Consider the following 144179-nt stretch of genomic DNA (forward strand, 5'->3'; position numbering starts at 1 on the left):
CAGCAAAAGACGCATTGTGCAGTGATTCTGAGATGGAGTTCGAGCCGGAAGAAAAAGACCTGTGCTGTGTCTGCAGGATGACATCGCCACCAAACTTGCCCGACTCGACGTTCTTAAAAATCCTCACGTGGGGCGAGTGCACCATTTGCAGCCACTGGGTGCACCTAAAATTCTGCACGAAAACGCGCGTTGTGAGGAGAAACGCCCGTTTCGTATGCCCTCATTGTGAAGTTTAGTTGTGCAGCTAATCGGACATGGGTCAATTGTGTTTCTTACAATGTTAAAGTTTCGTTTATATGTGTTATTTTTACGTGTAAAAAGAAGATTTAATTTTAAACACAATTAATTAGTTGATTAAAATCATTAATTACCTGCTCTCGGATGTAATATTATATTTTAAAATTAAACGCCAATATCGAGTAATACACGTGCCAGTGTGTCGAAGAAAATAGCCATTTAAATATGTGATTTTTAAAAAAATTCCCCACATGGTGCCCCATTTAGAACGCGGTCAAGAAAGAGCACGAATCCAATGAGAAAATTCTTCTGCATGATACAGATCATTGACCTTCACCTTAACGAGGTTAATATTTAGCAAATATGTAAACAAATACAGTTTTCTTTGTGTTTCGTTTTAAAATATTATTTTAATGACGAAATAAAAGTTACACAACGCTAAAAATACCAGCCAGTGTATGCGCATGCGCGGTAAAAATAGTTAAGAGGCACGAAAGGACGAGAAGATAGCATACTTGGTGAATTTGGTTGAAATCTAAAGAACGCTTCCGACAGTCGGAATTGAGCACGTGTATTTATTTGAGAACATATAATACTTATATGTTATGCACATTAAATGTAATGTTTTTCTTCTATAATAATGATTCACCCAATTCTCTTATGGACAATTATTTCTGATCAAGTAAGGAATTGATGTGTCGAAAATAGTATTAAAAAAACTAATGCGGGACGACGATCAACAAAATCCGACACGTCTTCCTTGCGATCTAGGACGGCGTCAATGTCCTTGTGCGTAACAGAGATCAAGCTACAGAAGCTTCTTTGTAATTTAGTTAATTTCAGATTGTTGAGTATACATTTTTTCAGCAAAGATAACCATGGCGTAGTACTTGTTTATAATTGTTTTTGGTGTCAAAGTGTTTGTTGTGTAATCTGCTACGTGGTTTGTGTGAGAGTAAAACTTTTAATACCGTAAAGAGAATACTCTGCGTTTATTTGACTGTGATAAAAACATGCACATATCTATATTTAGATACAGGCCATTCGAAATTCCATTTTAATTAAAACAATTTTGGAATCCCAAACGTAATATTTTCGACACTCCAAAAAATGTACGTTAATTATATTGTTAACGTTGAACTGATGATCTCGGAATAGATTTTAGGTTTAAATATCTCCTTGAGACTGATATTTACATGATAAACGCATATAGGATATGACATTTGGTGCAAACCATAATCATTACACGAGCTCAACAATTTCTCGAAAACATTGCCAACCAGTTGTTAGTAAGCTTATGTAGAGGTATGGTCTGAAATCACGAGTGTTGTGCTTTTATTATTGCATGGCATTGAAAGTATTGTTCAAAGAATTTATTACCTAAACGATTATATTTAATACAATGTAATTACTATACATTATATTTCAAGATATGAATATAATCTTCAACGGGGTATTTAAGAAGTGTATACAATATTTAAAAACACGGTATGAAATAACCGCAAGACTAAACTAGATGCGAAACTAATAAACGAAGAATTGTCTTAAGTAACGCTCGTTAAATAATCCTAGTAAGTCGACGATAAACTTAAAAGGAAATAGACAAAATTACATACAACTCTGTAATTTGTATGATCATATAAACAATATAAAACCGCATATGTCTTGCTGTTATAATGATAAGAAAAAATGATATGATATGAAGTATATTACGGTGGAGAGTAAGCGAATTTCCTGTAATAAAGAACTTTTGATTCTTCGACTATACAAAACGTAACCATCCACTAAAATGGTGATTTATTTCCATTTTGAATTTTCACCAGCACAAGACATTAATTGTGTAAGTCCACACTTTCAGAAAGGAGATATATCTTACTATTTGCTCTTGTCCGTCCGTGTGTCCTAATCAGCACGTGAACTTGCTCAACTGGGTAAGTTCGGCCAAAACGTTATGGTCATTCTATCAACCCATTCACATTTTTATCTTGTGTCTCTTAAACGAAAAGTATTGCTAATACAGAGATAAAATGTCAACAACAACATTAACCAGTACAAAATAAACTACATACAAATTAGAAATGGTGAATATATGGATGACAAAAATGCTATCTGACACCTTATACTCCATGTGCTGTAAGTGTAATTGACGTAAAATATGACATTAACAATACATAAAGAGTGTCTCATTTATAATCAGTTAAACGATATCTTATTATTTGTTCAAAGATTCATATGATTAACAGTTTTAATTAAACGACCGTTCATCCAGTCTATGTAAAAATGGACGATTAAAAGATTCGACGTACTGGTTCGTTTATTTGTTCGTGTGTTGAATTGTTCTTGAATGCGTGACAATCAAGCTCAGACATAAAATAACCGTTGTTTAAATATATATTTACGTAATCAATATTTTAAAAGAACAATATACCCATGTTGGAGGTATTTTAAAATGACACGCACTATATTTAATTACGTTGTGTCCCCGTACACGGTAATGATCACTATCATGTTTCACAAAGCATACAGATATCAATGAGCTGTGGAATGCAAAGAAACGCGGAGTTACCGTTGTGTTACTATTTAGGAACCTGCTTTTATATTAAACGTTCAATCAGTAAACAGAATACGTGTTAAAAGGACTAAAAAACTACTAGCATTGAATGTCATATATATCGCCGTTTTCATATTTGGAACTCAACAGGTGTTCGTCAAATTTACTTTTCAATACGAATATAACAGACAGCATACAATGATCGGATATATATTTTCATTAAACGTGTTATCGTTTACTAAATGACAAATAACTAATAAGTTCATATTCTTAACAGCTATTTAAGTTAAATCATATACAATTTGACTAATATATTTGAATAACTTGTCTTTTCATATACACACAAAAATAATCCAGAAAAAAGAAAACAATTAAAATATATATTAACACACATTACATAAGATATATGAACAATTATGGCGGAACACTTAACGACTTTAGATAAGATTTGTAACCTTCTGGAATCCTTGAAGACAGAATTTAAACGTGTAAGTGATAGACAAAGAGAACAAGACGTAGAGATAAGATCACTTCTAGCAGTAATAAGGGTCAATGACGACACATCTTTCGATAACAATGCTGACAAAACAAATACATCTGAGTGCTGCAAATCAGAAACGAAGAAAGCACAACAAGCTGTGATGGACAACTTTATTAATAAAGTTCGAGCAGAAATGAGCAAAATGAGCGTCGCTCATGTAAAGCAGAAAACAAATCTGACAAAGTCGCATTCATTCAGTGAAAGACCTACAAGAAAAAAGATCGCCAGCAGGACAAGTGTTTCGGATCCGCTCCTTAAAGGTATGTTCTTCAATTATCTAATATGATCGTTATTGTGTAAAATAATATACTTTTACTGTATTTTTATAAGAACGTCATTTATTTAAGTATTTATTGTTTTTCTGTATTCAAACCAATGTTGAAAAGTCGAATCTTTATAAGCTAATTACTAATTTACGAATTATTGTCAATTGATTTTAAAACACATGCAACGACTTATTTGTCGCATTTAAACAATACAAAGCATTTTTTTGGTTCGCATCGCACTTTAATGAAAAGCACATTCGAAAGCTAAAGCTTCGAGGATCTTGTTGATTGTTTGAAAATATGGATCTGTATGGCTTCTCATTCTAAAATTATCGTAAATAATATTTGTTTTATAAACAAAATATCATCTTACGTTTTCTTCGATTAAAGATGAAAAAGAGAAACACGAAGCATTTAGAACGGTATGCTTGTCACAGTCTATTCAACGTCATCTCACGGACATAATAGAAAACACCACCGCGCACAAGAGAATACCCCTACCTGATTGGCTGAGCGCTGAGGAAATAAAATTCATTCAAAAGAAACGACAAAGACGAAATAACAACTTAAGGAAATTTCTAATGATTCTTAGGAGAAAAGACTTTGGTACAATGTACCAATGGGTACATAATAATCTAGATCAAAAATTAAAACAGATGATATTGGAAACTTTTAACGAATTCTGCGACGAAGACCTAAATAAGACCAAATATAGATGTCTTCGATGTCGGATGAGTTTGGTCACCTGCGTAACAAAAGTTGCAGATCAATTAAAAAGTGTTGGGATTTTGTCGGATGAACTTTATTTGAACATAATTGATACTCATATTAAGACTGGTTCTCAGGAAACACTTTGGGATTCTATTTTTGAAGAATGTAAACAATCCCAAAGTATACAAATAGTTAACTGTGCATTTAAAGTATCTTTCGGTAGTCTTATTGCTAGCGGTAAAGAGGCAGAATTATCTGATTATAAGGCAATATATTGTTCTATATCGAGTCTGAATGGGGCTTCCAATGATTTGCTTGTCTGCAAATGAAGTGACCTCTGTTCAAAATCGCTACATCCAGTATCATGTGTCAAAAGTTTTGCAATGAGCACAGACCAATGTGCTTCGTTTTCAAACAGTCTAACTGGTCGAACACGGTACTGTGAGAGAGACAAAGAGCTGCAACATGTATCGAACAATAAGACAATAACACAACCATCAAAGGTAAAGTCAGGGCTATTTCAAAGAACACTTCATATTCCTAATGCTGATCCTACAAATACGTTCTCAGACTCTAGCATTTCTTCACCGAGCTCTCAATCCTCTGGAAGCAGTGATATTCAAGGTAACAGTGAACTTTCAACAGAAGAAGATGTGATTTCGATAAAGGAACCTGTCGATACAATGGAAAGAGTTCAAAGGAAACGAGTTGAAAGACGACGTTCAGCAAGGATTTTCACGCATAACGAATATCATAAGGTTCCTTTTCAGCAACAGTCGTTGCGATCGGAATCAGCTTCGTCACTGGTTGGAAGTCAACGCCTGACATCTGCGGCTAAACACCCTCAAATAATTAAAACAACAGACATTATGAACAAGACAGAAGATCACAAACAATGTTTTGACATACAGGCTAAAAACGTGTTCGTTCAAAGTGTTGTGAAAAAATACGGAAAAATAGATGGATAAATATAATTGTTTTGAAAACATTTCGAACGTTGTTGAATAAAATAAGTTACCAGACAGAACCAAACAAACTACTTCGAAAGTGTGAGACTTCCAAATCATGGTTTTACATATACATCTGGTGATTTTGTAAAACATACTTTATCACTTTAACGTACATTGATTCAGGGGATTTTGTTTATGTTGTTTGCAAAGTTAACCAGGTGTTTCTTAGTTTTGCAGCGCAATCCATTAATTTTTGTAAGCTATTAAAATGTAACAACATTACAAATACTTCGAGTTTTGTTCTCAAGAAAGATGTATGTCTTTTATTATTACGTGTATATTATATGTACATTTATTGTGTTTGTTGTTTTATTAAATAAGACTGCTATGGTATTAAATACGTTATATTATCACACGATATGCTTTACAGATTTAATTGTGAGGCTAATAAATGCCTCTGCTTTGGTGACACGAACAGCATACGACATTTCACTTTCATGTGTATCAAGCTGTCTCTTTTTGTCATTTTGTGAAGAACAAATTTATAATTTAAATGGGTATAACGTTCAAATTCATGATCAACATTGACGATGGTGTGCTTTCAAATAGCATTTAAATACATGTATGCAATATTTTATACAGCGGAAAGTCATTTTTCTCCTGTTAGAATAGTTGCAGACGAAAATTCTTCGTACAAGTATGTCTTAGAAATAGTGTGTATGTATTACTTGAGAATTTTATTCTACGTCGTATAATTATGTCGTTGGTGCTTTAACATGCATTTACGTATGAACATTTGTTCGCCCTTATTTGGTAATTTTCTCTTGTTCATTTATGACTTGCAGGACAAGGCTTTGCAAATACCGGTCTTAAATGTAACTTAAGTTTCCGTAAATATTATCATTTAGTGGTGTTCTGCGTGTTAAATGTGACTGCTTTGTTTGTTGTCAACATGATCTTGAACAGAATTACATTGATTTAAATATATCAAGGTTTTGTCTCGTTTATTAGCAAATACTTTGATTTATTTACACTCATTACTAAACTTTAGCGTACGTATTGTTTATAATGACAAAGACTTTGTGTATAAACAGACAGCTCGAATGACACCAAAGGCGTTGGCTTTTTAAAACTTTTAAATTGGTATGATAAAGTTTAGTTATGGAAAAATGATACCTCTAGATTATGTCATGGACCTATTGTACAGTATAGCTGATGACATAGAATATATGGTAATTAACGAAGCCATTTATACGAAAACAATTGTTTTCTTTTTTCCGATTTGAAAAGCTGAGGTCATTATTTTACTTACATACAAAAACAGATTGAATCCTTATAATTTAAGGTTAATGAATGGTATTCATTTATAGTTGTCTATGTCACTGAGTGAGTGCTTCATTACTTAGACGTGTTTTGTTGTTGTGTTTCATATCGAATTGGATTGAGGACATCTATATATATATCGACGATCGTGAATACAAACTAACAGTAAATAATAATAATAATAGATTAACCAATTTATTTATAAATAATGACTAAATGACACTTATCTAATATGCATTTAGTTCAGTTATGTTTGTGTCTTGAGCAAGACGATGTCAGACTGTATTACGAACGATGTGTGTCCAGATTTCGCATAGTCATAGCCACGCTAGGAAAACAATACGATACAACCCACCATAAATCAGCCGTAGTATTAAAGGGATCTTTTCACGCTTTGGTAAATTGACAAAATTGAAAAAAGTTGTTTTAGATTCGCAAATTTTCGTTTTAGTTATGATATTTGTGAGGAAACAGTAATACTGAACATTTACCATGGTCTAATATAGCCATTAAATGCATCTTTTGACGATTTTAAAACCTAAAAATTATAAAGCGTTGCAACGCGAAACGATTGAATAATTTGGAGAGTTCTGTTTTTGTCGTTAAATTTTGTGAAACTACGAAGATTGCTTATATAAGGTATAAAATACTTCAAGTATATGTACTCGGCGGAATAGCTCAGTAGGCTAAAGCGTTTTTACTTCAGGACTCTGGCAGGACTCCAGGGGTCACTGGTTCGAAACCTGGTCCGGGCAATGTTCTTTTTCTTCTTTTTAATTTTATTCTTGATTTTTTACTGGAGCTTTTACGATCCAATGTTTACATTTATCAATATAAAGCATTTAATGATTAAGTTAAAAAATGCCAAAATCTGTGAAAAGGCCCCTTTAAACTTTGTTTGGTCGGTTCAGTACACACGCCTTAATATTTACAAGAAATATCTTTAAAAAAGATATACGGCGTTGATAGTTCAATGAATGAGATCAATGATAGCGAATGTCTTTTTTCTGTGCAGTTCTTAGCTGCATCACACGCAGTACGGGATGTTACGCGGAGTTTTCGCGGCTTATTTTACATTATTACATATTGCTGGTCATAAACCTTTAGATACAAAACAGAAAACCAAAAGAAGAATGGAAGTGAAATTAAAACATACGAGTCAACCGGCCACACGAGAAGTATCCGTATTTATAGGCGCGTTCTTCGAACAAACCTGTTTTAGTGGTTTGTCGGGCATTGCTATTTGATTCGATTATTAACAGTATCGATAATCATCGCGCTCATGCTTAATACATTGGTCAATATGGTGGAATAATTATTGTTAAATTAATCAAAAATAATATGTATCATTGTATTGTTGAAAACACATTAAGAATCTACACATTTCTGGTCTAAAGAAAATTCCAGGTCACCTAGTTCACGATAGCGTATTTATTATATAACTATTATTTTACTGGCCGCGAACTCCGGTGATGACCTGTATATAAACTCTGACATTCATACACTGGCCGCGTAATGTAGCGGATCCGTGGTCTAGTGGTAACACACTGGCTTCACAATCCAGAGATCGCTGGTTCGATCCCCCGCTGCACCTAACCTACTAACTCGTCTTTCGCATGAGACGTTAAACCGAGGGGCAGTGTACTAGGTGCTATACACCGGGCACTAAAAGACCCAGGGTCACCTCTGGAACGGGGTGTCTTCTGTATCTTGCACTATCCCCCGTTACCAACTAAAACGTCTTTCTGGGGGCGATGGCCATATGGGAGACAATCCCGGTGCACTCGATAAAAAAAAAAAAAAAAAACAACACAACCACTGGCCGCGTAATGACCCGGGTTGAAATGCAATGTATTAAAGTGAGGCCTCGCTTCCACTGCTCTTTATACTTTTACATGTTAACATGTTGACAAGAATATGGAAGTTAGTACTAAATATGAGAACATAGCCTTTAAATATAAACGCCTTGCGCTGGTAATTCTCTGAAAATAAAAAGGTGCACGCGCAAACTGTATTGATGTCGAGAATTGAGTGTAAAACTGTTCTATCTATTAAGCCTTTTCATTAGAAATAAAATTGTTTCATGCAGTAAGACAGTGTTACAAAGACGCGTATATGTTTCCAATGTTCTGGTGGAATACTCAAATCAGCCAATGGAATAAATGAAGTGTATTCATTCGTACCTAGCCGCGGGAAATTTTATTTGAATTTTATTGGACACTTACAAAGGTCAGGAGAGGTGAAAAGCTGGCTTAAGACAGCTTACGCCGAAAAAGCGTGATACATGTTGCACAAACATTACAAACAGAATGAAAGAACCGGTAGTAAACAAACCCGACAAGAAAACTTAATAAATAGCTGGTCTTTGAAACATAAATTCAGCCCCAGTGTTGAAGTCTACTCAGTAGACTAACCAGAGATAATTGACAACTCAAAGCTTTAGTAATTATCACAAATGATCAGTAACATATTACCACAAGGAAGTATCCACTAAATCAAATGATTATATTTGTTTGCTGCAATTAATTCTGTTAAATCATTACTGATGGCTGTCTTAATCAAAGCGCTGAAGGCACTAAAGTTGTTCGCTATTGCATAATTTAAGACGCAATTCATTTTTCAAAATTAATCGCAAGTTTAAAATGAACACACGCCATTCACATTTATGAAGTTTCTGTCATTACGCACGGGTCGAGCTTTGTGTGCACAATTTATCATCCTATTTATTTCATAGAGATAACTTAAACAAAATAAAAACATGGCCTCTTTGGACGTTCTGAAAGCATAGAAAGTATGATGAAAATGGTAGTGAGAACTGAATATAAAGACAATTTGCAATCACCATCATATTAAATGAATACTGTTAAATACCTATCTCCCTAAGCATACAATTTTACTTTACAAAACTTTTGATTTTTGACATCATACAAAATTCAAAAATATACAAGAAGATCATTGATGAAAATAAAAAATAAATAAATCTGCGAGCAATACATTTTACTCACAAATTAGGTAGTCATCAAGACAGCCATCTTGACCTGTACATTGTTGTTTATGCATTACTTGTAACCCTAGCAGTTCACACGGTGTCAACAACTCTTACCTAAACATAGGTATAGAGCACTAATGCGCTTTGTTTTGGCGTTTTACTCAGCTTTTCATCTTAATGACTTTAACATAACGCCATATTGAAACTCGATTGTGACCTTGTCACGCTTAACTCCTCAATTGACAGACAATATTTATTGCAGATTTCGTGCACATAGAAACACTTCGTTGAAAACCTTGTTTAAATAGAACAAGGAGAAATAAAAAAAGTACCACAACACGTAACTTTGCGAAGCTTGTAAGACAACTTGAATGAGATATAAACTTAACACGATCCTTACTTATACAATTTGCATGATGATAGCTTTCAGTCATACATGTATTCATGTAGCCTTTCAAAGAATGTTAACCTGGCTGCATGTTATAATAATAATAAGTCAATAATTTAAAACTGAACTCTAATTGTTGAGTGTCAATATAACAAACTTACAAAAATGTATTTTGAGCACAATCGTTGTAAACTTTTCCCACAAAAAGCAATTGAAACAGTTTGAAGCTATTAGTTTTATAAATTTAAACATTACAAATGCCAGCCAGTGTTATCTTTTATGCCGAACTTAAATGTTGATGACTTTGCCACACACTTACTTTACAACGTGCTACGGCAGATGAAAACAGTTTCAAGTTTGTCCAAATGTATCTTTTGGACTTATGTTCTTACCAGTTTCTCGAAGATTAGGCAATAAATGGTGCCTTTAGAGTGTGCAGAATCTTTGCCTATCATTTGACCCAGTGATCTGGGTTTTTTTACCCAATCTCCAACTCAGCCGATATATCATTAGGGCAAATATACTGACCAATTTTCATGAAGCCAACTGATGTCGATGAACAAAATGCATTCATAAAAGCTTACCATGATAATTGTTTGCTTAGGTGAGCTAAAAGCAAGAATATTAAGACATTAACTTATTTAAAACCAGCAAATTTATTGAATTAATATCCCCGCAAAATACATTTTGTTTGTGGATGGATGCAAAATCCCTTGATAAACGGTAAAATCAACTTTAAAGTAATTGTTTGTATGAATTATAATTCCCCTCATTGATTACACACACATGATGCTTCATGTTGATATTGTGTAGCCTATCTGAAATATAGCCCTGAAAAGTTACTTCATAAAAACAAAAACAAAGGGCAGTCACTCTTATTTTAGTAAACGTAGGGTTATGGTTCTTGTTCAATGCAATTCTCCTCATTGATGTCTATACACACATTTAGCATGCAGCTTCTCCTCATTGATATCCATACACCCATGAAGTTTAATGTTGAAATCGCGTATGGTATCTGAGATATGCCTGCAAAGTAACATCATACAAAATCCAAAGGGCAATAACTCTTATTTAAGAAAGAAACGGTTATTATTATTGAGTAGTGCAGTTTTCATCAATGATATCTACACACCCATGAAGCTTCATGTTGATATCTTATATAGTTTCTGAGATATAGCCCTTACAAAATGTGTGACAGACAGACGGACTGACTAACGGACAACGCCAATTATACATCCCTCCGCCTTTGGTGGGGGATAATGATATAATATATATATATAATGATATATAAAAACTTATGAAGTTTCATGTTAATATCATATATAGTTTTTGAGTTTTGAGATACAGCCCCTAAAAATTGTGTGACAGACGGATGGACGGAGAGACCGACAGACTGCCAACGTCAATTCTATATCCCCCCGCTTTTCAGAGGAGGTGGGGGATAATGACAAATCATTTGGATGAGATTCTCTATTTGTACCATATGTACAATTGTTGTATGTACGTGTACAAATAACATTTAGAAAGAATGCAGTCAGCTCCATGGCACAAGATATAAATTCACGATTGCAAACAATTTATTCATATATGCATCATACAATTATAATCATACAACTCAATTTTGCATTTTACACCATAAAAATATACATGTATTGCACTACATAATAATAACAATAACCACCATGGTTTTGCAAACATACATTTCATACACATGATGATAGGCAAAAAGCTATAAGATCATTTATCTCTTTGTGAAAAGGCTTAGTTTTTTGTAACACATTCCAAGTAAAACTTGTCACAGTATTGACAAATGTCCCTGAAGTCTCAAGAAGTACTATGTAACAAGAAATAACAATTAAACAAGAGCTGTCAGAAGACAGCGCGCTCGACTTTTCCAGTGCTTGACAGTATAATGTAAGCCATCCTGGGGAAATTGTTCTTATTCAATAAGGTCAAGGTAATATAGTCATATCCTAACTGGAAGAGGACCATAATTGAAACATATTGATCGCTTATGTGTTAAAGAAGTGGTACATTATAGACGATTCTGAGTTCAGGTGTATTTTCCACAATCTATTGAACATTTGTAAAGACATAAAACAAACTAATAAGATTATATTTCAAGTTTGATAGCAATAGCTTGGGTGGGATGGTTGGACGGTCTTTCAAAAATAAAATAATAAAAATAGAAATTGGTGTTTTTTAACCATGTTTAAAAAAATTGTGTGTGGAGGTGGGGGTGGGAGATGGGGAATAATGTGGGGGTTTGGTCATTTATTAGATGATATTTAAAAAAGAAGAAAAGTTTATTTATTTATTTATATTTTTTTTGGGGGGGGGGGGGGTTCTGGGGTGGGGCGTGGGGGGATGGTTTGGGTGGAGTGCATTGTGGTATGTCAGGTAAGTGTTGTTTTGTCAAAGTATGAATCAAATCTGATCCTAAATAAAGAAGTTATGGCAATATAAGCAAAATGTATTTATTTGACCTTGAGATTCAAGGTCATGCAAAGGTCAAGGTCAAATTCAACTTGCCAGTTACAGTACCCTCATGATAGCAAGAAAGTATTTGAAGTTTTTGAAGTTTGAAAGCGATAGCCTTGATACTTTAGAAATAAAGTGCATCTAAACACAAAATTTAACAAAATATTCAAAGTTACTAAGTCAAAAAAGGGCCATAATTCCGTCAAAATGCCAACCAGAGTAATGCAACTTGTCCTGTACAGTCCCCTTATGATAGTAGCGAGTGTTCCAAGTCTGAAAGCAATAGCTATGATACTTTAGGAGTAAAATGGACCAAAACACAAAACTTAACCAAATTTTCAATTTTCTAAGTAAAAAGGGGCCATAATTCTGTCAAAATGCCAGTCAGAGTTACATAAGTTTGCCTGCACAGTCCCCTTATGATAGTTAGTAAGTGTTGCAAGTATGAAAGCAATAGCTTTGATACTTTAGGAATAAAGTGGACCTAAACACAAAACTTAATCAAATTTTCATTTCAATTTTCAACAAGAGTGCCAAACTGTCACAAGATACGCTCGATCGAAGGTTTTGGACACCATGCTCAATGCTTGAAATGCACTAAGTGACCTAGAGACCTAGTTATTGACCCGGCATGACCCATATTTGAACTTGACCTAGATATCATTTAGATGTAACATCTGACTAAATTTGGCGAAGATCAGATGAAAACTACTTCAATTAGAGAGCGGAAACCATTCTTAATGCTGGAAATGCACTATGTGACCTAATGACCTCCTTTTTGACCCGGCATGACCCATATTCGAACTTGACCTACATATTATCTAGACATAACTTCTGACCAAAGTTGGTGAAGATCGGATGAAAACTATTTGAATTAGAGAGCGGACACTGCTGTAGACACAGCCAACAGCCCGCTGCCCGTCCGTCAAAGGTAAAACTATAATACGTCCCGTTTTTAAATTCGGGCGTTTAAAAAGGGGCATATCTCTAACAAGAGAGAATGAAAGGCCAAAGGTCGCTCACCTGAGATAACAAGATATTATTGGGACAAATCTTCTGACCAAGTTTCACGAAGATCGGAAAATAAATGTGGCCTCTAGAGTGTTAACAAGGTTTTACTATAGCCATATAAGGATAAATGCCCCACCCCCTGGCAGCCATGTTTTTCAACCAACCTGCATCATTTTAAAACTCTTCCAAGATATTATTGGGATGAATCTTCTGACCAAGTTTCATGAAGATCGGACAGTAAATGTGGCCTCTAGAGTGTTAACAAGATTTTACTATAGCCATATAAGGAAAAATGCCCCGCCCCTTGGAAGCCATTTTTTTTAAGCAAACATTATTATTTTCGAACTCATCCAAGATATCATTGAGACCAATCTTCTGACAAAATTTCATGAAGATTGGACAATAAATGTGTTAACAAGGATTTACTATAGATATATATAGCCATAAAAGGAAAAATGCCCTGCCCCTGCTGGCCATGTTTTTAAAGCAACCAAAAATTTTTTCGAACACATCCAAGATATCATTGGGACAAATCTTCTGACCAAGTTTCATGATGATCTGAAAATAAATGTGACCTCTAGAGTGTTCACAAGGTCTTACTATAGCCATATAAGGAAAATAGCCCCGCCCCCGTGGTGGCCATGTTTTTCAACCAACCGGTATCATTTTTGAACCCTCCAAGATATTATTTGGATGAATCTTCTAACCGAGTTTCATGAAGATCGGACTATAAATGTGGCCTCTAGAGTGTTAACAACATTTACTATAGCCTTATATAGCCATATAAGCGAAAATGCCCCGCCCCTTGGCGGCCATGTTTTTCAAGCAAACGTAACCATTTTCGAACTCATCCAAGATATCATTAAGACAAATTTTCTGACCATATTTCATCAAGATTGGACAATAAATGTGGCCTCTAGAGTGATAACAAGGATTTACTCTATATAGCCATATAAGGAAAAATGCCCCGTCCCCTGGCGGCCATGTTTTTAAACCCATCGGCATCATTTTCGAACTCGTCAAAGATATCATTGGGATGAATCTTCTGACCAAGTTTCATGAAGATTGGAAATAAATGTGGTCTCTAGAGTGTTAACAAGATTTTACTATAGCCATATATAGCCATATAAGGAAAACTGCCCCGCCCCTTGGCAGCCATGTTTTTCAAACAAAGATTACCATTTTTGAACTCATCCAAGATAGCATTGGGACAAATCTTCTGAGCAAGTTTCATAAAGATTGGAAAATAAATGTGGCCTCTAGGGTGTTAACAAGGTTTTACTATAGCCATATAAGGAAACATGCCCCGCCCCCTGGCGGCCATGTTTTTCAACCAACCGGCATCATTTTCGAACTCGTCCAAGATATTATTGGGATAAATCTTCTGACCACTTTTCATGAAGATCAGAAATAAATGTGGCCTCTAGAGTGTAAACAAGATTTTACTATAGCGATATATAGCCATATAAGGAAAAATGCCCCGCCCCTTGGCAGCCATGTTTTTCAAGCAAATGTAACCATTTTCGAACTCATCCAAGATATTAATGAGACCAATCTTCTGACCAATTTTCATGAAGATTGGACAATAAATGTGGCCTCTAGAGAGTTAACAAGTCAAATGTTGATGCCGCACAACGCACGACGGACAAAAGGCTATCACAAAAGCTCACCATGAGCACGTTGTGCTCAGGTGAGCTAAAAATAATGCTGACAGAGTTATGCACCTTGACCTACACAATTGTCTTGTTGCCATAAAGAAGTATTCCAAGTTTGAGTTAATTATCTTTGATAGTGTTAAAGTTATTTGACTTTTGATCCAGAGGACACAGGATCGATTCCAGTTGGAGCATCTTTTTTCTGTTCCCCTTCTATATACTGGTCATTTTACTGAAACCGTGTATTGCCTAAACAAAAATCTTTCAAGTTAAGACATTTAACGATATACTTTAAAATATATTAAAATCTGTCAACACATCAGCTACCTCAAATTATAGTATATATTACACAAAACAGTTTGGCTCTTGGCACAACATCAACAACATAGTGTGGCTAAAAAGCACAATACCAATTACTCACAAGAAAGCAGGGTTTCAAAATCTAGTTCAATTAAAAAGGAGTGTTTTTATGGAATATTGGAAATAATCACAGTATTTCTGTACAACAAATTGTCATCAGTCAACATGAGCATTTTTTACTCGTCGTCCAAGCTGAGGTGAGGAGTGACTTTGCAGTGTAGGAGCTTGACTCTGCAAGAAACATTAACAATGTATAACATTAACATTTGAGCTACCATATCAGAATAAATAAAATACTTATAAACTTCATGATAATATGCAATGAAGTACTTGCAATTTCTTATGCATGAAAGATCTTACAATATCTTTTTTTTTCTAAACAATGAATATAAAAATATTCTTACACAAGAATTTCCTACAATGAGTGAATATGTGAAAGTTGTGGTCACAAAATATTCATATTTAAAGATCTTCACAAGTATACAGCCATAAATTGATATACTGACAGAAACTAATGTATGCTACATTAAAACGAAGTGCTATGTAAATGGATGGGTTGATAGAAAGCATAGCATGGGAACAAGAAATTGATCAATTTAATATAATTTAAGAAACATCAGTGTATGTCATTAAAAAAGGAATGCGAATCATTAATTGATTATGATGTGCAATACTTTCAGAATTTTTTTATCTAATGACATTTCATTGTGCAGATGGCCAACCCTGTCATAACAAACTGGGTATGTATATTAAATATTAATATATTTAGGGAGGCTTATCAGTTTCTATAAATACAAAAACAAACAATCTCCAGATATCTGGAAACTTATTGAACAGCTGTTAATAGTTCTTGTTGGACTGTTGACATGAGATATTTTCAATAAGGTGTATATAAAGGTCTATATAAATTGACACATTGTAAACAGGCAGGTGACATTTTAAAAATTATGTTAAATTGTTCATACATTGATAAATTAATAGAATATATTTGGATCTAGCTACAGTCCCAAACAAGATGCGTTTGTGAAACACAATGTCCCCCTATATGACGTTTGACCTTGTAGGATGACCTTGACCTTGACCCTTCACCACACAAAATGTGCAGCTCCATGAGATACACATGCATTTCAAATATAAAATTGCTAGCTTCAATATTGCAGAAGTGACATTACATGAGCAATTTTGACCCATATATTTGACCTTGAAGGATGACCTTGACCTTGACCTTTCATCACTCAAAATGTGCAGCTCCATGAGATACACATGCATGCCAAATATCAAGTTGCTATCTTCAATATTGCAAAAGTATTCATAAAATAAGCGATTTGGGCCACATATATTTGACCTCTGACCTTGAAGAATGACCTTGACCTTTCACAACTCAAAATGTGCAGCTCCATGAGATACACATGCATGCCAAATATCAAGTTGCTATCTTCAATATTGCAAAAGTACTCATAAAATGAGCGATTTTGGCCACATATATTTGACCTCTGACCTTGAAGGATGACCTTGATCTTGACCTTTCACCACTCAAAATGTGCAGCTCCATGAGATACACATGCATGCCAAATATCAAGTTGCTATCTTGAATATTGAAATACTGCAAAAGTGTACATTAAATTAGCGATTTTGACCCATATATTTGACCTTTGACCTTGAAGGATGACCTTTACCTTGAGCTTTCACCACTCAAAATGTGCAGCTCCATGAGATACTTATGCATGCCAAATATCAAGTTGCTATCTTCAATATTGCAAAAGTTATTGCAAATGTTAAAGTTGGCGCAAACAGACAGACAGACAGACAGACAGACCAACCAACCAACCAACAGACAGGGCAAAAACAATATGTCCCCCACTACTATAGTGGGGGACATAAAAAGTGGATACACCATAAAACATAATATGGTAAGAAAAAAGCAAGATTCTTGTTTTCCCAATGGAAATGAAGACAGGAATGAGTAAAACACTTTTAAACCTGATGGGCTAAAATAGAACAAATTTCAGACAAAAAGAAGTGCATTGGACATGATGTTTGTTCATCCTGAAACCCAAACAATCCTCAACAGACAACTAAAAGAAAAGCATCAGGAAATTATGTGCATGGACATGAACCAGGTTTCTTTGATGACTTTATAAAATAGCTTCGGAAGGAAATTAGCATACAATGTAGGAAGGGAGAAAAAGAAAGCAAATCTAACCAAAAAGCTTCCTTCAGTGCAAGACCTTTAAAAGAAAACATGTTTAACAGAGCTTTGAGTCCATCATCAATTATCTGTTTGGGACAAATACTTAAAAGAATGAAAACATTCACAACGTTTGCCACCTGAACATTGAAAGTGCACATTTGCCAGTTTTGTTAGAAGTCATGCAACATAAAGAACTGCTTATTAAACTGTTTTTTAAGACATTTCAAATCTGAATCTGAAGAGTGTTTTGCGTGCCAATTATTCATCTGTGTTCGATATCACTGCATCAATTGCTGTGTGTCAATAGTTATTCAAATTCATCACATTACAAGAAATTTACTGCAATTTCAAGAAAAAGCCTTAAATTCAAACGAGAAAATAGTATATTTTTTTAGATTTAGCCACACCTATAGTCATTTGTACACACATTTCTATACAGGTCATGTCATCAATGTAAAACTATTTGGCAATTGTCTTCATTCATATATCAGTCTTAAACAAAAAGATAAAAAATGTGGGTTGGCTGTGTGTTTTTTTAAATATTGTCAAGCTATTCAATATTTCATAAGGATCAAATACTCTGTTAATAATTCATGTAATTTCTATTGCAATGTCAGCTTTTGAGCTTCATTTGTTGAAGATTTCATTTCAACATAACGTAAAACTTACTGTACTAAGGATCAAGTGTGTGGAGCGTTACATTTAGAGAGAAAGAGATGAGTGGAAGTGGGGCTTTTTGAAACATCAGGCTCAGAATGTAAAACAGTGAACCCATTGTTTATGTTACATAAATTAATATGAATACCTTGTGATGAATTTAAAACAAGATATGTTTGTGAAAAACTATGTCCCCCCCCCCATATATTTGACCTTTGAACTTGAAGGATGACCTTTACCTTTCACCATTCAAAATGTGCAGCTCCATAAAATACACATGCATGCTTAATATCAAGTTGCTATCTTTAATATTGCAAAAGTTATGGCCAATGTTAAAGTTTGATGCAAACAAACCAACAGACTGGGCAAAAACAATATGTCCCCCTGTTTAGACTGGAAGACATACAAAAATTGATGCATACTTGAATATGTTTGCAATTTAACTAATAATTAACGCTTATTTATACTCTGAATGGTTCAACAAGAGAATGACAAAGAGATGTTTATTTGCGGATTCACAACAAAAATGCTACTTTTTATATTTGAAAATTTGACAATTGTTTGACATTAAGAAATAAAAGAGAACTATGTATTACAGTAAGCTGTAACTAAACAATTAACCTATGTGTGTTGAGTGAATGGGTAGTTTAGATAGAAACTTGAGTTCTCTGTCTAATTGAAAGATGTTAGTGTATCATGTAATAATGACTCATCTACAAGGGCTTTATTTTCCCTGTCTTTGTGAAGCAGCCTTGGCCCCCCCCCCCATTTTGTGAAAAAATGAGTCGCAAACTGTTCAGATTTCCTTAATTTGTGAAAAACGGCCATTCTCACAGAAGGAAAAAAAGCCCTGTCTACAATGAGGCTACATACCTCTCTAGAATAGTATCTTCTTTCTATAACCTAAAATACAAAAAATACTTATGCCATTTTTATGTTCGGCTCTGTACAAATTGTGTGTTGAACTAGAGATGCATTTAAGAAAAAAAAACGTTCTTGATTAAATTATTCTGGAATGGATGGTAATGGTATGATCTTTTTGAAAAAAAAGAAGTTAACTTAACCATAGCAACATATAATAACACATTCAATATATTATATCAAGTATTCTGGCATTACCTGTAGTTATGCCAATATTGTTAAATAATTTTGTTCATTCAAATGAGAAAATGAAAAAAATATCATTTCACTGTAAATAACTGTCTACAAATGTAAGTACATTTATACATATACCAGAACATCATTTAATCTAAGAATGAATCATAAATTGAAACATTGTAACACCACTAAGCAAGTTATTCAATAGTAAGATATTAATTGAATCAAATTCTCAGCTAAGTCTGCATATAAACTTCCTACAAACCGAAGCACAATACCTCCATTCAAACTTAATTTTATTTAGAAGAAAACATTTTTTTCTATTTTATATTAATATGCCCTTGACCTCCAGCTGGTCTTAAATGGGGTTTCCTGTAAGCTACTAGTATACACAATTTTAGAACAATGGCTGCATACAAACTCAAGCTATAGAGCACTTTTCATAACAGTGACCTTGATCTTTAACTCGATTGACCACTAATCGATTGACCATGCAAGGTCAGCACATAAGCAACCTGAACAAAACATTGCAGTGCAATACCTCCATCTAAACTCAAGTCATGTAATAAAGATCATTTTACTATTTGTGTTAAAGTCACCAAGACTTGCCCTGACTGGCACCCAAATGCAGTCAAAAGCTAGGTCTGCATGTAGAATATCAATGCATAACAAAGCACCTACATATCTCTATCATAACTGAAGTTATTGAAAGTATATCTTTCAATCTCACGTACCTTGACCAGATAAGACACTATCCACATAAAACCCAAGATATTTATTCAGTCAAGCCTGCTTTATGCACAGTTTCATCAAGATTGATCGATGCTAAAGTTATTGACTGGAAGCCGGCTGCTGACACCATTTCCTAATTCCATACCACGATCTAATAACCAGGATTTTAAACTTTGTTAAAAACCAGGGTAAAAATTTGAAAGGATCATTGAAAGCAAAAACGACCAAGGGCTGTTTGTAAAACATGCATGCCCCCCATATGGGCTGTCGGTTGTAGTGGAAGCCATTGTGTGAAGACGTTTTTTGTCACTGTAACCTTGACCTTTGACCTAGTGACCTGAATCATTGACCTTGACTTTTCACCACTCAAAATATGCAGCTCAGTAAGATACACAGGCATGCTAAATATGAAGTTGCTATCTTCAATATTGCAAAAGTTATACAATTTTAAACAAGGTTCAAGTTTTTGACCTGAAAATCAATAGGGGTCATCTGCGAGTCATGATCAATGTACCTATGGAGTTGCATGATCCTAGACATAAGTGTTCTTGAGTAATCATCTGGAAACCATTCTGTGGACGGACCTACGGACGGACCGACCAACATGTGCAAAACAATATACCCCCTCTTCTTCGAAGGGGGGCATACAAAATATTTGGTTTATAACTACAATAAGTAACAATATCATAAATGTATAACATGTATACAGAATATGGTCAATTATAAAAACTTCTACTTACTTTGTCAAAAAATCTGGAGAGTTTTACAGCATTTGTTGAGCCTGGCGCCAGGTACTTGACACTGTAATTGTCCTGAAATAGTGTTACCACATTTGGATTTTAAAAGGGGAAACAGGTGTGAAAAACAAGGATAAAATAAAAAAAAGAAGTTTTTTAATTCATCAGACATCTCAATATTTCAGAATCATTCTAAAGTGTTATACACACAAACAATACCAAGTCAAACTGATCTGCCCCAAATTCCTCTGCAACTGAAGACTGGCGATTTTTGTCTCGTATGGTTTCTGTCTGGTCGGCCTTGGTTCCAATCACAAGCAGAGGTAGCTGGTTCCCAACAAACTGCTCCGAGTCAAGGTCAAACCTGATAACATAAACTGTTCCTATACAATTCTTAAGGGCCAAAAGATCCTTTTTTAGACCTATTTTATCATCTTAGAATACTTTCTAAAATTGATTGTTGTATGAAAGGCTATGATTGGTCTTCCATTCGTTTTTAAATTAACATATTTTATTATTGTTGATACCTTTCTTAAATTGAATGGTGTATGAAAGACCGTCAGGGGTCTTAATTTCACGTTGCTATGAAAACATCATGCTTGTAACCTCTACTCAAAATTTTGTTTTGTGACATTTCAAAAGCTAACAACAAAACTACTTGAAAACTTCCATAAAAGAATTAAACATGAGAGCTTAGGCCTTAAGGCGCTCACCTGACAATTCCAGGAACTTCACTGGTCTGAGCAGGTCATGTTCACAAAGTTTCACAATAGACTATTAAGGATATCTGCCACAAAAGCTTTTTTTTAAACCACAATCAATTTCAAACTCAGCCCAGGTATCAAGTTTGTAAATGTTCTGAGCAAATTTCACTATGAGTTGGTCAAAAATGGGACTTCAAGAGCATTGATATGGTTTTTCAAATGCCATATCCTTTAGGCACCTGTTCGATTTTCTGCAGCGAACAGCTGTAGCGTATTGAAACGTATACCATTTTTCTCTTCTCAGAACCAGGGCTTTTTTTAAAGGTAACACCTACAATGTTGTTAAACGTGCAGGCTTTTCACAATTTTAAATACTGTAACGGATTTTTGTGTTTTTAAAAATACATTTTACGGTTCACAATGAAAATCAGGCCTAAAATACGTTTTTACCCGTAACAGTTGTTTATCGTCAAACAATTATCTGCTTAAATACGTTATAATTTGTTTTAGAAAGGGATGCCCCATAGCGGTTTCTACTGTATTTTTATGCTTTTATACAACTGAAAAATGAAGTGCATGAGAATACTAAGAAGAACTGTAACGTATTTTTTACGAACTTTGTCAATAGCAAATAAACCTCTGTAACGTATAAAACATATTTTTGATAAACTCAATACAGATCAGTAAACAATATTACACATGATCTGTTGTATGAGTTGATCTTTTTTGCCAAAACGTTGTCATATAACATTCAAATTGCAGAACTTTCATAAGTTTATACCACAAACATGACAGAAAATCATTGTTTTCAAAATACCATTTATTTGCTTTTTTAAGATGAATTTTGAGCATTTAAATATTTATTGATTTTAACTCTCAATTATTAACCATAAATGGTCAAAACTATAGAGTCAACAGACTGTATATTGAACATTCGAACGTCACAGTCTTATTTTATTTTTTTTGTCTTTGATTAAGTTTCAGTTCATTTAAAAACATTGATACTTGTAATTTTTAAGAAAATAAGTGTCAGGGTTCCTACGCTTAATAGGGGTCAGGTTTTGGAACAAAAAAATTTGTATGCGTTCTATAACGTTGTAGTCAGTCACTGTAAAAATCGCAACGGTTTGGAGGAGAGAAAAAACGTGTACGTTCTAATACGTTACAGGTGTGCAAAGGATATGAGGAAAACTGCACCACCTTATGGTGGCCATTCTTTGACCTAGTGATCTAGATTTTGAGCCCACTGGAACTTAGGTTCTGAAATCATTCCAAAATATAATTGGGACAAAGTTAATGTTCTCACTAAGTTTCATGAAGATTATGCAATACATAAGGCCTCTAGAGTTTCCACTAACTTTTTATTTATTTTGTTCTAGTGACCTGTTTTTTTTAACCAAAATGACCTGGTTAAAAACTAGGCCTAGACATCAATGGGACTTGAAATCAAATTTCAAGAAATTTGTCCTCTAAACTGATCACAAGTCACAACAGATGACGAATGACAGACAAAAGACGATCACAAAAGCTTACCATGACCACGTGGTGCAAGAAAAGCAACAAATACATGTATTTTGAAAGAAGTTTTACCCATTTCCACCAGATATTTTGTTTTCTTTTCTCAAAACTTCACCCAACCAGCATTGGAGGTTTTGCTGTGACTTCCTATTAGTCAGATCATGAACTAATATTATACCTGCAAGGAAAATACCATTAAAAATACTAATCATCTTGTAAATTATCTGAGCATATAGTAGTTAACAAAAAATTTGCATGGTTATCTACTTTCATAAACTTGATTTTGTAATCAATTAAAAATACTACAAAAAAATTAATGTTACTCCAATCTTAACTCAAGAATACTGGAATACCCCCCCCCCCCCCGGTAGCATATTTGTAACAAGTGCACTCATCTGAGACCCACATGAACTTAACTGTTCTAAGCTGGTTAAGTTTCACTGAAGAAACTATAAACTGCTGCCACTTTTTCAATGTTACCAACAATAAAAGAACTAGACCCAGACATCACCAGAACAAATATTCTTAACAAGCTTTATTATGATTGCGCCCAAAATTTGATTTCTGAAGTGTTCACTGGCTTCAGTGTAGCAATATTAGGAAAACTGCCTCGTCCCATGTTTAATATGCTTTTTAACAAGCAGAACTTTTTTCAAACACTGCCCAGATATGATTTGAATACATGTTTTGAGAAAGTTTATTTACTTTTTAGCAAAAAATTGACTTCTAAAGTGCTCACTATCACCATATAAGAAAAACTGCACCCTGGCAGCCATAATATTTAATCGTTTACAATCATTAAACTTGAATACTATTCATAAATCGTCCCAAAATTATATCTGATATAATTGCAAACAAGATGCGTTTGTGAAACACAATGTCCCCCTATATGACGTTTGACCTTGTAGGATGACCTTGACCTTGTAGGATGACCTTGACCTTGACCCTTCACCACTCAAAATGTGCAGCTCCATGAGATACACATGCATTTCAAATATAAAATTGCTAGCTTCAATATTGCAGAAGTGACATTACATGAGCAATTTTGACAAATATATTTGACCTTGAAGGATGACCTTGACCTTTCACCACTAAAAATGTGCAGCTCCATGAGATACACATGCATGCCAAATATCAAGTTGCTATCTTCAATATTGCAAAAGTATTCAGAAAATTAGCGATTTGGGCCACATATATTTGACCTCTGACCTTGAAGGATGACCTTGACCTTTCACCACTCAAAATGTGCAGCTCCATGAGATACACATGCATGCCAAATATCAAGTTGCTATCTTCAATATTGCAAAAGTACTCATAAAATGAGCGATTTTGGCCTATATTTGAAATCTGACCTTGAAGGATGACCTTGACCTTGACCTTTCACCACTCAAAATGTGCAGCTCCATGAGATACACATGCATGCCAAATATCAAGTTGCTATCTTGAATATTGAAATACTGCAAAAGTGTACATTAAATGAGCGATTTTGACCCATATATTTGACCTTTGACCTTGAAGGATGACCTTGACCTTTCACCACTCAAAATGTGCAGCTCCATGAGATACATATGCATGCCAAATATCAAGTTGCTATCTTCAATATTGCAAAAGTTATTGCAAATGTTAAAGTTGGCGCAAACCAACCAACAGACCAACCAACCAACAGACCAACAGAAAGGGCAAAAACAATATGTCCCCCACTACTATAGTGGGGGACATAAAAATTGACCAGTTCAGCTAAAATCTATATAAAAATATGATGAACTAAATGTAACATTTATCAGAACACAATAACCTTAAACTGCTTTCACAAGAAAATGTACATTACATCCCCATAGCAGCATTAGGTTGTCATGTAAGGACCACTTAGAAATGAGCCTTGGTAAATGGGGCTTAATGCATATGCTGTCACCAGAGGCTCATCAGGGACAACCCTCACCGTGTTTATAGTATTTTGTGTTTAAATGATGTCTCCTCTTAGCAAAAATCCTGTTTAGGTATTGCTAATCTTGGACAACATTTTACGCACATGTATTAAACCCAATTGTTCCACAGCAAGGCTCAAATGTAAAATATAAACCTGGTGTCATATACCGTGCACATTGGTGTAGAACATAGATTGAAAGTCCTGGTGACTGGTACATCCCCCTATATAAACCTGGTGTCGCATACCGTGCACATTGGTGTAGAACATAGATTGAAAGTCCTGGTGACTGGTACATCCCCCTATATAAACCTGGTATCACATACCATGCACATTGATGTAGAACATAGATCGACAGTCCTGGTGACTGGTACATCCCCCTATATAAACCTGGTGTCGCATACCGTGCACATTGGTGTAGAACATAGATCCAAAGTCCTGGTGATTGGTACATCCCCCTATATAAACCTGGTATCACATACCATGTACATTGGTGTAGAACATAGATCGACAGTCCTGGTGACTGGTACATCCCCCTATATTAACCTGGTGTCACATACCGTGCACATTGGTGTAGAACATAGATCGACAGTCCTGGTGACTGGTACATCCCCCTATATCCCACAGCTCTATGAAGAATGTCTTCTCTGCAGCTGTCCCTGCCTTATACTCGTGAAGCTGAAATGAGTTGTTCATCACAAAATACCATGTTTGTATCTGTATATGTATTTCAAAAAACATTTTCTATTACCTTATGTTTGGACAAAAACAAAATTAATTGTTTTAAGAGTTTCAAAACTAACAAGTATTAACACAAATAAAAGATAAAATTAATTTGACTTATATAACTTTTTTACTCTAATGATAGAAAGTTTTGAGAAAAAAGTAATAATCATTATGTTAATAATAATACTGATAATAATAGTAATAAAAATAATAATAATAATAACAAGAAACCGTCGGAGACGGGTGATGCTGCCCCAAAGTTTTTTGTCACAGTATTGCACTATATATTCAGATAAAAGGAAACGTCTTGACAGCACAGTAGTTGGGGGGACAATAATTTTTTTATAGAAAATTTAAAAGGGCCATAACTCTGTGAAAAAAATCATCCGACCAGAACCCGCTGATAATATGCACATCTCCTCTTGGAAGTGAAGCTTCCCATAAAGCTTAATTGAATTCCGGTCATTAGTTGCTGAGAAATAGCCTGAACAAAAATTGTGCATGGACGGACACACACACGGACAGACGAAGCGGCGACTATATGCTCCCGCAAAAATAAATTTTGGGGGAGCATAATAAAATTAATAATAACAAGACTATTGCCAAGCAATATAAGTCCCCTACCAGGATCCAGATAAGTGTGACAGACAGACTGACACACAGAGCGCAAACCATAAGTCCCCTCCAGTTTAACCGGTAGGGGACAACAATAATACAATAATAATAATAGTAATAATAATAATAACAATAACTATCCCTTGTCACAGTACTATTGAACACCCCCCAGACTCCACTTAAAGTAATATATGGTTATCTGTAAAAAGTTGTTACACAGCGAAAAATTGGACCCTAGGGGATTTGGCTGACAAGTTATGACATCAGACACAGTATTTAATTTTTTTTGTAGAGAACCAAAATACAATTTTACACAATAAATAGGAAACCTTTAAGCCTTTCATTTTCATAGGAGAATTTGTGTTACGTCATTTTGTAATATAAAGTCCAGTGATAATTACCGGCTAATTTGAGAGCAATATTTAGCCCTATTCCAGTGACATAAAGTCATATTCCTTGACATTACCATATAAATGTAAACTTAATTTAAAAACAAAAGATTTTGACAAATTGAGTAAGTCAGAGGCAATGCCAGCTATTTTAATAAAACCAATTTTAGGCATAATATAATATAGAATTTGGATAAAAATATTACATTCACTTTTTGAAACAAAGTTGAAACAAGGGACAAAATTGTCACAAAACCAGGTTTTCATTGTGAAAAAAAATCTGATTAAGGGAGACAACTCAAACTGAACTTTTGATATGAACAAACAAAATTAACCCCCTTTGTAAGTTTGTTTCAAAATAAATCTATTTTAAGTTGTGGTGACCTTGACATTGGAGATATTGACGTGATTCTTTCGTGCAACACACCGTCCCATGATGGTGAACAAATGTGCCAAATAATTGTAAAATCTCACAATGAATGACATAGATATGGCCCAGACAAGCTCATTTATTGCCAATTTTGACCTTTGAACTCAAAGTGTGACCTTGACCTTGGAGATATCGACGTAATTATTTCGCGCAACACACCGTCCAATGATGGTGAACAAATGTGCCAAATGATTTTAAAATATGACAATGAACGACATAGTTATGGCCCGGACAAGCTTGTTCCGCCCGCCCGCCAGCCAGCCAGCCCGCCCGCATTCGCCAATCTAATAACCAGTTTTTTCCTTCGGAAAACCTGGTTAAAAAAGGTTATGATTCTTGTCTCAAAATAAAATTTTCCTTTTGTCATAAAATTCCAAATTTGAGGGACCTTGCCACTTTTGCCTGTGAGCATGGAAAAAAACAAACAAATGTTATCTATTTGATGCCTGGGTGTGGCCTGTTTTGACCCAAGGGTCATGAATTGATGAAAATAATTTAATTGTAAATATAAAATGTTTCATACAAAATATGACAGACCTGGATATTGTAGTATCAGAGATTTTGATATGTAATGGATTGCAAAGAATATTTGAAATTAAAAAAAAAAAAAAATATTCCAATACTTAGTTTATTGAATATTTGAATATTTATTTAGCTTTTAGTTGGCATCACTTATATTTTTGCTATTTAATTCTATAATAACAATAATGAAGTTACAGAAATTCTGAGTTGAGCTGTATTTTATATCTTTGCACTATACAAATTGCACATGCAAAACTTCATATGATTATGAACAGTCCAAGAAAATTTGAATATTGCACTTTGAACAGTGAAGAACTTTTCAGGACAAATTTGTGTCTACAGTAAACAGACGGATTGACAGACTGTCAGAAACAAATGAGCTGATTCCAGTATGTCCTTCTTAACTTTATATAGAAGTAATTAATAAAGAGAAGAAAATGATTAAAAGAAGATTACCTAAATATTGACATAACATCTAAAACTTGGGTAAGGTTTGCTGGCATTTCAAGCATTTTACAGGAAGTAATTTGCATGTTATACCAGGATGAATTTTAACATAATTTCACTATAATTGCATCTCAAAATTGCTTTATTCACACTCATCAAAAAGTAACATAAATTGTGTTTTAAATTCAAAATATCTATTTTCTTTGTTTCAATACCACAAGAACAAAATATTTTATAGTCATAAGGCCAATTCTGGTCTATTCTGACTTAAAAATGTACACATTTATGCCAAGTTCAGTCTTTGTAATTAAACAGTGGACCAGGCTGACCAAATCCATACAAAAATATTTGGTCTGAGCTTTCTCAAGCAAATAAGAAAAGTTTATCAGCCAACACGTCATATATTTTAGCAGACCAGTGCTCAATGTTAATATCGTAATTTTAGTAAATATACGGTCAGATTAATATTAAAAAGATCAAACTAATATCTACACAAATCTTAAACAAATTATAAGTGGTCTACCGAACTGTTTTCTAGTCAAGTTGATATCATTTTATAAATAACTGATCTAGGAAAAAGCTCAATGCGAGTGTGTTGGCACAGAATAATCAGGGACTAAACTTTCCGCCTAAACTTGATTTATGGAAAGAAGATACTTACTTCAATGAAAAAAATAATAACAGCTGTTAATGTTGTCCTGGATTACACTGTACAGTGTACACACATGCACTGAGCCCCTGTTTTTTTAGAGTGAGGCTGATTTTAACATGTATGGCACATTAAATTGGAAATACCTTTACGTCCACTGAACAGCCAATGGTCCAGCCTGGATTGTTTGTAGGTTCATTGTGACAAATAAGATGTACCAGGGATGTTTTACCTACACCTAGAACAAAACACAAAAGATATTTCACTAAATAAGACATTACATAGTTGGATATTCTCAAGAAACCATGACTGAATAAGACTAAAAGGTGAAAAGCAAAAAACAATGTTATGGACTTAGTCACTTGGAAAGTTGACTTGCAAACAAGTAGACTAAGGCTGCTTTAACAATTCCATGCTTAAATTCCTTGCATTTAGAATGTCACTGCAATTGCAAATAATACATTTTAGCTGAATTCGCCTTTATTGTAATTTATGATGATTTTAATTTTCATATATCCGAATTACTGTTCATCCGAAATATATATCTATGAAAACTAATATGTATTTCTCTAAAAACAAACATAATTTGGATGACAACCGTTTAAGCGTGGGCATATAACAATCAAGCATGCATGAATCGTGAAAATTGGCATACCAGAGTCACCAACAACAAGAATTTTGACTTTGTCAACATTCGCCATGTCATCTGTTTCTTACCAGACGATTTGCCCTTGCACAGACAAGCATTTGATCTCTTCGGATCACTGAAGCGCATTTTGAACCAATCAAAAGTATCGTACTGTAATTGTAGTTGTTCGGTGTTATTCCGATTAGACTGGTACCTTGCTACCTTATTAAAACAAATAATACCAGCAAACGGCTAACTTCGCCAAATATAGTTTACCTTATTTACTTTACCAACTCAAGCGTAACAAAACTGGTTTCGTTTAGAAGAAACGGTGTCAGACAGTAGTCTAATAATATTATTGTATCAAGTAATCATGTATTGTGGAATATTAAAAATCATATTGTTTTTCAGTCAGTTATTTAACTCGGCATCGATTGTTTGAATGTTTCATTTTATGTATTTGGGTGGGGTCACTGATGTTGTGCGTGAGTGACTGCATTTTGTAAACATAGAGACGTTTAAGTTTTCGTTTTATGGCATGCGCTGACGGCTGTGAAGTGTTTGGCAGTTGATGTTGTAAACTATGGATCATCAAACAATAGGATTTGATCTTGTAAATGACAATGGCAATGCAGGTAACATAAATGCTTTCACTTTTATTTATGTATTTGCAAAATTTAAAGTACGGTAGCGTAGTGGGGACATACACTCCTTTTTGCATAACTCGTTCGCACAACATACTTATTGGAGTCATTCGCAGGAATGACTTACAAACTTGTTCCCACAAGTTGAATATGTTGTGGAACGACTTATTAACTAAGGCTCGATTGGTCTCGGGTACTACTTACTCTCGGTACTTTTAATGTAGGGTTACTCGCCCTTAAGAGTCGATTTTTTCTTTTGAGTCAGACATTTTTATCTTCGTAGTTTGCAAAGATCAGTATTGTTTCGCATGATATGTGACTTTTTAATGAAAACCACCTTTCATACTCAAAATAATTTAAATTTCTAAGTAAAATGTTATCAAATATATTATCTCATGATGAATTTGGATTCGGTACAGTATTAATAACTTTTGGTGACTGTAAGTTCAAAATTGTGAATTATCGATCATCTAATTTCCATCTGCATTTTGGTCAGATTCATTTCACCGCATTTGCAAATGACTTGATATTGAAAACATTACCTTATCCTGTAATAATGGAAGGTTATGTCTGTGGTTTGCTCTGTTATATAGATTTTACAGTAAAAAATGTGTTACAACTCAATTAGCCCTTAAGAAGAACGAAATTTGCCCTTGCGGCGAACAATATGTGTTTACCTACTGGCAGAGTAATACGGATAAACCGTAAATTCATTCCGATAAAATTATCATGACTCAATTTATAAAGAATCTCTTAGCTCACAAACAACAAGAATCATATCATGTAATTTGTTTTATCTTTTTATTTTTGTACTTTTCTTTGTAACCGCCTGACTGCCAGTGCTACTGCTCCGGTGTTGGAGTTTGGATAGGCACTTAAAGTGTTTACAAAATAATAAATTTATAAATTCAACACAAAACACTGTATAATGTGAATTGGGAATAAGACATCAATTTGGGAATAAATTGTGTTTTACCAAAACGGCATAATATGCAGTTTTATCTGTTGTATTTATCTAGTTTTACAAATTATAATTAAAACATATCTACTTGCATATATAATAGCATCATTTAAATTGATTTTACTTTAAAACTGGATTTTTTATGAATTTAAAAAAAAATCCTCATGAAATGAAACTGTGTCCATGCCGCGCATGGACACGGTTTAAAAATACACTTTAAATGATAAAAATTCAATCACTGTTAATGAAAAAGTCATTAAAAATTTCTTATTTAGCTTAAATTATAGATAATATATTACAAAAATATATGTAGATCATGAAATGAATAGTTTTGTTTGAGAAAATCACCAAAATGATGTCCATTCCCAGTTTGATGTCTTATTCCCAATTCACATATAATACAGTGTTACATGAATGTAACTGTGAATTTGGCATTATATTAAATATAGGGAATGGATAACCAAAATGAATTAATGCTAAAAATATTAATATGTGTCCGTGTTAACTCATGGGCGAATTCAATAGCCTGCGACAATAGGTATTTTAAATCAGCTTTTTTTCAATGAACATAAGCTGGGAACCAAATAATTATTGGAAAACAAAAATAGATTCATAAGATATGATACCGGTACTAAAAGCCTGCACGAGCTGAGTCCAGGCTAAATTGATCACTAAAGCTTGTCAACGTATTCTAATACCATTAACCTGTCCGACTCAACGGCGAGTTACCCTACTTTATATGTTACCACATACCTGATGACATGATTTACTTTTGTACTGCATTGGTGTAAACAAATTTTTTCTTTTTCATGAAAAATACTATAGGACGTTCCAAACACGTTACACAACTTACATACAGACCGTTGCCAGCAGCAGTTTGTAAGTTTACTAGTACACTGTAGTTTGTAAACCTTTCACCTAGCTGTTCCAGTATTAATTGTTACATGTATGCATGTTTCATCGTGGGTACAAGTTATATGCATTGACACTTATAGTGGATTCCATCACATGGCTGTATGGCTTTTGTCAATGAATAGATTATATACATGACGTATATCTTTTGTTGTACATGCTTCATCAAGGATATACATTACTATGTGTATGTGCCTGTGTGTGCCTGAGTAGTCAAACACCAGAACATTTGCACTAGATCCCTTAAGATTTTATTTGAAATCTTAAAACTGCCCTGTTAGCAGGAAGTGTTGAAAGAACAAATGTAGTCATGCAACCATGTTCTACGCTTAACCACTCAGATACACATTTTGACACATTTGTAGTCCTTTAGAAAAAATATCTATTTATTAGTTTCAAGTTTTGATATGGCTTCATTTCCAACCCAAACTTACAAATGGGCAGCAAACACCTGGTTGCAACTTAGTGCCATTTTCACTAATCTGAGCTGGACAGTTGTAAAATGTTAGCGAACAATCCTACACAGTCATGGTGTTCATTTAAACATTTTGTAAATTTTAAGAGTTTAAACCCAACAGTTGAATATCAGCAGTATTTCTAACTGATCAGTATCAAAAGCATCAAATGCAACCCTGATATTTTTCTCTGATCAACCCTGATTATTTGCAAGAAAGCTAATTTTGTCTAAAACAATTTGCCATGACTCAATCATTGATTATAAATGCACATGTTTTAGAAGTGAAACTGCATGACTTTAAATGTCACAGTGAATACAAACAACTGGTACAGTTCTTTTTCCAGTTTGGGAATGAGGCCAGGTCCCTTTGGATTAGGAAAAATCGTGTCCTTTTTACTTAAGTTGGGAAATAACTGTTGTTTTTTTGCCTTTAATACATGCTTTAAGTATTACATTTACTAAGATTAAACTTACATCTAGCTTAATGGGATCTCAGGCACTCATCATAAGTTGCTTTCCCCCACCACTGCCACCCCCACCAGCTGTTTCCCCATCCTCCTACATGTAGCTGCAACCCCTTCCAAAACCTAAAAATTGTCAATTTGTTATATACAATAGCAGAACAACAAAAAGTTGTTTTATTTTTACTTATAAATATATATTCTTAAGCTTAGTAAATTACAGTGATGGGTTGAGTAATTGTGTATAACAATGGACAATTTTGAGGGTTTTTGGAGGGGGTTGAAGCAGGGGGAGGGGGTAAGCAGTGTGGGGGAAGGGGATTGCAGTGTGGGGGGGAGGGGGTTGCATTGTGGGGGGAGGGAGGGTAGCAACTAACCCTGAGTGCCTGTGGATGGGAGATTAACTTAATTTTGAGATTTAAATTAATAAAAAAAACACTTTGGGGGTGGGGTGGGGGGACATTCCATTAAGAGTGTTTAGGTCCCATTTGTTTTTGTTTTTTCATTGGGAATGGGTCCTTCTACAGTCCCCAACTTTGAATTAAATAACACACTGAACAATAGTTGTTTATTGACTTCCATTCCTGTGATATCTTATTTTTCTTAAGATACTTGCAATGCGTGATGTTTTAATTGTGTAAGAATTGCACAATCTGATGACTTGCGCAGTTCTCTTCTTTTTTTTACCCATCAAGCTGTCACATTATATCTAATACTAGCATGGTTGCAAGGTTGCCTGCTTGGTTGTATTGATCATTCTCAGGTAACTGCTTTAATATTATCACTATGGCTACTTTATTGGCCGTCGTCTTGACATCAGTCTGTAACTAACTTGAAAAATGCTGAATGACCTGGTTTTGATAGTAATACAAATTGTGTGTAGACAAACAAGGATTACACAACCAGACTATGTGTTTCGCTGAGGGTCATTGTGTTATTTTATTTTCAAAATAAATATGGAAACGAAGTATATCCTAAATATGGACTGTCTTAGAGCTCAGTGTGATGCATTATTTATTTGATTATTGGTTTGTGTTGTTTGGCAATATTGTAACAGTTATTGTGGAAGAGATTTTTCAGTCAATAAACTGTCAGTGCAATAACATATTTTTTATTTACATGACTTTTGTGTTTTACCAATATTATATTAAATATAGATGATATAAACAATTTTGAATGTAAAATTTCATTTCCTATCAAAACCTGTATCATGCAGATTGCATATCCATTTTTTGACAACTAATTAAGTCATTAATCATTTAAACAATGTCCTTACCTGCTTTTGATAAAATCTTTTTTGGCATGTAATTTATAATTATTCAATGTTTAAGTTTGACAACTGATAACACCATTGTTGCAACTGAATGATTATCATTATGATGAAGTAATCAGTACCTATTGTTGATATTTACATTTTGAATACTTCAACAGTAATATTAAATCATGACTGTTTTATTATGGTGTGTTCTGAAGTGAAGTAGTATAGTATAATAAAAAAAATGTGTGGAAAACTTAATTGACTTTTGTGAAATATCCAACTAATAATAATTCCATAGAAATGTGGTCTAATTCAGGTATGTAGATTCATTTTATAGATGTACATGTCCTGGTATTTAGTATTTTACCCTTTACCACTTAAATGTAGATACGTCTTTACGTGCATTTGTAGTCTCTAAGTAAGTTGTATTTTATTAAGACCTTTTGTACTAGATTAAACTTTTTAAGGCATCATCTCCAAACCTTAGATACTGATGAGCAGCAAACAGCATAAAAACTGAACAAACTGTGAGTTACTCGCAGGCTGTTATGGTTTTATGTTGTTTGCACATTTTCACTTTGCTTCTTATTGAGAAAGGGTTGATAATGGTTATTTTAATTGTTAACTTCTACTGTACAAATACAAAATGTCGAAGCATTTCACTTAGTAATTACAATTATGAAAACATACATGTACATGAATGTCACAGTGTGATGGACTTGCATATAAATTTAAAGCTAAACTATTTTATGAACCAATTTCCATTCAAAGCTTTTCAACCTTGAAAGCATGCCATGTGTGTTTTATTACTCTATAATACACGTTATTGCACTGCATTTTGTCAACAATCCCTATACCAGTTCTGTCTTTCTTGATCATGATGATAAATTTACATAAAATTACTGTTTCATACCACAAACTTTTACAATAATAATTAAAATTAAAGTGGCTAAACAGGGCTTTTTTGGCCCGATTTTATAGCCGAAATTTGGGCAAATTTTCCTAATCACAAAAAGTATACTTTTTCCCAAAATTTGCTAAAAAATTCCCAATAGGGAATTAAACGCTAAACGCTAAAAATGACATTTAATTAAATGACATCGGCTGTTTTGCTTTTTAACAAAGCGTAGTCCAATCCGGTCTCGTACGGGTTTTAGACTATACCTTGATTTGGATAATGTCGGCATTATTCGTGTGCACCTGTACGAAAATTCTATGCAAATTCTGTATAGAGTCTGTACAAAATCTGCCCAGAATCAAGACAGAATTCATTTTTTCTTTACAAAGAGGACACAGACACAGAATATACCTTGCAATCTGTACAGATTTTCTAAGCAGAATTACAATGAAGCAGAATTTTATCTGTAAAGATTATTACACAAGACAGAATTTTAACACTTATAATTTTTACAAGACAGATTTTTAGCACTTTGCATTTTAGCCAGGCAGAATTTCTGTACTTGGTAGAAAAATGAGGCAGAATGTTGGACTTAAGATTCAACATTTCAAAATGGGACTTGTAAAATTTAAGAAACAGACTTCTGATTTCAGTTTCTTATTGTTTATTGCAAGATACATTTCTCTATTCACCGAAAACTAACAGTTATGTTCAATTCATACAATAGTTAAAATGACCAAAAAATACAGCATATTATTAGCAAAAACAAACAAACAGCAGTACCTATTGTTCATACCATAAGGAACATAGAAAGTTACAATTTAATCCAACAGGTTTCAAGAAAAATCTACAATGGAGTGAAATAAGGTTTAATTTTTTTACAAAGTTTTTATTCTTTGCTTATTGCTGGATAAATTGTCCCAAAATACTGAAAATTGCTAGGACATTTTGTCTGCTGTTTGTCAGCAGTGACATTTGCAATGATATCCAAGATAGAGAGAGATCCAATTACCCAAGTTTACCCAAACACCAGCGTCAGGTGTGATAAATTTACTCCTATTTCAGCACATTTACTTTACTTGGCTCTCGTTTTATGAAAATATTCATTTGAATGCCAGTGCTTTAACATAACAAATTTTGTGACAAAAAATAAAAATACCATTATAAATAGGAACAATTAAGAAATTAAGACATAACATTATTAAAGTGTTGTAATATATATGGTTTTAAAGATGTTTAGTTTAGTCTACTTTAAAAAGGTGGTTTAGTCTACTTTGAAAAGGATAGTACACTTGTAAGTGTGCGACAAAATCTCAGAGACTTGACATTCGAAGTTTTCAAGCGAAAATCAAAATGTTCCATGAAATGGGGCGCAGAAGACAATGAGGAAAGAATTATTATTACCAGAGGTATGTTAAAATTTGCTTTTTCTTTCATCAAAATATGTATTTAATCTGTTGACAGTATTTGGCTTTGTTTGTAAATTTGTTTAAAATTGAAACTTTGGTTGTGCATATTCAACTTATAATGCATAAATCATAGTTTCCTAGTTTTTGTAACAATGACCTTGACCTTGAAACGACTGGTCCCCGAATTAATTCCTATGCTAGGTCTGTATGTAAGCAATGAATCTGCATACAAATGATATATGCAGTATCGCCATCCAAACTCAAGTTATTGAGCAGAACTTTTTTTTTTCAAGTCACCTTAGCACAAAATGCTCATGGTGAGCTATATGATGTCAGTCTATGTATGTATATATAAGATCTTTTAAGGAGGCTTTTAGATCACCTGAGCACAAGGTTGTTCTTATTGTAAGCTTTTGTGATTGCCTTTTATCCATTGTGCTTCAAACATTTACCATGTAAACACTGTTGTGGAAATATTTAATGTCAGATCTTTATGAAACTTGTTTTGAACATTTTTTTCAAATAATAGCACTTTTGCTCATCTTAAAAAAACAACAACATTTGTTTTAATGGTATTAATACCCCAAGTTAGGAAATGGTTCCTATACATACAAAAACATAGACACCAAGGTTATTCTTACTTGTATTGCTATAATGAAATCTTCTGAACACAAGTGACAAACTGCACAAATCAATTGAGTTACTTTGAGTCTTAGGTACTGGTAAGCTCAATATTTTCCTTTGACCCTCATTTTATTTGCATTAGCAGGCAAGTTAATAAAGATAAATGATTATAATTTTCCAGATGGTTCAACTGATGGAACATTATCCAACCACAATAAAAAGATTTGGATTGCGCAAGTTTTGCAGTGCTGCCTTTTACCTGATGGTGAAACTTAGTTCCGGGTATGTAAGGTATTAAAGTAAAAGTTTTTTCCATAAAAGTCTTTTTTTATTAGTGTTTTCGAGAAATAAACATTGATTGTATCATCATAAAGCATACATAACTTTGACAAATGCTTCAATTTAACATTTGATTAGTAATGTTCACAGATTTTGATTTAGATCAACTTCTGTCTTAAATATATTTTTTAGTTAAGTGGAATGAAGTGCTTTCATTTATTTTTAAACAGCCATAAATCCGAGGGAGACACAAGAACGGTCAAGAGGTCAGGTTCTGGCGGGGAACAAGCATGATATAAAGCCTGTGCTTGATGCCGTCATCATTTCTGCCTGCAAAGGTACTTTATGTCTTGTTTTTTTTTGCCAGGTATTTAACATAATGAAACAGTGGTAGGAATTTTATTTAAATTTATGACCAGGTTTTCAAAGAAGATAAAAAATGAGATTATTAAATGCGGGTAGGGCGTATCTGGTCAATAACTTAAGTTTACCTAGACTCAATTGATGACCTTGCATTGAGGCCAAGATAGGGATTGCATACAGAGCCCAAATGTGTCACTAAAAATAAACAAGAAACCGTCAGAGACGGGTGATGCTCCCCAAAGGTTTTTTTGTCACATTGCACTATATACTCAGATAAAAGGAAACGTCTTGAGGGCACAGTAGTTGGGGGGACAATAAATTTTTTATAGAAAATTTCAAAAGGCCATAACTCTGTGAAAAATCATCCAGCCAGAACCCGCTGATAATATGCACATCTCCTCTTGGTAGTGAAGCTTCCCATAAAGTTTCATTGAATTCCGTCATTAGTTGCTGAGAAATAGCCAGGACAAGAATTGCACTATATGTACAGTTAATGGAAAATTTCAAAGGGCCATAACTCTGTGAAAAATCAATCGGCCAGAACCCGCTGATAATATGCACATCTCCTCTAGGTAGTGAAGCTTCCCATAAAGTTTCATTGAATTCCGGTCATTAGTTGCTGAGAAATAGTCCGGACAAGAATTGCACTATATGTACAGTTAATGGAAAATTTCAAAGGGCCATAACTCTGTGAAAAATCATCCGACCAGAACCCGCTGATAATATGCACATCTCCTCTTGGTAATGAAGCTTCCCATAAAGTTTCATTGAATTCTGGTCAGTAGTTGCTGAGAAATAGCCCGGACAAGAATTGCACTATATGTATAGTTAATGGAAAATTTCAAAGGGCCATAACTCTGTGAAAAATCATCCGACCAGAACCCGCTGATAATATACCCATCTCCTCTTGGTAGTGAAGCTTCCCATTAAGTTTCATTGAATTCTGGTCATTAGTTGCTGAGAAATAGCCCGGAAAAGAATTGCACTATATGTACAGTTAATGGAAAATTTCAAAGGGCAATAACTCTGTGAAAATTCATCCGACCAGAACCCGCTGATAATATACCCATCTCCTCTTGGTAGTGAAGCTTCTCATAAAGTTTCATTGAATTCCGGTCATTAGTTGCTGAGAAATAGCCCGGACAAAAATTGTGCACGGACGGACACATGGACGGACAGACGAAGCGGCGACTATATGCTCCCCCAAAAATAAATTTTGGGGGAGCATAAAAAGGTTAACTTGAGCTTGGATGGAGGTATTGGACACAAATTGTGTGTTAGCTTTATCCTTTTTACAGCCATTCTCACCCTTCCTCTGAATGAAGTAGTGCAGTTGTCTGTTACTCGACTTACTGACATTAGTTTCACTGTTTGATATAAGCACTTGGTCCTGGTAGACCAGCTTTTCCAGGATACTTTGAGTTGGTTAACTTAATGATATGACAGGCATATTGTTGATATGCTGTTGACAACAGCCAATAATCCAACAAAATCAAACAATAATGCAAACGTAGAAAATTTAGTTGTTTGCAGTTTAAGTCGGATCAAGGTCAAAGTAACATTTAGTGATTTACTAAATACCAAAAAACTATTGGGATCGCATTTTAACTTTTGGTCTAATTAATACTAGAATCAAACAATGGTTTGAAATTCAATTGGATGTTTGTGCTATAAGTGAATTTTGTTGGGCTGGCACTTGATGTATGATGTCTTTAATACAGGTATGGCATTACTGTTTGAAACTGAGTAGTTAGAATAAATTGGTTTCACCATGTATCAGTTTTTTAGCTCGGCTGTTTTCGGAGAAAACCAGTGGTATTGTCATAGCCAGCTCGCCATCCGGCGTCAGCCTTTCCGACGTGCTTGAACCTTGACATTTTGCTCTAAAATCAAAGTGCTTCCACCTACAACTTTGAAACTTCATATGTAGATGCACCTTGATGAGTTCTACACGCACACTCATTTTTGGGTCACTAGGTCAAATGTCAAGGTCACTGTGGCCTTAAAAAAAAATAATATATAACTGACAAGCTTTTATTTATTCAAAACTGCACCCACAGCCGAGCGTTGGCACCTGTTATGCGGTGCCCTTGTTGAGGAATGATATAAATATGTAAATGTGTAAACATTTATTTTTTTCCGATAGGTTATGTCTGGATGTGGTGCAAAGACCACAGCAAAACAGTGCCAGATGACACCTCCTTCAACAAGGCAGTGACACTTCAAATAGACTACTCCAGGAAATAAATGAAATCATCTTGTTTAAATTGAGACTAATAATAGAGGGTGTTAGATTTTTTAATTTTTACCCTGTCATAATGTGATCAATTCAACAACATCAAAAATATTGGTACTGTCAGTATATTTCATTGTGTACATTTTATTGTTTACATTTTATAATCTCATAAAAAAATGTTATTTATTGATGGTCTGTTTATTTTGCTTTTTCTTCCTGCATACATTTTTTGTACAGAAAATTTTCTGTACAGAATTTAATATTAAACAGATTTTATTCTGCACAGAATTCTATTCTCACATTTTGGTTCTCCCCAGATTTAATTCTGCCAGATTTTTTTCTGCCTCGAACAAATTCTGCTTAATTTAAATAATTCGTAAAATCTGTACAGAATTTGTTCTTTGTTTATATTGAAAAAATCTATAAATATAAATCTGGTTCAACTCATTTAAAATGGACACCAAATATTTTCTGCACATATTCTACACAGATTTTGTGTATTTTATTCTGCACATAATCTGGTTGCAGTCTGCCCAAACATTTTCGTACAGGCAGTGAGGATATTCTCTGTGTTGTGCACCGTGCTAATATTATATTTGTGGTGAAATTCCAGCATTTTGTGATTCGGCTGAATGGAAAACAAAGATGTCTCGCAATTCGAAATATTACCTGAACAAGAGCTGTCACCATAGGATGACTTATGCCCCCTTTAAACGCTTGATAGAAGTTCGTGAGCTTTTTTTTCGAAACCTTAACGCAGATTTCAAAACCTAAACCCGCACCCTAATATCAAGGTCAAGGTCACAGGGGTCAAAATTTGTGTGCGTATGGAAAGGCCTTGTCCATATACACATGGATGCCAAATATGAAATTGCTTTCTGAAGCAACATAGAAGTTATGAGCATTTTTGAAACCTAAACGCAAAGTGTGACGGACAGACGGACGGACAGACAGTCCGATCACTATATGCCCTCCTTCGGGGGCATAAAAAGATTCCTAAGCAAAAACCTGGCAACAACGAAAACTGTTGATTTTTTTAAGCAAGCGTCATTAAATAAACAAATATCGTCAAGAAGTCCAAGTCTACCCATTGAAACTCCTTCCAATGTTAATAAAAGTAATTTACTAACAAAAAAATAGTGACTCTTTTGCATCGTCATCATGGATTTCCGAAAGCAATTAAAGTGCTGACTGATATTTAACATGTTGGAAGCAGTAGTTCTCCAGAAGAAGATGAAGCGCCTCCTAATAAAATGGTGCCTGATGTGACTGAAGTATTTGTGTGAGCTTATTATGTGGAAAACTGTTGATCATGATGGTGTTTGTGGTGTTTGTGATCAAAGATGCTGAACTCATTCATGTAGTTTTAAATCCCAATTTATATTCCCAATGTCTTGAAAATGCCGATAAAATTCCAAATTTCAAAGCCGTGGGCTATCTTTCCAAAAAGCTGAAAAAAAGCACTGCTAAAGTTTCATTAACTTGTGTGTTCAGAGATCACATGTATAACATTGTATGTTAAGATTATAACATCTTCTGAGGTATTGTGAACATTTTTGTATTGAAAACTGTTCCTTAAATGCAACACAAAGACGTTTTTCGCATCTTACCGTAATTCAGGGAATTGTTGCCATAGTGCCACATCATCTGGTATTTTTTGTCTCACCTCATTATGCATGTGATATTCATCATATTCATGGTTTGAAACAAGCCTTTGAACTAATGTGATGGTAATTGGTGAAGACATTAGTTAATGCCTTTGGGACTGAGCAGGGAAATCAGACAAACCAGTAAAATAAATGCCATATTTGCAGTAGAGCTGCAAAGATTCACCAACAGCTCGATTCGATTTCGATTTCAGACACTCCGATACCGATTTTTTCGATTCGATTCATCTTCAAACCTAGTTTTATCATATATTCACTCTTATGCCTCAAAATTAACATTTCTGTTCAAATGATATTTCAATAAAACACATAAAAAATAATAGCAAATTAGGACTCAATTTTAATATAAAAACTTCTGACTAAAAGATTGTGTTGATTACACAATAATATAAAAAAAATAATCATAAGAACGTATCTGGAATCAGTTAAATGGTAGTATTATCACTATTATACTTTTACCCAAAACCGCTATAAGCATGTCTACCATTGTGCCATGACAGCATCACCGGTTACCTGTAGGACAAATCACATTCTCTAATAAACTTAACAAAACTCCAACAGAAAGATAACTACTTTTCTGGCTGGCGACTTGAGTAGTTGCACTTGTGCGACCTCTTAGTCTTGGTCTTGCTAAATCAACGTTATGTTTGCGTTTACATATTGCATTAGATTAGTGGTTGAGCCGGACTTAGCGTACGCCACATCCGTGAAGCACAGTTTACACTTTGCTTTATCGGTAGGGTTACCATCCCGAAACCCAAAATACTGCCACCATCCATTCTTAGATTTGAGAATATAGAATATAAAATAGGTTCAGCGTTAGAATATATTCAGTCTACAATTGTCTTAAATAATAAATTGTTCTAAATGAAAAATTGTATAATCAGAGTCATATTGTTTTGTTTTGTACCATTTGAACAACACACCTAGAAGAATATCCTTTATTTTAAGACTTAAGTCTTAGCATCTACATGTATTGGTGAAAACAGCACCCTTGAGTCTTATTCTGCCCTATTGCAGTTAACATATACATACATCAAAGCTTCTCCACTCTGGAGACCTATCTAGTTCCTGCTTTATGAGTGTATTCTCTGGGAATGTAAAAGATATATATTCGAATAAATCTCCACTTCATATTAGTTGTGAATCAGATGAACCGCACATAACCCAGAAGTGTAAACATTAAATAGTGTTTATACAAAAATTTCTTGCTAAGTCCATGTCTAATAATGCTATTTAGTGTCTTAACCCATTTATGCCTAATGGACTCTCCCATCCTTCTAAATTGGATCAATTTATTTCCAAAATTAGGGATGTCTAGTAATATTTATTTCTATATTAAAAATATTTCTTACAAAAATTCTTTAAAGAAAACAGCATAGACCCAAATGAGACGCCGCATCATGCGGCGTCTCATCTGGGTCTGCGCTGTTTGCCAAGGCCTTTTTTCTAGAAGCTAGGCATAAATGGGTTAATCAGCTTTTTCAGATGGGTCTGGCCAATATTATAAAAAATTCTGCCTATAATTTCTGTTATCTGCATGGTCACTTGAAGAGCATATACTGATAGACATTTTTGTTGGAATGTTTTTTTTTAAGTCATGCATGCACTATTCAAAGTTGTTGCCTTTAATTGTGCATTTTCATATGCATGAGATTAAAAAAATTGTTGTGTTTTATTTGTCATCTGTTTCTGCTTGTCAGAAGTTTGTTTGCCAACCATTAGTAACTCACTGATAACACTGTTTGGGTCAACTGAGAACATAAATACCAGAAATATCTCTCTGTAGTCTGGGCGTATGTTCACAATTTTCTAATTTGTATGGTTTTAAATTGTGTGTTGGATAAAAATTGATAAACGTTCAACTATTGTCTCATTAATTACAAAATAAGTGTTCACTGGAACTTTATAAGAGGTGTAGAGGTAATGTATGTTTTCATGATTAAATAGGTGTAAATATAGTAAATAGAACTTATTATAATGTATAACTATATGTAAATGTATTTTTCATGTTTGCACAGATCTTGCATACCTACATAAGAGATATTCTAAAGATAAAAAGTGTTGGCAATATTCCTGGGCTATCTTATACAAGACTGAACATTTACGGTAAATCATGAATGTAATAATCTCTAATTATATATATAGCTCACCTGAGCAAAGTGCTGATGGTGAGCTTTTATGATAATGGTATTGTCTATCCTGCATAAGTGTGATAGATGTGTCAAATTTTCCTTTTTACAACTTCTCCTTAACCCTTTGACAGATATGAAAAATTTTCCTGTTAATAATCCTTGGGTGACCATCTTTTAAAGGTGTTCAAATCAATTCAGTCACAAATTTTAAAAGGAAAACTTCTCAGATCTTCGACACTATAATCACAAGTGTCAAGGCTTTAAAACATTACATGTGTAACATATCGTTTAGTGGTAAAAACTTCTGAACAGCAAGGTTTTGGATTTGGCATTTTATATAACATTATAAATTTAAATTTAAACATAAAATATAAAACCTGGTTTATTTAAACAGATATTATTTGACATTTATGTATAAATTGTAAATATAGTTTATGGATTGGACTGTTCAATATACAAACTGTGAAATCTCCACATATTATATTTGTGGAAATTCTCAAATTTGACAGAGATCACTTAGAATTTTCATTCCTTGAGGTTTGCAATATGAAACATATCAGCTGAAAACTCAACACATGCAACATTTCTGGTTATAAATATTATTGGCGGGCTTTCTTTAGCATAAATTGCAAGTTTGACAGAGCTTGCAATAACATTTATTTTAAGACCTGCATTTCTAAAAGGTTTTTATAAATTTGAGATTTGGCCGCTCCACCGTGAGTGGGCACTGAAAATTGTTTTAGTGGACACTTGGCATGTTGATTTAATATATGTCTTTGATACTAGTAAACTGAAAAGCAAATTTCCAGATAAGTTTATTTGAACAAGTAGTGAATTTATGTACATGTACAATAGATGACATCTTTTTAAGTTTTGTGATTGTCTCCAAAGGGTACTAACAATTTTGATGCTTTATAACAGACAAGTTGCACCAAATGCACAATCAGTCCAAATTCATTTCTACAATTATTTGCAAGTTTACTCAAACATGGCATTCTTGCTTTTCGGGGCATGTTTCCTTATATGGCTATAGTAAAACCTTGTTTGAACACTATAGAGGCCTCATTTATTGTCCAATCTTCATGAAATTTGGTCAGAAGATTGGTCTCAATGATATCTTGGTTGAGTTCGAAAATGGTTAAGTTTGCTTGAAAAACATGGCTGCCAAGGGCAGGGCATTTGTTCTTATATGGCTATTGGCTATAGTAAAATCTTGTTAACACTCTAGAGGCCACATTAATCGTCCAATCTTCATGAAACTTGGTCAGAAGATTCATCCCAATAATATCTTGGACAAGTTCAAAAATGATGCCGGTTGGTTGAAAAACATGACCGCCAGGGGGCAGGGCATTTTTCCTTATATGGCTACATGTATATAGTAAAACCTTGTTAACACTAATGGTGTCACGTTTAAACGGTCGCGTTTCATGTTTTGATGAAAAACGTTTACCAAAACAGTAAACGTTTAAACCACAGTCAATATCAATATAATAAAAATTGGGGTGCAAATAACGTAGCCGACTAGCCGTACTAAGTATATCGATGAAGAACTGCGAAATCCGGGTACTTGCGGTAAATCCAGGCTACCGAATTCGGCAGTAATTTATTTCTGATTGGTTAGCGGATGGCACAAAAATGAATGGAAACTTATGGAAAATCTTCGCTACTTTCCAAAAATCTTACAACTTGGCAATGAAACAGTGCATATGCCGCCATCTTGAAATATTTTAATTGATTGATCAGCAAATTAAAATACTGCAGTAGAATGTTGAAAAGCAATAATTTAACCAAATTATATATTGATTATGTGTTTGCTACTTAACTGGTTTTTCATTTTCTGCGGTCAGACGATATGCACATTGTATTTCATGTGCAAAATACGTGTCGTTTTCGGAAACAGTATTTTTCATCGATTTTACATTATTTTTCCACGTTCTTTAAATTATTATGCCCCCCTTCAAAGAAGAGGGGGTATATTGCTTTGCACATGTCGGTCGGTCTGTCGGTCGGTCGGTCCGTCCACCAGGTGGTTTCCGGATGATAATTCAAGAATGCTTGGGCCTAGGATCATGAAACTTCATAGGTACATTGATCATGACTCGCAGATGACCCCTATTGATTTTGAGGTCACTAGGTCAAAGGTCAAGGTCACAGTGACCCGAAATAGTCAAATGGTTTCGGGATGATAACTCAAGAACGCTTAGGCCTAGGATCATGAAACTTAATAGGTAGATTGATCATGACTCGCAGATGACCCCTATTGATTTTCAGGTCACTAGGTCAAAGGTCAAGGTCACAGTGACCCAAAAAAGTAAAATGGTTTCCGGATGATAACTCAAGAACGCTTAGGCCTAGGATCATGAAACTTCATAGGTAGATTGATCATGACTCGCAGATGACCCCTATTGATTTTGAGGTCACAAGGTCAAAGGTCAAGGTCACGGTGACCCGAAATATTAAAATGATTTTCGGATGATAACTCAAGAAAGCTTCTGCCTAGGATCATGACACTTCATAGGTACATTGATCGTGACTTGCAGATGATCCCTATTGATTTTCAGGTCACTATAGGTCAAAAGTCAAGGTCACAGTGACAAAAGTCGTATTCACACAATGGCTACCAGTACAATGGACAGCCCATATGGGGGGCATGTATGTTTTACAAAGAGCCCTTGTTTAATTTCAAAGTAAATTTTTGTCCGGAGCATAACTATAAATTTATGGAAGAGATTTACCTTAAACGAGAAATATAAACAGATGGCAACTAGGAGAAGTGCAGTGAACATGAACCATAAAGTATTGGCTGTAGTTTTTGAATTATCTCTGTTTATATAATTATGCCCCCCTTCGAAGAAGAGGGGGTATATTGTTTTGCACCGAATGGTTTCCAGATGATAACTCAAGAACGCTTATGCCTAGGATCATGAAACTATATAGTTACATTGATTAGGACTCGCAGATGATCCCTATAGATTTTCAGGTCACTAGGATAAAGGTCAAGGTCACGGTGACTAGAACCAGTAAAATGGTTTTCGGATGATAATTCAAGAACGCTTACGCCTAGGATCATTAAACTTGATAGGTACATTGATTATGACTTGCAGATGCCCCCTATTGATTTTCAGGTCACTAGGTCAAAGGTCAAGGTCACGGTGACTTGACACAGAAAAATGGTTTCCAGATGATAACTCAAGAACCCTTATGCCTAGGATCATGAAACTTCATAGGTACATTGATCATGACTCGCAGATGACCCCTATAGATTTTCAGGTCACTAGGTCAAAGGTCAAGGTCACAGTGAAAAAAAAAAATGTATTCACACAATGGCTGCCACTACAACTGACAGCCCATATGGGGGGGCATGCATGTTTTACAAACAGCCCTTGTTTCAAAGTTATTTTTATCCGGAACACAACTCTAAATCTTAACTGAAGGGATATACTTGAAACTTGTAATATTAACTGATGGCAAGTAGGAGAAGTGCAGTGCCTAAGAAACATAACTCTATCTACCTTAGTTTTTTTAATTATCTCCCTTTAATATTTAATTTCAAAGTAAATTTTTATCCAGAGCATTAAGCTCTAAATCTACTGCAGGGATTTACTTGAAACTAGAAATATAAACAGATATCAACTGGGTGAAGTGCAGTAAACATGAACCATACCTCTATGGGCCGTATTTTTTTAATAATCTCCCTTTATTTATTTTTTTTTTTTTTAATTAATATTTTATTTATTTATAATTTCAAATTATATTTAATGTAATTTCAAAGTAAATATTTTAGGTTTTCAATTTTTAATATCTCCCTTTATCTTATTTTACAATAATGTTTAAATTTAAACACTTGAGTATTCTCTGTAAAATTAAAAGATGAGTTTAAGGAAAAATATAGTGACCAAGAACAGTAACTAATTATAGTCTTCTTTTTTAATTACCTCCCTTTTTTTCATTTCCATATATTTTATTTTATACAGCATAACTCCAACACTATATAACTAATTGATCCTTGACATATAAATAGAAGACACAGGTGCCATGTTTTACAAATATTATTTTACTCTCTAAAACAAAATAATGTTGGCATAAGCAAACACATTTCGGTGGGGATTTGGCAACTGTGACAAGCTCTTATTAAGAATTTTTTTTTTTTTTTTTTTTAATTTATAAAAAAGGGCAGGGCGGGGCCTTGGAAGGGGCAGGGCAGGGCTTTGGAAGGGCAGGGCGGAGGCGCCCTTCCATTTAGGCCTAGCTCGAGCACTGACCTACCATGATTGGCTTTTGTGTTGCATGTTTCATGACCCAATTTAGCATTTTAAAAATTCAACATGTTATAAACACTGTTCCAATGAAAGTACCTTAACAAGCGCAGGTAACATCAAACCATTACATGTTTTTTTTATATATTTATAACACAAAGATGAAAAACATAGTTAGAACATTAAAAAATCCAGCATATATCTGTATTGATTCCCACTGATATAAGTTTGTTTTATTCAGTTACACAAAATAATTTACTATTCAAAATTGATTCTTTGTTGATAAATATTGGCCAACTCAAAATGTATTGGTCTTGTCTGTCAAAGCCAATGTTTTAGGGAAGTCTGACATGCACATGCATCATGTTCATATTTTGCAATGTCATTTTATTGAAAGCTTTGCTTAATGCACTGATTTATCTAACATTTAGAGCGCCTTTTAAGCTTGGGGGGTGTTGTAAACTGGTTTTCAGATGTTACTGCAAAAACCTTTTATTTATTAGATAGGTAATACTCCTCATAGGGTAATTTGGTAATTCGGGTATAAAAGTTGCTTCTTTTATCTTTCTTTTCTGCGGCCTTCATTGATAAATAAAATCCCAACTTGCCTCAATGCATGCTTTTTTGATAACAACTTGCTAGCAATTGTGGAATTTTAATGTGTGATGGTGGTTTGTTTAGTTTTGCTATGAAATCATGATGTGAAACTGGGATATACATGTACAACTGATGTGAAATCCTTAGTTACTCAGAAAAGAGGGTCAGATTCTTAGTTTGTCAAATGAATAGAGGTACATACAATTTTGAATAAAATTTGTTATGAAATTATATGTTACATTATGTTTGTTCCTGACCCATAATTATTTTGTGCCTTGTGTTTAATATTTAGTTGTATGTACTATATTCTTATAAAGATATGTTGCAGTACATGCATATATGTATTGCTACATGTTATGTTGATAGATGATTTCAAATAAATCACAATATTAAAAACACAATTTCATTCAGATTCTCTCATCATATTGAATATTGTTTCTTCCGTATATATTGAGAACACAAGTCATAATCTGTGCAAATCAAGCATAAACATCATTTTGAATAAAATAGTTGAAAGTCAATTATCTACCTGTTTGGTGTAGTTTGCTTGAATCTTAATGATGTTTAATTGTTACACACGAAAGTTTTCAGATTTAGTCTTTTTCATGTCTGTTTTTATATGAGAGATTATGTCATTTTTTCTGTCATTAATTTGAGAAAGACAATTCATATTATGAGCCTCACTCAGGGAAATGTCTGTGTGTTAACCCTTTCCCACTTAGAAGCAAAGTGAAAATGGCTATGTGCAAACAGCATAAAACCTGAACAGCCTGCGAGTAAATTACTCACCATCTGTTTAGGTTTTATACTGTTTGCTGCTCATCAGTATCTAACGGTTGGAAACGAAGCACAAAAAACTTGAATCTAGAAAGAAAGGTCTTAAAATAAATGTCACTTTCTAAGGGACAAAAAATGTGTCAAAATATGTATCCAAGGTATAAAGGGTTAAGCCTTATCCCAGATAAGCCTGTGCGGCCTTTCAAAAATCAACTATAGACTAATAAACAAAACTCAAATCAAGGCTGAATTTAGTGATTTCCTTGATTGATTATCCTTTGCAGACTGCACTGTTATATCAGGGATGACACTTTATACACATGCATTAAGCCCCATTTCCCTAGAACGAGGCTTAAATACATGTAGATGAAAGAAGAAGCTTGCTTATATTTAAACCAAGAATCTGAGCGCGCCTGAGTTACTTGCTGTATATTTATGACGAGTAGGTCACGCAAGTTGTGTATCATGTTATTTCTTAAAATTTGACCCAGCATTTGTAAACATATATTGCAAGATATGTACATTTCTAGAAAGGAAATTCATTTCTGCGTTGAATAAGAGTTCATGGAAATCTCTGCACAATTGATAAAGTTATGGCTGTTCAAAGCGATGCACTCAGATTTCGGGTCATTTTGAGTTGAATACCTTGTTATACCAGGTATATATATTTGATAGTGAATTTTTATTTCCGAGAAGTTGATTTTTTTTCATAATTTGATTATTTTTCATTCAAAATGATGTTGTTACTTATTATTATGATGATAGCCTTACGCTAACCACCTGTGTTTCGATCAATTGTTTCACGCCAATTTCTATCTTCAGCCTCTGTCGCCCCTGCTCCACCTGCAGGCAATCTTTACCCATCCATGCCTGCAGGAACCACAGCCAAAGCTCCGCCCATCGGCTTTGAAATGCACGGTAAGACCCAGAGGTCAATGTAAGTGCTTGATAATGTTTTGTGTTTGGCGCCAAGATGTGAACATCCTCAGAATTATTATTGATTTTGATGTCAGTCATTTAACCCAAAAATGATGAAACAAAAAGGTCATATTACTTAAAACTAGATTTCAGCATTAGTAAACGTCTGTACCATAGTAGGATTTAGAGAAGGGGGCAGAAGTGTCTACGTCCCTCTAAGTTTGTAACTTTTTTTAATAACGCTTACCAAGGCTGTTATTTTTCGGAGGAATAGCAGATATCCTAGGATGAAAGAAAATGAAAGATTTACAGCATTGTTCACTTGGACACACAATGAAGATCATCACAAATCAACCCAATTAAGTGTATTTAATTCTCTGTCTGTTGTAAGAGGTTTGCCACCTGGTTGTGGGTGTCTTATTGTTCAAAATAAGTAAACAGATATTTCCTCCCTTAGGACTTCACCTCAATCCCACCCCTGCATACTTATTTGAAACAAAACGCAGTGTAATTTGAAGGATTTTTGAAGTTAATTAACAGTTATAAGTGAGCACATTTTTCTGTAGTATGTCACTTGTACTAAATTGTAAGTACCATTTTGTATGTAAACAAACAATAACAATTGACATTTAGCACTTTTCTTGCTAATGCATGTTTTTTGCAGTCACACTTGAGGGCATAAGTACAGCCAGGAATATACATGAAGTGCTTAAGATTGAAATAATATGGTAGACATTTTAAGAAGATTATACACATTTAAATGTTCAAACAAGGGATTTCTAAATGTAAGTAACTATAATATTGATAAACGAGATGATGTTATCTGCATTTAAAATAACTATTGCATGACATGGTGCCTACAGTTTTTAGATAGCTTATCTCTTTTTCATGTTTATCCTTTGTAATACCGGTAACCCTCCACTCAATACTGTTTATGATGTACTTTTAAGCTTATGTGTATGGCAAACATTAATATTTCTCAGTACAAAGGTTGTTCAGTTTTGTAAATAATGGAAAGGTTTAACCGTTAAAGGAATTTTGGTAAATAAATAAGTTGTATACTTATTATTTTATGTACTCAATTATATTAGCATTTCTGAGTTTCAACTGAAAACCAGTAGTCCAGAGATACTGTATATGCTATTTTGTTGTTGTTGTGTGATCAGATTTATATTAATAAAAAATTGTCTGTGGCCAAATTTATAATATCATTTTAGAGCTGTTATATAACACATTCAAGTTGTTTCAATTTATGCAACAATAAGACCTACGTTCTGCTAAAACTGGGCTTAATAAATCTGTAAAGTGTCTTGTGGCATAAAGTAAAGTGTCTTCTCAGAGATTAAGCCTATGCAGTCCACGCTTATATATGCCATTATAAAACCTGCTTTTGCTGAAATGTGTTAGCCTTATTATTTATTTATTATGTCTACTGAATGTAATAACTTGTGTAACTGACATTTTGTAAATTTTTCAGGAGAGCATATTTTCCGAAATACTACCTTACTTTTTGCATTGATTCAAAATATTTCAGTGTTAAAATAATGGTAACTGCTTCTTTCTTAATTTTGAATGGTTTTAAAAAAGACATCTCAATTTGGAGTTGTGTTTTGTTTTGCAAATTTTATTATAATACTTATAAGAAACTTTGAATACTGAAAAATAATTATTATTTTAATAAAACAAATTTTGCTTCTCTTGAAAAGTTTACAAAATGTTACACTACTTATTACATTCAGAAAACAACATTTGTTCGCTTTTGTCATTTTGGAAAATTTGGTTAAAAAAACATTATTTTTACCAAAAAGGTTGTCTTAATATTTTAACAGTTGATGTATGTCATCCAAATAAACACAAAAATAGGAAAAACTAAAAATGCATAAAAATGTCAGTAACATGACTTATAACATTCAGTAGACAGTATTATCTGATTGAATGAATAAATGTAGATTTGATGCTGCCTTAAAATATGTTTTCATGAAATATGTTCTCATGCTAATTTAACTGGGTCTATTTAATTAAGTGTGTTTCATGATTTAAACCTTTGCAAGTTGTGTTTTTTCTTAAAAGAAAGTACAGCTAGAGACCTCCAATATAAATAGTGTATCAATAAAATAGCCCTATAATAAATGGAATTGCACAAGTCAGAAGTTATCTAAAAAGATGTGTTTAATATAAATTTGTAACTCATTGAAGCCCAAATAAACTTGTTACACCCATATGGGACATGGCTCATAAACCACTCTATTCAGTTTCTGTATACTTATGGGGTGTGTAATGTTTCACAGACGATTAGCTGTATAAATCGTTTCTGATGTAGGCGTAGTTTACAAATAGAATGGTTGCATTTTAAATGGATGAATTTTAAATCTGAAGACATGTTAAGCAGATACTACATTTTGTGCGGCTACCTTGTGAGCCTTGCCTTATGAAAGTAAATACACAAAGAGCAAATTATATCAATTTAAACTTCATGTGCATTCAGACTATCCTTGTTTCCTATAGTTTCATCCATTCCCAAAGTTTCAGTCTATCCCTTGTTTAAAAAAAATAATGCCATATTTCTGTCAAAACTGGAGTTATTTCTCCTTTTTTTTATAGAAAGTTCTATTACGTATATATTTTGTGGTTAAAACACGTGAAATTTATTATTTGTGTGCTTTCCTAGAATTGGCCTATTACTAGGGAATTTAATACCTGCTATATTAATTATTTTAACTTAATTGTGTTGTAAAGGCATAAAATGTTCAATTTAAAGTCACACTTGTGTGGAAAGTCGTTTCACTCAATTGAAAAAGTCAATCAAACACTGAAGTTGCCGAATATACATGTATAGGGAACTATACAAATCTAGGTATATGTACACATTTTTCTCACATTCAGTTTTCCAACCATAACAAAGACTTTTTACCCAATTACATATAGATTAAGCAAATTTATTTCAACAATTAATGATACAAACAAACAGCAAGCAACTTTTGTAAAACGATGTGATAAAGAAAGATGTAGTTTTGTTATATATAGCAGATAAATCACAAGAGTCTCAATAACCTCCACTGGCCTAATAGGCACCCATCAGCGCCATGGGTTTGATTGCTCCTCCTTTCAGCTGATTGCCTTGTGTTAAATGTCAACATAATCACTGTACAAATAGTTATCATCTTTGCTGGATCTATAAACAAATGAATAATTTTGCAAAAACCCTAGAGATTTATGTTGATGATAACAAGGATTATTAAAAATGTATTTCATAATTTTTACACAGATTTTAAGTACATAAAACTGTTATCATAGTATTTCAGGAATATACATTGTAAATCATAATAGAAATTCTCTGGGTTTTTTGCAGGTCATCCACATGACAACGGGCCAACAGAAGTGGTCACAGAGAAAGTCCCAGGCGGACCTCAAACGGTAACAATGATTCTGAGACTGATTGTAGTCTGTCCAGTTTACCCCTTGGAATTAACCTTAAAGCCATGCTGTGGGAATAAGGGGCTTGATGCATGTTGTGTGTAAAGTGTCGTTCCAGATTAGCCTGTGCAGTCAGCACAGGCTTATCTGGGATGAAATTCCACTTTAATGGAAATTTTTTGTTTAAAGGAAGACTCTTCCTAGTGAAAATCCAGTTTAGGAAGACAGTGTTGTCCCTGATTAGCCGATGCAGACTGCAAAGCTTATCTGGGACAATACTTTACTCACATGCATTACGCCCAGTTTTCCCAGAGCGTGGTTCAACTTCTGTATGTCACATGGCTAAGAGACTCACTCAGCCTTCTGTATGTCACATGGCTAAGAGACTCACTCAGCCTTCTGTATGTCACATGGCTAAGAGATTCACTCAGCCTTCTGTATGTCACATGGCTAAGAGACTCACTCAGCCTTCTGTATGTCACATGGCTAAGAGATTCACTCAGCCTTCTGTATGTCACATGGCTAAGAGACTCACTCAGCCTTCTGTATGTCACATGGCTAAGAGATTCACTCAGCCTTCTGTATGTCACATGGCTAAGAGATTCACTCAGCCTTAAATGTTGTTACTTACTCTACATGTACTTGACTGCTCTCCCAACTAACACAATGGCTTACATACATTTTATGCCCCCCGGTAGGGTGGCATATAGCAGTTGAACTGTCTGTCAGTCAGTATGTCAGTCAGTCTGTCCGTCCGCCAGAAAAAAACTTTAACATTGGCCATAACTTTTTCAATATTCAAGATAGCAACTTGATATTTGGCATGCTTGTGCATCTCATGAAGCTGCACATTTTGAGTGGTGGAATTTCATGGTCAAGGTCATCCTTCAAGGTCAAAGGTCAAAAAAAATATTTCTAAGCGGCGTTCATCTCATGAAGCTGCACATTTTGAGTGGTGGAAGTTGAGGGTCAAGGTCATCTTTCAAGGTCAAATGTCAACATTTTTTTTTTCAAAGCGGCGCAATAGGGGGCATTGTGTTTCTGATGAACACATCTCTTGTTAACTCTATTATGTCATTGCAACAATTTTACTTTGGATCTTATTTCATAGAGACAATTAGATACATTCATGGGAAAACAAAATTCTCCAAAAGCAATGCTTTCTTTTTCTCTGCAGAGAAAAGGATCCACTTACTTCCATAATCCAGGACAATTATATCAATTTATAATGCAGAAAGCATATCTAATTTTCTGGTTGACATATATTGTATATTGTTCACAAATTATGTATGGGTTATTAGCATTCCAGTGTTGCTTGTAGTGAAATGCCAAAAGAGTTCATGGTGCAGTCGGTAAATTACTGGTACCACATTCATGTGTTGTGATCGTATTCATAAATAGTGAAATCCAATAATCTGCAAATATCCAGAACAAAACAAAACATGTCTAATCACAATCATGACTACACAAGTATATTTTATTGGTACTTTCCTACATTGATGACTGCATCAAACTGAAATCATGCCCCTGTACAATAATATACAGGTCTTGTGAAATTTATATATTCATCCGGTACGGTATAACTACCGTAATTACTCTATGTTTTCGGACACTCTAAGTTTTTGGACACCCCCTTTTTTTAGCAAAAATAATTAATTTTCGTGACTCTTTATTTTCGGACACACGAGTTTTCGTCCGTTATTTATGTCTCTAAGTTTTCTGACAGTATATTGTACAGCGCTATTTTACCAAATTTCGAACCTGTTTTCGATATCTAATGAGACTTCGATCATGGGGTTTTACAACCAGATTAACATCATAAAACATTGTGGGTGCATGCCTGAGGGCAATGGACAATTACATTTGCGTTATTGGGTAAATAACCTTGTATACCGGTATTAAACAATGGTTTCGCCCGATAGCATAAGCGTTATGACAATTGCCAGGGGTAGTGCCAATTAACAGTTCAATTATCTACAGCAATGGTACTACCCCTTCTCAGTAAAATAACTGTGACAAATACTAAATGTTTCAAATTGTGATGCACCCTATTACAAGTTTTACGAACAACAACTATCGGAAATGAAAAAACAAAGAATTCATAGTTTGCTTTTTTTATTGCGTTAATTACAGGTTCATACAAGCGTGTATCGGTACATCACATGCTCATTTTTGAACTCGTTGGTCAAAGTACAACCTTAAAGTAACTTTCTGTCAAATAAATTAAGCATTTACAATTATTTAAAATGCAGTGCAAACATGTATAACTGTAATTTATACTATACGGCATGGTATTTTACAAGCGCGTGCTATTACCGGTAGTCGTTGATACAATTGACGCTATTTTCGGACACTTCCATTTTTTACTCTAAAAAGTTTTCGGACACCTGTATTTTGTTAATATTTATCGTATCTTAGTTTTTGGACACGAAAACAAATAATTATTTTTAAGTGTCCGAAAACGTAGAGTAATTACCAGGCTTGGCGAAATTGCCGGTCCGCCGGTCCTGACCGGCAGATTTCAATTTGGTCCGGCAGGTTTAACAAGAATGTCGGTCCTGGTGACCGGCAAAATGTGAAATGATTGCAAACAAATCTTTTTTTTTTCAAGTTGAAAATTCGAAGAGCAAATCGCTTACTACATCATGAAAATGAAATCGCTCGTTGTTTTGATGTTTGCTGTAGGTTTGTTACGTACAATTAGCAAATCCAACTTGTTACACAACACCTACTTTAAACTCGTTTGCAAAATCGCCAACTGCGTTCTAACAAAAAAGATCTTGATAGCTTTTACATATTTTTCAAGTAGGATAAGGACAATAAAATATGGTATCGTGATCAACACAACCATATGCATACGCCATTTTTCATAAGTGTAAAGAGTACAGTGCATTATGGGGCAGAGCTTTCATTGGACGAGCGAATTTAAATTTAGATTGAATGCAATACGATACATGTACAAAGAAATGTTTTTATTGCATCATATGCAGTGCCATGTAAAAAAACGTGCTTCCCGGGGACTTTCTGATACTGGTCAAAAATGAAAATGAATCTCTGTTAACAATTACACTGCGTTAGCATGTAAATAAATCGTCTTTTTTATTTAATTAATTACTAGTAAACGTTCTGAAAAATGAAATGCCTTAATCATTAAATGTCAGGTAACGTGTTTTGTACTGTGCGCAGTATATTTTAACAGCCGCTCCAAACTGCAATCATATTAAAGTAAGAATGTTTAAATCGTTTCGGATAACTTTAATTTGATAATTATTCGGCTTGCACATACGTTATTGAAATTATCGCACCGAACCGTTCTAATAGGGAATACATGTAATAAAAACTGACACGCGAATTTTTCACAACATGATTGACATTACACAACCGATTAACACCAATTAGCTGCCAGTGTAACCTCTAAGCGATTAAAATCAATTTAATGGCCGGTTGAATAAAGAGATCAAGATGTGATCGCTGCCATTTTTGAATTTTCTAGTTAAGTTGTTGTTGCTTTACGGTCCGGCTAAATTTTCTCCGGACCGGCACATTTTCTGAAATGCCTGTCCGGATGACCGGCAGATTTTTTCTAATTTCGCCATGCCTGAATTACGGTATATTGTACAGATTAAAAGATGTTAAAGAACTAAGCATTCTAAAATGAAACAATTTTCAAACCCTTCTCCTATAAAAAAAATGTTCTTAATATATTCATCATTTGTTGTCTGTTAATTTGGATTTTTTTTTAAATAACCTGGTGTCACTGCTGCTATATAGACCTCTGTTATGTAACGCTCATCTTAGTCTCCCCGCCCCCCCCCCCCTCACTCAAACAGCAATTATTGCCTGTGTTCTCATTGTACATTTGTATGATTTCCCCATATTTGCAGTTTGAAAGTGAGGCTACACTAGTTGACCCCAATGACCCTAAGAATGGGGTCAGAGTTCGCACAAGGTCAGGGGTAGGTTTTGCATAACTAAATGGGATGTTGTATTGTGGTTGTATTGTGGTTGGTTGCATATACATTTAACACTATTATTCTGTAATAGTGAAAATTGTTCCTATGACAATACCGAATGAAAAATTTACCATTATGTCACTATCAATCGTGCATACTCAATTTTTTTGTAAAGCATGACTTTTGGTCTTTGGATGCGCCAATATGAGTAACTATCATAATGTACTAAAAATATTGGTAAATGAAAACATATTATATTATGAATGTATCTAATCCACCAAGTTACTAGAAGTCTTTGACAAGCTAAATTCCAAATACCTGGGTACTCTTTGAATATTATAAGTATGTAAGGTACATAACCACTTTGTACATTGTTATGCCCCCCTTCGAAGAAGAGGGGGTATATTGTTTTGCTAATGTCTGTCCGTCGGTCCGTATGTCCGTCCGTCCACCAGATGGTTTCCGGATGATAACTCAAGAAGGCTTAGGCCTACGATCATGAAACTTCATAGGTACATTGATCATGACTCGCAGATGACCCCTATTGATTTTGAGGTCACTAGGTCAAAGGTCATGGTCACGGTGACCCGAAATAGTAAAATGGTTTCCGGATGATAACTCAAGAACGCTTATGCCTAGGATCATGAAACTTTATAGGTACATTGATCATGACTCGCAAATTACCCCTATTGATTTTGAGGTCACTAGGTCAAAGGTCAAGGTGACCTGAAATAGTTAAATGGTTTCTGGATGATAACTCAAGAACGCTTATGCCTAGGATAACGAAACTTCATAGGTACATTGATCACGACTCGCAGATGACCCCTATTGATTTTCAGGTCACTAGGTCAAAGGTCAAGGTCACTGTGACCCGAAACAGTAAAATGGTTTCCAGATGATAACTCAAGAACGCTTATGCTTAGGATCATGAAACTTCATATGTTCATTGATCATGACTCGCAAATGACCCCTATTAATTTTCAGGTCACTAGGTCAAAGGTCAAGGTCACGGTGACTCGAAACAGTAAAATGGTTTCCGGATGATAACTCAAGAATGCTTACACCTAGGATCATGAAAATTCCTAGGTTCATTGATCATGACTGGCAGATAACCCCTATTAATTTTCAGGTCACTAGGTCAAAGGTAAAGGTCAAAGTGACTTGAAACAGTAAAATGGTTTCCTGATGATAACTCAAGAATAATTAGGCCTAGGATCATGAAACTTCATAGGTACATTGATAATGACTTGCAGATGACCCCTATTGATTTTCAGGTCACTAGGTCAAGGTCAAGGTCACAGTGACAAAAACATATTCACACAATGGCTGCCACTACAACTGACAGCCCATATGGGGGGGCATGCATGTTTTACAAACAGCCCTTGTTATAATTTTATTTTTAGTTTTTAATTACATACACTTTTTACAATATATGGACACATTCTTGATAATTGACGCGAAAAAACACACACAATAATATGACTATTTCTAGTCATAGAGTATAAGATTAGTGCTGAAGACAGGATCAGCGTTTTAGCAAAATCTTAAAAAGCCCCAGCATTTCCCAACAAATAATCTTACACTTAACTTATTTTATTCTTATTCCATCATTTTTGCATTTTTATGTGTTGATTAAAAAAGTAACAAAAAGGAATGGCTGAAAAGAACACTAAAACATTTAATGACATGATTAAAAAAAAAACTATGGCTCGTGTTCACTTTATCCGAGCGTTGTTGAATACATAAAAATTTATCAAATGGAGTTGATCTTGTTAATTGTGGGTTTGATGATGGGATAAAACTCAAACCTGATCCTCATCAACATCATTTTTGTTAAAAATATAATAATTGTCGCCATTACCATCATCACCACCTTGACCCTGATCCTGAGTATCATCATCATCAAAATGATCATCATCATCACAATGGTAATCATCATCAAAATGGTAATCATCATCAAAATGGTAATCATCATCAAAATGGTAATCATCATCAAAATGGTAATCATCATCACAATGGTAATCATCATCAAAATGATTATCATCATCAAAATGATTATCATCATTACCGTCATCATCATCAAAATGGTAATCATCATCAAAATGATTATCATCATTAAAATGATTATCATCATTACCGTCATCATCATCAAAAAGTCATCACCATCATTAAAATGATGATCATCATCAAAATGATTATCATCATTACCATCATAATCATCATCATCAAAATGGTCATCATGATCATGTACTAGTTCTTCATTTCTTCGTTATTTTTAAGTAAGGGATTTTCTTGAACAAGATGGAATGTTGAACTATTCATTTTGATGTTATTAAGCAGGAAGATGTGTTCATGGTTTATATTTACATGCCCTTATTTCTGACATTATTGATTAAGTATTTGCCAAATTATTTCGGCTTGTCCAAATGACATAAAGTAATCCATACCTCTGGACCCTATTCAGTTGTTTAACTGCATTACCACTTCACTTCAAAATGCATGAAATTTACCTGTGATATTGACTTTTCCAATATTTTCTGACATGGAAAATATCTAAAAAAAATATGAAATAAATAATGGTTTATTTGACACATACTATTACATGTAAACAAATCCTTTGTGGACTATTTCATTTAGGTTTGTAATTTGTCGAAAATGTTAGAAATGTTGCATATATTTAAATATATTTACTACCTTATATGTTGCCTATTGATTTCTGCCACTTTAATATAAATACTGGTGTATTTGTCATGTATATTATTAAAACAATTTTATACAAGAAATATAAGACACAAGACATTAGGATGCAAATTATCACAAAATCTACTTATAACAAGTTTCATTTAAATGATCCATGGGATCAAATTTATCAAAGTCTTCATTGTTACTGAAAATGACTGTCTTCATTCATTTAAAGTCACATATTTTTTCTTTTAACAGTAACACCATCTGTCCCACTTTAACAGTGTCCATAACTAAAAAAGTAATGGTGCAAAGGGGCAGCAACTTTGCCAGCATATCAATCAGCGTACATTTGTTCACCTCTGTTTTGGATTGGATGTTTCATACACTGCAAATGTTGTGGCACATTTTAAACAAGAAATATCTTTAAAAAAGATATACGGCGTAAATAGTTTAATGAATGAGATCAAGGATAGCGAATGTCTTTTTCTGTGCAGTTCTTAGCTGCATCACACGCAGTACGGGATGTTACGGGGAGTTTTCGCGGCTTATTTTACATTATAACATATTGCTGGTCATAAACCTATAGATACAAAACAGAAAACCAAAAGAAGAATGGAAGTGAAATTTAAACATATGAGTCAACCGGCCACACGAGAAGTATCCGTATTTATAGGCGCGTTCTTCGAACAAACCTGTTTTAGTGGTTTGTCGGGCATTGCTATTTGATTCGATTATTAACAGTATCAATTATCATCGTGCTAATGCTTAAAGTAATATTATGGGCATTTTGCACTGTTGAATTGAGCTGAAAAGAATTAACAGGTCAAAATAGTTAGTTAAAATGTGGTTACTGATTAATTATCTGCAACTCACCTTGCTACCAGTTGTTTATAAAAATATATTTTATATTCGATATTCTTACGTGACCCACCCAGTCCTGTAAGCTGAAATGATCCGTAAAACAATTTCGTGTCTTTGTGTCGTATGAACAAATCTGCACTAAAACTAAATTTAGGTTCAACTCGTAAACGCATGATCAGTTGTCAAACGAAAGTACGGTTGATATTCAAATGCATTATTTTTCTCTTTCTGGTATATTGTTTTAGTATGATGATGCTGCATTAATAAATATAAGTGTATATGAAGTAGAAACATCAAAAATAATCAACGGTTGCGATAGACACCTATAAACTGTTACATGCTCATAATATCACTTTCGTACATTAGGCAATATGGACGAATAATTATTGTTAAATTTATCAACAATAATATTTATCATTGTATTGTTGAAAACACATTAAGAATCTATTATTTACATACCATAATTATATTGCTGAATATCTTCATTTAACATATTTCTGGTCTAAAGAAAATTCCAGGTCACCTAGTTCACGGATAGCGTCTTTATTATATAACGATTATTTTACTGACCGCCAACTCCGGTGATGACCTGTATATAAACTCTGAATGTCCGCGAATTGACCCGATATACCTCGCGGGTTGAAATGCAATGCTTTAAAGTGAGGCCTCGCTTCCATTGCTCTTTATACTTTTACATGTTAACATGTTGACAGGAATAAGGAAGTAAGTACTAAATATGAGAACATAGCCTTTTAAGTATAAACGCTCTTGCGCTGGTAATACTCTGAAAATAAAAGGTGTACGCACAAACTGTATTGATGTCGAGAATTGAGTGTAAAACTGTTCTATCTATTAAGCCTTTTCATTCGAGATAAAATTGTTTCATACAGTAAAACAGTGTTACAAAGACGCGGATATGTTTCCAATGTTCTGGTGGTATACTCAAATCAGCCAATGGAATAAATGAAGTGTATTCATTCGTACCTAGCCGCGGGAAATTTTATTGGAATTTTATTGGACACTTACAAAGGTCAGGCTAAGGTGAAAAGCTGGCTTATGCAGCTTACGCCGAAAAAAATTGTGTAAGTGGTATTGCATCTAACTCAAAAAGTATCTGTGTCCTTGGGACATATTAATATTTTTACTCAACCTCTGTGTACTTAAAATGTGAAACCAGCTGTGCTTTGTGTTGCCAGAGTCAGAATGAAGAGTTCACGATGTTCTTCAAAGATGGCGCTCGACGAATTGACTTTGTCTTGGCCTATGAAATGGGAACCACAGCGGAACAGGAAAACAGAGTTAAAAAGCGGGAATACTTTCTAGACATGATTAAGAAAGAAGGATTGCACTTGGAACATGAGAAACCAGAGGTGATGTACTTTCAGACACCAATAGGGAATAAATTAAGGAAATATTGAAATTTGTTTCCCGTAATTGTGAATAACTTATAACATTTAAAAATATAACAAATTTATTTAGGATAAAATGTCTTAATTAGACATTTTTCATGTCTGATTCTCAAAAAATAAAGAATCTCATAAGTTATTCACTAAAGCTATTGAGACCTAAACTTTAACACTATACCCATATTGTGCATTTTAAAACAATGTACATGATTCACTCGATCTGTATGGATTCTGAAATGTTTGTCATCAAATGTAGTCAATAATTCTGTTCCTTGGAATCAGAGTATTGGAAAATGTAAATGTAAATTGCATATAAAGTAGCATACATATTTTTTTAACATATATTTCCCAAGTGAGCATAATAGATCTAGCTTTCAAGGAACTCTCCTATCTATTTCATCATGCAACTGCAACATTTATTTAATATATAGTAACTCTCTTATGGTTTATAGGAAATTGTCAGTGTATTAAAAGTGTTAATTCACTGTTTCAGCCAGTGAACTATGACCATGATATCGAATATTGTCTATAATTTTAACTGATTTGTTGTGAAATGATGTCAATATTATGATTTCATAATGCTATTATTGTTTAATCTTTTATTTTAACATGTGAACAAACATTGGAAAAGCATTAAATAAAAAGAAAATATATTCCTTTTGGTAGATTGTCAATTTTATTGAGGTTGTGATGATAGAATTAAAATATTGTGTTCATGGCTTCGCCATTGTTGTAACATTTAATTCTTTTTATCACTTCTGAATTGAAATTGATAATCTACCTAAACCAACAAATACACTATATCCTCAATATTTTGGCTATATGTTTAATCGTCGTACAATAATTTATTTAAGTCTTTAATTATTGACCAATCATAAGAATTTAGTTAATTTTCTAGTGTTACTTAAAAAACAAAAGAATTAGTATTTAAAGCTTTAAAATGAGTTGTATACTTTTTTGTCTACTTAATATACTATATGTTATGATTGCAACGTTTGTGTTTTAGGACTCTAAGAGTGGGAAGGTGGCCTTTATAAAGTGCCACGCCCCCTGGGAGGTTCTAGCAAAGGGGGCGGAGCTAATGAACATGAAGATGCCCTTAGCGGTTTGTATTGAACCCAACCCTATTATGCCCTCCCCTAAAAAATGCGGGGGGTATATTGCTTTGCACATGTCAGTAAGTCCATTGACATGTTATTTTACGCACAATATCTAGAGAAAGCATAGACATATCTATTGTTATTGGTACATCATCAAAAGTGTTAGGTTACTTGGCAGAAATGGTAGATACCATTTTATTTTAAAGTAACCGATCAAAGGTTGTATGGGATTAATTGAGCTATAAACATGTCATAAATAATAGTCAGTTAAAGTACAGTTTATACCCATTAAAAACCTCTCTTAAGTAGACTTTCAATTACAATAAAACATCATCTTAAGATGGGATACTCTGTGTTCTCCTAGCTCAGCTATTATGGAAACATTTTTAGATGGTCGCTTTAGCGACCGTCTAAAGTGTTTAGTGTAAAATTCAGGTCGATACGGCCTAGGTATGATTAACCCAATTCCCCCTTACTACGCGCAAGAAAGAGTTGTATAATTTATGCAATAGGTTTGAGTTCTCCAATTATGTTTATTCACCAATGGAAACATTATATTAATATGGTGTTAAATGCAATAGTTTCGAATGGTGTTTTATAGAAAAGAATAAAAAACAATGATGGTAGTGTACGTGTTGCGGAGGAGATTGTTTATGAATGATTAAAATAGTCCTCTTTCTGCTGTGTCTGCGTGACGTAGTTTTTCGCTCATCTCATTCATAACTCTGAGGCTGGCGATAAACAAAGGGGAGTCCGGGTGAGAATAACGCACTAGTATAAGGTTACGCTTGTTTATATTCACGGGTCTCAATTAATAATACGTTGACCACGAGTTCAACAATTATTACAGGGATACGATAGACAACATAAAAAATGTTTCATTATCGCTGAAACTGTTAAAAAACATTTAAATATAACAACAATATTCTCTAAAAAATGTAGTCTTGCTGTTTTGAAATAAGGTTTGGAATTTTGGTTTCTAAATAACTTAATTCAAAACAAAAGTTTAATTATAGTGTTTTTACTTGTTAGTCGCACATTTACCGCATTAAAATGTGTGTTATAATAGGCAAACCATACATTAGTAAAATTCAATCTGCCTGCGCACATAGAAGGAATGGGTCAATTAGGTGCTGCGTTTCCTTTGCTTACTTCAGTTAGAGGTCAATTCTTTACGTAATAGCAATCACAAGGCTCCGTGTCGTAGTCGCATGGTATTCGCGTTTTGCGTCCTATTTGGTCACGTGGTTCTTTTTTGCGGGTGTTTTGGCATTCATGATATGAGGCTATTAATAGATGCGCCTGTCGATAAACAAAGGAAAGTTTACGGGTTATAACAACGCAAAAGGTTACGCTCTCGCATACAACTCAATGACGTAGTACGGGTCGTAAATTGAGAGATTCGGGAAAAAGTTGACGCTTATTTATATTCTCAATTTATAAAACGTTGAACATAAGTTCAACAATAACTTCAGCGATACAATAGAAAAAAAACAAAAGTTTCATAATGCAGGGCTAGCGCTGGCCCAAAATATCTTTGAGCTACCCAGATCTAGGGGGTCCGGGGGCATGCTCCCCCCCCCCCCCCCCCCCAAAATCTTACCTTTAGACTTTGCATGTTTCGTCACAGAGTCTTTTTTCAGGATATTGCAACCTACAGTGAACGTGTTGGAATTCTGAACCTTAATGCATAGGTCACAGTACATTGATTTTGATTCATTCTCAAAGCGAAGCCAATTATTATCAACTTTCCATGACTCTTGGAATGCTCTAGTTTTTTTGTGTTTTATTATTTTTTATTTTTTTTGTTCAGACCCATTTTCGTCCAAAGGACGCTTTAAGGTTAAAGAAGCCATGCTAGCCACTGTACGGACAAAGTGGTTTCTTCCATTTATATTGTAGACGACATGAATTACTCTTCCTATGTGTTACAAATTCGTAACTTTAATTAAACTTTAATTGCAATTAAACCGCGCGTGTTTTTCACGTTTTCCTTTGATTATAATACGCCGCTGTTAGTAAGCATAGTGTGTGAGTAAAACGATCAAATTAATTATCACCTTTTCATTTCAATCGAAAATCGGCAGAAAGTTGTAACATCAACGACATAGAACTAATGATTAAATTATCACTCTTTAATTTAGATCGATAGTCAGCTTGGAAATAATTAATTTATTGTCACGCTTATTTTCATTTTTAATCTTATAATACGACATTTGCAACCGGCCGCTATTTTGTTTGCAGACGACAATATTAACTGTGTATTCAAAGCTCCACCCATTTTTACATTTCATTCAACAACGTCATTTCATGGGGTCTCACTAAAACGCATTTCATGTGTAAGCGAGCTCAGTTTTGATTGGCCAGCTACCATGTGCACTTCAATAACAATAAGGTCAAGCGATGTCTCGATACAGGTGCAGACCGGTTTTCGTTCACTGTTCAAATTGCGAATACTTTCATTGAAACAAAGAGAAAAATATAGAAAACCAGTTTCGGGTTTAAATGGCGGCTGTTTTCAATGAAATTTTAGGTTATATTACACTAATTCCGATTCCCATAGGGTCCCATTATAAAACTGACAACTTTCACAGCATTTTTCTTGCCTTTCCGACGTATCAATTTTTCCGAACCTGGTATCATTTTAAAGATGAATCTGTCATCTTCCAATAATTGCAATCAAAAACATACCGTCTAGCAACTTCTAAGAAAGTAAATCGCTGTCGAATGAACCCACCGTAGAAAAACGCGTTTCGGAATCCTAATTTCGACAAAAGCCCCACACAATAGAAAACACACCCTCAAAAGTTCATCTTTTAAGTTAGCTTCCAATCCAAGGCATCAAAGTACGCCAGACACATACAGGATATTACAAATAACCACAAAAGACATGTCTCACATTGTTAAATGGCTTATATTCAAGAAGAGAAAAGGAACTCTTTAGAAATAGGCACTACTTTCGAATGGACCACGGAGGGATACACAATGATTTAGTGTAATGTAACCTTTAAGGGAACTCAACTTTGTCCTATCTTTTTCAAACTTTCTCCACATGAGATTTCAACTATTTCCACAATGAATATGCAATTTCAGTGCATTCGGATGGGGGTAAAGGCCTTAAAATGGCCATTTAAAGCGGTGACTAAATTGGCTGCAGTCAAGTCGGAATGCATGATTTTTAGCTTATCTATTTTTTGAAAAAAAATTATGAGCTATTGTCATCACCTTGGCGTCGGCGTCGGCGTTGGCGTCGGCGTCCGGTTAAGTTTTGCGTTTAGGTCCACTTTTCTCAAAAAGTATCAATGCTATTGCATTCAACTTGGTACACTTACTTACTATCATGAGGGGACTGGGCAGGCAAAGTTAGATAACTCTGGCGTGCATTTTGACAGAATTATGTGCCCTTTTTATACTTAGAAAATTGAAAATTTTGGTTAAGTTTTGCGTTTAGGTCCATTTTTCTCAGTAAGTATCAATGCTATTGCATTCAAACTTGGTACACTTACTTACTATCATGAGGGGACTGGGCAGGCAAAGTTAGATAACTCTGGCGTGCATTTTGACAGAATTATGTGCCCTTTTTATACTTAGAAAATTGAAAATTTTGGTTAAGTTTTGTGTTTAGGTCCATTTTATTCCTTAAGCATCAAAGTTATTGCTTTCATACTTGCAACACTTACTAACTATCATAAGGGGACTGTGCAGGCAAAGTAATGTAACTCTGACTGGCATTTTGACAGAATTATGTGCCCTTTTTATACTTAGAAAATTGAAAATTTGATTAAGTTTTGTGGTAGGTCCACTTTATTCCTACAGTATCAAAGCTATTGCTTTCATACTTGCAACACTTAAGAACTATCCTAAGGGGACCGTGCAGGCAAAGTTATGTAACTCTGACTGGCATTTGGACGGAATTATGGGCCCTTTATACTTAGAAAATTGAAAATTTGGTTAAGATTTATGTTTTGGTCCACTTTACCCCTAAAGAATCATAGATATTGCTTTCATACTTGGAACACTCACAAACTATCATAAGGGTACAGTAAAAGGACAAGTTGCATAACTCTGGTTGTCATTGTTACGGAATTATGGCCCTTTTTTGACTTAGTAACTTTTTATATATGGTTAAATTTTGTGTTTCGATCCACTTTACTTCTTAAGTATCAAGGCTATTGCTTTCAAACTTCAAATATTTTCATGCTATCATGAGGTTACTGTACCTGGCAAGTTGAATTTTACCTTGACCTTTGAATGACCTTGACTCTCAAGGTCAAATTATTAAATTTTGCTAAAATTGCCATAACTTCTTTATTTATGATTAGATTGATTGATACTTTGACGAAACTACTCTTACCTGACATACCACAATAGACTCCACCCAAACCATTCCCCGTGCCCTCCCCCCTCCCCCCCCCCCCTCTAATTTTTTTTTTTTTTTTTTTTTTTTTGTTAAGATCATCTCACAAATGACCACCACACCCTCACACTATACCCCCCACCCCCACCCCACCCACCCCCCCCCACAATTTTTTTTTTTTTTTTTTATTTTTTTATTTTTTTTAAGATCATCTCACAAATTACCACCACACCCTCACACTATACCCCCCCGCCCCATTTTTTTTTTAAAACGGTTATGTTTGAAATACCGTCAAACCATCGCACCCAAAAAATACCCCCCCCCCATCGCCCCCCCCCCCCCCCCCCCCCCCCCCCCATTTTTTTTTTTTTTTTTTTTTTTTTTTTTCGCTTTTTTGGAAGATAATGTAATAAATGTCCACAACCCCACACTATACACCCCTCTTCACTCCACCCCTCCCTCCTTTGTGATTGAAAATGAGAGTCCCTTCACCTTTAAAAAGAAAATAGATGAGCGGTCTGCACCCGCAAGGCGGTGCTCTTGTTAGTCTAAGTGACGACAGCTGATTTTGTGTCTCCAATTATTGTTATGCGCAACTTTTATGGCAAAAACTGGTATCATTTGCATGCGAAATTCACCAATATATCAGCAAAAGGCCCAAATAAATGTATTGATTGTGAATCAGTGTACTTTTCTTGATGAAATAGGAGACTTTTTAAAAAAATTAAGCACTTTTTTCAATAAAAAACTCACTGACAGCATATAAAATCATGTTTTTTTAAGAAAATTATTATTAAAAGCTTCACTTTCAATCTAAACGTACACATTGCATTTACAAAAATTAATGCTATTATGATGAGAGGCATAATTTGCAGCTTTCAAGCCAATACAAGCCGGCTACCCAAAATTAACACTTAAAAAGGCGCAAATCGCTCCTTCAACAGCTTACGACACAAAGTGACACTTAATGCGCATCCAGATAGTCTCTCTCATATAAATAAGTCCTGTTAGCAACATTTTATTAAGTATTCCCTTTAAAATCCAGTGTTGAAAGCGTAAGTTTTGCAAAAATGCCCACAGTCACCATGCAAAAGAGCACGTTTGCTAAGGAATTCCTACGCGACTGGCCACACTAATGTCGTGGCAGGAAAGTCATTTGGGTGTGATTCCTCTGTAGTTCAGTGTACATTCATTCCACTACCTGGGGATGACTATCAGGATCAATTTTCCCAGCTTGGTGTAGTGTTGACCTTTCAGGATGTTGATGGATCGTCCACAAGCGCTGCACCACTGCGGCCTCTGTTCAGGACAGAGTCGGATTGAGGTGTACACAAACCCGCAGTCAGGCAAGGATCATCCAGACCTTTAATAAAATAAAATGTTTAGGCCCCTGAAACTGGCAATTATGTTCAACACTGAGATAAGGAAACACATAGAGGAGACATCATGCCATGGCTTTCTCATTATCGACACGGCAAACTCGAGCAGCTGGGGACTTGGCTCTAAACAAAAACAGGTATGCTCCATCAATGTGAGCAAGATGGCATGTCAGAGTTAAAAAGGGCAAACAAACATACAAAAGAGATATAAAGGAAATGAGAAATTAAATGCCAGAAGTAATTTTAAGTATTGTTTTTCTGTCTGCAAGGGTTGCTGTGGAAAATAGTGCTTAACGCATAGTTTGGCCTGTAGGGGTTCTGCTAGCAAGAACAAATCGAAGTCATATCTGCCCGCGAACTGTAAGCTTGAGATAACCATATCTGATGAAGTACTGCTTTGAGAATGCATTCTGATTTATTGAACCAGATCGCATTGACAGCACAAGGCTTCAGACCCCCCAAAAGTGTGAGGCTTTCAATAGTGCTTACCTGATACCAGACCGCATTGCCCAAGACAGTGACTTTCTCTCGGAACTGCACAGGCTGCATCCGCAGCACAATCCTTAAGCTCAATCATGGTCTGGCTGGCTCTGAAATAGTGAAATCTGAATTTACAGATGCTCATTTGTCTAAAGGTTATGAGTTTATTGCCTATCTTATTAAAAGCAAACACAATGACATGCTTAAGAAGACATGTGCATTTCTGAAAAGACATACAGCTGCCCGATACTTGACTAGGAAAAGGCGCTATGGTCTTCACTCTGAAATTCATTACTCTAAGGGCTTAACAGAACAAAAGCCAGATCTTACAGCTAAATGGCCCCACCTGCAGCTAAATATGCTTTATAGGTTGAAAATAAAGTTATTTGTCTGAAGAACTAGTGCTATTAACTCATCAGCTATGTTGCTCCACTGGCCGCAATTCTGTAAACATAGTGTATTTATGGAAATACCTAGTCTACCACCTGCTGCGCACCACTACGTCCACTGTAAATACACAGCTAAGTTAGTACTTTAACGAACAAACTGAAATTCATGTGTTAATTAAACAATCAGTATGATGACTCACATCGAAATCATGTCCAGTGCACCAGTCAGAGCAAGACAGCTAGCAAATTGTTGACCATCTATGTCTCAAGGACAAACGGTCAGGCCTACAAACAAAGAGAAAAATGGCATAAATGGGTTGCATGCATGTAATTTGGCATATTTTTCATCTTGCTCTCCACCTGAAACTTCAATCTATGGACATAATAATATTTACATTTAAGATTTGTTGGAAATGTTACCCTTACTTGTCCATACCAGGTCCCCCACCCATCCGGAACAGTCCAAAACCACCTAAAACATCCATTTGGACCAAAATATTGACATCTCTCATCTATTTTAGCACCCAAATCATCAAAACATTCATTAAAATTCATTTTCTACTTGTCTCGCTTGCAGACGAATCCATGTGACCTTGACATTGCAGTAAATGTGCTTTTTAAAGGTTATATTACACTAATTCCGATTCCCATAGGGTCCCATTATAAAACTGACAACTTTCACAGCATTTTTCTTGCCTTTCCGACGTATCAATTTTTCCGAACCTGGTATCATTTTAAAGATGGATCTGTCATCTTCCAATAATTGCAATCAAAAACATACCGTCTCGCAACTTCTAAGAAAGTAAATCGCTGTCGAATGAACCCACCGTAGAAAAAACCCGTTTCGGAATCCTAATTTCGACAAAAGCCCCACACAATAGAAAACACACCCTCAAAAGTTCATCTTTTAAGTTAGCTTCCAATCCAAGGCATCAAAGTACGCCAGACACATACAGGATATTACAAATAACCACAAAAGACATGTCTCACATTGTTAAATGGCTTATATTCAAGAAGAGAAAAGGAACTCTTTAGAAATAGGCACTATTTTCGAATGGACCACGGAGGGATACACAATGATTTAGTGTAATTTAACCTTTACGAGATTTTAGCATTTTCGCAAATCGGATATTTCTTGAACCAAATTCTCAATATTTTCGCAAATGGCTCAAGTGGCGAACGACAGTCCGAGCCCTGTAATCGCTAAACCCGAATATAACAAACAATTTATAATAATAATACGAATGCAATAGTAGAAGGTTAGTAGAAGGTTACGCTTGTTTATATTCACAGTTCTCAATACATAGACAGTTGGATATGAGTTCATCAATTACTACAGGCATACTATAGGCAACCTCGAAAATGCTTTTTAATCGCTAAAACCGAAAACAACCATATATATTATATTAAATATATTTATAACAATAAATGTCTTTTAAAAATGTAGTCGGGGTATACGCTGACTTTGAAATAAAGTTAGCAATTTACTTTTCTAAATAATTAAATACAATTAAACAAAAGTTAAACTATTGTGTTGTGTTATTCACTTGTAAGCTGCATATTCACTGCATGAAATGTGTGTAAGCATTGTCAAACCACACATTAGTGTGAGTAAATAAAAAATATACTTCGGGAGAGCACTTCATATGTGTCCTCATATGCTTTGTTATGAGTATCTTTCTTCACTATCGAAATATATCGTATGTTTATATTTGATTGAAACGCAGTTTTCTTTCGACACATTTAAATCACACGTCAATAGCGCCGTCATGCGAAAATGGGTCTTATGCGTTTCGGCGAGCGTTTGTTAAACCCAACATGTGCTTTTGTGCAGTCAGGCCATAGGCGATGCTGTTCGCTTTAAAATCACTCAATATGTTATGTTTCTCCTTACCAGAAGGAGGGATAGCTGAGTGGGCTATTTATATGATGGGCGCATATGGAATAAGACCCATTTTCGCATGACGAGGGTCATTACAAATCTCATTGCGAATTGAAAATGCCACAATTAAGAACAATGCTTTTTGATACAAAATTGAATTCAAAATAGCAAACTTGTTAATAATGGCAGCCTATCCACACATTAAGGAATGATTCCAGACGTGCTGACAAAGTACGGCAAACATTGTGGTATGATAATTAAACGATTTTCTCTTATCGTGACACTATACTATTTCGCTAATGATTGTTTTCTCGTCTTGGAGGCCAAAGTGAAATTCTGCGAGATGGATTTTAACGCGTAATTGTAACAGGGCCACAATTTTTGTCGTTTGAGCATACAGAGAGTAGTCCGGAATTCCTTGCACTGAACATTGCTACATCCTTTGAATTGAGCACATACGCAGTGATGTAGCAAAAATTCAGAGGTTATATCTTGAATCAGCTTATTAAATATTTGAAAATATTCATGCGTGTCTGTTGGCGTTATGTTTAAGTCACTAAGATGAAAACTGAAACAGCTACGCTTAAAAGCGCATTAGTGCTCTATACCTATGTTTATGTTAGCGTTGTTGACAGCGTGTGAACTGCTCGGGTAACAAAAGTAAAGCATAAACAGCAATGTTTATATACTTTTATTCCTCCATATACAAGATACGAAGATTATTGTATATTTTGAATTTGTATATGGTTTCAAAAATCAAAAGTTTTGTACACGGAACTTTCATTATGCCCCCCCTTCGAAGAAGAGGGGGTATATTGCTTTGCTCATGTCGGTCTGTTGTCGGTCCGTCCACCAGGTGGTTGTCAGACGATAACTCAAGAACGCTTGGGCCTAGGATCATGAAACTTCATAGGTACATTGATCATGACTCGCAGATGACCCCTATTGATTTTGAGGTCACTAGGTCAAAGGTCAAGGTCACGGTGTCCCGAAATAGTAAAATGGTTTCCGGATGATAACTCAAGAACGCATACGCCTAGGATCATGAAACTTCATAGGTAGATTGATCATGACTCGCAGATGACCCCTATTGATTTTTAGGTCACTAGGTCAAAGGTCAAGGTCACGGTGACCCGAAATAGTAAAATGGTTTTCGGATGATAACTCAAGAACGCATACGCCTAGGATCATGAAACTTCATGGGTAGATTGATCATGACTCGCAGATGACCCCTATTGATTTTTAGGTCACTAGGTCAAAGGTCAAGGTCACGGTGACCCGAAATAGTAAAATGGTTTTCGGATGATAACTCAAGAACGCATATGCCTAGGATCATGAAACTTCATTGGTAGATTGATCATGACTTGCAGATGACCCCTATTGCTTTTGAGGTCACAAGGTCAAAGGTCAAGGTCGCGGTGACCCGAAATAGTAAAATGATTTTCAGATGATAACTCAAGAACGCTTTTGCCTAGGATCATGACACTTCATAGGTACATTGATAGTGACGTAGATGACCCATATTGATTTTCAGGTCACTAGGTCAAAGGTCAAGGTCACAGTGACAAAAATCGTATTCACACAATGGCTGCCACTACAACGGACAGCCCATATGGGGGGCATTTCTGTTTTACAAACAGCCCTTGTTATGAATTTATATTCTTGGTGAGATAGTCATTTGATACTAGAAATATATTCCTTTAATGTGATGGTGACTGCAAATTTTCTTTATATTAAGTTCTCATTACCATTTTCATCATACTTTCTATGCTTTCAGAACTTCCAAAAAGCATGTTGTTTTTATTTTGTCTGACTTATTTCTATGAAATAATAAGGATGATAAAAAGTGCACACAAAACTCGACCTGTGCGCTATAACACACACTTTATAAAGTTGAATGGCGTGTGTTCATTTCAAACTTGCGATTGATTTTCAAAAATGAATTGCGTGTTAAATTATGCAATAGCGAACATCTTCAGTGCCTTCAGCGCTTTGATGATTCTTCCTACAGTAAATACATTCCAGCATGATTTCCACCTAGACATGGTGTTTATAAAAGCCCTGTTCCAGCCAGAGGTATAACCCATGTGTTGACTTTATTGCTGGCTGATTTCTGTGTGTAAGAGATTGAAATATTTGAAATTGAAAAAGAGGATTATGCCTATACATGTTCTACAAACGTAACTTGTGTGAGTCCAAACCTTATAATTCTCTTAACTGCCTGTTCCCCAAAGCAGTTTGCAAAAGCCTGCCCTTAGTTCATTGTGAACCTTTTCTCTTAAACTATATATTGTCAAAGGTTTGAGCTGCCACCGGTTTAATTAGGCCCGCTATTATTTTATTTGAACCTATCTTCATTAACTATATGTTGTCCAAGGTATAAGGCCTGATGAGTTTTTATTAGGCCTGCCTGCCCTAATTTAAGTTTGAACCTTTTTACTCTTACTCAGTTTTGTTACTGTGTAGGTTTTATTAAGGTAATATCTATTCTTTTCCGTTGGTAGAACCAATAATAAGCATAGAAAAAAAGATATCTTAACAGTTCTGCTTATTCATTTGTGTTTAATGTATGATAATTGTCCCATTGGTGCAAAAAGGTACAATGTGCCCTCTTATTTAACATGGTACCTATTTGCAACCATGGGGCGATTTGGTGAAGGAAAATGGTGCAACTCACTCCCAATAAAATGTTCATACCTGTTTTAGTTGTTTGATGTTTATAAATTCTGGAATCTCAGAACAAAATGCTTAAAAATGTAATGGTTTTCCTGTAAAACAAGGAATACAAAAAATAGAACATTAAAGTGTTTATATATTGTATTGTTTTAAACACTGTTTTAAGAGAAAAGGTTCACAATGTTTGGTGATAAAATTCCCTAATTTTGTTGAAAACAAAGGCCAATTTCCAATGTGACTGCTTAACATATATGTAAACAGTAAGCGGATTTAATAGAAAAATACATATCCCATGAAAATAAATTTACTTTGGTAACATTTATGTAAATAGTAAGTTAATTTAATAGAAAAAACAACATATCCCAGGAAAATAAATTTACTTTGGTAAAAAAGACAGAAACATCTTGGAAACATTGCAACAATCATGTTCCAGCCCAATGACATGCCAACACAAACAAGTATCTTCCAATGCTGCCCGACCCCTTTTGACCTCGATAAGGAACTGATAGAGGAAGATGACAACTATTTCACAGCCCCTTTCAACAGGAGCCGCATGGACCAGTAAGTATGCACCAAAGCAGTCACTGGGTCATTGAGCCTGGTAGTGTGGAACAGGGCATAAAGCATGTGTGTAAAGTGTCATCCCAGATTGGCCTGTGCAGTTCGCACAGGCTATTCAGGGACAAGATTTTAAACCTAGACTGGATTTTTGTTTTGATGAGATTATATGTTAAAACAAAAAAATTAATACAAGTGTTGTCCCTTATAAGCGGAATGCACAGCTTTATCGGGGACCATACTTTATGCACATGAGTTAAGCCCAGAAACCTACTCAATTGAATTCAGGGATTTATTGTCTGTATTTTTTAGTGTGTCTCATCGATCATTCACTGGCAAGTGAAAAATGTTATTGCTATAAAATTGAATCGGAGTTGAACAAATTAATTGTTATTACTTACAAGTATCCAATATGACATTTTGCCATCCCAGTTCATGCTTATGAAGTGTTGTGTTTTAATAAAAAAAATAGTTAAGTGATATTTAATTTGAAAACACTCAACACAATACTGATTTAATTTTGTTCTGTAATGTTTCAATCCAAATAGTTTAACCTCATGCTCTGCGTCTACAATCAATTGTCATGGCCCATAGGCACATAATTTGTTACGTAATCTTTGTTATAAAACAATGTATTTGAATGCATAAACATAAATATTTTACTTAATATTTCTTAGCATTTGCTGATTACCTGCCTAGTTGCATACGGATTCAAACATTAGTTAAGTTTAATTGAATAATTGTTTAGAAAATTCACAACTGTTCTGCTAGCAGTTGCAAAACATTGATAACTTTCACCAGACTGCATTTTAGAGTCTGAAATATGCAAATATTCTTCAACGAGGTGTTTTCACCATCATTAGGACGTCGAGGGATAATGCTCATTATATATTGCACTATAGAACCGTTTTATTCCACTATGCATATATCCCAATTGTTTTATTTCTTTTTGCAGCCTTCATGAATTATATGATGTTTAAAAATCATTGCTCACCTTTGTTTTGTTTCTTGTTTATTTCATCTTCAATTTAATTTGTGATGTTACGTCTCCTGTGATTGGCTGAAACAGTGGGCAGTAAGAAGCTTTTTGATTGGTTGATGCATTTTGCTACTTACTTACAAATGCAGTTCAACTTTAACCTTTTGGAATGCTGCTTCTTGTTCAATTTAACATTGAATGAGTTTGCTGAATAGTAATTTAAATAGTTTAGTTCGCTTTTGAATTTAAAGTGGAACTGAAAGATTCAGAATAAATCCTTGTTGTATTATTGTTCAAAAACTCAATATACATTTTAATTTATAAAAAAAATCATTTAGTGTATTATAGCCCTTTGCTAAATTAATAATGTACTTTTACTTTTAATTACAAAAGAAAAACTTTTCTTGACATAATTTGAGCTCGGTAATGCGGAAATGGGTCGTATGCTGCAAGCAGTATTAAGCCAGACCAGCCTGTGCATTTTATGCACAAGCCAGAACGTACTCTGTCTGCTTAAGAGTAACACATGTCTTAGTGGTCTCATTTGAGGACAGGGTATCTTCTTACCAGCCTGTGCGACTTCTCTGGCTCATCTGGATCTTTATTCTGGCGGCATATGGCATAAGACCCTTTTTTGCATGACATGGCTCATTTTAATCTGGTTATAGTGTTATTGCTATTTTTAGGCAAGCTAGTGCAGTCAATTTAAAGGCATGATTTAAAGGGTATGATCCAAAACAAGGGATGAATGCTGGTATATACATCTGATGTATCCTTGTATACTAAGATTGTGTCAACTTATGCTTTGAATGGGGGATGGATCGCAGTATATATTTCAGTGTCTTGTATGATGCATGTTGTATTTATTCAAAGAAGTTATATTTAACTCAGGATTGTCAAATGTCAAAATGAGAAACTATCTTAAGTTCATTGCAAATTTTCACTTGCTGATAATCTGACAGTGCAATTGCACTTGTGCGAAAATTCTGACTTTGTCTTCTGTATCGTCGTAAATTGTTCATAGGAAAGCACTCCTGTTGCATTGTTCTTTGAACAGTCCTTCCACCACAAAATGTAGAAATAATGTTTCAGAAGTTGCCTAATATTGTTCAAAGGATAACCACTTGTCAAGGGTTGAAAGTCAAACTTATGTATCCCATGCCTGAATACAGCAATTATACACCAATTGAAATAGTTTCATATGAAACGTTTGTTATAGGGCTCCAGTTATTGGAAATGGGGCCTCATTCATTCGGGGTTTTCTTCCATCAAACGGTTTGTGGGTGCGATTTGTGTTGGCGTGTTTTGCCGGAGTGAAAAATTCTGCTGTGTTTAATTTGCTTTTTGGATAAGTTTTTGATTGCCAATTCCTCCAACAATAGTGTACTTTGGATTGACACTGAGAATTTGCCATGTAAATTAATGCTATGCCTGCGTGAAAAAATTAGAAAAAAATCACTAAAACATTTTGATACAAAAAGAAATTTTCTTTCTTAAGTAATTAAGGTAAATACTAAATAATTCAAAGTTACCAAAGACGATTGTGATGAAAATAGTTACAGTAGACTGTGCAAACAATTTAAAAAACACCTCATAGGTGTCCAATGATCAGAGTTTGACATCAACTGTTTGATTTTCTATGTTCTATGACAAAATTTTCTATGAATGAAACTTATAAATAAAAGTATACTTACTTATTTATTCATCAGTACATTCTGGTGGTTTGAAAGGAAGTTTGTTTCTTCTAATTGTCACATGGTGTCACCATTTTATAACACGTTAATGTTCCACTTCGACTGCAGGTTTTTTGGTTCACCAAATCGACATGATTGGTAAAGTTGAAGTCAATGAGCTTCAGATAGGAATGACTTAAAGAGTTACTTGTAGCAGTGCTATTGTCACAGATAAAGGACCCTTAAGCCCTAAAATCATCACTTAGATACATATTTTGAAGCATTTGCAGTCCCTAAGAAAGTTATATTTAATAAAAGACATTTCTTACTAAATTCAATTTATTTTTTTAAGGCTTCATTTCCAACCCTTAGATACTGATCAGCAGCAAATAGCATTTAACCTGAACAGACTGCAAGTTGCTCGCAGGCTGTTCTCAGGTTTTATGCGGTTTGCACATAGTCATGTCCACTTTGCTTCTAAGTGGGAAAGGGTTAACTTTATGAATCCCAATTAAATACTGGACCCAGTCATTTAAATTTAATGCACAGTATTCACGGTACATTTTATACTCTTAAAGAGTGTGTGTTTGTTCACTGTACTTTTTATTTTATTTTACAAAACTGTAGGGATGTACCTGAAAAAATATTCACTTAAAATGCGCTTAAGTGTATTTATTTTATGGTAAAAAGTATTTGTTCAATATATTTCCTATCTGGAGCTCTGATCTGTTATATTTTTCAGACTTTTTTTATACCAAAGTTAGACCCCTTGTTCCACATGTGTTCATGGTTGGGATTTAGAGATTATAACGGTCTATTAACATTCATTTCAATATTTATATTTGATGATTTCTTATTTCTATAGTCAGTTACATACAAAACACAATACTAAACATAGAAAGGAGCAACAAGTCAGTGTTTTGTATGAACTGACCTCAACATTTAGATGATGTTATCAGTTTAAAATTGATGACATAGTTAATATATACTTGATCTAAATAGACTAGCTCTTAGATAGTTGTTTCGAAATTCTATACTAACAACTAACATGTTTGATACTGTTTAATTGTTTATTCAATAGTCATGTATGCATGTGTTTTATATACATCATGATATCCAAAAATCTAACACTTGTTTGAAAGTTTTCACATTCAGTGTTATAGTACTTAGAAGTTCACGTGAAACTTGAAGGGACCAGATTGTACATTTTCATGCATGCAGTCATTGTTATTACTTCATTTCATAGCTGCATGCATGCAGTGCACTCAAGAGCTGTTTTGAGTCATCATGATTTTAACTGAGTTTTTTTTTACCTGACCAAGCATCATTAAGCAATCTGAAACAGTGATAAGTAGGGTATATTTCAACAATTGTTAACTTCAGACATGTGTATTAATATTATTTATTATTATTATTTATATTTTATTTTTATTTCTATGTTTTCAAATTTTGGGTTCATATTTCACCTTATTTAAGAAGAGTATTGTTTTGGGAAGTACTGTACATTTAAAAAAGTCATGTAAAGCAATTACTTTGTAAAAAGTGCATTGTGTGAGAAACCTATTGATTCTGTAGGAATTCTCTTGATTTCAAAAATGAAGTTGTCCAAAAGTTCCTTTTTTTAATTTATAAGAAATATCAATATCATCTGTAGTTTTCCTACACTGTTCAAACTCACAGATGTTGGAGAATGGCCTTATTTTTTGCCTTTTTTCCATAAAAAAGAGCTAAAATTTATTGAACCAAACTTTAATTCAAGGAAGATGTAGATTTTCCTTAATTTGTCATTATATTTGATTTTACCACAAAGCTTGGTACAACATTATAATATATTTGTAAATTCTGTGAGATCTTACCTGAATCTTAACCTCTGTTCATGCGTGTGCAATAAATGCAACTTTTCAGTCTATGTACAGTATTATTTTGCCACAAGATATCAGTTGCAATAATTGTAAGCAGCATGCATTTCATTGTATGTATACACAGCATTTGTAAATATTCAACGGTTTTCAAGATAAATCAATTACTTATCTGTTTACGTTTTAATACAACATATCTAAAGATTCCAATATTACAGCAACATTTCATATAAAATTATTTCAGTTTCACATTTCCTCATCACTAAATTATATTTAGTTTTTCGTTTCATGCACATGTCTTTCTTTGAAAATTTATTTGCCTCTTTCAAAGCTTAACTATTTCTTATCTTCAAAGGTTCGTCATTCATGACAAAGAAAAATTCTTCTCAAACGCTCAGCGTAGCCGAATCGTGTACGCCATCTTGTCTCGAGCGTATTATGAGGATGAAGATCAGGACAACTCGGGAAAACGACGATTTGGTATGAATTGAGCTGTGCTCTGATAAAATGGGGCTTAATGCATGTGGGGAAATTTTTGTCTTAGATAAGCCTGTGCAGTCTTTACAGGCTTAAATGCAACAACATTTTCTGAATTAACTGCATTTTTATACTCCCCCAAAATTTATTTTGGGGGGGAGCATATAAATGCTGCTTCGTCTGTCTGTCCCTCCGTGTGTCCGTCCGTGTACAATTTTTGTCCGGGCTATTTCTTTGCAACTAATGACCGGAATTCAATGAAACTTTATGGGAAGCTTGACTACCAAGAGATGTGCATATTATCAGCGAGTTCTGGTCGGATGATTTTTCACAGAGTTATGGCCCTTTGAAATTTTCGTTAAAAAAATTATTGTCCCCCATACTACTGTGCCCTAAAGACGTTTCCTTTTATCTGAATATATAGTGCAATCTTGTGACAAAAAAAACCTTTGGGGAACTTCCTTTGAATCATAAATTCCATTTAAGCAAAGAAATGTAATTCCTGATTAGCCTGTATTGATTGCAGAGGCTAATCTGGGACAATACTTCACACACATGCACAAGACCCCTTGTCCCTTAGTGAAGCTCATATAGTAAACAAAATACTTGTATGATGCTGCCTTACTACAAGTCTATAATTTATTCCGTTCTTTTTTCTGGGGGAGGTTATTTTATGTATGCTACACAGTCAGGAATGACACTTTCTGTTTTTATGGTATTTTTTGTTTTAAGGACGTTTTGTCTAAAGGAAAATCATGTCTAGGAGGAAAGTGTTGTCCCTAATTAGTGTGTGCAAACTGCATGGAATTTATTGTTATTGAAGATATGAGAACTTACATAATTTGAAGTTAAATGCTATTTGCATGATACACTAAGGACAGTAATTTGTCAAATTGAAATATTAAGAATTTTGCTTGGGCAAAAGGCAAAAACAAGTAAATGGTAAAGTGTGATTCAATTAATATTCAAGTCTAAGAAAATTTGCAGATTTTGAACAGTAAAAATTGTATAATTGTATTGATTTCTTGGATGATATAATTAAGAACTTTCTTATGTTGTTCAGCATTAATGTAATTTGTAAAATGTTTTTGAATTTGGTGAAAATGCAATGTCATAGTAAGTTTTTATTGCATGTACATGATCCTGAAGTTTTGTTAACACAATGCAAGACAGAAGTTCCATCACTAAAATAAAATACTTCCATAATAAAAGCCATTCATAAGTAATTAATGTCTAGTAATTACTTATTGATTGACATATTACGGGACTTCTGTTTAACCTTATTGATAACACTTAAGTCTTATTGATCACACTCTTCAGGAATGACTTATTATATTCACAGGAATCAAGAAGCTGCTTGCCAACGGAACATTTAGTGCAGCGTATCCTCTCCATGATGTAAGCACATTTCATGCATGTTCAATATTAAAAAATGCAATACTTTTGTTGGTGTGAGGTGTTCTGGCATAATAAAAATGTCTTGATTCATTCTTTACTTTCAAAGAACACGGCTTGAAGCAGTGGCAATTTTTACATACATAATTGTTGTATGTCATTAAAGTGAACTTAATGCCGATGACGTCTTCGATAGACTTTTGATTGTCATAGCAAAATATCTCTTAACCATGAAGAATGTGTAACTTCTAAACTTATCATGCAATTCAAAAATAATTTGCAAAAAATTATGAATATGTAAATTTGGTCTGTCACACGCAAGTACCTTGTGTCTAGCGCAAAGGTAAAGGTAAAAATTGAAGTGAGAAATTGTACAAGGCATTACATGTTATCAAGTTTGAGGGAAATAGTCCACAGTCATCCAGAATCTGCAGAGATAGTGTACTTCGTTTATCCTAATGGCCTTTAAAAAGTGAAAATGGCTTTTGCAACCAGCATAACTTTCTAAGGGACTACAAATGCGTCAAAATACGTATCTAAGTGGTAAATGGTTACACATGCAGTGTCCACTCTCTGTCAACATTCTTCGTGTCATGGCACCAAAGTTGAGACACTGTAGTGCAATCATATGATCCACTCTCTGTCAACATTCTTCGTGTCATTGCTCCAAAGTTGAGACACTGTAGTGCAATCATATGATCCACTCTCTGTCAACATTCTTCGTGTCATGGCACCAAAGTTGAGACACTAGTCCAATCATATGATACACTCTCTGTCAACATTCTTCGTGTCATGGCACCAAAGTTGAGACTCTGTAGTGCAATCATATGATCCACTCTCTGTCAACATTCTTCGTGTCATGGCACCAAAGTTGAGACACTGTAGTGCAATCATATGATCCACTCTCTGTCAACATTCTTCGTGTCATGGCACCAAAGTTGAGACACTGTAGTGCAATCATATGATCCACTCTCTGTCAACATTCTTCGTGTCATGGCACCAAAGTTGAGACACTGTAGTGCAATCATATGATCCACTCTCTGTCAACATTCTTCGTGTCATGGCACCAAAGTAGAGACACTGTAGTGCAATCATATGATCCACTCTCTGTCAACATTCTTCGTGTCATGGCACCAAAGTTGAGACACTGTAGTGCAATCATACGATCCACTCTCTGTCAACATTCTTCGTGTCATTGCTCCAAAGTTGAGACACTGTAGTGCAATCATATGATCCACTCTCTGTCAACATTCTTCGTGTCATGGCACCAAAGTTGAGACACTGTAGTGCAATCATATGATCCACTCTCTGTCAACATTCTTCGTGTCATGGCACCAAAGTTGAGACACTGTAGTGCAATCATATGATCCACTCTCTGTCAACATTCTTCGTGTCATGGCACCAAAGTTGAGACACTGTAGTGCAATCATATGATCCACTCTCTGTCAACATTCTTCGTGTCATGGCACCAAAGTTGAGACACTGTAGTGCAATCATATGATCCACTCTCTGTCAACATTCTTCGTGTCATGGCACCAAAGTTGAGACACTGTAGTGCAATCATATGATCCACTCTCTGTCAACATTCTTCGTGTCATGGCACCAAAGTTGAGACACTGTAGTGCAATCATATGATCCACTCTCTGTCAACATTCTTCGTGTCATGGCACCAAAGTTGAGACACTGTAGTGCAATCATACGATCCACTCTCTGTCAACATTCTTCGTGTCATGGCTCCAAAGTTGAGACACTGTAGTGCAACCATATGATCCACATTCTGGGAAAGCAGGGCTTAATGCATCGTGTAAAATGTTGTCCCTGATTTACCTATGCAGTATTCAAAGGTTCATCAGGGATGGCATTTTTGCTGTTATGGATTTTTTTCTAAAGGAAAGCTTTATTAATTAAACTTTAGTTAAGGCCAAAAGTGTTGTTCCTGATTAGCCTGTGCAGGCTGCACAGGCTAATCTGGGATGACACTCTACGCACATCCATCAAGTCCCTTTTTTCCATAGGGCGGCTCATATTTTGTTCAATGTACAGTTAGCATGACTGTTCTACAAACAACGTGTTTTGCACAAATTGTAGGTGTTTATATCTGTTTGTTATTCAGCTGCACATGTTTGGTTTATTTTCCAGGGTAAATACACCAGTGAGCACTCACTGCTGACTAGGGGAAAGGAAAATGACAGACATGTAAGAGTATTTGAAATAAGCTTCTGTTTTTATCAACTCACAAGCACTGGGCTACAACATAATTTGTGTTCATTTTTTAAAGAAATGAAAAATTTATACACAATTACAATGACAGCTATGATAATTTTCAACACATTTTCTAAATGCTCAAGTTAGCAGATGAATAAACTTATTTATGCATCCAAAAAAATTTAGTTTTAAGTTTTTCTTTGTTGCATTTTTAGCTCCTATATGAGTTGTGGGCAAAACCAGGTAGATGGTACAAATTCCAGCCATTGGACAAAATCAGGTAATGTGATTTAGAAATAAAATGCTTTTTAGCTCACCTGAGCACCTGATTTAGAAATAAAATGCTTTTTAGCTCACCTGAGCACAACATGCTCATAGTGAGCTTTTGTGATGCATTTTGTCCGTTGTTCGGCATACATTTACATTCTTCATGAAACATGGTCAGAGTATTTTTCCCAATGACATCTTGGCTAATGTAAAACTGGGCCATGTGAGCTGGAAAGCTAGGTGACTATGTCAAATGAAAGAAAAAGCTTTCTAACAATCGAAAAAGTTACATTCGTTGTCGGTTTTTATGAAACTTTGTCAGAACATATGTTTTGATGATGTGTTGGCTAACTTTGAAAATGATACCGGTTCTACGGCTGCTATTGGCAAGGCAGTGTTCTTTATAAGGCAATTGTGAATCTATAAGTGGCATGTTTGGTCTTTGTGAAATTTGCTCAGAACCTTTGTTTCAATGAACAGTTTTCTTTGTAAGGCAGTTTTGAATCTTAAAGTGTCATGTTTTGTTTTTGTAAAATATGACCAGAACCTTTTTAAAAAATGGTTCAGGTAAAAACCAAGGTTAAAATACACATTTATTATGCATACATCTCAAAAGTACAAATATACGTTTAATATAATATGTATATATATATATATATATATATATATATATATATATATATATATATATATATATATATATATATATATATAGGCTATATATATATATATATATATATATATATATATATATATATATATATATATATATATATAGGCTATATATATATATATATATATATATACATATCTCATACATATATGAGAAAGAAATTGTTCAAACAGTGTACAAAATAAGTATCTTATACCCTAGCGCTTTCAACTATACGTCTTCTTCAGGGGTGTAATACAGATATGAGTTAACGATTTCCAGTGTGAATGCACAATAGAACCATTGTCTTGTAAAAACCTGCAGCCACAGGAAACAACTTAACGCTGATGTAATTTGTGTGCTTTAGACTGGCGTCCGTGGTGTTTATGATATCGATGACATTGTAAAAATTGAGGTTAATTTTTTGGCATTCAGTCTTGTTTTTATAGTTATGTGGAGTTTTATTTTTTGTATTTATTTAATTTGGCATATTAAAATTGTGTTATAGACTGACGCCTGTGATATTCATTATATCGATGTAATAATAAAATATTAAAATTTGCAGTGAACGTTTTGCATTCAGTATTATGTCATATTTATTTTTTGATAGTATATTCGTTGGTGCTTTATTATATGTCTCAACCATATATATATATATATATATATATATATATATATATATATATATATATATATATATATATATATATATATATATATATATATATATATATATATAGATATATAGATAGATAGATATATATACGTCAGCTCTTTGATATTTCAGGAAGTACTTTGGAGAGAAGATAGGTATATACTTCACCTGGCTGGGTTACTACACCACCATGTTGGTGCCTGCTGCCATTGCCGGTCTCATTGCTTTCATATATGGCCTTGTTACCATGGGAGATGACCAAGTCACGTAAGTTTTCATGTTTCTACTATTGAAATCAATATCTATATGCTCTTTTGCGAGTGTTTAAATCTCAATTGCTGTCATATTGCAGTCTTCAGAGGCTGCCAGCATGGAGTGCTGTTTTGTGTTATGTGTATGAAATTGCCAGATTGGCCTGTGTAATCCCCATAAACTTATCAGGAATGACACTTTCCAACCTTTGATTATTTTTTTTTAGAAGAGACTAACTCCTTTAAAGAGGAAAGTGTTGTCCTGATCAGCCTGTGCAGACTGCACATGCTAATCTAGGACGATACTTTACGCACATGCATGAAGCCCCGTTTTCCCAGATTACAGCTCATTTATGTCCTATTATGTCCACTTACAGGAATGACCTGTGCTCAGTGCAGATAGCGGGTAACATCACTATGTGTCCACTGTGTGACAACTGCTGCTCATTTATGTCCTATTATGTCCACTTACAGGAATGACCTGTGCTCAGTGCAGATAGCGGGAAACATCATGATGTGTCCACTGTGTGACAACTGCTGCTCATTTATGTCCTATTATGTCCACTTACAGGAATGACCTGTGCTCAGTGCAAATAGCGGGTAACATACGATGTGTCCACTGTGTGACAACCGCTGCTCATTTATGTCCTATTATGTCCACTTACAGGAATGACCTGTGCTCAGTGCAGATAGCGGGTAACATCACTATGTGTCCACTGTGTGACAACCGCTGCTCATTTATGTCCTATTATGTCCACTTACAGGAATGACCTGTGCTCAGTGCAGATAGCGGGTAACATCACGATGTGTCCACTGTGTGACAACCGCTGCTCATTTATGTCCTATTATGTCCACTTACAGGAATGACCTGTGCTCAGTGCAGATAGCGGGTAACATCACTATGTGTTCACTGTGTGACAACCGCTGCTCATTTATGTCCTATTATGTCCACTTACAGGAATGACCTGTGCTCAGTGCAGATTGCTGGTAACATCACTATGTGTCCACTCTGTGACAACCGCTGCTCATTTATGTCCTATTATGTCCACTTACAGGAATGACCTGTGCTCAGTGCAGATTGCTGGTAACATCACTATGTGTCCACTGTGTGACAACCGCTGCTCATTTATGTCCTATTATCTCCACTAACAGGAATGACCTGTGCTCAGTGCAGATTGCGGGTAACATCACGATGTGTCCACTGTGTGACAACCGCTGCTCATTTATGTCCTATTATGTTCACTTACAGGAATGACCTGTGCTCAGTGCAGATTGCTGGTAACATCACGATGTGTCCACTGTGTGACAACCGCTGCTCATTTATGTCCTATTATGTTCACTTACAGGAATGACCTGTGTTCAGTGCAGATTGCTGGTAACATCACGATGTGCCCACTGTGTGACAACTGCTGCTCATTTATGTCCTATTATGTCCACTTACAGGAATGACCTGTGCTCAGTGCAGATTGCTGGTAACATCACGATGTGCCCACTGTGTGACAACTGCTGCTCATTTATGTCCTATTATGTCCACTTACAGGAATGACCTGTGCTCAGTGCAGATTGCTGGTAACATCACGATGTGTCCACTGTGTGACAACCGCTGCTCATTTATGTCCTATTATGTTCACTTACAGGAATGACCTGTGCCCAGTGCAGATTGCTGGTAACATCACGATGTGTCCACTGTGTGACAACCGCTGCTCATTTATGCCCTATTATGTCCACTTACAGGAATGACCTGTGCTCAGGGAAGATTGCTGGTAACATCACGATGTGTCCACTGTGTGACAACTGCTGCTCATTTATGTCCTATTATGTTCACTTACAGGAATGACCTGTGCTCAGTGCAGATAGCGGGTAACATCACAATGTGCCCACTGTGTGACAACCGCTGCTCATACTGGCGACTCAAGGAGAGCTGTGGCTTCTCCAGGGCCACTTACCTCTTTGATAATCCTGCAACTGTGGCGTTTGCTTGTGTCATGGCTTTATGGGGTACAGTTTTCTTTTTTCTTAAACTCAAAATTCTGATAGCCAAAAATATTGTGAAGAACAGAAAAAAAAAGCAGAGTTTTAGCAGAACTTTACTACCAAAAAGAACCCTATAAATCCTGCATCAGTGTTAATAAACAGTCAGTTTGTAAATGACGGAACAAAATACCATGATCTACATGTTAAAAAAACTTTGCATTTATGCACACAAGAGTTTTCTGAAATACTGACTCAATATGGTGGAGTTGATCATTGAATGACTCGTTATAATGGTGGAGTTGATCATTAAATTTTGGTTACTCTTAATACCTGCCGCTTGTGTTGGCCAACCCATTCTTAGGCTTTAGTATAAAGACAATACTTAAAACCAAGAAATTTCACGTCAGAGTTTTCATAGATCAAGGCGATCTATAGTGCTTATGTCCTACATGTTTCAGGTACACTGTTTTATGTGATGAGCCCATGTAATTAGTCAAATTAATTATGCATGAACAAATTTCAATACCAACATAGAGTATTTATTATTTTTGTTTTCATTAAAAACCTAGATGCATTTCATCCATTACAGCATCCTTTTTCCACGAGTTTTGGAAGCGAAAGCAGGCAGAGCTAGAGTATGACTGGGATATCGCTGATTTTGAAGACGAGGAGGTAAAAACAAACCTTTGTTGACGAGAGTCACAATCTGCGAAAACTGGGCTTAATGCATGTGCGTAAAGTGGTGTTCCAAATTAGCCTGTGCAGTCTATACAAGCTGATCAGGGACAACACTTTCTGCTTGTGTGGCATTTTCCTTTTAAATGAAGTCTCTTCTTAATGAAAATTTAGTCCCTGATTAGCTTGTGCAATAGACACAGTATAATCAGGGATAAAACTTTGTGCACATGCTTTAAGCCCCTTTTTCCCAGAACGTGGCTCATGATGTTCTTTTTATTACTGCTTTTGTTGCATACTTTTTTTTTTTAATTAACATACCAGTATTATAAACATAACATTTCATCATACCAGTATTATAAACATTACATTTCAGAAAATGTTTAAAGCTGTGGGTTCATGATCATTAAATATGTTTGTTTAATTTCTGAGAATTCAATTATGTATTTATATACAAGTCATTAATGTATACTGTTTGCCTCAAATCTGTAAAGTAAGATAATTTTTATTGGAATTTGTTTCAATAAAGTGTAGTTTTATGTTCCAACATGATCTATATATAATCAGTATGTTAAGTGCTAGTGCTTTAGAGAATATTTATATTAATGTAATAACTTATAGATTAGTATAGACCACTGGAATTGGTAATATAGATCATTGAAGTCGTGTTCTGGGAAAACTGAGCTTACTGCATGTGGGTAAAGTGTCATCCCAGATAAGCCTGTGCAGTCTACATAGACATATATGAGACGATAATTTCCGCTTGTTTGGATTTATTTATTTTTTAAAGGAAGTATTTTGTAAATGAAAATCTAGGAAGAAAGTTTCGTCACAAAGTAACTTGTGCTGACTTCTCATGCTTATCTGGGACGACACTTAACAAACATGCATTGAGCTTTAGATTTCCTAGAGCACATCGCATATGAAACCTTTCAGACATTCAATGCTTGATACGAGTCTAGTCCATCTTTCCATTTATACCAATTGCTGTATTTCATTTCTGATATTTGATCGTGTTTTTCTGTTTCTTTCTACTGCTTACCTGACACTTTAGTCTGCAGTAAGTAGCTGCATGCAATGTTTTCTATACTAATCATGGTGTTTTCCATACTTACCATGTTGTTGCCGTATGACTAAATAGATGAACTCCATTAACATTATAGTCTCGCTCTGTGTATACAGACTGTAGTTCTTGTGTAGATGGTGTTATCCCAGATCAGCCTGTGCAGTCCGCATAGACTCATCAGGGACAGCAGTTTCAGCTTTTTTTTATAATTTTTTGTTTGAAGGAAGTGTCTTCTTAGCAAATATCCAGTGAAGGCTAAAAGTGTCATCCCTGATTAGCCAAAGCAGACTGCACAGGCTAATATGGGACAACACTTAACGCACATGCACTAAGCCCAGTTTTTCCAGAGCGAGGCTCGTTTTCAGGAGAAATAATCTTGTTTTTACCAATTTTAAGTCATTTTAAAGGCAGCTAAAGATCACAAATAAAGGCTCTTATTTGTAAGTTTTAAAAAGTTGAAATATTGAAAACTTGTTAAAAAAAATGTATACATAACTATTGATGTCAGTGTTACTTGTCATTTTTATTAGCCGGATTTTTTTCAAAAAAATCTCGGCTTATAGATTGATGTTGTCGGGCGGGCGGGCGGGCGGGGTGGCGGCGTGCTCGAAAATGTTAAAGTTCTTATTTCATGGTATAACTTTGGTATGCTTGGACCTAGAGTCTTCAAACTTGACATGAAGGTTGGCCAGGATTAACAGATGACCACTGGTCATTTCAAGGTCATTCATTTGAAGGTCAAGGTCACTGTGACCTTCAATATAAAAAATGTTAAAGTTGTTATAACTTTGGTATGCTTGGACCTAGAGTCTTGAAACTTGACATGAAGGTTGGCCATAACTAGTTAGTAACCACTGGTCATTTCAAGGTCATTCATTTGAAGGTCAAGGTCACTGTGACCTTGAATGTAAAAATGTTAAAGTTCTTATTTCATGGTATAACTTTGGTATGCTTGGACCTAGAGTCTTCAAACTTGACATGAAGGTTGGCCAGGATTAACAGATGACCACTGGTCATTTCAAGGTCATTCATTTGAAGGTCAAGGTCACTGTGACCTTCAATATAAAAAATGTTAAAGTTGTTATAACTTTGGTATGCTTGGACCTAGAGTCTTGAAACTTGACATGAAGGTTGGCCATAACTAGTTAGTAACCACTGGTCATTTCAAGGTCATTCATTTGAAGGTCAAGGTCACTGTGACCTTGAATGTAAAAATGTTAAAGTTCTTATTTCATGGTATAACTTTGGTATGCTTGGACCTAGAGTCTTCAAACTTGACATGAAGGTTGGCCAGGATTAACAGATGACCACTGGTCATTTTAAGGTCATTCATTTGAAGGTGAAGGTCACTGTGACCTTCAATATAAAAATGTTAAAGTTGTTATAACTTTGGTATGCTTGGACCTAGAGTCTTGAAACTTGACATGAAGGTTGGCCAGAACTAGTAAGTAACCACTGGACATTTCAAGGTCATTCATTTGAAGGTCAAGGTCACTGTGACCTTGAATGTAAAAATGTTAAAGTTGTTATAACTTTGGTATGCTTGGACCTAGAGTCTTCAAACTTGACATGAAGGTTGGCCAGAACTAGTAAGTAACCACTGGACATTTCAAGGTCATTCATTTGAAGGTCAAGGTCACTGTGACCTTGAATGTAAAAATGTTAAAGTTCTTATTTCATGTTATAACTTTGGTATGCTTGTACCTAGAGTCTTCAAACTTGAAATAAAGATTGGCCAGTACTAGAAGATGACCACTGGTCATTTCAATGTCATTCATTTGAAGGTCAAGGTCACTGTGACCTTAAATGTTAAAATGTTAAAATTGTTATAACTTTGGTATGCTTGGACATAGAGTCTTCAAACTTGACATGAAGGTTTGCAAGCACACTTAGATGACCACTGGTCATTTCAAGGTCATTCATTCTAAGGTCAAGGTCACTGTGACCTTGAATGTAAAAATGTTAAAGTTCTTATAACTTTGGTAGGTAAAAATGTTAAAGTTCTTATTCCATGTTATAACTTTGGTATGCTTGTACCTAGAGTCTTCAAACTTGACATAAAGGTTGGCCAGTACTAGAAGATCACCACTGCTCATTTCAATGTCATTCATTTGAAGGTCAAGGTCACTGTGACCTTCAATGTTAAAATGTTAAAATTGTTATATGCATTCAAAACATAACACAAGGTTTGCTCATGCCTTGAAAAGTACTTACATTTCATTTTGACCTTTGAACAATATTTCAGTAATTTAAGTATTGCATTGACAAAAACACGAAAGGTACTTTCCTGTCATTTAAATCAAAAATCCGGCTTCAATGCGGTCATCTCCGACCGCGGAACTCTTGTTTATGGGGATGTATTGCTTGCACATTTGAATATGGAAGTTTGCTGATGGTGTGTTAAGCTCTCTCTGATGGTGTGTTTAGCTGTCCTATTGATTTTAATCTTGGGAAGTTTTAAGCTTTTTGAATTCTTATTAATTTCTGCATTCTTTTCCTTTGTTTTATGGGGCCAACAGTTGCATGTATGATCATGTGATTTTCTTGTTTTCTTAACAGGCATGTCTGTAAGGGATACAAACAGTTTTCTGGTTCCATTAAGGTGACAGATTCTTATAGTTGTGTTTGCCAATCCATAACACATTTTGCACCTGGCATTTCAAAATGATGTTGCTCTTTGTTTATTTAAAAACAAATACGATTTTGCCTTTTTTTTTTACTCTCTTATACAGATCTATTTTATTAAATTAAATCTTAATTTTACTTTCTACAAATATGTGTTAATTTTAATACAAAAATGTAAACATTAGCGATTTCAACCCTCTTATTTTTTCACTCAATCCTAACCAATCATCTTTAGATATGTTTGTTCCCATTAAATGGAAGTATAATCTGATAATAAGCAAAATAAATATGACATCCCATGGTGTCCTTTTTTTATGAAGGACATATATTTCTTGCCAATCAGCTTTGTTCAGAAATAGCATCAGTAATTTTATTCAGATATAAAGCATTTATTACACAAATGAATGTGAACTTGATCATGGGTTTTGTTTGGTACAGGTTGTTTTTTCCTGCTTAGAGAATGACCGTGGACGGTCATTTCACAATTTCGACATGGGCATTTCACAAATCTAGCAAGGCCACAATACTTTACAAAAACAGCCATTTTATACTGTGAAAACCGGATTTTGGGGGCTTTAAAACCTGTCAAAAATGGCCATTTCACAATTCAAAATTACAATTTGATTTAATATTTTACATAAGCCAGACAACAAGATATTGACAAGGGTTAGGCTTTTCTATGGATTAAGATAGAGTTTACCAGTCAGAATATTGTTGATCACAATGTAAGTGGTTATTTGTTGAAAGAAAGTGACAATGAAAATGTGATCTTAAAGACAATTTAATATGATGCAAGGATTAAAAATGCTTTTACTATACAAATTCTTAACCAACTGAATTTCACAATGTTCACGACTCGTTTCTTCACAATTTAGAAGTTTGTGACTCATTTTTTCACAATTTTGAATAGTTTGCGACTCATTTTTTCACAAAGTGAGGGGGCCAAAGGCTGCTTCAAAAAATCAGGAAAAAAGCCCTGTATCTCTTTTTTGAATTTTTCAAAATTATGAGGGCTCTTTCTCCTGAGATCTAGTAAAGATTATGAAGTACTTTATATTTATTGATGCCTTGTACCATATACCATGACCTCTTTTGGGATTGCATATAAAATGGGTGACATCAAGGTCAAGGTCATTGTTGCTGAAATAGAAAAATAGGCTGCATGGACTTCATAACTTGTGAATTAATTGAATTAATATAGAAAATTGGTTTGGCTTTATAACTTGAGAATGAATTGAGTCAATATATGAAAAATATATAGGGTTGGCTAAATAACTTGAGAATAATTGAATTAATATAGAAAATAGGTTTGGTTTATAACTTGAGAAGGAATTTAATAAATATAGAAAATAGATTTTGCTACATTACTTGAGAATAAATTGAATTAACATAAAATAAAAAAGGTTTGGTTTTTTAACTTGAGAATGAGTTATAATGAACAATTTGTAGAAAACACCAAACATTGTATTGTATTTAAACTTTGTCTGTGATTGCATTTGGGTAGCATGGGATCAAGGTCAGGGTCATTTATACTAAATATAGAAAACAATATCTGGTCAAAAATCAATAACAAATTGAGATGTTGTTAAGAAAGTTCATACATATTAACATTGACTACTTCCATTAAGACCAGACTTGGGATTGCATGTGAATGCAGGCAATGTCAAGGTCACTGTTATGTAATACAAACTATGGTTCTTCATAATAAGTAAAGACCCAAATTAACCAAGGCTGCTTGCTAGAAAATAAGGGCACATAGGGATAAGGGTTAAAATTGATATAATAAGTATGGAAAATATATGCTATGTATCTTGCATGTATAATCAACTTCTGCCTGTGATGATGAACATGTATGCACATTTGTCAGGCTTTTTATTGATTGTTGCATAACAATGTCAACGAATATTTTGATTCCAGATCGCTAATACAGTAATTGTAACATTGTTATTATCTTAAAGGTCCTGCTCTCACTACTGCATTTATTATGGTTGTATGAAATCTAGAAATTGAAGAAAATCGTTGGTCTAAATTTTGTGTTTCTGTTTCCTAAGTAAGTAACTTCCTGAACATTTAAGTTTCTAACTAGATATATCAACATTAGAGAGCTTGACCTTTAATTACATGTTGTTATTGTTTTAATTTTGATAGTCACTTATTGTCAAAGTTTTGTTAAATAATGTTAACATAGTATTAGTATTATTGTTTGTTCACAATATTGCTATTTGATGCATCTTACACACTTGGAGTGGTAAATAATAACTCAATTAAAGGCCCTAATTGTTCTAGATTCTAAAGATTAAGGTTAACACAATAACTGACGTCTTAGCCTGATGTAAGTCCAACATATTCATGAATTTCTTTGTGTGTAAACAAGCTTGGGGAATTCTGAATACATCTAAATTCTGGTATAACCCTGGAGACCACTTGATTCTTGTTTTTATGGCAAAACTGGGCAAACTGCATGTGCATAAAGTGTTGTCACAGATGTGCCTGTGTAGACTGCACAGGCTTATCAGGGACAACACTTTCCGCTTTTATTGAATTTTTGGTTTACAAGAAGTCTCCTCTAAATGAAAATCCAGTGTATGCAGCAAGTATTATCACTGATAAGCCTTTGCGGACTGCACAGACGGATCTGGGACAACACTCTTTGCTCATGCAGTCTAGTTCCCAGAACTAGGATTATTTCAGAACAACCTATTAATATATCAAATTACGATAAATAAAGCAGTTGCATGGACGGAGATTCTCAACAGGAATCAATGTGGTAATCACAAGTCAGGTTACTGAAACAGTGTCCCCAGGTTATTCTTGTTCTCAGAATTTCTTTATTGATGTTTATTTGTCCTTACATATTAAAATATTCAAATTGATCTGACTTTCTCTGTGAAGAAGCTTGTTATAAATAAATTGCGTCTTATATACTTCTGAAACTTAATACTTTTGCAGCTTTTTTGTTTGACAATTCTTGTTGAAATCAAGTGGATGACACTGCCCCCTTTTCTAGCCACATTAGTGTTCTTTTTGTAAGAAAGTATGTCAAATGTGTTGTAAGACGTACCAGTTAAGTTCATTATTAGTGTTACATAGTAGACTAGAACTAATTATGTTTTTATTCAGTGGCATGATTGTGTTAGTAAAACAGTAAATACTATTTAAAACTTAAAGCATAAAATTAAATGTTTTGTCTATTCTTTTTTTGATACATAAATATCTTAAACAAGCTAAAATTGAAACTGATATTGTGCTAGATAAAAGTTCACACAAATTTTCATTGTAAAAACTAAACAGTATAAGGGGTCTATTTCCATGCCTCCATAATATATACATATATACATATACTACTTATACTGACGAATTATAAGGTAAATAAATTGTTCTTCTATGAAGACCTTTAACTGGTTTAATCTTGAACAAAGTCAAGAAATCAGGGCCTGGTGCTTTCGCTGGATCCAATAAAACTAAATGATTTTTTTATTCTGTGAGTTACTTTCGAAATAATTTCTAATATAAAAAAGGTGATAATTAACATTTTAACTGGAATTATTGAATAGAATTATATAAATGTTTTCAACATCTTTTCAACATCTTTAATTGTTAAGTGAGTACAGTCAATCTTGTGCTTGCGACCACTTGAATTAAGCGACTTTTGTCTTATGCGACCACTTTAAATCCCGCCCGTGCGTTTTAACTATATTTTCATATTGTATTAAGCGACTTTTGTCTTACGAGACCAGCGACCGCTGATTTTAGTGTTTTTTGATGCCCAAGTCTTGAATTAAGCGACCGCGTTAAGGTAAAAGTTGTAAATCTGTTGACCGTTCAGGGACAAATCAGTGCTAATTGCTTATCTAAGCAGATAACATGAACGATAACCGGTACACCTTTGTTTTGATTACACAATAGCCATTTTCCTTTGTCTCGATAACCGGTTCTGACCGGTGTTAATGCTGACTGTGTATAAATTTTTGGTGTCAAATAATACAGTGAGGTATTGCCAACAGTCTACTGGTTAAAGAGTTTACTATCTGGGACGTTAAGTGACACATTTTATCGCCGATTTTATTGCAGAAACAATGTGCCGACGCGACAAACATTTTCACAGTGTTCTATTAATCGGTAACATGTAACGAAATCTGGTCATTAAAAAATGTAATTGTTAGTATGCTTATTAGTTTGTATTAGCAAATTTTCCAATCAGGCGTGTTTATTTAGTTTTCAATCAAGGTGTTTTATTTATTTCATGACCCATAATCGAGTCAGAGATATATATAAGCTTACATGCAGAAATTAAAATGTCAAAACACAAAGTATTAACGTTAAATGAGAAAATTCGGGTATTGGAAGTGTCGAAGAGTAAAAGTGCATGTAAATTTAATCGCGAATGAGCTTGGAGTCGGAAAAACCCATTCTGCGTGCAAACCATTTACATTGTATTTAGAATTAGAGAGAACAAATACAACTTATTTTAAGTAAATAGTTGTTTTATTCATTTTATTTATATTTAGATTCATTTGATTACAAAAGCTGAAATCGCTGTGTCAAAAGGAGATAATCCTATATCTGGATTTAAAATCAAAGGTCCGCATTCATACCAAATGGCCTTTTTTTATATTTAAAGACCATTTTATCAAGTGACCACTTTTGGTTACTCCCTTTAGTGGTCTCTAAATACAAGATTGACTGTATATATGAACAGTCTCGCACATTAGATCATTATAGTAATACTTTGGGCATCAATATATTGCACATTTTGATTTGATTGTGTTGTTTAAAATTCTGCATGCATTTAAAGGTAACCATAAATAGCAATGTACCTTAATAATTAAAAGCCTCTTAACAGTATTGTATTCTTAGCAATCTTGTTGCATTGCATTATATATATGTGCCATGCCATGCCAAAAATGGGTCTAAGACCATGTGCACTCTGCAGTCTGGTCATGAGCTACCCTGTCCAGGAATAGAAGAACGAAATCTTGCTTGACTTTTTAGAGCATGGAGTAGCACCTGACCAAAATGTGCATATGGCATAAGACCCATTTTTGCATGATGCAGCCCATATAGTATATAAAAGTATTTTGAGTATTTTGTTGTAATGTTGACATGTACTATTGCAAACTTAAATAAAAACAACTTCAGATATAAGTCTTATGATGTTCCATTTACTAATTGTTTTTACTGATCTATTCAGGAAACAGTCAGACCAGAATTTGAAAATGCTGTCATGAGAAAGCGAGAAAACCCCATAAATAAGGTGTGTATAAAATTACATGTATATGCATCATTTCAACTTCTACCTGATTCAGTTCAAATTTGATTCAACTTCAAAGAAGAGCTAAAGAGTAAACTATTTTAGGTATATGGCTATACTATAAAAAAAGCCAGACTTCCTGAAAAGGGACAGGATGATCTCTCTCAATGTGGTAAATTGTCGTACAGTAAAGTTTTGTAAATTGTTTGTGACTTGATTGTGCTGTTTCACCTTAGTTACTTTTATTTAGTCATCCATTCAGCATCAATGGCTTGAGTATGTTTTTTAACAAAAAAAATTATTTTAATTTCAAGTAAAAAAGTATACTGTATGTTTCTCTATAAAATCGTCTGTTGCCAATAAAAGCACATTGTGCATTCTGTATTTACCAGAACGTTTACAAATAAAATGGGGACAAGATAGTGTGTCATATATTCTGTAAGGGATTGTGCAAATAAATGTGAAGGGGGGGGGGGGGGGTATACATATTTTTAAATGGTGGGTCATTTAAATGGAAGGGGAACCAAAATGCCATTTGGCCTTAGCTAAATCCCTACTATATCTATGCAGGTCAGGTGAGGAGGTATTTGGTGCAATCAGTTTTGAGTTCCTTAAAAAAAACTGCGTATGCATATGTCTTGATATCAAATACAAATCAACATGATTGTATGGCTTGTGTTCCAGAAATTAGAGCCTTATGTGCCGAACTGGAGCAAATGTTTCCGCTACTCAACAACCATTGTTGTGTTGCTGTTCTTTGTAAGTATACGTATCTGAGTGTTCTATGACACAATATCAGCAAACAACTCAGGCATACGAAACAAGTTTTGTGGTTCAACTAATCCCACGGCCCATTATTATTTTGGCTTATCTTAAGCTTTTTTAAGTATTCCATATTTAGTTTTTTGATAATTTTTTTCAAAATGCATAAAAAACAAGAGATGTGTTTGTCAGAAACACAATGCCCCCTAATGCGCCGCTTTGAAATAAATTTTCTATATATCATTTGGCAGGTTTAGAAATTATCTCCCTTTTAGTTTAAGCTTATTACTTCCCTTGGATTTTATTCTTTGACTTTTGACCTTGAAGGATGACTTTGACCTTTCACCACTCAAAATGTGCAGCTTCATGAGATACACATGCATGCCAAATATCGAGTTGCTATCTTCAATAAGGCAAAAGTTATTGCCAATGTTAAAGTTTTCTGACGGACTGACTGACGGACTGATGGCAGTTCAAATGCTATATGCCACCCTACCGGGGGCATAAAAATTGCAATCATATTGTCTGTATTTGATTGTATTCTCTAAATAAGCTTTCAATGAAGTTAAATTTACTTAACAAAGAAATCTGTATTCTGATTAAATTTGAAAGTGTTCTGTATTCTGGTTAAATTGGAAAGTGTTGTTGACACAACAAATCAATACCCTTTTTCTTTATATGAGATTTAGCTATTTGAATTTTGAACTGTAATATATCTTCAGTTAATTATATATGAAAACAATATTACTGCATTAAATGTTGCTCTTTTGGAGCCAGTAAAAAACCTCAGCATATTAACAAACAAGACTTTGGCAATTTGCTTGTAAATTACTGTGTTCAAAGTCATATTAATTGTAAATTATGCTAAGTTATGTATGTTTTATGTATCCCTTAATACAGGGCTCAGTAATTGTATTCATAGCAATGAAAATTAGAACAAAACCATCAAATAACAAATTTGTCATGAAAACTTAAAAAAATTATGAAAACAAATGTAAAAATTAAGTTTAACAAAAGGCTATTTTTTTTTCACTTACTGTTTTTAAATAAACAGTGTCAATGCATTTCGGCTTTTCACTTAAGATTTATTGTTTTGCAATTGTGTCAGTCTGATTCAGCCTGTCAAACATACCCAGTTAACAAAGACAGTGTTTCTGTCAGGTAATAATATTAAACAAACTTGGATAATCTTATGTATTAGTCTTGTTCTGGAAAAAATGGGCTTTTTGCATGTGCGAAATTTAGTGTCTTCCCAGATTAGCATGTGTAGTCCAGTACATTGGATTTACGTTTTATGCACTTAATGCACATGCATTAACCCTTTCAGTGCGGGAACCAAATTTTGAAGGCCTTTGCAAACAGTTTGGATCCAGATGAGACGCCACAGAACGTGGCGTCTCATCAGGATCCAAACTGTTTGCTATTCTGATAATATTCTTTGAAAAAAAATCGAAGAAAATGATAATTTTAGAAATTCAGCAGACAACATTTTAGCAGACAACAAATTTCCCAGCATGCAAAGGGTTAAGCTTAGTTTACCCAGGAGAAGGCTAATGTGAACAGTCAATATTCAAGACTGTTTGATAGGTTTTGTTCTTTGCAGTTTGCCCTGGTCATTATCGCTATACTTGGCGTTATCATCTACCGGATTGTGATAGCGGCAGTCTTGTCAGCAATTGACCAGGACATGGTGAAAGGACGTGCTGGACTCATAGCCTCCGTCACTTCAGCCTGCATTAATCTTATCATCATCGTGTTCTTAAACTTTGTAGGTTACTATTTTGTTTTATGTAAGGTCTAAGCCCTTTACCACTGAGATACACACTTGTTTAGTCTTTTAGAAAATAAATTTAAATTTAAGACCTTTTTTACTAGACTCAAGTTTTAAAGGCTTTATTTCCATCTGTTACATACTGATAAAAAGCAAACAGTATAAACCCTGAATAGACTTTTAGTTACTCACATGCTGTTCTGGTTTTATGCTGGTATATAGCCATATAGCCATTTTCACTTTGCTTCTGGGCAAGAAAGGGCTAATGGGTATTTTAATAACAATTTTCAGGCTGTCAGGTGGTCATAGTTTGTTATTTGGACAATAATAGACAAAAAATGTTTAATTGCTTGAAACTTTAGGTTTTGATTTCGTAGTAAAAATAAGTCTTGCTTATTTGTAATTATCATTATTGCAAATTAACAAAACGGTGAATATTATGGATACATTAATTCTTACATCTATGGTATATTTTAAGTGCCCTGTGTTCTTTTTATATTTTAAATACCTTAGTTCTGAATTCTTTAGCTCTGATGTACTGATTTAAAAGAAAACACTTTTAACCCAAGAATTTCTATAAAAGGAGGGGGATGCTGTATTTGTTTTTTGCAACTTAACTTATTGAGAAGCATCTAAGTGTCATTAAATAATCCTGAAAATGACATTTAAAAAGGTCACTGTTCATTGCATTAACCAGTACTAAGGATTTTAGTCACCTAATGTGATAATGGGTCTTATGCTATATGGGGCCAGCTTCGCTACAGACCTGCCTAGGCATCCCCAGTCAGCAGCAACCCTTTCCACTACTGAGACCACGAAACCTTGTGTGACTTTATATTGGGAAGGGTAGCTCCTCACCTAACTTTCCAATTGCATACAGCATCGGAGGGAGAGGTACCCAGTGGGCATCAAACGTTTTACGAACGTTGCTGCAATGTAATATTTAGGTCGCAACGTCGGCAACTATCACCGAACTTTGCCACAATGTTGCATACAAAACATTACCCGGACGTTTCATCATAACTTTGAAAGGAGGTTTCAGAAACGTTGCATTCTGATCTCTACATTTGTAACCACTTCCGAACGTTTCTGCAAAGTTGCACGCGAAACGTCGGGCGAACGTTTGAGAAGTATGTTGCAACAAAGTTGCTTCTAGGTAATTGTGCGCTCTTCCCAGTGGGCACCCAAATTTTGTTGCAAAGTTGTATTAAGGTTGCATTCAAAAGTTGCAGTTTGGTTGTCAGAATGGTGTATATGAAAGTTTTCCCGAACTTTTTTTCAAATGTGCTGCAACGTTGTATTTAGGTTGCATTCCAACGTTGCAGTTTGGTTGTCACAATGGTGTATATGAAAGTTTTTCCGATGTTTTTTCCAAACGTTGGTGCAACGTTGTATTTAGGTTGTATTCAAACGTAGTATTTTTTAATTTTTGTTTTAAAAATAATATAAAAATAAAAACTATTTACTAACAACCGCCCTTTCGAGTATTATCGGCAGATATGCACACTGTCGAGTCCGTTTCCTAGAAAGAACAAGTACTTGGTGTCTATAGAGGGGAAAATGAAACGCTCGTACTTTATAATAATACAGTTCATGCATAGCATCAATAAAAATATGATTTCTTGTAAATTTTAGAAATTCAATGTTTTAAATTTTACAAATCAGTTGCTTAAACTTAAAGATGCTAAAGATGAACTTTATCTCAAAATCGCAGGATAAAATATATTGTTTAAGTTGTGTTATGCATTAAAATGGTAGAATCTAGTTTAAAAGTTTCAACTAAAAATAAATAGTCAACATTTTTGTCTAAAACTCTCAACAGTCGCTGTGGTGTAGTGGATGAGGTGTCCGCCTAGCGATCGGGAGTTGATCAGGTTCGATTCCCGCACAGGGCGCGTTATTTTCTGCGTTTTAATGCGACCAAAATACAACGTTGCAGCAACGTTTAGAAAATATGTTGCAGCAACGTTTGTAAAAAGCGTTGCAGCAACGTTTGTAAAAAACGTCGGGAAAACTTTTATATACACCATTGGTACAACCAAACTGCAACGTTTGACTGCAACCTAAATTCAACGTTGCAGCAATGTTTGGGTGCCCACTGGGTAGGTATTCCTCTTTCTGTGGGACATTCTAGATAGAAACTGTGTCACAAATAATTGAAGGATTCATTAGTCATGTGCACACTTTTTTATTTCAGGTTTATCAAAAAATTGCAGAGGGTCTCACTGAACTAGGTATGTCTAATGTTTGCACTCTATGACTGGGGCTTATGTCTAGAAGGCTCTTAAGAGGAATCTTAACATATGTTGCACTTAAGTGAAATATTCAGATCACATTTTGTATGTGGAATCCACTGATTTCTGTTTGCAAAATAATAAAATACTGAACAATTGCAGATCATTATTAACCGACTTATATTACTAGAAAGTATTCAATGATTGTACATAGTGTTCATATGTTTAAAGCATAATGACCTATGTAAGCTCAAAGAATCCATTGCATGTTTTTGTTTATTGTACGATCTCACAATTAAATGTTTGTCAATAAGTCTGGTCTTTTAAAAGCATGCTTTATTGAAACCAATTTTACCAGTCTTGCTTATTGTAATGTTATGCTTTTGTTATTTTGTAAGTGATTATTAATATATTTTGTTTATCCATCTGAATAATTGCTGAACGAAGTCACTTTCTTATGCTTCTAACTCATATAGTTGCTACTTCAGATTTAGATGGCATCAAGTTTGCATTGGTCTGAAATGATGATCCCTGATAATTGGTGCAATCCTACTCGATGATATTCTGCCCTTTTAATCAGAATTATGTGAAACTTGATATGCAGCATCTCTAAAGAATAAAAATGTACATGTTGTTATAATGTTTCCCTACTGTTAGTTTTCCGTGAGTTACTGAATGCCCATTTAATTATAATAGTTTTCAGCACAAGATCTCAAACACGAATGATTGATGAAACCGTATATGCATCATCCCTATAGGTGTGAGATGTGCACATTGTCAACAATCGTGCTAGGCTAATGATTTTTCATTTAGTGATTGCCTTTTTATCCTTTTGTTTTGTGTAAATTTCATTTGTTCCTGCCTGTTGATCTTTCAAAGATTATTGGCTTAATTTTTTTGCTAATTGCTTTCAATTAACCAAAACATTTACAAAGCACATCATTGGCTAGAAGCAGTCACATTCTTATGTTCATCGTTGTTTAGCAGTGGGGATTTAAAGGTTTCTAATAAAACCCAAACTACATGTACATAAACAACCAATTTTGATTTTTTTTTTACTTTAAGAACAACACCGCACAGAGACTGAGTGGGAGGATGCCTTCACCTTCAAAATGTATCTCTTCCAATTTGTCAACTACTACTCTTCCATCGTGTATATTGCTTTCTTCAAGGGCAAGTAAGGAATAATTTTTTGTGTGTGTTTTGTTTATGTCTTTTTAATAAATATTGTTATTTTGAGCAATTAATGTGAAGTAATTTATGCTGGTATCTGTTTAAGTAATAAGTTCAATTTAATTTATCAACTGCAAAAATGTAAACATTACAGCACTATCCTTATGTAGAACGTCTTCCCAATTTCAGCTGCATATAACTGCACGGACCTTATGATAAAACTCTTAAGAAATATATTAGCCCCCCGATAAATGTGTTTATATGTTTTCATTAAAGCCAATGCTTAGAATAATAGATGTTGGTGTGTATAAATGTTTTTTTACAAAGTTAACATGTAGGAAGACTGGGTCTATGAGAACTGTTAATTGAGCTAAACTGTTTTGATATTTTTTATGGACTGTTTTCTTACAACATGGCTCATATGATGTGTATCGTGTTTCAGGTTTGTTGGCAGACCAGGCAACTATAACCGTAACTTCTTTGGTTACAGACAGGAAGAGGTTTGATATACTAGTATATAGTATTTACTTGTTAGATTGTAGCCTTGCTCTTGTAAAACAGGCTTAATCCTTTAAGTGCAGGAACCGAATTTTGAAGGCCTTTGCAAACAGTTTGGATCCAGATGAGATGCCACAGAACGTGGCGTCTCATCTGGATCCAAACTGTTAGCTATTCTGATAGTAGTCTTTGAAAAAAAATCCAAGAAAATGCTAATTTTAGAATGTTCAGCAGACGACATTTTAGCAGCACACAAATTTCCCAACATGCAAAGGGTTAATGCATATGCGTGAAGTGTCATTCCAGATTAGCCTGTGCAATTTTCTCAGGATAATCAGTGCCAATTCTTCCCACCTAAAATGGATTTTCCCTAAGAAAAGTGCCATTCCTTATTAGCCTGTATAGACTTCACAGGCCAATAATTCCTGACTCTTTACGCACATGCATTCAGCCTGGTTTTGAGAGTGAGGGTCATAGAATATTGTCATACCTCAATAGACTATAAATATGTTTTTATCTGTTGTGTTAAAATATATCATCACATGCTACAACTTGCTTTCTAATTTATATAACCATAACAAATATTTTTATGTTAAACTTGTATAATGTAGTTTTAAGTGTATTTTTTGTGGCTTTTTGTTTACTGACCCATCATGTTACGTTATTTTACTTAAATGACCTTACAAAATCAAATGACGTTATGCTATTCTAAGAGCTTTGCAGCTGTATCATGGTGTTTAAGTCAATACTAATTTTCTTTGCTAATAAAAAGCATGTATAAAAAAATCTGGCTTATTCATTCCATGATTCATAAAACTCGTTTAAGAAATTGTTTTAATAAGCTCACCAAATTCTTACCCATTCTCTTTCCCTACAGTGTGACCCGGCTGGCTGTCTCATAGAGCTCTGTATTCAGCTGGGCATCATCATGGTGGGCAAACAGGCCTTTGCAAACTTCAAAGAAGTAGTTCTGCCGTAAGTGATCTTCTCATTAAGTATTAGGCATTGCTCTGAGATATCGGGGGTTAACCCTTTCAGTGCGGGAACCGAATTTTAAAGGAATTTGCAAACAGTTTGGATCCAGATGAGACGCCACAGAACGTGGCGTCTCATCAGGATCCAAACAGTTTGCTATTCTGATAGTATTGTATTGGATGATCAGGGAGGATTTATCGTTTCATCCGTGAAGTTTTTAAGAGACTTTCTTAATCAAAAGCATTATAAGCCATTCAGCAGGTTACATTCTGCATTTGCTCGTAGATAGAAGATACTTAATTTACACATCATACAAAATACGAAATAGCATACAATCCTGCTTCTTCTTGTGTAGACTGCACTTATAGATGCATATCTTGTTACTGACATTGTACAGTGTTATACAGGGTCAGTGAATTTATATTTGGTAAGAGCATTGAAGAGTCAGTAAGAAGCTGTGTAACAAATTTATGTTATCAAGTGCATTTTTTTTTAAAGTATGCTTAACTTTTTTTTGTTTGTCCTTTGGGTGCTAGAATGGAAGGCTACTAAAGCTTAAAATAAGAAATACATATATATATATATATATATATATATATATATATATATATATATATATATATATATATATATATATATATATATATATATATATATATATATATTATATATCTGCTTTGTTTGCTTGATATTACATCTTATATTGAGAAATATATGTATAATATTTGCTTTGTTTGCTTTTGTCCATAATTATTGCCGAATGTTTTAATGAAATTTCATACTTTTATTAGCTCAACTATTACCATATATATGAAATATATATAGTGGAGCTATCCTACTCACCCGGGCGTCAGCGTTCCCGTGAGCGTTGGAATGTTAAAGTTTGTGTACCACCCCAAATATTTCCTATGTCCATTGACATATTGCTTTTATATTTTGCATACTACTTAACCAACATGACCCCAACCTATAAACAAGAGCAGACAAGTGTATCAAGCATTTTGTAACAATTATGGCCCTTTTTTCACTTACATTTTCTATGTTAAAGTTTGCTTACCACCTCAAATATTTTCTATGTCCCTTTACATATTTCTTTTATATTTTGCATACATTATAACCAACATGACCCCAACCTATAAACAAGAGCAGACAACTGTATCAAGCATATTGTAACAATTATGGCCCTTTTTCACTTAGAATATGCATATTAATGATAAATCTATGTTAAAGTTTGCGTACCACCTCAAATATTTTCTATGTCCCTTGACATATTGCTTTCATATTTTGCATACTTCTTAACCAACATGACCCCAATCTATAAACAGGAGCAGACAACTGTAACAACCATTTTGTAAGAATTATGGCCCTTTCTCCACTTATAACATGCATATTATTGATAAATCTATGTTAAAGTTTGCGTACCACCTCAAATATTTTCTATGTCCCTTGACATATTGCTTTTATATGTTGCATACTTCTTTACCAACATGACCCCAACCTATTAACAAGAGCAGACAACTGTATCAAGCATTTTGTAAGAATTATGGCCCTTTTTTCATTTAGAATATGCATATTATTGATAAATCTATGTTAAAGTTTGCGTACCACCTCAAATATTTTCTATGTCCCTTGACATAATGCTTTCATATTTTGTATACTTCTTTACCAACATGACCCCGATCTGTGAACAAGAGCAGACAAATTTATTAAGCATTTTGTAACAATTATGGCCCTTTTTTCCCTTACATTTTCTATGTTAAAGTTTGCGTTCCACCTCAAATATTTTATATGTCAATTTACATATTGCTTTTATATTTTGCATACTTCATTACCAACATGACCACAACCTATGAACAAGAGCAGACAACTGTATCAAGCATATCGTAAGAATTATGGCCCTTTTTTCACTTAGAATATGCATATTAATGATTAATCTACGTTAAAGTTTGCGTACCACCTCAAATATTTCTATGTCCCTTGACATATATTTGCTTACACAGGGGTTCTGAAATATGCTGTCCGAGTTGTCCGAGTCGTCAATTTACCCTTCCGGGCAAGCAGTTTTTGAAAGCTGGCTTGTCCGGGGACAAGTAAAATTTCCGTGGTAAAATTTGTTTCGAGAATGAAACTTCAATATTTTTCGAAAATAAAAAACGAAGTTTATATAAATAGCTTATGATTAATCTGCGGACTAGCACACTTTTTTAACTGGAGGTATGTTATTTTCCGATAATAATTATTTAATGTGGTAAACCAGTCCACGAGTATATATAGCAACAGCCAATCACGCATAAGAAAACAATTTTAATCAGGGACCTATGTCCCTGTTTTAATAGAAAAACCAGCACACATGTGTATAGCAACAGCCAATCACGCATAAGAATTTTAAGATAACACTTTTCGTACATTGCAAATGGCCGCATACATGTTCTAACGACCTGCATTTGATTTTTATATAATAAAACCACTTCAACGTCTAGCCATGACGATAATCAGACCAATGATAAAATCAGTTCGGCGTCGGAAAAGAAGAGAAAAGCCAAGTATGAATATGATAAACACACGACGCCAAGCGGAAACGAGAATTTTTTGAGTCTTGGCTAATTGATTTTCCTTGGCTTGAAACGTTGCCGATGTGTGTAAATGTAAACTTCGTAAGGAGTTTCCTTTATTAGCGGATAATTATATACTTATAATTAACGGAGATTATTTTATTTCAAGTGAATTGTCTAGTCATGTTGAGATTATTAAATATCCGAGATGGTATCATGTTAGTCGAACTTGTTGACGCTCTCAAATATTAAGCTACTTTTTATATTGGTAATATTTGGAGTTCCAAAGAATTTAGCCCACATAAAAAGTATCTCTAAATTCTTTGTGCGTCTTATAAATAAGACTAGTATCATGTGTGACTTAAACGTGATCTTATTATATGCACATCTTGCTTGTATTTTTTGTTCAATTTTCTAGTTAACTATGTTTATAATTTAAAATAGAAGTTAACAAAAGTGTATGCTTGTATTATTTGCTTAATTAGTAATGACCTTTTCCTTTATCTATCTTAAAAGTACGGACAAGTACTTCTTTGGTACGGACAAGTGAATTTGTGGGTCCAACTTGTCCGTGGACAATTAGACTCTTAAAATATTTCAGAACCCCTGTTACATATTTTGCATACTTCTTAACCAACATGACCCCAATCTATAAACAGGAGCAGACAACTGTAACAACCGTTTTGTAAGAATTATGGCCCTTTCTCCACTTATAATATGCATATAATTGATAAATCTATGTTAAAGTTTGCGTACCACCTCAAATATTTTCTATGTCCCTTGACATATTGCTTTTATATTTTGCATACTTCTTTACCAACATGACCCCAACCTATAAACAAGAGCAGACAACTGTATCAAGCATTTTGTAAGAATTATGGCTCTTTTTTCATTTAGAATATGCATATTATTGATAAATCTATGTTAAAGTTTGCGTACCACCTCGAATATTTTCTATGTCCCTTGACATATTGCTTTCATATTTTGCATACTTCTTTACCAACATGACCCTGATCTATAAACAAAAGCAGACAACAGTAACAACCATTTTGTAAGAATTATGGCCCTTTTTCCACTTTAAATATGCATATTATTGATAAATCTATGTTAAAGTTTGCGTACCACCTCAAATATTTTCTATGTACCTTGTCATATTGCTTTTATTTTTTGCATACTTGTTTACCAACATGACGACAATCTATTGACAAGAGCAGACAACTGTATCATTTTGTAAGGATTATGTTCCCTTTTCATACTTAGAAAATTGAAAATTTGGTTAAGTTTTGTGTTTAGGTTCACTTTATTCCTAAAGTATCAAAGCTATTGCTTCCATACTTGCAACATTTACTAACTATCGTAAGAGGACTGTACAGGGCAAGTTGCATAACTCTGGTTTGCATTTTAAAGGAAATATGGCCCTTTTTCATCGTAGTAACTTTGAATATTTTGTTAAATTGTGTGTTTAGATCCACTTTATCTTGAGTATCAAGAGTATTGCTTTCAAACTTCAAATACTTTCTTACTATCATGAGGGTACTGTACCTGACAAGTTAAATTTGACCTTGACCTTTGAATGACCTTGACTCTCAAGGTCAAATCAATAAATTTTAATAAATTACCTTAACTTCTTTATTTATGATCAGATTTGATTCATACTTTGACATAACAACACTTACCTGACTTACCACAATGGACTCCACCCAAACCATTCCCCATGCCCCACCCCCAGAATCCAACCCCCTCTCCCCCCCCCCCCCAAATTTTTTTTTTGTTATCCTTTATTTTTATTTTTGAAAGATCATGTAATAAATTACCACCCCACCACATTATACCCCCTGTCCACCCCAAACCCCCCCCACCCAAAAAGATTTTTTTCTTTGACACATGTAAAAAAAATCCACAAATATTTATTTACTTTATTTTTGAAGGATAGTCCAACCATCCCACCTAAGCTATTGCTATCAAACTTGAAATTAAATCTTATTAGTTTGTTATATGTCTTTACAAATGTTCAAGAGATTTTGGAAAATATACCTGAACTCAGAATCGTCTATAAAAATACAACTTCTTTAAAACATAAGCGATCAGTATGTTTCAATTATGGTCCTCTTCCACATAGAATATGACTATATTACCTTGACCTTATTAAATATGAACAATTTCCCCATGATGGCTTGCATTATACTGGTAAGCACTTGAGTAGTCCAGCGGGCTTTCTTCTGACAGCTCTTGTATTAAAAACTATTCAGTCAATATTGCAAAATGACACATGTACATCTACTCTAGTAAAATGTTTGAGATCAGACTGCAAGAGTGTTTAACTATGTTTGTATTATCATATTGTTGGGGTTTTCTCTTTTAAATAGTGAAATTGCTATATTATATATAAAAAAAATCATTAATTTGAAATTGGTGTTAAGCTTTTAAAAGATTCCAAACAGACAGACATCCCTGCACAGAATATTGGCAGAGATTGAAGGCCATTTCAATATGTCAGCACTTGCATCCAGTCATACTAGAAATCAACTCGTGCTTTTATATCCTAATATTGAACTTGACCTGGATATCATCTGACAGTAGGAAACCACTGACCAAGTTTGGTGAAGATGCAATGAAAAGTTTTTGAGTTATCTGGAAACCATTTATTGACAGGCAGACAGACCAGCAGACAAGCCCACTCCTAGTATTCAATTCCCCACACATTTTTGGGGGTAAAGCACTTAATATAATTCAATATCTGTAAAAACATTTATTCCTAGTATTTAAAGCCTTTAAGGTGACAACAGACCCTTCGTTAATTTGTAAAGCCAAAACCAAGGTGGCTAGCAATTGTTGCATGGGCGCAGCCATTTTGTCAAATAATAACGGTTTTAACCGTACATGTATTAGCCAATGAAATCGCTAGAAAGCACAATATACGAAATGAGAGCGGAAAGGAATGCGAAATGAACGAAAATGAATGATTTTTTTTGGGGGGGGACTCCAATAAAAATTAAGGGTAGGGTCGGGGCCCATTCGGGAGACACGGTTGGGGGACTGGAAACGGACCTATTTTATTTTTCGCCAAGGTGATGTCATCTTGTTTATTAACATGACTGTATTTGATGTTCGCTTTGAAATATTAGCTTTAACAATTAATTTGAAATGTTACTTGCAAAGTTTGGAAAAACATTTATGCTGTAGCATGTAATCCTTCTTAACAAAATACAAATGGATATTTCTGTATAAGAAAAGATAATTGCTGATTTCGGGCGGTACATGCATATTAAGCCATGTTCTCCCATGACACCCCATTCTTCAGTAAGGCTGCAACAAAATCCAATCTTGGTCAGATTTGCCACACATCAGATTCATAAAGTAAAATGAAAATTATTTAATTGTATTGTTCTGGCATTGTCCATTTTGAACCACTTTCAAATTTGTTTAAAGTAAAAATCTTGTTTTATTTCCCCCAGTCTATACTGGGGGACATAAAATCTTGTTTGTCTGGTTTTATGTCCTCCAGTCTTTACTGGGGGACATATTGAATCTGTCTATTGGTTTGTTTATTGGTTTGTTGGTTTGCCTGAAACTTAAACATTTGCCATTACTTTTGCAATATTGAAGATAGCAATTTCATATTTGACATGCATGTGTATCTCATGGAGCTGCACATTTTGTGTGTCAAAAGGTCATAGGTCAAATATATGGGTCAAAATCGCTCATTTAATATACTGGCCATAACTTTTGCAATATTGAAGATAGCAACTTGATATTTGGCCTGCATGTGTATCTCATGGAGCTGCACATTTTGAACGGTCAATTGCAAGGTCATCCTTCAAGGTCAAAAGTCAAATATATGAGGGGGGGAGGAATATAGTGTTTCAGAAACACACCTTGTTTTCTTTTAATTACACTTCAGCCTTCGTATTTCGTGTTATAGACTGCTTGTTATTTGGAAAACAAAATGGAAGCAGCTTATAAGCTGAATGCATTGGCAGAAATTAAAAACAAATATGTTCTCATGCTTTGCCCTTGCCTCAATTATATCAAAAATGAAAAAAAAATGTATAGCGCTTGCTTGCTCCAAAGTTTTGGGTTCAAAGTCCATGGAACAACTGATAAATTGGTATGCAAACAGGTAGACCGTTATTGCATTTTTGCATAGCAGAGACAACCTTAAAAGGAAAAATAACATGCAAGTAGAAATTGTCTTCCCTGATTAGCCTGTGCATTAGCCTGTGCAGACTGCACAGGCTTATCAGGGAAGACACTTTACACACATGCATAAGGATTATGACCACCTATATTCTGCCTGCTGTAGGAAGGTGATGGTGTGGTGCAAGTCCCGCAAGGTTCTAGATGACAAGGACAACAAGGTCTACACACACTGGGAGCAGGACTACAACCTGGCTGACCAGCCCAAACTGGGCCTGTTTGATGAGTACCTTGAGATGGGTGAGTATTGAGTCTTGTTTAAAATATGAGCTAATCAGGGATAACACTTTCTGCCTAGACTGGATTTTTATTTCAAAGAGACTACCTTTAAATGAAAAATTCCATAAAAGTGGAAAGTGTCATCAGTGAGTATTAGCCTGTGTTGACTGCACAGGCTAATCCTAGACAATACTTTAGGCACGTGCACGAAGCCCTGTTTCCCAGAGTGCAGCTCACATTTTTCCTTTCAGCTATTTGCCACACTTACAATGTCAATTTGCAATTCTAACACGGCACGCGACTTGTTTTCTATAGACAAAGAAGGAAATCAAGTGTGGGTTATTCTGCAGTTATGTATGGGCGGAGCTTAATGTTTCGAAAATAGTTCCGAATAAATAACGAACATATTGCAGTAAAATGAACATGCTAAAACCCGCTCTTAGAAAAATGTAATAAATGTAGCATGTATATAAATGTAATAAAACAACTAAATGTATATTTGGTGATAAGTGGCATAACCACGCCTACAAAGAATGTTATTTGTTAGGAAACGTAAATAAGAAAACATTTATAGCATGTCAGCTTTTCAGTAGCATCCATAAACATGACGTCATTAAGTTTCTAAGCTTTTTGTTTTCAATGAAAGTGACGGTCATTTGCAAAATATTTATGAATGAAAACTACGTCATATGTTTGTACAATTCAATGAGGTCACTAAATATTGAACTTTGCACTAAGAAGGGCAGAGTATTTAAAAATATAGTTCATGTTCAAAAGCTTGAATCAAATCAATCAGAATCATGTTAGAATCGAAATAATATTTTTCTATGATGGTTTGTTGTCGAATAACCCACAGTAAGGAGTATAGATGCGTGTTATCAAATCACTCGTGCTTCGCACTAGTGATATCATTCCTTCGTATCTATACTCCTAACTGTGGGTTATTGGACAACAAACCATGATAGAAAAATATTATTTCTTTATTATAATTTGTCATAAGTGTATTTGAAAGTGAAAAGTTGTGGTGAAACACTACAAGGGTCATTTGGTGTAACACTGCAAAGGGTCGGGTACTTTCCTCACCTGTAGTGTTTTAAAAATTAACATCCCTTGAAATTTGGCTTATTGGTCATTAAACACCAAAACCTAAGCTACCAGTGAATTAGGGTGACAAAACCTTTATTACAGCCGACACCACATCAGCTTTATTTGTATAGGACCAGTTGTGATCTATAAACTATTGATTGCTGCATGTTGTTGACTTGAAAATATAAAATACCATTCTACAGACAGATACAACTGTTTTTACCATTTTGTATTTATAAAAATTAGTTTTATAATTAGTTGTTTATCTGCAAACACATTGATATAATGCCCAAGAGCATAGGAGTCAACAATATTATATGGAAATACACATTCTGTGAGAATAGTTTTTTATACCCTCTTCACTTATTTGAGGGGAGTCACCTTGGATGTCTGACAAAGTTCTACTAAACTTCAAACAAGCATTTTACGTATAAAGTATGCTTATGTTATATGATATTGTGTATGGACAACTTGTATTTACATATGCTAAAAATTGCATCAGTAACACCAATTTTTCAAGTGTATAAGAACATGACATGAGTATAAGTCATATAGCAGGCATGAAGTGACATCATTTGTCACTATTGTGATGAGCTCCCCTTTATAACCAAATTTATATGCATGTTTCTTTAGACATTGCCAGTAAATCTTTTAAAAATAAAACTGCACAGGCTTATCTGGGACTATACTTTATGCATATGCCTATATGCCTGGTTTACCAGAGCCCAGCTCATTTATAACCATGCTTATTCGTTTCTTCTAGTGATCCAGTACGGGTTTGTGACCATATTTGTGGCAGCCTTCCCTCTGGCCCCATTCTTTGCCCTACTCAACAACATCATTGAGATACGCCTGGACGCGTACAAGTTTGTAACACAGTGGAAGCGTCCCCTGGCCCTTCGGTCACAGGATATTGGTATGAACATGGGATAGCTGTCAACTGAGTCAGCTTTATTGTAAAATTATGTATTTTTATATCCCCCACCACCATAGTGGGGGAGATATTGTTTTGCCCTGTCTGTTTGTTTTTTTGCTTTGTTTGTTCGCGCCAACTTTAACATTTGCCATAACTTTTGCAATATTGAAGATAGCAACTGGCATGCAATTTGGCATGCATGTGTATCTCATGGAGCTCCACATTTTGAATGGTTTAAGGTCAAGGTTATCCTTCAAGGTCAAATATATGGGTCAAACTCGCTTATTTAATGTACACTTTTGCAATATTGAAGATAGCAACTTGATATTTGGCATGCATGTGTATCTCATGGAGCTGCACTTTTTGAGTGGTCAAAGGTCAAGGTCAAGGACATCCTTCAAGGTCCAAGGTCAAGTATATGGGGACATAGTGTTTTTCAAACACATCTTTTTAATTTTGATTTATGAATAGTTCCTGAAAATAATGTCTATCTTTTATGAGAGTTTACAACTTCATATTAACCAAAAAGCAAACAAATATCCTCCTTATTTTAATCTAGAATATAATTGTTCAACCTGTAAATTCTTTTTTCACATTTCATAAGTGTATTAACCTTTCCTAAAATTATGTCATATGTTAAAATAGACTGATAAACTGTCATTGCAGGAATCTGGTTTGGCATTTTGCAAGGAATCTCAGCCCTTGCTGTTGTCTCCAACGTGAGTATGGCTCAATAGTATATGAGCTTTCTCTGGGTAATGGTGCTTAATGGCAGGTTATGTCATGATGTCACTTTCCACTTAAACTAGATTTTTGCATAGAAGAGACTTCCTTTAAAATACCATAAAAGCAGAAAGTGTTGTCCCTGATTAGCCTGTGGTAATATTGAAAGTGTTGTTGTTTTTAAAGCAAAAATACCCTTGCAGGGAAAAAGTTGCCAGCATTTCTGGTTTTAATTTAAATTTACTGAAATTTGAATAAACAGATGTCTTGACAAGCTGTATTGAGATACATTTACAAACGTATTAGTTTTAAGATGACTTAAAATCTTTATCAATCGTCATTTTAAATTTATATTTTAAGATAAGTGCGTGTTTAGTTGCAAAACATGGATATTATTTTACTGAGTCAGGATATTTAACTAGTGGTAATTTTTTTTTAAAACTGGTCAAGTTGTTTTGATTTTGCCAAAACATGATTTTAAGCTTGAAGTTTAATATACACGTACAATTATTATTACCGCATTTCAGGCAGCAATCATTGCCTTCACATCAGAGTTCATCCCACGTATGGTGTACAAGTATGTCTACAGCCCGAACCAGACGATGACGGGCTACTATGAGACCTTTCGAATGTCAGTTTTCGACGTTGCAAACTTCCAAAAGGACTCGATGCCTGAAGACCCGAAATTCAAAGAGTTTGGGAATGTTACCACATGCATGTAAGTGGATTTGATGTATAACAATTTATACATGTAAATAGATTAAGGTTTTAATATGTTAGGTCTGTATAAAGTTGAACATTCTTACCTCATACATGTAAAGAAACTGATGATCTGGGGTTCTTTCAGTGGGTGAGCTTGTGCATATGTTTACTTAAAAGAAACAAAATACTAGAAAAGGCGCAACAGAGGCTGACGCGTATCCGCCCTGGCATGTTTGACCCAGGGGGCGCATTAGGGTTGGAAATGGGGCAATGCATAGTTGAGATTGACTGTATTGTCATAAGAGATGGTCAGTATCAATTGGAAGTAAATCGAAGTAGAAATAAAGAAGTTAATGTAAAATAAAATACAAAATTCCTAATAGTGCTGGGTCGCACATACATTGTATGCTCATAGCTACCATGTGTGTAAGTTTCAAGGTTCTAGTGCTTATAGTGTAGGAGAAGATAGTGGCCAGGACGGACGGAAGACGGAGATAACCACAATATCCCAACTTTTTCTCTGAAAAGCGTGGGGATAAAAACTGTTGGAAGACATAATTTATGTTTTTTGTCACAAGTATTAATATGATCTCATGCTTTACAAAATAAAATCATTTTGTTGATAAGTAAATGAACAGAGCAATCCCTTAAATAGTTTCAAAGTGACAGAATAGTATCATTAAAGCAAGTGTACTTTTTACTATATCGGGATATACGTGTTTGAATGAATGTTGTTTTCAATATCAGTATTAAATGCTCTTGGCTGCACTGGAACCAACAAGTTACTGTGTGTAAAACAGCGGCACAGTTCATGCATTAATATAGCAACAGAGAAAACCAAAATTGGACACATTTACGAATCATTTTACAATAGATCTACTTGACAGAAAAATAACTTGCAAATTCTTTAGAAACCATTGCAAATACTTTAGAAACATTACAAATATTTAAAAATCCATAACACATACTTAAAAAATCTATGCAATCTGTTATGCATACATTGCATTATCTTATGAAAACACTTTGCCATACTATAATACATGTGCAGGTACCGTGGCTACAATGAGCCCCCCTCTGCCCCAGAGCCCTACATTTACAGGATGGCCTTCTGGCACGTACTGGCTGCTCAGCTCGCATTTATTGTCGTGTTTGAGGTGAGACAGTTTGGATCGTATATGAGAACTTGAAGCCCTAACTGAATTTGTGTTTACCTTTCTCGTAAAGGAATTAACCAGCTGCATAATAACCCTTTCAGTGCGGGAACCGAATTTTGAAGGCCTTTGCAAACAGTTTGGATCCAGATGAGACGCCACAGAACGTGGCGTCTCATCAGGATCCAAACTGTTTGCTATTCTGATAGTATTCTTTGAAAAAAATCGAAGAAAATGCTAATTTTAGAAATTCAGCAGACGACATTTAAGCAGACGACAAATTTCCCAGCATGCAAAGGGTTTAATGATTACCCCTCCCACTTAGTTGTCTCACATATGATACTTTTCCTTACTATGAACTGCCTTGTTTGTTGGTCCAAACATTAATTTTGAATTATCATGTTGCTGAATGCTTGAATGTTCAAAAAACAGATTGGCTGGGAAAGTTTTTTTTCAAATGTTTAGGATTTACTGATCATATGATTGCTGAATTTGAAAGTAGGAATTAAAATCCCTTGGCAGCTACTACCAGATGCAACAGCATGATAACATATTGTAGACATTGCAACTGAGATTAGCTTATGATAACTGTTGAGAGCTGAACTATAAATCCTTTCCCACTCGGAGGCAAAGTGAAAATGGCTATGTGCAAACAGCATAAAACCAGAACAGCCTGCGAGTAACTTGCAGTCTGTTCAGGTTTTATGCTGTTTGCTGCTCATCAGTAACTAAAGGTTGGAAATGAAGACTTTAAAACTTAGTAAGAAAGGTTTTTAATTGAATGTAACTTTCTTAAGGTCTACAAATGCGTCAAAATATTTATCTACGAGGTAAAGGATTAACACACTTTTAATATTGTTCTTTGGCTATTATTTGAAGTTATTAGTGAGACCCCTATTAGTTATCTGCACTAGCTGATGCTGTATATCCTCCATCATAGAACCTGATAGTGTTCCTGACGTGGCTTGTGATGTACCTGGTCCCAGACATGCCTTACAATGTTAAGATGCAGATGTTAAGAGAGAAGTACCTTAGCAAGCAGGCACTGTTCCACGCAGAGGAACTCAAAGAACAAACCAGGCCCAAGGCGGAATAATTTAGGAAAGACAATAAGTCATGTAGAGAAATGTACCAGATCCATATTCGAAAAAATATAGTGAAGGCTGGAAAGTAAATATGTATTTATGAGTGAATAAACAGAGATATTTAAGTGAATAAAGTATGTATACAGAAAGAAATAGAGTATGTATACACAACACAAAATTAACATGAACAAATCAAGTAAACATACGAAAATAAAAACGTACTGAAGAGGTTTAATAGTAAATATTAACGTCAAGTAGAGGTTAACTGCAGAGTCTAAATACAGACACCTTATGCACATGCATTAAGCTGGTCTTCATAAAGATCCACTCATATCTGAGTACAAAAACAATATGTTAAACATCTTACAAAATAAACATGGAGACTGTTCTGGTTATGTTTAACAAATATTATTATAGTAAGAAATCCACAGAGTTTCTTTCTGTCCAAGAATTTGAATGACATTTTCTCATGGAAATAATTCTTTGTTTTATTAAATTGTTCACTTGAATTAAAGTTCGAGTTTTGCAATGATTCGACCCATCACGACCTTATTTCTATTATTGTTTATAGTTGTTATCCATTATTAAATATGATGTTATTAATAAGCATATTTTAGAAGAATATGTTCATGTATTTTTATTTTCAGTTTTTACTTGTTTTATGGCATATTTAATTAAAATTACATTGTCTTAGTTTCAGGATTGTGTCTTTTGACATGGTTTAACTGTTGTAAAGTTTGTAGCTAAACTCACATTTGTTTCATTGTTTTTTAGCATATTCAATCTAAATTCTATTGTTTGTCTTTAGAGTTTAAGGGTTGTGTCTTTTGACATTGTTAAAGTGTTGTTAAATTGGTAGCTAAAGTTATGTTTGTTGCGTAGCTTTTTAGCATATTTAATATAAATTTTATTGTTTTTTTAAGTTTCATGGATATGTCTTTCAACGTGGTTAAAATGGTACATTGGTGTTGCGCAATTTACATCTTATCAGAGTTTGTACCCAGATCTAAAAGAGCCCAGAGGGGATAATCACATGATGAAGGCTTTTTTTTTAAAATGCTGCTCACTCTCCAGCGATAATGTCTCTCCAGTAGGATCACAACATTACAGCTCAAGCTACATGTAAGAAATTTTGTAGCGAGTAGAGTCATGATGGAAAGCTAATCTAAATAACAAATAAAAGCTAATCACTTTCTTACTAATACATGTATGGCTGGAAAGTGTGTCATTAACAAATATATCATAAGTAAATTAACAAAAGTATTAAAGTGTATAAAACAGCTCAAAATATATGTTTCAGTATGAATGTTGCCATCTTGATTGTCACTTGATTATCCCCTCTGACAGATATCATTAGTAAATTAACAAAAGTATTAAAGTGTATAAAACAGCTAAAAATATATGTTTCAGTATGGATGTTGCCATAATTAAAATATAAACAAAACTGTATTTGATCAAATTTTTTATTTAAGACAAACTGTTTAGTAGCTTAACTTGTGGTTGGAATGTTTGCTAAAGTACAGTCAACTTCTTTATTCTATTATCAAAGTGATTTGTATAGAATCCAGTTGTGAAGTATTTTTTTACATTTTACAAGTGGAATGTTTTGAATGCGATTATATTGAACATTAAATGTATACAATAAACTGATGAAAGCATATGATTAAGATTTTACTAGTACATTCTGAAGCAAATAAAGTGCAGCTTACCGTTGACAATGATCCTCTACACAATTTTATGCATTAATTATAAAAGTGAGTCTGCATTTTTTAATGGAATTAACATTTTTCTTTTTAAGCATGCATAACTCATTTTTCACAGTTTGATGTTTTAAGTTTGCCTAAGTTTTACAATCTGCCCTCACTGAGTTTACATGAGCCTCATTCTGGGTAAACCGGTTTTAATTCATGTGCCTAAAATTATGTCCTAGATTAGCCTGTGATTTCTTTACATGCTTCTCAGAGACGACACTGTCCGCTTTTTTGGTTAAAAAAAGTCTATTTGTAACAAAAATCCAGTCTAGACAGAAACTGTCCTCACTGATTAGCCAGTGTAGACTGCAGAGGCTAAACTGGACTGGCACCTGCATTAACCCTTTCAGTGCTGGAACCGAATTTTGAAGGCCTTTGCAAACAGTTTGGATCCAGATGAGACGCCACAGAACGTGGCGTCTCATCAGGATCCAAACTATTTGCTATTTTGATAGTATTCTTTGGAAAAAAAATCGAAGAAAATGCTAATTTTAGAAATTCAGCAGACGACATTTTAGCAGACGACAAGTTTCCCAGCATGCAAAGGGTTAAGCTCAGTTTTCCAGAACGTGGGCTCTTATATGCGGACTTAGTTTTGTGTCTCATGAAAAACAAAGTTAGCATACGACCTCATTAAATACTGGGTACACATATTTCATCATTGTCTATGTTGTTGTAAAATATTGGAATTTGAATAATTAATATGCATATATGTTTATGTTTATGTTTTAGAAATTTTTATACATGTAATGGTTATGACTTCCATCTTATGTTCCATCTTACTTTATGTTAATTCATTTAATTATAAACGTTTTTTTATATATTAATTAACATAACACATGAACGTTTCACCCATGCAAAACAGTTTACAGAGTTTTGCTTCATTTGTTTAGGGTTGTATGAAACCTCGTTGTGATTGCTATAATTTTATTTGTTGTTCATTTTGTTTTTAACATTGGTTGTTCTTTTTTAATCTTCTGTTCTTTGTTCAGGAAAATGTTAATATAGTTTTGTTTTAGTATTGCTATGTTTATGTATTTTTCTTTGATATACATTATTTATTGAACTTATACGCATTTGTGCTACATTAAATGACAAAATTTGATTGTTTTGTTAAGAAATTTTATTTATCTAAATGTACTGATTGGTTTCTTTTCTTTCTATAAAATGTTCATTCTGAACAATTTTACCCAAAACAAGTGTTGTACATGTATGTCATTTTGAACAAGAAGCCGCTTATCTGCTACTTTTCTGAATGTTTTTAATTAAATGCTATTATTATTATCATTATTGTGTATTTTATATACACAGAGCATGCAACTGTTAAATTATTGTCAGAATGACTTACTTTCTTTCCAATTGATTATTGATTTGAGAATAGAAACTGTCATTTCATGGCATGTATATATTTTAGAATTATCAAAGTCATTCAAATATTTTGTTCAAGACAAACTGCATGCCCATAGTTTTATCGGTTTATAATACTGATATTTTCCTGTTAATTTGTATATTTGCTACTTATTTTAAAAACCAACTATAGAGCTAAAATGTAGGGAAATACAATACAAAATTTCAAGCTTAACATATTTTATGTAATTGGAATAAATCCGGCATTCATACAATTGTAATCAGTACGCATTAGTGCTCAGGGTTAGGTGTAAATAAGAGGCCTTTTAAAAAATGTCTTAATATATAATGTTGTTTGTTTTTGTACAATAAAAAATGTATACATGATAGCATTCAGACAAGCACATGGTTCATAATGCTGCTCAAACATTTTTTTTCAAAAACGTTTGAGTTCTGACCATTTATCTTAAAAACTGTTGTTATGTATCTTTTATATCAAATAGTCTTAGATCTGCAAACATAGTATGCATTTAAAGCTTACCCAACACGCAAACCATTAATAGAAGATTGAACCATCATTCTTTTTATACGCCCGTCTATGACGGGACGTATTATGGTATACCCCGCGTCCGTCTGTCCGTCCGTCCGTCTGTTAATGTCGTACGCTACGTCAAATATCCTTCGATGGATTTTTTTCAAATTTTAACACAATCTTAATATTGATAAACCCTGATCCCCTTTCGTTTTTGACGGAATTCTGAATTGTCGTTCCAGAGTTATGGGACTTTGTTCGTCAAAATTTCGTGATTTCATTGAATGTCCTACTGTAGCTCAAATATCCTTCGATGGATTTTTTTCAAATTTCAACACAATCTTAATATTGATAAACCCTGATCCCCTTTCGTTTTTGACGGAATTCTGAATTGTCGTTCCAGAGTTATGGGACTTTGTTCGTCAAAATTTCGTGATTTCATTGAATGTCCTACCGTAGCTCAAATATCCTTCGATGGATTTTTTTCAAATTTCAACACAATCTTAATATTGATAAACCCTCATCCCCTTTCGTTTTTGACGGAATTCTGAATTGTTGTTCCAGAGTTATGGGACTTTGTTCGTCAAAATTTCGTGATTTCATTGAATGTCCTACCGTTACTTCAACTCCATATCCTCTAAAGAAATGCATACATATACTCAAAAAAAGATATGGTATGAATGTCAAGGAGACGGCGCTCCATGCTCATGTACTTATAAAATAAACCATGTATTCAAATACAAATAAACTGAAGTAAAAAAATGATTCAAAGGGTTATTTATTACCTTACTACTTCATTGGCGAACGACGGGCGTATCATGCGCTCATGGCGCAGCTGTTTATTCAGTTATAGTATTTTCATATTTATGACGGTACCATTGTTTTGCTAATTATTATATTGTGTTGTTTCTGTTGACAATTTGCTTTCCTGATTGACACATTTCTATTGTGTGTAGTTAATACTAGTTATAATTATGGTTAGTTGAACCAAATTGTGTTGCTTCTCTTTTCATGTAGACCTTTTTGCTGCTCTTTTTGTTTATTATCTCTAATTTGTACATACAGAAATGCTTAGCCTAACCCATACTTTAAGGGGTGTTGATGCAGTTTTGCTGATTTTTTTACCATCAAATAGATTTTGTCAAAAAATTATATTTAAGATATAGATACAAATACTATATGAAAAATGTAATAAAAACATAGGGTCACTGGCCTTGTTTTGATTTTATTCACCATTATATAACATGTACTTTTTCAATAAAACTGAAAAATCTCTTAATTGCATAAAAATAATTAATAACCTATGAAATTGGCAACATGTAGATATTATTTAAGCTAAGAAACATCATATACCATTTAATTAAACCACAGGCTACCAATAAAATGGAGAACACAAGTAAGATTTTAAGAAATTTATTTTTTTTAGATTTTTATGTCACATAAGAAAACATCATTTTTTTACTATTTTAACCACATAAATGATTAAAAAAAAATATTCTACCATATAGAATTCTGCGAAACCATACAGTATCAAACTCAACCTTAATCATTTTTAATAACTTACATGTTCACGGATTTTGGCATGTTTTGAAGTTTGTGTTTAAATGCTTTAAATTGATTAATGTAAACAACAGGACTAAAGAGCTCCAGTATAAAACAAGAATGAAATTAAAGAAAGAAAAAAAGTAAAAAAAAGTTATCCCGCCTGGGATCGAACCACTGACAATTGTGTTATGAACCTACTCTGTCATTTCTGATGATACTGATAACAAAAATAATTAGTTGTGATAATAGTATCATCGGTGTTGCTATAAATATATCCTCGATTAAATAAACTGCCGCAACACCCCTTATCTTCATAGCCTAATGTATTAATATATTACATCCTAAATTCTTGTATTGTTTGGCAAAACTTCATGGATTGCCCATTTATGTATATTTTATTGGTATTATATATAAACGTATATATATTATAAGAACAAAAGTTTATCAAGATTCAAATTATGTGTCAACAAATAAATAATTTATAAGTTATTTTATACCAAAGAAAATAACTTTAATTAAAAACAAATAAAATGATAAATATTAAAATAAATAGTTTATTCCGCTTTTGTGGAATTTTTTGCTAATGGCGACTTGACTGTATTTTTGTGTAAATGCCTTGAGACTTTTGTGCCAGTATAACACCCGAGGTAATAATATAGTCTGTGTATAGCTAATAGCCATTTATTGTTTGTGCAATGTTGAATTGACAAATAAACTTAGCCCTTTATCGTTGTTATGGAATTATTACCCAATCGACCACTCGCCAGCTGTGAATGAAACTAACTGATCAACCACAGATATTTCAATAAGCATTGTTAGATCATTAGATCAACCAATCATATACCGATTATCGCCGCCACAAGTTACAACAAGCAAAAAGGGTGGAAGTAAAGATATCTCAGACACAATACGTCTCAAAACACGTATACGGTTATTAACAAACACATTAACAAATCAAATTCCATTCGCCCTTGTTGAAGGTGTTATTATCACAAGAAGCAGGTGTCCGCATTAAACTGTTGTACACAACATTAACACAAGCTGTACCTTGACAACATTAACCAGGCACCTGCGAACTCAAATGGCACATATTGCACGAACGGATCGTTTGTTATATTTATACTCGGGTTTGTTCGTGCACGGTATGCACGAGTTTTAATCAGACCATGGTATTTATGTTAATCATTCCAAGAATGTACGCTTAGAAATGTTCTATACATTTATTTTTACACTTTCGTTTTTTCTGAATTTCTCTTTTAAAGAAAGGCTCTTCTGAACGAAAATCCAGTCAAGGTGGAAAGTGTCGCCTGTTCGTTTAGTCCGGTTTCGAAGAGTACGGCTTATATTATATGCTAGCCAGGTTATTTGTTTTGAATCTACGCATCTTTAAGAAGTGTTACTTTCTTACATTTCAAATTGTAAATGTTATTCTATTATTTTTTGTCGCATAGGATTAAATCTTTGGAGATGATTATGACGTTATTTTTTTACACTAATATAATATTAAAATATTATTAGTACAGATAGAGCACTCAAACCCATAACATATTTCTGACTGTGTTTTTATGAGTCATTGATTATTTCAATAGCAATACATTAATTCGCTCTGACCACTCATTCTACTTCGTTTATAATGTTTTTGGTGACAATGGTTAGCTTTCGACACCGCAGTTTAAAGAGAAATAGCTTTAGAATAATGGATGGAAGCACATACAATGAAAAGTCAAGGAATTATATTGTGTGATTGGGTTTATGACTGCCTTTAAAGCTCAAAAAGTGGCATCGATCTTATCGACATTTTACCTTTAAATCAATGCTTGTGGCGTAATTTCATCAATCATCATTTGTTAAGACTGTGAGCGTTATTACGCAAATTCAAGCCGATTTCTCATAAACACGTATGCAAACTTAGAAATTCGTAAGTTTTTATAGACAAGATTGCCGCCCGAAAAACAAACTGGTCTTCGTTGGAAATAGAAGTTTTGATAGCACCATGCTCTGGCACTATATATATATATATATATATATATATATATATATATATATATATATATATTGGGGAAATGAACGCAAGTTTCGCGGAGAAAGTCACGGAGATGAGAATTATAGACCATTTTGACATTTAAATATGTTTATAAAAAAAAGATAATTATTATCATTTAAATTGACGTTTTACTTTATTCAACAAATAACAAAGTGATAACAACAAAGTACATGTATGCTCTACTTTAACAAGTTAATTGTGAGAATACTCTAGCCATTACTTAAATATCTAATAATTTCTAGTTGTTATCTTATCTGGGGGGGGGTTTACTTGGAATTTGTCAAATGAATAGTGTTATGCTTAAATAGCCGATGAAATAATATTGTAACTATAATAATTGATTCTCATTGAAACGCATCAGAATTCTATGAGGGAATATCCTTTGATATTCCCTTTTTTCGTTGCAAAATGAAGAAAAACAGGTGTTTTTTTCTCACTTTTATTGCACACAAATTTAACCTTGAATCAAAATGCATGAACAGGAATTATCAAACTTGTATATTTCCTAAAAAAAGTGCGTAAATTTACGAACATTTTTAATGCAAAAAGAACACATTTGACATCAACTAAGAAATTATTCGTAAATTGACGAACATTTTAAGGGAGAAAAATCAGTAGTTTTTTTCATTGCTTGTCACCATGTGGCATAAATTTATGAACTTCTTTTTTTTAAAGAAATACATGATTAACAAAACCATTATTCGTAAATTAACGCACTATTAAAAATGTTCAGAAATACTTGGTGAATTCATAGATTCTTACCAAAACCATACTTTGTTAATTTACGCCTAAAAAAAAAACAGACATACTTGTTTAATTCATAGACTTTTAACAAAACCATACTTTGTAAATTTACGCACTATTTAACATTTTCATTGGTAAATTCATATTCTTCTAAATAAAACCATACTTCGTAAATTTACGCACTATTAAAAAAATTCAGACATAATTGGTAAATTCATATTCTTAGCAATACCATACTATGTAAATTTACGAACTAGTAAAACTTTTCAGAAATACTTCATCAATTCATTAACAATTTTCCGAAATATGAGGTCAATTCATATTTTCTTAACAAAACCATACTTCGTAAATTTACGCACTATTATATATTTTCAGAAATACTTTGTAAATTCATAGATTCTTGACCAAAAAATACTTTGTAAATTTACACACTATTAAAAAAAAACAGAAATACTTGAGATTCTTAACAAAACCATACTTCGTAAATTTACGCACTATTAAAAACTTTCAGAAATACTTGGTAAATTCATAGATTCTGAACAAAAACATACTTCGTAAATTTACGCACTATTAAAAACTTTCAGAAATACTTGGTGAATTCATAGAATCATAACAAAACATAATTCGTAAATTTACGCACTATTAAAAACTTTCAGAAATACTTGGTGAATTCATAGATTCTTACACAAAACATACTTCGTAAATTTACGCACTATTAAAAAATTTCAGAAATACTTGGTGAATTCATAGATTCTTAACAAAACATACTTCCTAAATTTACGCACTATTTAACCTTTTCAGAAATACTTGGTAAATTCGTATTCTTCTACATAAAACCATACTTCGTAAATTTAGCACTATTAAAACTTTTCAGACATAATTGGTAAATTCATATTCTTAATAATACCATACTTCGTAAATTTACGAACTAGTAAAACTTTGCAGAAATACTTTGTCAATTCATATCCTTAACAAAACCATACTTCGTAAATTTACGCACTATTATTTTTTTTCAGAATTACTTCATCAACTCATATATTCTCAGGAAAACCTTACTTTGTAAATTTACGCACTATTAACAATTTTCAGAAATACCAGGTCAATTCATATATTCTTACCAAAACCATACTTTGTTAATTTACGCCTCAAAAAACCCAGACATACTTGTTTAATTCATAGACTTTTAACAAAACCATACTTTGTAAATTTACACACTATTTAACATTTTCATTGGTAAATTCATATTCTTCTAAATAAAACAATACTTCGTAAATTTACGCACTATTAAAAAAAAATTCAGACATAATTGGTAAATTCATATTCTTAGCAATACCATACTTCGTAAATTTACGAACTAGTAAAACTTTTCAGAAATACTTCATCAATTCATTAACAATTTTCTGAAATATGAGGTCAATTCATATTTTCTTAACAAAACCATACTTCGTAAATTTACGCACTATTATATATTTTCAGAAATACTTTGTAAATTCATAGATTCTTGACCAAAAAATACTTTGTAAATTTACACGCTATTAAAAAAAACAGAAATACTTGAGATTCTTAACAAAACCATACATCGTAAATTTACGCACTATTAAAAACTTTTAGAAATACTTGGTAAATTCATAGATTCTGAACAAAAACATACTTCGTAAATTTACGCACTATTAAAAACTTTCAGAAATACTTGGTGAATTCATAGATTCATAACAAAACATACTTCGTAAATTTACGCACTTTTAAAAACTTTCAGAAATACTTGGTGAATTCATAGATTCTTACACAAAACATACTTCGTAAATTTACGCACTATTAAAAAATTTCAGAAATACTTGGTGAATTAATAGATCCTTAACAAAAACATACTTCGTAAATTTACGCACTATTTAACCTTTTCAGAAATACTTGGTAAATTCATTCTCAGGAAAACCTTACTTCGTAAATTTACGCACTATTAACAATTTTCAGAAATACCAGGTCAATTCATATATTCTTAACAAAACCATACTTCGTAAATTTACGCACTATTATATTTTTTTCAGAAATACCCCGTACTTTGTCAATTCATATATTCTCAACAAAATCATATTTCGTAAATTAATGCTCCATTAAAAATTTTCAGAAATACAAAGTCATGTACTTGGTCAGTTCATATATTCTTAACATACGTCGTACATTTACACACTATTATATGTTTTCAGAAATACTCGGTACTTGGCAAATTCATAGCAAAACCAGACTTCCTAAATTCACGCATTACAGTAGATTTCGCTTAATTGAATAACCCATTTGTCACGTCCGAATATTCAATTATTTGGAGTATTCAATTAAACGGAATCAGTTATATTTTCAAATGTTATCACTAACCGGGTGTAATCCTCCTGGAAATTGTGCTTTTCATGCATAATCAAAACATCGTTTCGACACGTAAAGCGTTTAAAAAAAATTATTATTGGAATTTAATATTGAATCCATTATAAATATAATATAAATGTTTTGTTGAATTCCCAAATGAGAATACAAATTTTGTAATCCAAAACACACTTTCTAGCTTTAAATAAAAAGCTAGCGAAAACTATGTAGCAATGTACAATGTCACGCCATACGGTGCGTGTAATGATTTTTCCTATTTTCATTTTATTGCTTACCCAACGCTTACGCTAGCAACATCTATTGCTCATGTATTGTCCTATTAAAAAGCGCGCGGAAATTAAGCGTGGGTGTATATACACTGTCGAAGGAAAACTTTGTAGCGAGGAGAATGCTGTATCTTTGACGTTACGCTCTTTCAGGTAGTTTAGTATTGAAACAGATAATGTACTGTGTACTGATTTACCGGAAAATCTGGTCAATACTGATGTGCTTGACAGACGCTGCATACATGCATGGTGTGAAATGAAAACAAAGGCTGTCAATTGAGCGCGTCTGTCAAAATCGTCGATACGATTCGTATCCTTGGAGATTTATGACATTCTTTGCTGGATTAAAGTGTACACTAGAAAATATTTGAACACTCTAGAAGTCACATTTTTGGTCCACATCTTCATGAAATTTGGTCAGAACATTTGTTTCTTGGATACGATGGTTGAGTTTGAAAATGGTTCAGATCGGTAAAAAAAAAAATCGGCTGCCAGGGCTATTTAATTAACCGAATTATGCCATATTTTCTATCAGAATATGTGGAATATTTACAACGGGAAGAGATGCAAATGGTTTGGTGTTTTCAATTTCTATTCAATTAACCGAAATATTCGATCATCCGATATTCAATTAAGTGGAATCTACTGTATTAAACAATTTCAGAAATACTTGGTGAATTCATAGATTCTTGACATAACCATACTTCGTAAATTTACGCACTGTAAATTTTTTTCAGAAATACTTGATAAATTCATAGATGTCATCATTGTTGGTATTTATACGAACATTTTCAGGGAAAAGGTCTTTTTTTTTGCATTAACAATCAACATTTTTGATATTTCGTATTAATACGAACTATTATTAACTGTCATCTTTGTTCGTATTAAAACGAACATTTTCACAAACAAAGTCATTTTTTGCATTAAAAATCAACATTTTTGATACTTGTATTAATACAGCTATTATAAATTGTCATCATTTTACATATTAATACAAACATTTCCAGGGATAAAAAGTCAGTTTTGTCACTAAATATAGTCAGTCGCGAGAGAGCCTAGTCTTTTTTAAGGAGAAATTTGCACAGATTTTCTCCCATATTAGTGTCAGATACGGTTGGATTGTTTGTGGATTTCTTGATGAATTCTTGAACTAGATTTTCAGGTTTTACAACAGGCAAAGTTTGCAATTTGAATTTAATGTCTGGTGCAACATGACTTTCTGACCCATCAGAGCCTTCGACATCATGCTCTTGTAGTACCTTTACTTCTGCAGCGTCGGCTTCAAAAGCTTTTTGCTGAGAAAGAACTTGAAGATTCGCTTCTGATTCTGCCTTTTGTTTCAAAAGAGCTGCTTCTTGTTGAGTATATTTCAGTTTTATCTTTGCAGATTCGGCTTCTGCTTGTTTCAATGCGATGAGTTCACTCCTACGGCTAGAGGATCTCGAACTGTGTGTCTTCACACCACCATGGACAGAGTTTGGCTTCATGCTGGACATGACTTTTTTAAATATTGATTGTTTTTTTTGGTCAATCTTTTCCAGCGCGTGAAACTTTGCTTTTTCCTGTAGCGACACGTCTGTAGTGAGAGCTAATAATTCTTTAAGACTTGCTTCACTTTTCACATTTTTTAAGTACACTTCAAGTTCATCTTTAACTTTTATGTACTTTCATAGGTAATTGCTGCTCAATCAGGTTAATTTCACCAACATTACTCTCATAAGTTAAACTACTTACTATGCACAAACTTTCAGTCACTTTGCGCCATGAAGCAGAACAGCGCTTCCTAAAGTCATCAATTCTCTCTTCATAAAGAGCCCTTCCTTTTGCAGAAAACAGATGTACATGCCGTGTTGACATACAATAAACTTTCTTAAGCTGGTTGAAATACAGATGAGGCTTTATTGCGACCAATTTTGAATGTGGATTTAGTTTGATGTCCAGTACCAGTCATCTCCATGATCTGCTACTAGCAAAGTGTAGGTCAATTTACTTTTCTGTTCTGGAAACAGATAGCGGACCGATCGTGTCGAAAAAGAACACTGTATGTGGTGGTATTCAGTATTTAATCTTAGATTCAACTCGATGAATGTGGTAAATTGCTGCAAAGAAAAACAAAACAAGAGGACCATGATGGCCCTGAATCGCTCACCTGACTCATTAAGATCAGATGAAAACTATGACCTCTATTGTCTACACAATGTTTTTCTATGATTTGACCTAGTGACCTAGTTCCTGACTCTAGATGACCCAAATACAATCCCAATCCAGATTTCATCAAGATAAACATTCTGACCACAGTTCATCAATATTGGATGAAAACTGTGACCTCTATTGTCAACACAAGGTTTTTCTATTTATTTGACCTAGATATTTACCCCAAATGACCCAAATACAATCCCACACAGATTTCATCAAGAATTCTGACCAAATTTCATAAAGGTTGGATGAAAACTGTGATCTCTAATGTCTACACAAGGTTTTTCTATTATTTGACCTAGTGACCTAGTTTTTGACCCCAGATGACCCAAATAAAATCCCAACCCAGATTACATCAAGATAAACATTCTGACCAAATTTCATAAAGATTGGATGAAAACTGTGACCTCTATTGTCTACAGAAGGTTGTTCTATTATTTGACCTAGTGACCTTGTTTTTGACCCCAGATGACCCAAATACAATCCCAAACCGGATTTCATCAAGATAAACATTTTGACCAAATTTCATCAAGATTGGATGACAACTGTGACCTCTTCTGTCTACACAAACAAATTGTTGACGGACGGACGCACAGACACACGCAGGCACGCACAACGGACGCCGGACACACTTCATGACAGGTGACCTAATAATATGTGTCGGAGATAAACATGAACAGTTGTGGTTAAAATCCCATAGAAACAAGGGCTGTTTGTAAAACATGCATGCCCCCCTATATGGGCTATAAGTTGTAGTAGCAGCCATTGTGTGAATACGTTTTTTGTCACTGTGAATGGTGGTGGTGGTGGTGGTGTAGTAGTAGTAGTAGTAGTAGTAGTAGTAGTAGTAGTAGTAGTAGAGGTGGTGGTGGTGGTGGTACTAGTAGTAGTAGTACTAGTAGTAGTAGTAGAAGTAGTAGTAGTAGTAGTAGTAGTAGTAGTAGTAGTAGTAGTAGTAGTAGTAGTAGTAGTAGTAGTAGTAGTGGTAGTAGTAGTAGAAGTAGTAGTAGTAGTAGTAGTAGTAGTACTAGTAGTAGTAGTAGTAGTAGTAGTAGTAGTAGTAGTAGTAGCAGTAGCAGTAGCAGAAGCAGTAGCAGCATTACAAGACCAATACTTAAGAATGATCAAATGGGAAAAAGTAACCTAGAACTGGCAGTAAATATGGGGCTCATTTACAGGTCAGATTTGGAATCTCTGCTGTAAAATGAGATTTTGAATGAATTAAAGGGAGGCAAATCTGTAATAAAAAGAACATGCATAAACCGTAGTTGTTTCCCTTGTTTGAACCATGCTAAATCCTTACAAGTTTGGAAAGAATTGGATGAAAAATTTGGACTTTATTGCATAAACACCATTTTCTCAATTCAAGGGGAGGTAATTCTGTACTTCATGGACCAATAATGCTCATTTTTTGTAGGGTTCGTGTCCTCATTGATATAAAGACACTGTGCAAATTTGAAAAGGATCGGACAAAAAATGTGGAAGATTTTTGAAAGTTTTCACAAAATAGGCAAAAACGAATAAACATGCAAAGTTCAACGAGCTCCTGCGGCCATGTGTTTTGACGAATCAAATTTCTTTGAACAACTTTTTCAGGGGAGCCTTCAAAGGTCATCCCTGTGAAATTTTTTGATGAGCGGTTTCTGACAAGAAGATTTTTTAAGGTTTTTACCATATATGGTCATGGCGGCCATCTTGGTTATGTGATCAAAATTTTTTTAACAATTCTTTTGTCCCATGACCTAGGGATGCTCCACATGAAATTTAGTTGAAATTGGCTCAATGGTTTAGTAGAAGAAGATGTTTACAAATTGTTTACAGACAGACGGATGGACGGACGCCGGACGCCGAGTGATCACAATAGCTCACCCCGAGCTATCGCTCAGGTGAGCTAATAAAAGACGTTCAGTTCTGCAGTAAAGAACTATGAAAATGATGTATTGTAATAAAAAAATACTTTAAATAACTGAAAAAAGGTAAAACGTATAGCCCATACCTAAGTAATAAACAATGACATAGTTACGAAAGAAAAGCTTTGGAAATTACCCTAACATATAGGACATATAGCCTCAACTGGGTCGAAAGAGAAGTTCGACGTTAGTCTCATTTATCATACGCGCAAAGAATTTAGAGATACTTTTTATATGGGCTAAATTCTTTGGAACGTCTCATTGTTGAAGGACCTTTTTTGTGGTGGAAACCATTAAGTTTAAATTTTCATCAATTTGCGTAAAATTGCAAAATAACATTACCAACTCATTCAGTTTTTATTCAGAAGTCCATTTTTACATCAAATATCGTCGATTCGAAGTTATAAAAAGGCATAAATTTTTCAGTTAAACTTTTACTTAAATCGCAAAACAATCACTGACCTGTAGCCATGTCATGAAACTGATTTAAATATGAACCAATCAGAAGAAGGCATTACGGTGTAACGTGTACGCATAATTTTAATTAACATGAGCTTTTAACACCGACTTTTACCTAACTAGATCTAGTATGCTAATCTTTGTCGATTTAATAAGCATATGTTCAAAACAGATATGGTGCAGTTTCTATTCACTGTTCTAAGTTTCAGCAAGTGTTTATGCATGTCTTTTTCGCACCTCTGTCTGTGTTGTTTTATGTACTTACATTCTACGTTACATAGGACAGTATACTGTACGATCTGTATCAATATTATTTATGTACAGTATAAAAATAAAAGATGTAATTTATTTCAGAACTTTTTAATTGTCAATTTAGAAAAAAAACAAGGGACAAAATTGTCACAAAAGCAGGTTTTCATTGTGAAAAAAAAATCTGATAAAGGGAGAAAACTCAAACTGAACTTTTAAATGAACAAACAAAATTAACCCCCTTTGTAAGTTTTTTTTTTTTTTAAATCTATTTTTAGTCGTGGCGACCTTGACATTGGAGATATTGACGTGATTCTTTCGTGCGACACACCGTCCCATGATGGTGAACAAATGTGCCAAATGATTTTAAAATCTCACAATGAATGACATAGTTATGGCCAGGACAAGCTCATTTATGGCCATTTTTGACCTTTGAACTCAAAGTGTGACCTTGACCTTGGAGATATCGACGTAATTATTTCGCGCAACACACCGTCCAATGATGGTGAACAAATGTGCCAAATGATTTTAAAATCTGACAATGAACGACATAGTTATGGCCCGGACAAGCTTGTTCCGCCAGCCCGCCAGCCAGCCAGCCAGCCCGCCAGCCAGCCAGCCCGCCCGCATTCGCCAATCTAATAACCAGTTTTTTCCTTCGGAAAACCTGGTTAAAAAAAAAAAAAATGACCTTTGACCTTGAAGGATGACCTTGACCTGTCACCACTAAAAATGTGCAGCTCCATGAGATGCACATGAATTTATTTTTTTTGACCTTTGACCATGAAGGATGACCTTGACCTTTCACCATTAAAAATGTGCAGCTTCATAAGATACACATGCATGGCAAATATCAAGTTGCTATCTTCAATATTGCAAAAGTTATGAGCAACGTTAAAGTTTTCGGACGGACACACGGACGGACGGACGGACGGTAAAATTTTGTGTGCGTATGGAAAGGCGTTGTCCATATACACATGCATACCAAATATGAAGGTTATATCTCAAGGGACATAGAAGTTATGAGCATTTTTCGAAACCTAAAAGCAGATTTTGAAACCTAAACGCAGACCCCTACTTCAAGGTCAAGGTCACAGGGGTCAAAATTGTTGTGCGTATGGAAAGGCCTTGTCCATATACACATGCATACCAAATATGAAGGTTATATCTCAAGGGACATTTATGGCCAGTTTTGACCTTTGAACTCAAAGTGTGACCTTGACCTTGGAGATATCGACGTAATTATTTCGCGCGACACACCGTCCAATGATGGTGAACAAATGTGCCAAATGATTTTAAAATATGACAATGAACGACATAGTTATGGCTCGGACAAGGTAATTTATGGCCATTTTTGACCTTTGAACTCAAAGTGTGACCTTGACCTTGGAGATATCGACGTAATTATTTCACGCGACACACCGTCCAATGATGGTGAACAAATGTGCCAAATGATTTTAAAATCTGACAATGAACGACATAGTTATGGCCCGGACAAGCTTGTTCCGCCAGCCCGCCAGCCAGCCAGCCAGCCCGCCCGCATTCGCCAATCTAATAACCAGTTTTTTCCTTCGGAAAACCTGGTTAACAATGCTAAATTAATCCAGAAAAGTATAACATCGGTTTACTATGTAACGCTCTGCACCACTGGTCAGGAACAGTGCGCATGCGTCAAGGAAGCACACCTGAAATTTTTAAGGGAATAAATTTTTACGATTTATAAATTTTTAAAGTGTTTATAAAGAGCAATTTTTAGTGAAATAATAACTAAAAGCTGTATAAATAGTGTGTGGAGTGAACTGGACACTTTTTTATCAAGGAACTTCTTAAACTTCGGACTTTATTGAATTTTTCTAGCGTGGTCTCTCCCGCCTCGTGTCAATTTTCTATAGTGTTCATAGGACGCCATATTGGATTTTAGTGAAAATGCATTGGAGAACTTTTATTACTGTCTTTATCATTGTTTTAATCAAGTATGTGAAAACGCAGGACATTTTTAACTGTACAGGTCTAAGTGGATGTGAAAGTTGCAACAATTTTAGGGTTTTTTTAACACGTGATAGTTGTGACAATTTTAGTGATTTTTTAACACGTGATAGTTGTGACAATTTTAATGATTTTTTAACTCGTGAACTAAATCAACGGTCGGTCTTCTCGTCGGTCCCAAAACCGGGGATTCACCTGTGGAGTACTCAAGCTAAGTACAACCTATCATACTTTCATAGACGTAGAATAGTTTCTAATATCAACATTCTGTTGTTGCTGGCTGGCGACATTGAGAGCAACCCTGGTCCACGTTCAGGATGTGGTATATGCAGCAAGCTTGTTAGAAGGCAGGATAAGGCGGTGCAATGTGACGATTGTGATCACTGGAATCACATAGCCTGTGTCAATATTGACGTTGATCACTATAAACTTTTGCAAAACTCAGATGAGAAATGGTTCTGCCCAAATTGTGTTTCACCGTGCGGTATTTGCACAAAAGTCGTCACAAAGACAGATCGAGCTATTGAATGTGACTCGTGCAAGCTTTGGATACATACCTCTTGCGCAGTAGTATCGCCCGAGGAATATATGATCGTGCAAGCCACAAACTGCTCTTGGTCGTGCCCAAAGTGTGACTCAGATAACATTTCATCATCTTGTTCTAGTGTATTGTCAGATTACGAAACCAGAAACCAATTTGAAGTTCTATCTGATACTTATAAAAGTATTAAAAAAGCAAGTACGTTCAATAAATAGGAGTAAACTCGTTATTATGTCAATAAATATCAACAGTGTTAGGGGTAAAAAACTGGAACTACAAACCTTCTTAGCAACGGAAAATCCGGACGTGGTTGCAATACAGGAAACCAAGTTGGATAATAGTATTAAATCAAATGAAATTATAACAGACAGTTTAGAATATGACATATATAGAAAGGACAGAAATTTAAACGGTGGTGGTACGATGTTACTCATCAAATCTAATTTACTTTCTTCTCCGTTAAACTCAGTTGAAAATGAATCAGAATCAGTATGGGCCAAATTATCTTTAAAAGGGAAAACTCACTTCTTCGACAGTTGGTATAGGCAGCCGGATGCCCCAGTAGATCATCTTGTCTTATTTAAAGATCAGTTATGTAAAATTAAATCTTATGTGAAAGAAAATGTCACACCATGTATACATGTATTGGGTGATTTTAACTTCAGAAAAATAAACTGGCAAAATAAACTAAATAACTTTACGTCATCATGCTTATCGGACTGTGAAGGCCAATCCCTTATTGATATCCTAGACGAACATAGTGCTGAACAACTCGTAAATTTTCCCACAAGGGACGAAAACACTCTGGATTTGTTCATTACAACACTACCCGGTCAATTTGAAAATATCTACTCGCCAGACAAGTTTAGTGATCATGATGTTATCGCTGGTACGTTGAAGTGTGATATCCCGTACAAGAAACAACCAAAACGTTCTTATTTCCAATATTCAAAAGGAGATTATGATGCAATGAGAAAGGAAACTTTGGACTTTGCTAAGGACAAATATTTCAACGGTTATCAAAACTCCAGAACAGTGGAAGAAAATTGGCAATTAATCAAGAAATTCTTATTAAAATGTATAGACACTCATGTTCCAAGTAAAATATCTAAAAGTGTACAATCTTTACCTTGGATTACCCGAGAAATCAAAACATTAGTAAAACGTAGAAATAAGACTCACGCACATTTTAAAAAAACTGGAAATATCAGACTGAAGAATAAGTGGAAATTGTTAAGAAAACAAGTCAAAACTGAAGTTCAAGATGCACATGACAATTATGTGAATAATTTAATTGGTGAAATTAAAAAAGACTCTAAGCCTTTTTGGAAATACATAAACTGTCAAAAATCCGACAAACAGGGTATACCCCCGCTAACAACAAAATGTGGCTCTACTGTAGAATCAGATTTAGATAAAGCTGAAGTTTTAAACGAACAATTCACCAGTGTCTTTACGCACACCGAATATACATCAGTTCCTTATGAAACACCTTTATATGAAAAAATGGACTTAATAAATATTACTGAAAAAGGAGTAGAAAAATTACTTCAAGGTTTAAATACAACCAAGGCCATGGGGCCTGATAGTATACATCCAAAAGTATTAAAAGAACTTGCAACTAGTATATCAAGCGTCTTAGCGCATCTCTTTCAACAATCAGTAAACATCGGTACTATTCCGGAGGATTGGAAATCAGCAAATATTTGCCCGTTATACAAGAAAGATGACAGATCAAAACCTAGTAATTATAGACCTGTGTCGTTGACTTGCATATGTTGCAAACTTCTAGAGCACATCATCTGTTCCAACTTAATGCAACATTTTGACAACAACTCTATTCTGAACAAAAATCAACATGCTTTTCGTAAAAATCACAGTTGTGAAACCCAACTTGTAACAGTCATTAATGACTGGGCAACATCTATAGATAATTCCAAACAAGTGGACATTTTTATACTAGACTTCGAAAAAGCGTTCGACACCGTGCCTCATGAATTATTAAAAACTAAATTACACAAATATGGAGTTCCCGTAAACATCCTACAGTGGATAGACTCATTTTTAGTAAACCATAAGCAATGCGTTGTAGTTAATGGCGCCAGATCAGAATCATCAATCGTTAAATCCGGAGTACCGCAGGGAACTGTGTTAGGCCCTATCCTATTTTTGGTGCATATTAATGACATTTCTATGGACATAACTTCGAATATTAGACTTTTTGCCGACGATTGTGTTTGCTATAGGGAAATAAATAATTTTCAAGACTGCTTAGATCTACAATCGGACATTAATAAACTTGGTAATTAGGCCACTACTTGGGGCATGAGATTCCAACCCAGTAAATGCAACATGATGTCTCTTTCACGCAAAAAGAAGAAAATTAATTTCGACTACACATTGAAAAATACTCGTCTAGAATTCTTATCTTGTATTAAATATCTTGGAGTGAATATCACATGTGATCTGAATTGGAGCAAACATATCAATGAAGTCTGCAACAAATCGTACAGAACGTTAGGTCTTCTCAAAAGAAATTTATCCATGTGTCCTCAAGACGTAAAACTTCAGGCATACAAAGGACTTATCCGCCCAGTGTTAGAATATGCCAGCGCGGCCTGGGATCCGCATCAAATTTATTTACAAGAAAAACTTGAAAGCGTACAAAAGCGTTCAGCTAGATTCATCACTTCTAATTATCGGGACTATGAACCAGGATCCATGACTAAAATTTTAAAAGAATTAGAACTACAACCTTTGAAAGAAAGAAGAAAACAAAATAGACTAATATTACTATGTAAAGGACTTAATTCACGTGCAAATTTACCATTGGATCAACTATATCGACCTATTCGTTTCACCAAAAACATGCATAATGAGCATTTTAACAGAATTTCGACAAGGACAAACATACTGAAGTTCAGTTTCATCCCAAACACAATATGTGACTGGAACTCTCTTCCTCCGGACTTGATTCGCAAATATCAAACAGCTATAAATGATCGTGTTTCTGTGTTTATAAACCAAATAAGAGGGGGGCTCGAAAACTAAGTATGTATCACAGCAACTTGACGCACGCGCGGTGAGTAAACGTTTTTCAATGTTTCACCATAACACATCAAGATCAAGACCACTACAGACAAACGCAAACTGTATTTTACGCTGTTTATTCTCCCACTTTAAACCAGATGCTTTACATCGAGGCCGTGTTATCGATTTATATCTACACAGCGAGTGAATCGAGAGATATTGTAAATGTAAATAGTGGTTGGATTTGAATTGCTCAGGCGTGCAAAATTCAAAGTGTCATTACATAATTTTTACGGAACATTATCGAGAAATGAATTATCTACATAGGTATGTAAATATTATTGCAATCCGTTGATATTAAGTGTCTTATATCGGGGCTTGAATGTTGCGCACAAAATCCTTGCGCAACAATATAGACAAAGAAGAACAAATTCCAACCATTAATTTGGTCTTTCACCCTTTGTACGCTCCAAATATTACCCATATAAAAAGTAGCTTAATATTTGGACTAGTACGACGTAATTTGGGTACGAATAGCATTTACTGAAAAAAACCCTGAATGAATGAATATACCTCATAAATAATTACTGCCTTAACAAAATACAAGCTATATAGCATTGATAACATGTGGAAACTTACACCATGCGGGGCTATTAACCGGTATAATCGTCTTAAGAAAATGCCGAAATAGCAATATCGGCAAACGCCTCGATTTAAAATTCGTAGGTGAACAAACACTGATATATCCAAGGGAAGTAAGCAGCGCAATATTATACGGTTACATATGATCGATATAGCCAGCACACAGGTTTTGTTAAAAATGTATACAAATTGCTAGAATAGTTAGTTCATTGATTGTGTTTTGTTGTTTGACAATACATTTTTAAAAGGATAAAAAACAACAAAGACATGTTCATTTACATAGAAAAACAAATTTTGCTTTCGTGTTCGCTGGGTCGTCTGCACTGAGGAAGGTATAGCGTCCATGACCTTAATTTATGGAAGACATAATTAAAAATATATTTGATCTTCATCAGTTTTTTTGCCAAAAATTATATACATGTACTTAAATGAGTATTGAATTCAGTATTTATTAAGATGGCTGGTCTTCTGATAAACAAGAATTGTAATCAGGCCTTCTTGTATAAATTAATCATGTTAAAATTGCCAGAAACCAGCTTTTTATGGCTTTGTAATTTTAAATAAAATCTACCAATTAATCGCTACTTACAAATAATGTTTGAAATTAGCAGGAAATGATTTTCAGTGCGCAAATATTATGAGTATGCATTAAATAAGTGCAAGACATATATTGAAGTATAAAGAATAGGCAATAAGTATATATTGCTCCATTTTTTTCTATCTATAATGAATAGGCAATAAATAGTGCTCGATTTATTTCTATTTATAATGAATTGGCAATAAATAATGCTCTATTTTTTAATATATAATGAACTAAAGTTTTCATCGACTTTCATATACAGATGATGCATTTGAATAATTGAAAATGTTGATATATGACTTCCGCTTCCGGTGTTGTCAGACGTGAACGTATTCTGGTACCCTGCTTCTTTTACTTCGGAAAAAGAAGTAGTGAAAGGGGAAGGAACTCCAGACAAACGTGAACGTTTGTCTCAGTGCAAAATAATCTAGTTTTAAAGTGATTTATATGTGTGGGTTATCAAATATATCTGGATATATCAAAATAACAAGTGAGTCTCAACGTGAATTAAATGAAGTGTGCTAATAACATATAACTTGTTGAATAAAACATTTTTTTTTTACTTTTTCTTTGTGTTGAACGATATAAGGTTGATTATTCAGGACGTTATCTCGCGCCAAATTAACGGATTAACGGAATGACAACTGCTCACTATCTCTTGTCTGCCGGATCGTCACGCATGAATGCAACGCATGTTTATATTACTGCTGTAAAATTAGATAAACGCAAACCGTTACTGTTAGATGAAGGCTGTGATCAATAAATTTCGTACACATGGGAGGAAATAAAAAGCGTGAAAAATCACAGAAACGAAAGAAAAGTAGCACTACGGACCAGAATGAAAAAGGATTAAAGCAGCAACGTCAAGGCTCCAATTCAAAAGATGATGTTACTGTAAGTGATATTCTATCACAAACACACTATGTTCTGTACCCATCAGAAAGTGATAATAACCTGCCTGTATTCGATTCAGAAGTAGCGTCTCACACATCAAATACAATGGCCGAATCTTCTCCCGACAGTGAAAATTTTGAAAATACGTACGAGAACAATTCAATTTTCTTAGGATATCTGTTTCAAACGTTCTTGAAAAACAAAACATTATCACAAAGCGCCTTGATGAATATGAGGTCAGAATGGGGCGCAATGAAAACATGTGTAAAGAACAAAGCAAATCTTTATAGATTTTGCCCACAATGAAATTACTGACATTAAGACTAAAAGTACAAAAATGAGTGCACAATGTAAATCCCTACAAAAATCATTGAATGATGCAAATAAAATAATCGAGGACCTTCAACGACGACAATTAGACTTCGAGCGCCAGGCCATTAAAAACAATCTTAGGCTGGTAGGTTACCACGAAAAAGAAGGCGAACATGCGGAAGAAGCTGTGAAAATAGTCCAATCGATATTAGAAACCGACTCTAAACGACCGGATATTGTAGTGGAAAATGCGTACAGAGTAGGAAAAAAACAATCTGGAAAAGTGAGACAAATAGTGTTTAGAGTACGATCATTCAATCATAAACTGGCAATTTTCAGCTCAAGGAAAACAGCTCTAGACAAACGCAATTATTACATAACGGACGATTTAACTGAATTTGACCGTGAACATATATCGCAACTGAAACCGATTATCGACCAGGCAATGCGAGAAAAGAAAAACGTGAAATATCGCAACGGTGCGCTTTTCATTGACGGTCAGCGCTACAGGGGACCGATACCAGCAAAATCTCAAAACACGGGCCCAACGTCACGGATCGAACAAAGTGACTAGGAGGAAGCCCATCTATATTCTAACATTAATATACTGACATGGGACATTAACGGATGGACTAACAAAAACTGCTTACCGAGAAAGGAGATACTATTCAGATTGAATGCGGATATAATATGCCTGACAGAAACAAAGCTAAGAAAAAATGAAGTACTTCATTTAGAAAATTACACGACTTACTTATTCAACCGAGAATCAGTGAAACAAAAAGCTACATGTGGCTCGGGTGGGGTTGCTTTACTCCTGAAAGATACCTTTATGAATGATTACTATGTGACGTGTTTAGACAAGTCTTTTGACGGTATTCTCGGTTTAAAACTAATAGATAAAATATCGTCTACTGAAACCATCGTAACTGTATGCTACTTACCGCCGGAAGGCTCAGAGCGGGGCCAACATGTTGATGAATTTTTTGACCACCTTACAAGCCTTGTATATCTGAATTCTAATGCTGATTGTCTTGTGTTCTGTGGAGATATTTATAGTAGAATTTCGGACTTAAACGACACCATAAATAACGTAGACAGCATACCCCATCGAAAAGCAATTGATCTTAGTCTTTGCTCAAGTAATAATGTTAGGCTTAAACTAACAAGGCTTGAACATGTGTTCCAGCGATTAAAGACAGCCAAATTTAATGAAATGAAAATGCTTATTTTGCAGACCTTCCTTCCGTTCATGGTCCATGTAGTAACAGCAAACGGATTTGGAGCAGACCCAGAAAAAGTAAAAGCCGTTCAAGAGTGGCCCGTACATATGACAGTGAAGCAATTCCGCAGTTTTGTACGGCTGGCATTATACTATAAACGTTTCATTGAAGGATTTAGCGACATTTGCAAACCACTATCTAGACGTGAAAAGAACCATAAATTGGAATGGACCAATTTATGTCAATATGCATTTGAAACTTTGAAAGATTAACTAACCTCAGCTGCTGTCCTTGCTTATCCTATAACTGGTCAGTCGTAAATCTTGGACACAGATGCATCACAAACATGTGTTGGAGGAGTATTATCACAAATTCACGGGGATAATGAAACGGTCTTTACATAAATGAGTAAGACATGAACATACATGCGATGAAATACTGCACATTGCGGGAAGAATTGTTAGCGGTAGTAACTGCAGTCAAACACTGGAGACCGTTCATCCTGGGTCACAAGGTAATGCTGAGGACTGAAAATGCTCCAGTCATGTGGATAACAAATTTGCAGAACCTTACTGGACACGTAGCTCGTTAGCTCGAGGTAATATAATGTTTTGAACTCGAAGTTCAACTCCGACCAGGACGCTTTTACACCACTTGCGATGCTTTTTCTCAGTATGTGCTCGACAAGAAGCGCAGTCTGCTACTTGCCAGCCTTGAAAGACGACCTCCAACGGTACAAGCAGATGGACTGTATTTATAACCAATATTAACGAATTGGTCTCGTAATTAATACACAACGAACATAATGAAAAAATATCACATTTGATATTCTTTGCGTAGCATTCACGATGTTACAGCAACTTTGCTGGTTCTGCCCTGCTGCTCTCCCATCAAACAAAGAATAAAAACTACATTTGGGGACAAACTATCCGCGTCTTGTAAAAATCTTTAACGACATGTTGGGCGATGACGTGATGCAATTTCGGATTCTTCCAAATCATCGCTGTCATTGCATCAATCTTATAGTATCTCATGTATGAGGAAATAATTTGCAGTTCATGTGTGCAGAGAATGGTTTATATTTTGATACTAGGAACCTTACATAAGTATATCATGTATTGAAAAAAGCGATTTATAGAACGAAAACAAAGCATGACTTGCCTTTCTTTAGTAGTAAAAGCGTTTTAAAAGTCTAAACAAAACCACTTGCTGAAATAAATGCAAAAAAAACGTGATATTGTTAACGTATTCTGACCAAACGTCATAAGATTGGATGAAAACTGTGACCTCTACTGTCTACACAAACAAATTGTTGACGGACGCACACACACACGACGGACGACGGACATCACACGGTCACATAAGCTCACCATGTCACTTCGTGCCAGGTGACCTAAAAATAGTGGATATTGTACATAATGCATTTTGAATGTCAAATCATCCCACGTAATTCATACTGGAATGATATTTTGACATTGTATACCACTACAAATGTTAACGTATCTTACAGTGTGATTCTTTCTTAGAGAACAACTTCGTGCCTAGCCTGCTGCTCAATATCTGTTTAAACTATGAAATAGTCGATGCTTTAATATTGCTGTGGCTTTATCTATAGAATTCCATGTATAAAAATACACAGTCTACATTCTGAACAAAAAAGAGAAGTTTTGCAAATTGCTGCACGTACTTATAAACAAATCACTTTAGTTCATTGTTTATTATGTTCAAGAATCCAGCTACATGTAGATCATGATCAATCTTTGTGTGCCAAAAGTCAAACATTAAAAGTAGCGCATTGGTTGCCATACAAATCAAGTAAGATCACGATGAATTTTAAATAAATGTGATATATATAAATCGTATGAAATCTAACATAAGGAGCACTCTCGTTGTCAAGTTCTTTTTTATTATATTTTTGTGTGATTAGTTTTATCATCTTAACTGTATGCAGTGTCAAGAAAAGATCATGTACTTACAAAGTGACAGCTATTAGATATGGTAAATCAAAATAGACAGCGATCTTCATTAACAGAATTATATATGTTTGATAAAGTCTACATTCTCCATGAAACACTGACTGTA

The 144179-nt window shown here is 34.3% G+C and overlaps 3 protein-coding genes and 3 long non-coding RNA genes across 8 annotated transcripts in view; 4 read left to right on the forward strand and 2 right to left on the reverse strand.

Moving 5' to 3' along the window:
* LOC127849757 (uncharacterized) overlaps window positions 1-81 on the forward strand; it is a 1368-nt gene extending 1287 nt beyond the window's left edge. The window contains exon 1 of the mRNA XM_052382507.1: window positions 1-81. This exon is cut by the window's left edge and continues 1287 nt beyond it. Coding sequence (XP_052238467.1) covers window positions 1-81 — 81 coding nt within the window.
* Window positions 82-11515: 11434 nt separating this feature from the next.
* On the reverse strand, window positions 11516-29553 carry LOC127851408 (rab-like protein 3). 2 transcript variants are annotated; one of them, XM_052385180.1, is made up of 9 exons: window positions 29458-29553; window positions 28949-29040; window positions 25585-25702; window positions 23173-23278; window positions 21098-21242; window positions 20882-20953; window positions 19185-19214; window positions 17667-17691; window positions 11516-15694 (listed from the first exon to the last, which is right to left on the reverse strand). In XM_052385180.1, exons 1-8 carry the CDS (start codon window positions 29501-29503, stop codon window positions 17680-17682), a joined length of 621 nt encoding a protein of 206 aa, XP_052241140.1. In that variant the 5' UTR covers window positions 29504-29553; the 3' UTR covers window positions 11516-15694; window positions 17667-17679. The 2 variants fall into 2 exon arrangements, with proteins under 2 accessions (XP_052241140.1, XP_052241139.1); XM_052385179.1 differs by lacking the exon at window positions 17667-17691.
* An 83-nt stretch (window positions 29554-29636) lies between these two features.
* On the forward strand, window positions 29637-120326 carry LOC127851395 (anoctamin-4-like). Of its 2 annotated transcripts, XM_052385153.1 has the most exons (28): window positions 29637-30065; window positions 31861-31914; window positions 50187-50282; window positions 53632-53696; window positions 62392-62565; window positions 63608-63706; window positions 75298-75425; window positions 80289-80413; window positions 81753-81808; window positions 83945-84001; window positions 84226-84290; window positions 85717-85851; window positions 87667-87833; window positions 88399-88481; window positions 94093-94104; window positions 97367-97429; window positions 98111-98185; window positions 99792-99956; window positions 102157-102193; window positions 103259-103370; window positions 103809-103866; window positions 104742-104839; window positions 111695-111828; window positions 113657-113809; window positions 114476-114528; window positions 115060-115250; window positions 116283-116388; window positions 117326-120326. In XM_052385153.1, exons 1-28 carry the CDS (start codon window positions 30014-30016, stop codon window positions 117479-117481), a joined length of 2769 nt encoding a protein of 922 aa, XP_052241113.1. In that variant the 5' UTR covers window positions 29637-30013; the 3' UTR covers window positions 117482-120326. The 2 variants fall into 2 exon arrangements, with proteins under 2 accessions (XP_052241113.1, XP_052241114.1); XM_052385154.1 differs by lacking the exon at window positions 94093-94104 and having other exon boundaries at window positions 29638-30065.
* On the forward strand, window positions 36295-37626 carry LOC127851433 (uncharacterized). The gene is made up of 3 exons (XR_008035762.1): window positions 36295-36430; window positions 37236-37336; window positions 37564-37626. It is a non-coding gene; the product is annotated as an uncharacterized LOC127851433 (long non-coding RNA).
* Window positions 58086-58702, forward strand: LOC127851434 (uncharacterized). The gene is made up of 3 exons (XR_008035763.1): window positions 58086-58306; window positions 58446-58503; window positions 58655-58702. It is a non-coding gene; the product is annotated as an uncharacterized LOC127851434 (long non-coding RNA).
* LOC127851429 (uncharacterized) lies at window positions 68945-71123 on the reverse strand. The gene is made up of 3 exons (XR_008035758.1): window positions 70507-71123; window positions 69927-70027; window positions 68945-69421 (listed from the first exon to the last, which is right to left on the reverse strand). It is a non-coding gene; the product is annotated as an uncharacterized LOC127851429 (long non-coding RNA).
* Window positions 120327-144179: the final 23853 nt, after the last annotated feature.

Source organism: Dreissena polymorpha, chromosome 11 (genome assembly GCF_020536995.1).
Source record: "Dreissena polymorpha isolate Duluth1 chromosome 11, UMN_Dpol_1.0, whole genome shotgun sequence".
Lineage (NCBI taxonomy): Eukaryota > Metazoa > Mollusca > Bivalvia > Myida > Dreissenidae > Dreissena > Dreissena polymorpha.

Excerpts from the sequence above, each read along its gene's own strand:
- LOC127851408 (XM_052385179.1), bottom strand. The coding sequence starts at position 29,503 with ATGGCGAATGTTGACAAAGTCAAAATTCTTGTTGTTGGTGACTCTG. Across the intron at positions 25,703-28,948 it reads GCTGTTCAGTGGACGTAAAG|CTTCACGAGTATAAGGCAGG; the intron begins GTATTTCCAATT and ends AACTCATTTCAG. Across the intron at positions 19,215-20,881 it reads TCTCCAGATTTTTTGACAAA|GTTATAGAAAGAAGATACTA; the intron begins GTAAGTAGAAGT and ends TTTGTATTTTAG.
- LOC127851395 (XM_052385153.1), top strand. The coding sequence starts at position 30,014 with ATGGATCATCAAACAATAGGATTTGATCTTGTAAATGACAATGGCAAT. Across the intron at positions 30,066-31,860 it reads AAATGACAATGGCAATGCAG|GACGTTCCAAACACGTTACA; the intron begins GTAACATAAATG and ends AAAATACTATAG. Across the intron at positions 53,697-62,391 it reads TCCCAGGCGGACCTCAAACG|AGTCAGAATGAAGAGTTCAC; the intron begins GTAACAATGATT and ends TTGTGTTGCCAG.